This window comes from Odontesthes bonariensis, chromosome 7 (assembly GCF_027942865.1).
Source record: "Odontesthes bonariensis isolate fOdoBon6 chromosome 7, fOdoBon6.hap1, whole genome shotgun sequence".
Taxonomy (NCBI): domain Eukaryota; kingdom Metazoa; phylum Chordata; class Actinopteri; order Atheriniformes; family Atherinopsidae; genus Odontesthes; species Odontesthes bonariensis.
The window spans coordinates 38,286,308-38,418,417 of NC_134512.1; the positions used below are offsets into that span (position 1 = coordinate 38,286,308).

Consider the following 132,110-nt stretch of genomic DNA (forward strand, 5'->3'; position numbering starts at 1 on the left):
CAGAAAACATTTGCTTTAAATGCTGAATTTAAGCACGTTTCAGCTGTTCTTCAGTTTTCTGTTGTGCATTTCATGAAACTTATCATCAATTAGTGACGAGAAACAGGACAAATCCAGGACGTTAATACTGTTTTCTGCCCAGCATTTTAACACAGATGAGGACCTGGTGAACACGACTTAATAATAATAATAACTTTAATGAGGGCTGGGCGAGTTAACTCGTTATTATCGCGTTAACTCATTAATTCTTTAAAGCCGTCACATATTTTATCGCGCATTAGCGCAAGTTTTAGCATTTATTTTACTATTGTAAAAGTCTGTAGCTCACAGGCTTTTATTTTGTAAAAGTCTGTTGCTCACAGGCTTTTATTTTGTAAAAGTCTGTTTCTCACAGGCTTTTATTTTGTAAAAGTCTGTTGCTCACAGGCTTTTATTTTGTAAAAGTCTGTTGCTCACAGGCTTTTATTTTGTAAAAGTCTGTTGCTCACAGGCTTTTATTTTGTAAAAGTCTGCTGCTGTCTGCTGTGGAACAGGAAAAGAAAGTAATCTTTGGATCCACCAAACATGGAGAAGGGTACGGAACTTTTACTCGGCCATTTTCATGTTAAAGTTCTTCCAGACGGCGGAGTGGACAGAACCAAAGTCATCTGTAAACACTGCCAAGTTGAATTGTCTTCTCAGCGTAGTAGTTCCAGTCTAAAATATCACTTAAAGGCAAAACACACAACTGATAGCAGCAAGTCATTCAAGGAAACAGACAGTGGAGCGAGGCTTCTACATAAAAACTACAGAAAGATGCTGATGTTAAAAGTGTGTTTGCACAACAAATGTTATGGCACTTTCATTCATATGGCAGCACATTTAAAATAAAGCTAAATGCTAAAAGCTATACACTACTTTTGGATTCATTTTTGGATTCTGCGTACAAATGCGATTAATCGCGATTAATCAGGGAAATCATGTGATTTATTAGATTAAACATTTTAATCATTGCCCAGGCCTAATATTAGTTTATACAGCGCCTTTCAAAGGACCCAAAGGTCGCTCATAAAAGGTGTTGAGGAGGAGAAAACTGCTCATGAGTTGCTGTGATTGCTTCTTCTGAAACTGATTTCCTTTTAAAACGAGCATCTTTAAGGCTGCTTCCCTGCCTTTGAGTAGTTTTTTGTTCCATCTTTGTTAAATCACATATTCTGATTACATTTGTAAATTCCCACAAAGTTCAGGCATTCCCTTAATTAATCATTTAAATATAAAAATCTACAGTAAACATGTAATCAGTCAGCTGTATCACACGGTGGGCATCACATGTGAGATGGATTATCAAACCAAGGTCCCAAAGAGCCACGAGTTTACTTCATGTCACCAATTTCTACATGATAACGATTGATCCTAAATGTATTAAAGATACACATCACTGATCAAAAACATGCAAACCACAGTTCTTTTGCTTCTAAAATGAGTTTCCAAACCGATTTTCTCTGTTTGTTCATCAACCAGCAATCAGAAAGCTAAGAGAAGTCGTGATATTCCCATCACAGAACAGCCATTAGCGCCGGCTCCGGCTGTTATTCTGAACATCTAAACGTCTGACGGTTATTTTCTTTAAGAATCAACCAAAAGTGTATGCAAATGATGAAATGGGCTCATTGTGATTCCCACGTTTCAGTGTCTGATCATCTGAGGATGTCCCAGCTCAACCTTCAGAAACCATCGATCAACACACATCTCATTTCATACATACAGAAAATAACAGAAACTTTTAAAAGACTTTATTTTTGCTGCTTCCTCTGAGAAACAGAGAAGTTTGAAGAAGCCCAACGTCGTTACACAGAAGTGTCGAGATGAGAAAACTCAGCAGAATCCAAGTTAGTTTTAAATATGAGACAGGAAGGAAGGGTTTCTTTAGGGGGGTTAAAGGGACAGTTCGCCTCTTTTGACATGAAGCTGTGTAACATCCCATATCAGCAGCATCATTTCTGAACATCTTCTTACCCCCTGCTGCGTCCTGTGAGCAGAGTTCCAGCCTCGTTTTGGTGTTGATGAAGGTAGTCCGGCTAGTTTTAACCCGGACTAAGAGATCTGAACACATCACAGCAGCTTTAAAATCTTTACTCTGGCTTCCAGTCGGTCACAGAATAGATTTTAAAAGCCTGCTGATGGTTTACATCTGTGATATGTTCAGAGAATATAAAGCCAGCAGAGCTCTGAGATCCAAGGACTCAGGTCAGCTGGTCCAGTCCAGAGTCCAGACTAAACATGAAGAAGCAGCATTTAGCTGTTATGCTGCAAACAAGTGGAACAAACTGCCAGTGGAGACAGTGGCGAGTCTAGAGTCTGTGGGGGCCCTACCGACCAGTGTTCGTCACCAAAACATCTGACACCAACGAAAAATGTATGAAATAAAACCTCTTTTTATTCCAAACATGAAAAACGTTGTTATTTTTAAAATATACATGTAAAGAATAAATAAATAACTAAAAAAGACTACGTTGTCTACGTTGGCACTTGATATTCGCCTGTTGCTATTTATCTACCGGGTGTAGCTGGCCATCCAATAATAATTGTGTTCATTTAAAGATTCTTTGTGACAAGTAGAGCTGTTTATGATATAGATTTCATAAGTATGGTTTTTATTTTCCACTAGCCTTGAATTTCCGGCGAACGTTGCCAACAATCGCAAACACTCTGAGGGGCTAGTTCTCCGAACATAGCCTACAGTGGAACTCTACGTGAGTTTGACGAAGTCAACAATGCAATTATGGAATTATAGAATGGCATGTTAACGAGACAATCTTTGACTAAATCATTTCAATTTAACCGTTCAAAGAAAACATGTTCATCACGAACGTTCGCCACTGTTTGAGACAGTTTATAAAGTAACTAGACAATCTTTCATTGAATGCACCTCAGCTCTCGTGGCCCCCTAGTGGCTCGGGGCTCCAAGCAGTTGCCTGTTGACAAGGTGCGCCTCTGAGTGGAGATTAAACTTTCACCAAATGGAGACATTTTTAAATCCAGGTTAGAAACATTTCTGTTCTCATGTGTCTATGCATGAAATCTGCACGATATCTTTGAACTTATCTGGACTGTTGCTTGTTTTAATTATTTTAAATTATTTTATTTGTTTCTCTTTATATTCTTTTATGTATTTTTAATGCTTCTTCCACTCCCTGCTGCAATGCTTTTATTTTATGTGAAGCACTTTGAATTGTTTTGTACATGAAATGTGCTACAAATAAATTTGATTTGATTTGATTAGTTGGCTGTATCACTGCCTGCTGTGCAGACAGAGCAGCAAACAGCGTAACAGGCGCGGCTGTCGGCAGGCGGCAGTGATACGAAGGGAGAGAAAATAGGGCCAAGAGATTGTGAGCTCTGACTTTTTCCTGGAGAACCATTTTGTGATGCAAATGTATTACTCTGTTGAACGCATATTGTTCTGAGAAGCAAGACGCTTTATTTTTTAAACCCCAGCCAACTAGCCGGACTACCTTCATCAACACCAAAACGAGGCTGGAACTCTGCTCACAGGACGCAGCAGGGGGTAAGAAGATGTTCAGAAATGATGCTGCTGATATGGGATGTTACACAGCTTCATGTCAGAAGAGGCGAACTGTCCCTTTAATGCAGGGCATGCTGGGAAAAGTACAGCAATGATAACAATGTTTATGAGTAAATCATCCCTTTCCACCACGGCTGTTGCTAAAACATCCAAAGCAGCTGCAGCTGACTCATAAGGCTGATATTCACTCTTAGAAGCTTAGAGACGGTCTGACTCCTGGACCTGTTCTCAGAGGAGCCAGAGGAGGTTCTTACCCCTGGACCTGTTCTCAGAGGAACCAGAGGAGGTTCTGACTCCTGGACCTGTTCTCAGAGGAGCCAGAGGAGGTTCTGACTCCTGGACCTGTTCTCAGAGGAGCCAGAGGAGGTTCTGACTCCTGGACCTGTTCTCAGAGGAGCCAGAGGAGGTTCTGACTCCTGGACCTGTTCTCAGAGGAACCAGGGGAGGTTCTGACCCCTGGACCTGTTCTCAGAGGAACCAGGGGAGGTTCTGACTCCTGGACCTGTTCTCAGAGGAACCAGGGGAGGTTCTGACCCCTGGACCTGTTCTCAGAGGAACCAGGGGAGGTTCTGACTCCTGGACCTGTTCTCAGAGGAACCAGGGGAGGTTCTGACCCCTGGACCTGTTCTCAGAGGAACCAGAGGAGGTTCTGACCCCTGGACCTGTTCTCAGAGGAACCAGAGGAGGTTCTGACTCCTGGACCTGTTCTCAGAGGAGCCAGAGGAGGTTCTGACCCCTGGACCTGTTCTCAGAGGAGCCAGAGGAGGTTCTGACCCCTGGACCTGTTCTCAGAGGAGCCAGGGGAGGTTCTGACTCCTGGACCTGTTCTCAGAGGAGCCAGGGGAGGTTCTGACTCCTGGACCTGTTCTCAGAGGAGCCAGAGGAGGTTCTGACCCCTGGACCTGTTCTCAGAGGAGCCAGAGGAGGTTCTGACTCCTGAACCTGTTCTCAGAGGAGCCAGAGGAGGTTCTGACCCCTGGACCTGTTCTCAGAGGAGCCAGAGGAGGTTCTGACCCCTGGACCTGTTCTCAGAGGAGCCAGAGGAGGTTCTGAATCAGATTATATTCAGATTCATTCAGATTATAGATTCTGAACATCTCTTCTTAACTAATTTCAGGTGGCGCTGAACGCTGAGTCGGCCCGTCTGAATGACTTTTCTCGGTGTCATTTTGACTGTAAACAGCTCAAATAATGACCCGGAGTGGACCGGCCCTTCCTGTTTGTCCACAGACGCTGCTTCCTTCCACAGGCTGTGATATTCGCAGCGTTACACAAACACGATGATGCAGCTCCGTTTTATCCTAAAATTTCCTTTAAACAGCCTCAGCTGTGCATTTTAATGCAGTTTGATTTCTGCTCTCTGAACATTTCATTCAAAGCAGTTTGGTGCTCAAAGTCTAATTCAAACAAAACAATCGGATAAATAATCAGTCAATTCACAAATATTACTTTAAAAACGTTTATATCCAAACACTGAAAGATAACTCCAGGTAATAGATGGAGTTTCCTGTTGAGACTGCAGTGAATTCTCGTTGTTTTTCCAGTGGTTCACAACAAATAGAAACGTATAAACCGAGGTTTTCGTCTCGGCCCACAGTCTATCTGCACTTCCTGCTTCACATGTTTACAGCTGTTCTAACACGTGAGGACTTTAAATGCGAAACATATCGATGAATTATTCAGATAAATCAGCTGATTTGTGGCACCAGAGGTCCTGAGTTCAGAATGTCTGATGTAAGAGGTGAATTAAGATGAATTAAGATGTTTACAGTTTTTCTCGATTGGTTTGGCTCATTTCTTGAAACTGAGATGACATTCCTATAACTATAGGGTCACTTGGCCAAACAGACTTGCAGTTCTTCGCAACACTTGAGATAACCAGCAAAATGTCATATGTCTCCCAAAACGTTCATTCTTGCTTCAAAATGAAGTCCCTGTCCCATATAAATAGTCAGTACCATAAAAATGGCATAGATCCTTCTCAATTGCTTTGGCACATTTTCATTCATTTTGTCCTCCTGTCAAAATAAACTGGACGGTGCAGCACAACTACATGGATCCTCATCACATGCTCATATCGCTCCAAAAATAGTTTACCCATATGTCAAAACTAAATTCCTTTCTCAGACAAATCATCAGTGCTTCCAAAATGCATTGTCCCTTTGGCATTGTGTAAGCACTGCAAGTCAAAATGATTAGATGTTTTGTCTTTATGGAAAAGGTCTAGCTAAAGGAATACAATTTTCACACCACACACACTGCACTCATTCTGCTGAGGAAATTGTAACTATTTTTATTCACAAGTACATTTTTACACATTACTGTAGGTAGGAAAGAAAAAAACTACAAAGGAAAAGGTATACAATATAGGCCTATGTATACAAAATACAAAAACCTGCAAGAACCAAAACCAAAAACAAAATACATTACAGTAGCCTATGTTACAGTAAAAAAAAAAAACCCAGTCAAGCATCACAAATGAAATACAGTAATATTCTGACTACTCTGTGTCACCCTCCTCATCTTCCGGGCCATCCATCCGCTGCAGTCTGTTTGGCCATAAATTCTCGTCAACATCGCATCTGATGTCTTCTCTAGCAATGCACCGTGGGAAGAAGCGCCTTGAATGCCTTAGTCATCCTCTACACTGATCGCCTGTGATATCCTCACAGGCAGCATCCATCGCATTGAGGAGGGACCTCTGGTTCTGAGCATGATGCTCATACACTCTCCATCTCCAAGCAGAGAAAAATTCCTCAATAGGGTTAAGGAATGGAGAGTAGGGAGGAAGTGGGACATTATGCATCCTTGAATGTGTCTCGAACCATGCCCTGATGCGTTGGCCACGGTGAAAACTGACGTTGTCCCACACAACAACAAACTGGGGTAGGTGGAGCCCTTCGAGACCCCTCTCGTTCTCTGGAACTAAATCTAAATATAAACGGTCAAGGAAACGTTCCAAAATATGTGTACTGTATGGTATTCCAATTTCTTAAAGAATTTTGACAATTGAGCAGACTATTCTGCAGATGATGACTTATACAATGAAATTATGCTGACATGTTTTGGAGAGAACAACCATTACACTGAGAACCAACCAATTGGGATAGGTCAGCAAGATGCACTTTTTTGGGAAATGTTCTAAATGTAGGCTGATTGTGTTAAATGTAGGCCACTTGTACATAACCATTTGCAAAGATGTACTAAGTGCTTGAGACATGTACAAAGCATTTGAAATGTGATGAAAGCAATAAGAAATGCCATTCTGTTCTGAGACACCGTCTGTTAGTTTGGGGATTTGTCCATGTCATTTTGAGAATGTCATCTCAGTTTCAAGAAATGAGCCAAACCAATCGAGAAAAACTGTAATATCCTTAATAAGGTCAACCTGTGTAGGGATCTTGGGTATAAAACTTATACGCAGTTGTATAATTCCTGTGTCTGTCCAATTTTAGATTATGGTGCAGGAGTTTGGGGTTATTGTAAGAAAACAAAATGTGATGCAGTTCAGAACAGATCTATGTGCTGCTTCCTTGGTGCACACAAAATGGCCCCCAAACTCGCAGTATGTGGGGATATGGGATGGGAGCCATATCCCCACGTATTGGCATGTATTGTTGTAATGTTTTAAATACTTGAACGCAGTTTTTCTAGAGAATATAATTGTTTTGTATATGGGATTATTCTCCATCGACTCTTTTGGGCTTTCACATGCGCGAGCCTACAACCAGCCGGTGAGTGACATGCTGTTTATAAAGTTGTTTTGTAACGTCCCCATGCCAGTAATGTGAGAACCATGCATATGGTTTTGATGGTAAGGCTTGTGACTTTATTGTCGGATGGTTTATAAAGTGGTGTGACGTTTCTGCAGTGTGCAAGTTGTTGTTTTACGTGGAAGGGTTAGCGCTTGCCCCTAGCCACCACATATTAGCCTCGCATGACAGGCTGAGCGAACAGCGCGATCTCCACACAGGGAGCGCAGATTTGCACCTGTCTGTGTCCTACTATCAGTATTTGACAACCTCTAGCAATGGAAATGCGCTTCAAATGCCCCGGAGTTCCCCTTTAAAGGTGACATGGTGCGACTGTGGAATAGACTCATCAACATGGCTGACAACAGACTTGTCAAACAAATTTTTTTGTGGAACCTCTCAAAAAATAGTCGTTGGACAAATGAACTTTCCAGTATATTTCATGAAGTAGGTCTCCAATATATATATAGAAATACATTATCCTGTAGTGTCAAACAAATTAAGATAATATTATTTGAAAACTATAAACAAAATTGGGCAGAATAAATTCTGTACAAAGCTAAACTGAGAATGTATTGTTTGATAAAGTCTGTCTACCATCCAGAGCATTATGTCACCCTGAACCCCAGCAGAGCGCAGAGCTCTGTTTGGGCCCAGTTGAGAAGTGAAGTGGTATCTGGCGGTTGAAACTGGACGTTTCCATGCAATCCCAGAGGAGAACAGAAAGTGTCACCTGTGTGACTTAAATGAGGTGGAACATGAGATGCATTTTGTGTTTTACTGTCCTTTTTACCATGAAGTTAGACTTAAAGGCCAACTTTCGCTGGAAACCACTTTTGTGTCACTCATTTTAAAATGTGGTAGGTCACAACAAGTCATATGAGTATGCACCGCGCCAAAGTGTAATTCGATCTACTTGGGCTGCACTGGTCATTGAAGGGTCAACTCACTTAGAGACACAGACAAATGAGCGCGTGAGAGCAGGCGAAACTTTGATTCGTCACTCGGTCGTAAGCCTCGCCCATAGCCTTGTATGGCATGGCCACAGCTAATCTGATGGACAGGCGCTGTCTGTGACATGCAGATGGGACTGCAGATGGAAATTAGCTTCTAAACTACAATCTGGTGCAGGTCATCTCTTTACTTTGTAATCAATGTACTTTGCACATGGTCCCTGACTAAATAAAATAAATAAAATAAACCTGAACTCACGGCACCGATCCTCCCGAGCAGGTCATCAAACTGGGTCCTGGTGAGCCTGAAATACCGCTGGAAGCGGCCATCATCCAGACGCAACTCCTGGAGAAGGCGGTGAAATTATCCGAGCTGAGAGCACCACCGGATGATGTCACTGACCCAGACACGACAGCGGGTGCGTTTCAGACGAATCTCGGACTGCCACAGCAGGTACAAGGACGCGATGGTACTTATATCAGCCATGGTTAATGAGAGAATGAAATGGATAGCCCCTTGAGCTATTCGCTCGTTTTTTACTCGCGCGGGTAAAGCCTGATTCTTACTCGGCGCAACCTCGCTTTGACCCATTCTTACTAGCTGGTCGCAAATGGCGCAAACTAAAAAATCCTCGCGCGTCGCAAGGGCGTGCACACAACTTTTTTTCTGACTTCGCGCGCGCTCAACCGGAAACATCTGACCAAGAGAAAGGAAACATGAACACTGCAGAGACCGCGGTGACCGAGAGGGTGCGCCTCTACAAACATCTGTACGACACGTCTATGAAGTTACACTGGGACAACGTTTGACAAAGTTCGTCTTGTTGCAAAGGACGAACATTCCACCTTCTCTTCTGTTTTTGCCGCAGCCGCTTAGCTCTGAGATACATATACAGTTCTACACCCAGAGTAAATTCATTCCGCATCAGATGTGCCAGCCTCTGCTGACGTGACACCACAGGTGGCATTGTGTATGCTTTCTTCCTATGCTTTTCTTCGTCCGGTTCTTCAGCTTGTTTCCTCAACGAGCCAGAACAGTTGCGCGTTTGCGCCGAGTAAGAATCAGGCTTAAGGCGGTGCAAAGACATGAAGACATGATTTTATCCGCCAACTTTCACAAATTCACAGCAATGATTGCCAATCGTTGCAGCGCAGCCAGAAACTCCGGGCACAGTTCAAACACAGCGCGCTGCGGGCTGGCAGTGGCACAGCTCAGCTGGGGTCTAGGGGGTGTGCCCCGTGACGTTTTTTTTTTTAGAAACCAATCAGAGGTGCCTTATTGTCACGTCACGGATATTCATGAGGAAACCCGGAAAAGCCAGTCGTTTGCCACACAGGCCAATTCTAGCTCACACAAAACAGCTTGAAACAAGGAGACAAGGACGATATTTTTGACAGAAACGATGCACAATGCATTCAATCATAGTGGTGACCACAGTAATATGTATATTTGTAAATGAAATAACGATGGAAGTGGATCTTTAAGCTCTTCTTTAAATTGACCTTGGAATGTCATGATTTATTTTCTATGTCTGATGAGTGCAGACTTACATATTTGTTTAGCGAGAAGGTGTTTTATTTAGCCCAGTATGTGTTGGAAGCTTACCAACAGCGCAGGAGAGCGCTTTATGTTTGAGTGGTTGTTGTTTACTGAGGACCGTATACGCTGGATTTGCAATTATGAAGATGTTCTTTTGACTATTGCTTTTTGTTGCTTGTGGTGTGTCTTGTAGGCCTATGTGGGCTGGGCACCTTTATGGTGACACCGTTTAACAAAATAAACAAACAAACAAACATTTAATATGTGATGATTCAGATGCAGAGACATATATCCTGAACATCCGGTTGGACATCAGTGAATTGGTTTAAGAATGAGTTGATTCCAGACACGCTGGACGTAAGGCTGTGTGAGATGAACGAGGATGCTCATATTGGACTCCATGCAGGGCTGTCGCCACCAAAGCGCCGTCAGCACGAACTGCTGAAACAGCAAAAGGAAGCCGCGCAGCTTCTCCTGTCAATCTTTCCTCAGAGAGCGGGACAAATGTTTGCTCTGGGGCTGAATGTCAGACACAAATATGCTGGGATTGCTTCCATTTCATCTGGTGAACAGGTCCCTGTTTCAGTCATGAAACGCAGAGAGATCACGAGTTCGTTGTGTTTTTACCTCTGAGAAATCATGTGGAATCGTATTACATCGTGCTGTTACGTACCTCATGGCATCGCATCGTATCAGCCGGGCTGTTTTGTTTATTTGTGCGATCCAAGATCTTTTCACTTTGATGATCTTGACAAACGAGCTGTATGATGCAGTGACTTTGAGCCCAAGACAAGTTTTGGACCAATAAAGTTCATGTTTTATCCTTATTGTGCGGTTTTCTACCCTGATGCTGCTCGATTGTCTGGACTGTGTCATGAACTCCACCAACTGACAGCGTGAGCTGCAAACGAGGCCTCACTGCAGTCGCTCTTTCTAAAGATCCTAAACGAGCCTTTCTGAGCTCTGACTCGTTACAGGATGACACCTGCATGAAATCAGAGAGCCGTGCTGACAGCATCATTACAAACAGAGAGCAGACACGTCTAAATATAGGCCCGCAGCAAACACACTCATACCCCTCAGAAACACTATGCAAGGCTGACGCTGTGCAAATCAGGAATGTTTGTTTGAAATAAATAAACTTCCCCACATTTGAGGAGAGGAACTCACAATCAAAAGCATTTCCTGTGTATAGGATTCTTTTAGGCAGACGTGTAAATAAAACATGATGAAAACCTCTGGCGGAAAGAGAGAAACGAGAGGAGAGTCGGTTCAGCTCGACTCAAAGCTCGCTCTCTGTGGGATCTGGGTACACATCAGACTGACACATGAACCTCTGGGTCCTCATCCTCCACTCATCTCTCAAGTCTTCTACAAGCAAAGTCAATTAGTAAACGTTGGCTATCTGATGGTCTCTGTGAGTGTTTGAACAGTAAAAGATCCTCCTGAGAAAGCAGCTCAGACCAAAAGGAAATCCACTCGCTTTTATTTGTTATGATAGAAAACAAACCGTGCTGATGGGTCGTGGTCACGGATCTTTAACCAGACTGACCTCTGGAGCAGGACAAGCAGCGGAAACACGCACACAAACATGCATTAATCCACCCATACACATCAATACATACAAAATACAAACAAACACGCACACTCTCTGTATGTATTTATGTTCTATGAATGTCTGTATGTGTCTATGAATCGAGGCTAAAACATCCGTCCTGCTCCTCCGTGCTGTGTCGGGGGTCTCAGGAAGCAATCCTAACCCTTGATGTGTGGCATCAAAGCTTAACCCTATTGTTTCTGCTGGGCATTTGTACATTACATCACATTACGGTCATTGTGCAGACGCTTTTATCCAAAGCGACTCACAATAAGTGTGTTCCACATCAGTAGGCAAAAGAACTTCAGCTCACAAGAAATCAGAAGTGCATTTCCTTCCAAAAGCAAACAGCTAAGAGCAGAACTAGTGCTGGAGTAAGTGCGATAAGTTAGGTACCGAGACAGATGGGAAGAGAATTTAGAAAACAAATAAGTGCGTAAGGAGCTGGGAGGGAGCAGGTGAGGTCCTCAGAGGGCGGATCAGGGGAGTGTTTCTGAAGAGATGGTTTGCAGCCTGCGGCCAAAGATGGGCAGCGACTTTGTTTAATTCTAATGAGCCCCACGTGCACACTGAATCACAAATGCTCGGCATTCCCTGCGAGTGTCCGATCCATATGGCGGAGTCACGGAGTTGGGGGTTTTCTTTCCTCTGGGCCCGCAGCCTGTGGACGGGGGCGTAACACCCTCCAGGGTTCTGCAGAAGTCATTCAGAGACACATCTGGTTCTTTTTCTACTGCTTCATCAAATCTTTTTCTTTCAAGCTGAGTTTGTGTGTGTCTCATTGGGATTGTTTTGCATCTTTAAGTCGTTATTTTGTCTCTGATTTTGATTGTTTAGAGTGTCTTTAGTTGTTTTCTTTGTCTTTGAGATTATTTATGTCTTTGTGGTCATTTTGCATCGTTTTCTCTCTGTGTGTGTGTGTGTGTGTGTGTGTGTGTGTGTGTGTGTGTGTGTGTGTGTGTGAGATGGGATTATTCAAAAACTGGAAAATGATACATACCTTCCAATTTTTCTCTGTAAATCTCCAATGAAACTCTTTTAAGAATTCTGTTTGATGCTTCAGTCGACGGATAGATAGATAGATAGATAGATAGATAGATAGATAGATAGATAGATAGATAGATAGATAGATAGATAGATAGATAGATAGATAGATAGATAGATAGATAGATAGATAGATGGATGGATAGATGGATAGATAGATAGATAGATAGATAGATAGATAGATAGATAGATAGATAGATAGATAGATAGATAGATAGATACGTACATGGATAGATAGATAGATAGATAGATAGATAGATAGATAGATAGATAGATAGATAGATAGATAGATAGATAGATAGATACGTACATGGATAGATAGATAGATAGATAGATAGATAGATAGATAGATAGATAGATAGATAGATAGATAGATAGATAGATAGATACGTACATGGATAGATAGATACGTACATGGATAGATAGATAGATAGATAGATAGATAGATAGATAGATAGATAGATAGATAGATAGATAGATAGATAGATAGATAGATAGATACGTACATGGATAGATAGATAGATAGATAGATAGATAGATAGATAGATAGATAGATAGATAGATAGATAGATAGATAGATAGATAGATAGATAGATACGTACATGGATAGATAGATAGATAGATAGAAAGATAGATAGATAGATAGATAGATAGATAGATAGATAGATAGATAGATAGATAGATAGATAGATAGATAGATAGATAGATACGTACATGGATAGATAGATAGATAGATAGAAAGATAGATAGATAGATAGATAGATAGATAGATAGATAGATAGATAGATAGATAGATAGATAGATAGATAGATAGATAGATAGATAGATAGATAGATAGATAGATCAGGGCACCTTCACTTAATGGAGAGAAGTGCCTCATGTGTGGTAGGAAACAGGAAACAGGACAGTTTCAGTGAACGGTCCAGTTTCTGTGGGGGATGAACGTTGATCACTCGGAGCTTTTGGAGCTGACTAAATGTTGTCTGGATGACTCAGTTTTAGACCAAGCAGACAAATGTTGGAGAGAAATATGGCTACAGCTCTGGGAGGTTACACTATCTCTGTTTCATGTGCAATCAAGTCCCCGCTCAGCGCTAAATCACACAGTCTGCAGCTCGCTGCTTCAAAAGGACTTCTAATCCAAGTGTTTATTATATTTTTTCACTCTCTACATAAACCGCCCTCACTTGTCCAAATACACACTCAGCACCGGCAGGAGGGCGGGGCTGTGATGAAGATGGATGGGCTTGGTTCAGGCCACATTAGCTGCTAATCAAGTAAGGTTTCCTGGCACAGAGTTCCATACGTCTAATGTCCTCCAGAGCAGGACTGACGCTGTTTACAGCGAGGAAACAACAGACGTGCACACGGAGAGACGCGCGGTGCACCAACAGGAGCTCCATCAGGCCCGAGGGGAACTTAAAGTGGACCGTTCGGCCATGGGATGCATGTTAATCACAGGAGTTACACTTCTGAGTTACATTCAGTTAATAATGCTGAAACACTTCCTGGTTGGGTTCAGGCAACAACAACATTTGAATTCAGTTTTATTTATAAAGCGCCAAATCACAACAAATGCAACAGATACAGTCCAATTCAAGCCAATTCAGCACTGGAAAAAATCAAAGTCTTACCAAGTATTTTTGTCTCATTTCTAGTCCAAATATCTCATTACACTTAATATCAGACACAACTGCCTAACAAGTTCTATTTCAGCCAGATATAGGGACTTGTTTGAAGACAATACATCTGGAATATCTTGTTAAATGAAAAAGTCTTGAAAACAAATTGTTTTGAGTCACATATCATATGAAACAAGCTTTTTTTTCCATTTGAAGAGGTTTTTAAGCTAATTTCAAGATCACTTTTATCTCAATAGTCCCAAATATCACATCTTATTTCAAGAAATCTTGACAGGCCGATTTTCACTAGTTCCATTGGCAGATTTTTTTGCTTATTTCAAGCAAAAACGTCTTTTATTTGTTGTTTTTTTACTTATTTTTGGAGGGGCATGTGAGATTAGTCCAGTGGACTGTGGGAAGAAGAAAGTTAAACCTTTAACAAGGACTTTAGTGTCCAGAATAACTTATTAGTTAGTTATTACAGGATCAGTTTGGGGGCATCTGACCTTGTGCTGTTTGATAAAGTACTTTTAGGATTAAAAAAAAGTGTCAATTTTCATGTTTAATAATAATTTATCCCACAATTTATTGTGAAACACGAATGACAGATTAAATCCGTAAAAGCTGCAGGTCGCTCTCCTCTTTTTTTACGCGTTACCATGGCGACCCAGAAGTAAGTAAATGTACAGAATGTGTAGAATTCATTCGGGCTGGTGTGAGCTGTCAGACTGTGAATCCATGAACTGAACAGAAGATGGACGCAGCTGACGGCCACGAGGCCCCAGCTCGAAAACTTTTCTGACTCATCAGTTAGGTTCCGTCCTTGTGAAAATAACTCCCCCATTAAACCGGCTTCAGGCCTCACAGATTTCAGTCCATCCAGTGTTTGCGCCTCACTGCTCAGCGCCACCGTCTCACGTCCAAATGAGATCACTTCTGGAAACACGGTGACGTCTGAGTGCCCGCTGAGAGTCTGTTCATGTCTGCGTGCGCCTCTGCTTTTCTGTGCCAAACCACACCAAAGCCTCCATTAATATTCCAAAATGTTTGGAGTGCTTTTGATTCAGCGTGGACGCGACTTCAAAGCGCTCACGGTCATGTTCCGTTGTTTATTTTTGTGACATCCAACCAAGATTTCAAAGCCCGATGAATATTTTAGTAGCATCCCTCCCTCTCAGCTCGGCAGTGATCCCTGTCTGCTGTCGGACGTTCAGCCTAAACACTGAGATTATTTCAGCGTATTTATTTTGCTGTGACTCCAACACAAAGAAACTAATATTTACTGTGTGTTTAACATGAGCAAGCTGCTGGTAAAGCTCCAAAACCTGAAGACAACACTCCTCATGCTGCACACCATGGCGTCACTCTCAGATTCACCACAGAGATGTGAAAACTTTTCAACATCTGCAGCTTTTTTTTTCCACCAACTGTAAACAAACAGTCCCAGTCCCGTGAGGATGGGGTGTATATGTGTGTGTATACGTGTGTGCATGAACACTGGCAGGAGAACGTGTACACAGCAGCAGGATTACCACCCTCAGACCGGGACCACCCTGACTTTAACACTTAATCTAGGAGGAAGTGCATCTGCATCACAGGGCTCGGTCACACACACACGTGCACGCTCACGTGCACGCACACACGCCTATGCAAAGCAGGAGTCGTGTTGCAACGCAGTTTGTGTCCCCAACACACACTTCATTTGAGCGGTTAAACCCAAACAAACCCGTCAGATTTATGCTACACAGCTGGGCTTGTACAAACCCGACATGTTTGCTGAGCGTGGTATTTCCAGAGTGTCTGTGAATGCATCGTAGTTGTGTTTGTATGTATAGTGTCAAAATACATCAGTGGAGCAAAAAAAAAAAAAAAGAGCGGAGGAAAGTCACCTGATGTTGGACAGCTGCAAACCGTAAGCCTGAATCAGAGGAAAAAATCTAAATCTTACCAAGTATCTTTGTCTCATTGAGTATCTCATTACACTTAATATAAGACACAACTGCCTAACAAGCACCATTTCAGCCAGATATAGGGACTTGTTTGAAGACAATACATCTGGAATATCTTGTTAAATGAAAAAGTCTTGAAAACAAATTGTTTTGAGTCATATTTCACATGAAACAAGCTTTTTTTTTTCCATTTGAAGAGGTTTTTAAGCTAATTTCAAGATCACTTTTATCTCAAAAGTCCTAAATATCACATCTTATTTCAAGAAATCTTGACATGCCGATTTTCACTAGTTCCATTGGCAGATTTTTTTGCTTATTTCAAGCAAAAACGTCTTTTATTTATTTTTTTTTCTTACTTATTTTTGGAGGGGCATTTTTTCCAGTGTGCAGTTTATCGTCACTGCCTGTCTTCACCTTCTTCTCCTGCATTTGGGTCCTTAACCTTTAGTTTATTGCTTCCATCAACCTTTTCTAAGGTCCAGAAACGTTAGAGATGCACATAATGATGGCTCAGTGCAGTTCTTGCAGAATTGACCTATAAACTGTTGTATTTCTACACTGGAAAAAATGCCCCTCCAAAAATAAGTAAAAAAAACAACAAATAAAAGACGTTTTTGCTTGAAATAAGCAAAAAAAATCTGCCAAAGGAACTAGTGAAAATCGGCTTGTCAAGATTTTTTTAAATAAGATGTGATATTTAGGACTTTTGAGTTAAAAGTGATCTTGAAATTAGCTTAAAAACCTCTTCAAATGTAAAAAAAAAAAGCTTGTTTCATTTGACATGTGACTCAAAACAATTTGTTTTCAAGACTTTTTCATTTAACAAGATATTCCAGATGTATTGTCTTCAAACAAGTCCCTATATCTGGCTGAAATGGTGCTTGTTAGGCAGTTGTTTCTTATATTAAGTGTAATGAGATACTCAATGAGACAAATATACTTGGTAAGATTTTTAACGATAATGTCCCGGTGACACCAGAAGGCTGAACATCTTCTCCCTCTGCACCTTAACAGAGGTTCAGAAGGAGGAAAGCTGCGCTGATCTCTGGTGAAAGGCTCACATTCTGTACGCCTGCATCAATAATCTGCTTGTGTTGATCGGGACAATGTGCCGGAGTGTTCCAGTGTTCGAGGCTCGGTCCCATTTCCAGCTCTGCGTATAAATAAACAGCGGTCACGCTGGCTGCGCTCTGATTGGATGCCATGTAATGAGCTGTGAAAGGCCAGTCAGCAGTGTCACACCACCAATGCCCTGCTCCGTCTAATTAATACCAGACCCAGACACACATGACACAGCCGTGCAACAAGCAGGGCCGGAGTTTCAGCTTCTCCAGACTCATCGCACAGCCAGTAAAAGTCACAAAGAAACAGGAAAAAGTCCCGTTGAACGTCGTGGAGTAGGTCTGCAATGATGTGACGAGACCGAGGACACTGAGAAGGAAGCATCACGTCAACAGTTACAGCGATCGATCAAATATCTAAAAATATATTTAACGGAAAAAAACGACCACAAAAAACACACTTTGAGCATTTTTTTAACCCTTTACATTTATCAGTGTAATGGGTCACTCTACACGGAAAAGCAGTCGTCTTGTTGCCATAAATGTCATGCAGAAGAAGAGTGCTGTTCAGAGGGCCGTGCAGAAGAAGGCTGTGTTCCAAACCGCATACTACTCCTACTACTCCTACTAACTTTTTGAGTTAGTATGCGAGTTTGAGTAAGCAGAAGTTCCCGGATGCATACTAGATTCTCTGAAATGTTGGGTATGCATTATGAGGTTACTACTCATACTCAAACTACCCAAGATGCAACGTAACGTGACGTCACCGATCGTCATTTCCTGTCAAAACGGCAGTTTCAAGCTAGCTACAACGAGGGCAGGTTCACTTCCTGTTTTCAAAACAAAAGCACCAATTGTATGGTAATGGCTTTCCCTATGATAAAAGGCAACGGGTATTTTATTTTGTGAAAATAACCGGAAGTGCGTTGCTCACTGCGGCTAGCTTTAGTAGCGCCGAATTCGTGAGAACAAAATTGTAAACAGCCGGTATTTTGACAGATTTTCAACACGTTGGGGATCTAAACGATTACTTTCTCTCCTGAAAATGTTTCAAATGTTGCTAAAGTTTACAGAGTTTAGAGCTTAAGCGAAATCAGCTTCAGGCCGGCTGATTTCGGCTCGGGCAGGAGCGAAATGCATTGTGGGTAAACGCTCTGCATACCGTCTGATCGATGAGTATGCAGTATGGAAGTATGAAGTATGCAGTATGCAGTATGTAGTATGCAGTATGTAGTATGTAGTATGCAGTATGCAGTATGTAGTATGTAGTATGCAGTATGCAGTATGCAGTATGCAGTATGTAGTATGTAGTATGCAGTATGCAGTATGTAGTATGTAGTATGCAGTATGCAGTATGTAGTATGCAGTATGTAGTATGTAGTATGCAGTATGTAGTATGTAGTATGCAGTATGTAGTATGTAGTATGTAGTATGCAGTATGTAGTATGTAGTATGTAGTATGCAGTATGTAGTATGTAGTATGCAGTATGTAGTATGTATTATGTAGTATGTAGTATGTAGTATGCGGTTTCGAACACAGACTCTTATACACACAGGGTTAACAGGGAACAGGTGGAATCATTCATGCCACAATCAGACTGGGACACGAGAGGAAGAGCAAGTGACCTGAAACTAAAGGGAGAGTTAATCTTTCAAAATAAAACAGGAAGTGACAAAACATGACATGGAGACGAGACAAAAAACCCGCTTGACCTCACCGCGGTGTGACACTTTCTGGATGAAGTTTGCATGTTTCCATGTCTTTGTGGCCTCGCTCTGGGGACACCAGCTTCCTCCCTCCGTCCCAAACAGAAATATTACAAACCGACAGCCATGATGAACAGAAAATAATCTGCATCCTGTCAAAACATTGGTGTCTGTCCTAATTTATCAGTTTATTCCCGACACACAGCTTCGGTCTCTGCATTCTGCAGCATTTCGGTGCAACATTCACGTCCCCATGAAATCAAACTGATTACAGCTTTTTTACGTATATCTGCTGTAACCATTTAAAAGTGTTACTCACCCTGCTGGTCAGTGGTTTTAATGTTGTGGCTGATTGGTGCACATCTTGTGGTTTACATCCCCCAAACATCAGGGTGCAACACTTCCTGTCACACGGTGAGGTCAAGTTGGGTTTTTGTCCTGTCTCCATGTTTTGTCATTTCCTGTTTTGTTTTGAAGAGTATCTCTCCTCTTGTTTCAGGTCTCTTGCTCTTCCTCATATGTCCCCCGTTGGAGTATCTTCGCTGATTCCTGATCGTGTCCACCTGATTCCCGTTGCCCTCATGTGTCTGATAGTCTGCGTCTCCCTGCGTCGTTACAACGCCGTTATCGTTACTGAGAATTTAAAGTGGCGCGTTACTACAATTTGGTTGTTGGCTTTCGGCTACACATCAGCTGCATGCTGCCTGGAGAGAGCAGGGGTGGGGATGATGACACCGTTGGAAATACGATGATGATTGGCTGTGTGGGCGGATGCCCTGCTCACGCTGTCTCACTGCACGCACTGACGACAAAACACACACAAGACAGCGACAATGGCGACGAGCCAGGGAAGTTCAAAGGTAGCGTTCTCTAACTGGAAGTACCAGCACTACTTCTCACTCGTGGAGATAAAAGGCAAGAATGTGTATGTAACATGCACGCTATGCCCAGGGAAAAAAACTTTATCCACGTCTGCCTCAAGTAACTCAAATCTAATGAAGCACCTTACATCAACCCATGCGAATATGACACTTGTTGCTTCTGCAGCTGCTAACCTAACCCCAAGCCCAAATGCAGCTAGCTAACCCAACCCCAGGCCCAAAGGCAGCTGCTAACCAAACCCCAGGCCCAAAGGCAGCTGCTAACCCAACCCCAGGCCCAAATGCAGCTGCTAGCCCAACCCCAGGCCCAAATGCAGCTAGCTAACCCAACCCCAGGCCCAAATGCAGCTGCTAGCCCAACCCCAGGCCCAAATGCAGCTGCTAACCCAACCCCAGGCCCAAATGCAGCTGCTAACCCAACCCCAGGCCCAAAGCCAGCTAGCTAGCCCAACCCCAGGCCCAAATGCAGCTGCTAGCCCAACCCCAGGCCCAAATGCAGCTGCTAACCCAACCCCAGGCCCAAATGCAGCTAGCTAACCCAACCTCAGGCCCAAATGCAGCTGCTAACCCAACCCCAGGCCCAAATGCAGCTGCTAGCCCAACCCCAGGCCCAAATGCAGCTAGCTAACCCAACCCCAGGCCCAAAGGCAGTTAGCCAATCCAACCCCAAGCCCAAAGGCAGCTAGCTAACCCAACCCCAGGCCCAAATGCAGCTAGTTAACCCAACCCCAGGCCCAAAGGCAGCTAGCTAACCCAACCCCAAGCCCAAAGGCAGCTAGTTAACCCAACCTCAGGCCCAAAGGCAGCTAGCTAATCCAACCTCAGGCCCAAAGGCAGCTAGCTAATCCAACCCCAAGCCCAAAGGCAGCTAGTTAACCCAACCCCAGGCCCAAAGGCAGCTAGCTAACCCAACCCCAGGCCCAAAGGCAGCTAGCTAACCCAACCCCAAAGGCAGCTAGCTAACCCAACCCCAGGCCCAAAGGCAGCTAGCTAACCCAACCCCAGGCCCAAAGGCAGCTAGCGTGAGCCCCAGCGAAGGAGACGGAGCCACTCGAAACTCGGGTCAGAAACAGGTGACCACCATCACCATTTTATATTCAATATTTATGTTTTTATTTCTATGCATCATATGGCAGGCTGCAATCTATTGAGTTCAAATAAATACAGAATGTTCTAAATTACTGTATTTGATGTTAAAGATGTTATAGAACGTAACAGCGTTATAGAACATAAAAAATAACGCCACAGTTACTTTGCTGAGTAACTAATTACTTTTACAATGTGGTAACTGAGTTACTAACTCAATTACTTTTTGGGAGCAGTAACTAGTCACTGTAACTAATTACTTTTTAAAAGTAACTTGACCGACACTGGTGGTTGGATATATGTAATACAATCTGCCCAATTGGATACTCTGCATCTGAGTCCTCCTTTAAGCCCAGGTCTGACACTTCCAGACAAAACAGAAATGGTTGATTCCTAAACCTGAACTCTGAGTACTGACTTCTGGTCTGTGGATCAGTGGATGGAGCCTGATCAGGCCAACGGAGCTGACCAATCAGAGCAGACTGGGCTTTTCCTGGGGCGGATTGCCCCTGAGCTCGTTGTTTCACTCGTAGGACAGCAGCTGCTTCCACTCAACACTGTGAACTCTGAGGTCAGCGGCGTCAATTCAGCCAAAGCTAAGGTGTGGCAAGGTCACTATAGTCACATGACTACAGTATCAATCAATAAATTTACATGCCCAGCAAATAATCACCACAAAAGTCTGCTGTGTAGCTTATCTGTGTGCAAATGCAGTCTCACTCACATAGCCGCTAACATAACAATGGACTCGTTTCCGTCTCCCTGTTAGCATTAGCATTGGCAATAGCATTAGCATTAGTATTAGCATTAGCATTAGCATTAGTATTAGCATTAGTATTAGCATTAGTATTAGCATTAGCATTAGCATTAGTATTAGTATTAGTATTAGCATTAGCATTAGCATTAGTATTAGTATTAGCATTAGCATTAGCGGGAGAGGGGCTGAAGTGGACAGCCTTGATAACAGCCTGAATCCCGCCTTCACTTCCTGGTCCTCCTTCCTCTGCCGCTGGGGCAACATTGGACCCATCATCACCGGCCCTTTTTTTGGTGATAAATAAATCTAAAGTTTTCTGTTCCTTTTCATATTTTACATTAATTAGCAAACAAAAAATCCCGCTAATAACATCCGCTTTGACCTCCAGGCTCCGTCATCTCGTGGGAGGGAGTGAGGGAGGGGGGGGGGGGGGGGGGGCTGGGAGATACCACAAAAGGGAAGATGATACTTAGATAAATGATTGTGTTGTTCAGAATTTCAATTATAGTTCATTTATATGTATTAAATAATAGAATAATCAATACAAATTGACACAGAGTAATTCCATAAATTCATTTAAAAAAAAAAAAAAAAGAAAAACGAACATTTCCATTTTCCCCTGGAGCCAAGAAGTGGCAGCTGCCGTACCCAACTGACGCCCCGAAACTGATCACCAACTGGGGACGAACTTGGCTGGCATTTCATTTCATTTAAAGGGAGAAAGTGGCAGCAACCACAGTGAGCTCTGCCGGCTTTACCTCAAACAGATGGTTCTGACAGACCATCAGAACCAGTAAGAAGCCCAGCCTGCTGCTTTCTGGACCAGTCGGAGACCGGAGGGGGAAGTTTGTCTGAGGAGCGGGTCACAGCAACCCGGCTGAGGAGATGAATGTGGCTTTTACAGCCTCAGTGAGGCGGTTCCTGACTGCAGAGAGCGGACCGGACAACACTCATGTGTGTGGGTGGAATCTTTGTTTGTTTGGGAGGTTTCTGCACATTAATGGACCTTTTTATAATGAGGTCAGCCCAGGGGGAAAACTGGGTTTACTGAGCATGCAGCTCATAGTTTGGAGAGGACAAAGTATTCATACAAAGTTATTCTAAATCTGTGAGAATAAAGCTGGAGTCACCACGACAAGTCAAACATCCTTTCTGCTAATGACAGAATTTACTCTGTAGTGAGATCCACTGTCTCTATCCCGTGTTATAATCTAAGTAAATCGGCCATTTTCTGCTCTGATAACACCTCCTTTGACTTGATGACAACGTGCACGTCCATTCAGAATCAGAATCAGAAAAATCTTTATTTATCTCCGAAGGGCAATTAGAAGGGCGAAGAGCGGTACATTAAAAGAAGAGCAAGAAAATGGAATCACAAAGAAAAATAAAATAAAAACACAAAAGGGGTGACAAAAAATAAAATAATAAAATAATAAAATAAATAAAATATTTAGCAAATAAATAAAAAATAAAATAAAATAAAATAAAATAAAATAAAATAAAATAAAATAAAATAAAATAAAATAAAAAATAAATAAAAATAAAAATAAATTAAAAATAAAAATAAAGAAAAATAGGGCGTCGATAAAAATTAAAATGACAGTGTGATTAAAGTGACATTGTAGTTAAAGTTCGTTGATGGTGAATGCCTCTCAGAGGTTTTAATTCTGTTTGCAGGCACTAAATCAACCTTTTTGTGACGGTTCTGAACGATTAGCAGTTTTAAGCGTTAAAAGGCAGCAGAGGTTTGGTGGGAGAGCTGCACACAGCCATCATCCAGGAGTTAGTCTCCTTTAGTCCGCTTCTTTCGACACTTAATCAAAGTTTCTAACTTTTACTAGATTAGATTAGATTACATTAAACTTTATTGTCATTGAACACAGTAACAACTACTTGAACAACGAAATGCAGTTTAGCATCTAACGAAAAGTGCAAAGTATGTATAAATGGGCTGTGCAGGTGTGAACTGAATATACTATATGATGCAGTGAATGTGCTAAAATAAATATATACAGTTAGGGCTGGGCAACGATTAAAATGTTTAATCTAATTAATCACATGATTTCCCTGATTAATCACGATTAATCTCATTTGTACGCAGAATCCAAAAATGAATCCAAAAGTAGTGTATAGCTTTTAGCATTTAGCTTTATTTTAAATGTGCTGCCATATGAATGAAAGTGCCATAACATTTGTTGTGCAAACACACTTTTAACATCAGCATCTTTCTGTAGTTTTTATGTAGAAGCCTCGCTCCACTGTCTGTTTCCTTGAATGACTTGCTGCTATCAGTTGTGTGTTTTGCCTTTAAGTGATATTTTAGACTGGAACTACTATGCTGAGAAGACAATTCAACTTGGCAGTGTTTACAGATGACTTTGGTTCTGTCGACTCCGCCGTCTGGAAGAACTTTAAAATGAAAATGGCCGAGTAAAAGTTCCGTACCCTTCTCCATGTTTGGTGGATCCGCCGATTACTTTCTTTTCCTGTTCCACAGCAGACAGCAGCAGACTTTTACAGAATAAAAGCCTGTGAGCAACAGACTTTTACAAAAATAAAAGCCTGTGAGCAACAGACTTTTACAAAAATAAAAGCCTGTGAGCAACAGACTTTTACAAAAATAAAAGCATGTGAGCAACAGACTTTTACAGAATAAAAGCCTGTGAGCAACAGACTTTTACAAAATAAAAGCCTGTGAGCAACAGACTTTTACAAAATAAAAGCCTGTGAGCGACAGACTTTTACAAAATAAAAGCCTGGGAGCAACAGACTTTTACAAAAATAAAAGCATGTGAGCAACAGACTTTTACAGAATAAAAGCCTGTGAGCAACAGACTTTTACAGAATAAAAGCCTGTGAGCAACAGACTTTTACAAAAATAAAAGCCTGTGAGCAACAGACTTTTACAAAAATAAAAGCCTGTGAGCAACAGACTTTTACAAAAATAAAAGCATGTGAGCAACAGACTTTTACAACAATAAAATAGATAATAAAACACGGGTGGTTGTAGTGGGTTGAGCAGGCGCGAGATCCGCATCGGACAGCCCTGTGCTGCATGTTGTTCCCCCTCTCTCTGCTCCCTGCTTCCTGTCTCTCTGAACTTTCCATTAAAGGCACAAAAGCCCCCCCAAAACATTTTTTTAACATTTTGAAAAAAAAAAGATAATTAAATCTGTGTTAATAAAATATTTATCGGCGTTCAATAATTAACGAGTTAACGCGATAATAACGAGTTAACTCGCCCAGCCCTAATATATACACGATGTATTATGTATTATAGATCACTACAGGTATGGTTGACTATACTATAGAATATATACAGTATGTTGATTAGTGTAGGTATGAAAAATAAATATGCTATTATATACAGTGTTAAAAAATATATACAGTATGATATTTAACAGTAAAAAAACAGCAGGTGTAGGAAGATGAATATACTAATATGTATGTACAATATAGGCACATGAGCACCTCTGTGTATAGTTTAGCAGGGTGACAGCTGAGGGGTAAAAACTGTTCCTGAACCTGCTGGTTCTGGAGGGACCTGTAGCGCCTCCTGGAGGGGAGGAGGGTGAACAGTCTGTGACCTGGGTGAGAGCTGGCAGTCCCTTATCTCAGTTTGTTTACTTTACATGATGCAGGCATTAAATAAAGCCTGAATACTTTGAAGGTTATCCTGGGTGTGAGTGTCTTTCCCACATTACTGTGACACCAGTCACAGAATAGATTTTAAAAGCCTGTTGATGGTTTACATCTGTGATCTGTTCAGAGAATATAAAGCCAGCAGAGCTCTGAGATCCAAGGACTCAGGTCAGCTGGTCCAGTCCAGAGTCCAGACTAAACATGGAGAAGCAGCATTTAGCTGTTATGCTGCAAACAAGTGGAACAAACTGCCAGTGGAGATTAAACTTTCACCAAATGGAGACATTTTTAAATCCAGGTTAAAGACATTTCTGTTCTCATGTGTCTATGCATGAAATCTGCACGATATCTGTGAACTTATCTGGACTGTTGCTTGTTTTTAATCATTTTAATGATTTTATCTGTTTCTCTTTATATTCTTTTATGTATTTTTAATGCTTCTTCCACTCCCTGCTGCAATGCTTTTATTTTATGTGAAGCACTTTGAACTGTTCTGTACATGAAATGTGCTACAAATAAATTTGATTTGATCAGGCTGTCAGACTTTATGAAATCTTCCTTTATGAAGTCATTTTTCAAAATGAATGAATGTGCAGATCAGTCAGCTGATCTGAAGCTGCGGCTACACGTGGACAATCTTTTCGTTCTTAAAATCACTTCAGTGAATGTCGTTTCCTTTAAATCATTAAGACAGTTTATTTGTACACATTTTGATTTAATAGAATTCATTAAACATCGAACACTTTGGGACAATTCCACCAACAACAACAACATGATGAGACTAAATGTAGTGCAAACAGCTCGTCCTGAGCCAACGACTCCAGAACACAGTCAGAGAAATCCACAATAAGTTGAACACATCAGGAAAACGCACGGAGTCCTGGCTTGGCAGTACTGGAAATGAGACCTCGGGAGTTTAAAATGTCAGAATGAAATGGATTCAGAGCTCATGCACATGAAAACACTGCATGTGGCTGCGAGGGAATGCTTTACATGTATAGATGGGACACGTACGGGAGCCCTTCAGGGACACAATGCACCACTACATCTACAGTTTCTACATCTACGGCTACAGACCCACATCACACACGGAGATGCACAGAGTTCACACGACGACAGAAGGTCGGGAGGGAGCTTCGGCCTCAGTTGGAAGGGCTTTGATCAAAGACACGATGCTGCCCCCCGGTGGCAGCTCCAGGTAACACACGACACGGTTCAGTCACTCAGGTTGATGCAGTTTATGGAAGTTTTTCTGTGCCATCAGAGTTTGAATACGAATTTCTTATATTGAATTTTTACAGCATCAAAATCAGACTTTGAATTTGAAAAACCAACAGTGTAAAATAAAAAAAACAATTTAAAAACAAATCAGTGGAAAAAAATTCAGCATCTAAAAAACAATTCTGTGGAAATAAATTCAACTTCAAAAAATTCAGTGGAAAAAAATTCAACTTAAAAAAAAGAATGGAAAAAAAATTCAACTTAAAAAAATTCAGTGGAAAAAAATTCAACTTAAAAAAAAGAATGGAAAAAAAATTCACCTTCAAAAAATTCAGTGGTAAAAAAATTCACCTTCAAAAAATTCAGTGGAAAAAAATTCACCTTCAAAAAATTCAGTGGAAAAAAATTCAACTTAAAAAAATTCAGTGGAAAAAAATTCAACTTAAAAAAAAAGAATGGAAAAAAAATTCACCTTCAAAAAATTCAGTAGATAAAAATTAGAGTAATAGATATTAATAATATGTATTGAGCTGATCTGTCCAATGGAGCGTAACCTGATTGGCTGCCGTTGGATGAATTGAGAACAGGGATCGATTGCTTCCTTATTTACCCGGATGTTGAGTCTGGTTCTTTTTCCACTGAATTTTTGTTTTTAGAAATTGTTTTTTTTTTACACTGTTGGTTTTTCAAATTCAAAGTCTGTTTTTGATGCTGTAAGAAATTCTTTATTAGAAATTCGTATTCAAACTCTGATGGCACAGAAAACCTTCCGTGCAGTTTGCAGGTGCAGCAGGAAGCAGGCCACACCTGCGCTGTCGGTTTACAGCCCAACACGGACTGCAGGACGCGTCAGAGGAAACACAAACCAAGTCGCCTGTGATCACCTGTCAGAGCGGGGGGGCGACGGACGCCAGAGGACGGTCACTTCCATGGAAGGCACTTTCAGGGGACGACGAGACTCACATGTTCATGATAAAACAATAAAAATCAGCATCTCTGAACGGTTGATGTATGCAGGCTGTAATGGGACTGAGTCCCACAGCTCGGCGACGTCACTTCTCCTTCTATCGTTCCCTTTTTGGCCAGATTAAGCAAACATGTGGCGTCAGGTTTGGTGTAAATCTTTGTGTTCGACAGCCAGTTCCTGCTGGGAGGAATATGTTGTTTAAATGCAGTAAAGTTTGAGGTTTAATGTTCGATTACACCAGAAAACAGCACGACAAACTCCTACTGGCACGCATGCATCACTGGATGGGAATAAAAACAGAATAAACAGCACTTTATCCGGGTTTTTCACTCGTGTCCGGGTTCTGGGACGGAGGCGATGATGGCGATGCGTTATTGCTCGTATCAGAGACGGAGGTTCCTACGGCGACGACACGGTTCAGCACACAGGTACAGCAACAACATCCAATCAGAGAGGAGCGTCGGGGAGCCGGAGGGAAACCGTCGATGCGTCCGTCACCCTCAGAAATCACTCTGCCGCCATTTTCTCTATGTGGTCGCTCAGGAGCTTGAACTGTTCTGCAGAGATAAAAACACACACGTCGTTTTTTTATCGTCAAAGAGCTGCTGGGATGCTGAAATGTGGAGCCGACTAAAGCTTGTGTTGTCATAGCTTTCACTGCTTGCAAGACGCTTGATTCTTTTGAAATGGAAGCAGCACACACCTCCATCCTTTTCTCACCGGGTCAAAGACATCATGTTCTTCTTAAAGTTAGAAAAAAATCAAGTACACACTTAAAGGATAAGACCGGTTTTTTGACATTGGGCCCTTGATTTCACATTATAGCATGATGTTCTACTCACCCCTGCTTGTTGTTGAACATTTGGAGCTGTTCCGAAGATATTCGAGAGGCGTCTGGCTGCTCTCTTGAGATATTCGGCCATGAAACGGTTTCCTATGGGCAAGCTTATACAGGCACAAACTATGCTGTTTATCATTTATTAATTACTGTACACTAGCACTGATAACGTGGAGGTGCGTCGCTTACTTAAAAAAATCCGGGTTATTGTAATTTTGATTTTTTTGTCGTAAAGTGGGTGTTACTGACGTCATCGTCGTGCTACTGCCACAGACAGCCCACAGACCTGCTGCCTATTTATTCATTCGGCTAAAATTCAAAATTAGTAACCCGGATTTTTTTAAGTAAGCGACGCACCTCCACGTTATCAGTGCTAGTGTAGAGTAATTAATAAATTATAAACAGCATAGTTTGTGCCTGTATAAGCTTGCCCATAGGAAACCGTTTCATGGCCGAATATCTCAAGAGAGCAGCCAGACGCCTCGCGAATATCTTCGGAACAGCTCCAAATGTTCAACAACAAGCAGGGGTGAGTAGAACATCATGTTATAATGTGAAATCAAGGGCCCAATGTCAAAAAAACGGTCTTATCCTTTAAGGCGAGACACTACAGGTGAATAGGGTAATATTTTAAAATAATAGATATCACCATGAAACTTCTCAGTTGATTACTTATACAAGTATGAAAAAAAAATGTATTACAAGTTTTAGAAATTTGTATGTTTAATTACGCAAAAGGTCATTAAATATGAACATATTTGCATATGTTTGCAGAAGCTAGATCTGAACATATGATAAAGCCAGGTGCAAAATTCTTTTTTCATTTTGTTTACACACAAAATGAAAAGAAATTACCGAGGGATTTCAGGATATCTGCTTTCATTCCCTAGGAAATCAAAATATACTGTCCATAGCCTAAAAAACATCAATTTTCGCCATATTTTTTGATTATAATGTCACATAAATCAGGCCAGGAATGATTTATCAACAAATCCTTCTGTAAATATCTGCAGAATACTGCTAAGTGTATAACTGGAAAGTTTGGTGTTAGTAGGTGCTCCATAGGCTGAGATATTGATACTGGAAAAATACAAAAAACTGATTTTGAGAAAACTGCATTTAAAGATTTAAATAGGGAAATTCATTTTAGTAAATTTGGGCGAAACGCACTGCCGCAAGTAAACAAAATGTGATGAAATAAAAATTTTAATTTATGTTTTGAAATAACACATATTGAAGGAGTAGACTGGCCCAAAATCTAAAAATTGACCACTGCATGAAATCACTGTTTTTGCCTGCCGTGTCTCGCCTTAAAGGATCCTCCCGATCATTTCTCAAGGTGTGGAGGCCCTTTCTTGATTATTATGACTCCTTACAAGAACCCCTTGATAGTGAGTAGACTTGAACTTTTGTATTGGTGGAACTTTCCCCCTTCTATCTATTATTTCAGGTTTGTATGTATTTATTTATTTTCCTGGTTGTTTCCTTTTACTTTTCTAGTTTTCATTTGGTTGCTTAAGTAAATTGAGTGTGTTTGGGAACCTGTAGCCCTATGGGGGGGGTGGGGGTAAGAAGGATAGGGTGAACTCAACTGTCCAATGTAACTGATGAACATTGTACCCTGTTTGGAAATGACTGTAAATGGAAATAATGTGTACATGTGCTGTATTCTTGTGGATAAAAATTTCCAGAAATTCAATAAAACATATTTACAAAAAAAAAAAAAGAGCTGCTGAGATGCTGAGCCAATCAGAAACAGAAGATGGAGTTACTCTTCCTCTGCTTAATGTGTGGAAGTATGTAGTATTGTACTGATCGATCAGACAGTATGCGGAGCGTTTACCCACAATGCATTTCGCTCCTGCCCGAGCCGAAATCAGCCGGCCTGAAGCTGATTTCTCTTAAGCTCTAAACTCTGTAAACTTTAGCAACATTTGAAACATTTTCAGGTGAGAAAGTAGTCGTTTAGATCCCCAACGTGTTGAAAACCTGACAAAATACCGGCTGTTTACAATTTTGTTCCCACGAATTTGGCGCTACTAAAGCTAGCCGCAGTGAGCAGCGCACTTCCGGTTATTTTCACAAAATAAAATACCCGTTGCCTTTTATCATAGGGAAAGCCATTACCATACAATCGGTGCTTTTGTTTTGAAAACAGGAAGTGAACCTACCCTCCTTGTAGCTAGCTTGAAACTGCCGTTTTGACAGGAAATGACGATCGGCGACGTCACGTTACGTTGCATCTTGGGTAGTTTGAGTATGAGTAGTAACCTCATGATGCATACCCAACATTTCAGAGAATCTAGTACGCATCCGGGAACTTCTGCTTACTCAAACTCGCATACTAACTCAAAAAGTTAGTATGAGTAGTAGGAGAAGTATGCGGTTTCGAACACAGCCACAGTCTTTCTTCTGTATCACCAGCTTCATGGGGGGGGGGTTGACCTGGTTTTCACTTAACGGGGAGCTTTAAGTCAGCAGGTTGAATTTCATCCCTCGTAACAGGAGCATCAAGTGGTTCAGTAACATGTTCAGGTAGGAAATTCTTGCACTCTTCCAGAGTTATGTTTTAATACTCCCTTTAAAGCTTTACCTTCGTTCAGGTTCCCGATGACCGCCTGCTTCTTCAGGAAGTCGTTGCAGAGCTTCTTGCTGAGACCGAACGCCAGCATGTTATGAGTGAACGTCCTGAAAGCACACAGCAGCGTTTTAAACTCAGCTGAGGCTGAAAGCTGTTTTAACACATTTACAGGCCAAGTTTACAGAAAACTGTACAGAAAATTCTTAATAACTGAAAAATGTTTCTCCGTAAACTCAGTTTGATTTCAGTTTGTCACCAAACAAGCTCAAAACTACGGTGGCCCAGAGGAGGGAAAAACAATACTGGACAAAGCAAGAGGAAACAACGAAGCACAGTCTTCAGTTTTTTTATTAATTATAGAATATTTTTGTTTTAAAAGTAAAATATAAATGATTCATCTTTCTGTTTTTCTAGTGATTTATCAGGATTAATTTAATTGTGTTTTATTTAAATTATTACTGAATAAAATGATGTGACAGAGTTTTCTGAAATGTTCTTTTTTCGTTGTTTTCTCTGCTTTAATGAAATATAGGGTGTGTTATAGATGTAAATATATATAAATATGAATAAATATGTGGGGTGTTATAGATGTAAATATATATAAATATGAATAAATATGTGGGGTGTTATAGATGTAAATATATATAAATATGAATAAATATGTGGGGTGTTATAGATGTAAATATATATAAATATGAATAAATATGTGGGGTGTTATACATGTAAATATATATAAATATGAATAAATATGTGGGGTGTTATAGATGTAAATATATATAAATATGGATAAAGATGTGGGGTGTTATAGATGTAAATATATATAAATATGAATATAGATGTGATGCTTTATATACGTAAATATATATAAATATGAATAAAGATGTGGTGCTTTATAGATGTAAATATATATAAATATGAATAAAGATGTGGTGCGTTATGGATGTAAATATATATAAATATATATAAAGATGTTGGGCGTTATAGATGTAAATATATATAAATATGAATAAAGATGTGGTGCGTTATGGATGTAAATATATATAAATATATATAAAGATGTTGGGCGTTATAGATGTAAATATATATAAATATGAATAAAGATGTGGGGCGTTATAGATGTAAATATATATAAATATATATAAAGATGTGGGGTGTTATGGATGTAAATATATATAAATATGAATATAGATGTGGTGCGTTATGGATGTAAATATATATAAATATGAATAAAGATGTGGTGCTTTATATACGTAAATATATATAAATATGAATAAAGATGTGGTGCTTTATAGATGTAAATATATATAAATATGAATAAAGATGTGGTGCGTTATGGATGTAAATATATATAAATATGAATAAAGATGTGGTGCTTTATAGATGTAAATATATATAAATATATATAAAGATGTGGGGCGTTATAGATGTAAATATATGTAAATATGAATAAAGATGTGGTGCGTTATGGATGTAAATATATATAAATATATATAAAGATGTTGGGCGTTATAGATGTAAATATATATAAATATGAATAAAGATGTGGGGCGTTATAGATGTAAATATATATAAATATGAATAAAGATGTGGTGCGTTATAGATGTAAATATATATAAATATGAATAAAGATGTGGTGCGTTATAGATGTAAATATATATACATATATATAAAGATGTGGGGTGTTATGGATGTAAATATATATAAATATGAATAAAGATGTGGGGCGTTATAGATGTAAATATATATAAATATGAATAAAGATGTGGTGCGTTATAGATGTAAATATATATAAATATGAATAAAGATGTGGTGCGTTATAGATGTAAATATATATAAATATATATAAAGACGTGGTACGTTATAGATGTAAATATATATAAATAAAGATGTGGTGTGTTATAGATGTAAATATATATAAATATATATAAAGACGTGGTACGTTATAGATGTAAATATATATATATAAAGACGTGGTATGTTATAGATAACGTGCGGAGCCTTACCCGAGCTGGCCGAACGCGATGTTCTCATCGATTCTGGAGCTGTTGTCCCTCTCCTCCGGCGTCATATGACACCACTTCTCCCTGCAGCACAGAGACAGCTGCAGTCAGCCTCGGATGCCGTTCGCCCTTCAGCTCGCCCACAATGACAGATCAGGGGTGGGTGTCGAGACAGAAAATCAGAGTCCAGAGCCGTCTTTTTGGAGCTAAATTAAAAGCCTCAAACTGTTGGACAATCATTGCCAATTTTTGTTGCTTTTTGAGGTTAAAAAGACCCCCGTCTGTCCATGACATCCATCCCTGCATCTGCTCATTGTATACACGACGGCATATCATGAGATTCCATTACACAGAAAACACAAACATTATGTAAATAAAAAAAAACAAGCTAGGAAAACACATCAATCAGCCACGAGCAGCAAAACAGCAAATGATTCATTCACAAAGAATCATCAGAGTTCAACACGAGCAGATGGAAACTTCACTGCAAAACAAGCGGGAAAGGATTCATGTCTGAACTCACCATAAAGTTTGCATTTATTGCACTTTAATGTGGGGTGTGTGTTGGTGTATACTGTCAGTTATCAGGTGAGCGACTTTCACACTTTTATCCAAAGATTCGAGCTTCAGAACAGCCAGAAACTCTGCTGTAAGCTTCAAGAACTAAATCTATTCAATCAATCAAATCAATTCAAAGCCTTCTTTCACTGGTGAAAACCCCGTGTTTGCTGCTCGGTCTGCGCTTCGGTCTGCACAGCAGGCAGTGATACGAAGGGAGAGAAAATAGGGCCAAGAGATTGTGAGGTCTGACTTTTTCCTGGAGAACCATTTTGTGATGCAAATGTATTACTCTGTTGAACGCATATTGTTCTGAGAAGCAAAACGCTTTATTTTTTAAACCCCAGCCAACTAGCCGGACTACCTTCATCAACACCAAAACGAGGCTGGAACTCTGCTCACAGGACGCAGCAGGGGGGAAGAAGATGTTCAGAAATGATGCTGCTGATATGGGATGTTACACAGCTTCATGTCAGAAGAGGCGAACTGTCCCTTTAAGTCTCGTCTGCACATTGTGATTCAAAAGGTCATACGAGCAAATAACTGGCTCTAAGGAAGTCCTCCAAAGGGAGGAGGTCCAAGCACCAAGCCTTGGGTTACTCCTGTGCAGACGGAACGGGATGTGGACGTTTGTCCTTCCATTACATCCTGATAGAAAACAGCAGAGCAGGATTCAGTCCCACTTTAAACATCAGGAGGTCTGCTGTTGGTTAGAAGTTTACCTGAATGCCTTCGTCTGCTTGCACTCAGCCGTCTGTGGATTCCAAACACTTTACAGATACGTTACAACCTTTTCCTGCCTGATTGACCTCAAACAGACGAGATTTCTCAGCTCAGAGTTGTTGTGTCATGATACACTTTTGTTTGATCGATCCAATCTGGACCCAACAACTGGACCCAACTGGACCCACCTGGACCCATCTGGACCCAACAACTGGACCCAACTGAACCCAACTGGACCCAGCTGGACCCACCTGGACCGACCTGGACCCACCAACTGGACCCACAAACTGGACCCACAAACTGAACCCACCTGGACCCACAAACTGGACCCACAAACTGGACCCACAAACTGGACCCACAAACTGGACCCACCTGGACCCATCTGGACCCAACAACTGGACCCAACTGGACCCACCTGGACCGACCTGGACCCATCTGGACCCAACTGGACCCAACTGGACCCAACTGGACCGACCTGGACCCACCTGAACCCAACTGGACCCACCAACTGGACCCACAAACTGAACCCACCTAGACCCACCAACTGGACCCAAGTGAACCCACCTGGACCCACCAACTGGACCCAACAACTGGACTCACCTGGACCCAACTGGACCCAACTGGACCCAACTGGACCGACCTGGACCCACCAACTGGACCCACCAACTGAACCCAACTGAACCCAACTGGACCCAACTGGACCCAACTGGACCCACCAACTGGACCCACCAACTGAACCCACCTGAACCCAACTGGACCCACCAACTGGACCCACCAACTGAACCCACCTGAACCCAACTGGACCCACCAACTGGACCCACCAACTGAACCCAACTGGACCCAACTGGACCCACCTGGACCGACCTGGACCCAGCTGGACCCATCTGGACCCAACAACTGGACCCACCTGAACCCAACTGGACCCACCAACTGGACCCAACAACTGGACCCAACAACTGGACTCACCTGGACCCAACAACTGGACCCCATTGGACCCAACTGGACCCAACTGGACCCAACTGGACCGACCTGGACCCACCAACTGAACCCACCTGAACCCAACTGGACCCACCTGGACCCACCAACTGGACCCACCTGAACCCAACTGGACCCAACTGGACCCACCAACTGAACCCACCTGAACCCAACTGGACCCACCTGGACCCACCAACTGGACCCACCTGAACCCAACTGGACCCACCAACTGGACCCACCAACTGGACCCACCAACTGGACCCATCTGGACCCACCTGGACCCTTAACAGCCGATCCTGACCGCAGTTCACAACCAAAATGACCCCCGAATGGGAAGCTTGGCCGGTTAAATCAGGACACATTTTCACTTATTCACCACAGTGAGGTTATAAATCTGAAAACCACACGAAATATTTAATCATGCAAACATAACGTGGGTCCAGATTCTGTGTGACCACTGAATAAACTAAAATACCATTAAAAAAAAATCTGCGTTTAGAAGAAAAAGATTTTCAAATAAAAATATATTATCAAATAAACATGAAGTCCAATAAAAGTCATTCAGACATTATTTAAATAAGTTTATTTACTCCAGCTGATGTTATTCACTCTTAATAAATGATCAATGCCTTTCTTATTATCTATTATTATGTTCATTTGTGTTTTAAACTGATAATTTTCTTGATTTTCTCGGGTTTTTGTCTTCTTCTTTTGCCATTTTTGTGTCTCCTCAGAATTAAAACCTCACAGTTCATCTTCCTCCACCAACCAGCGGAGATGTGGAATTTAGTTTCAGAGCACTTTCAACGTAAACTTCACTCATCTAATCATCAGACGGAGCTGATCTGTAAACTCATGTCAGAGACCTGATCAGTGACTGTTTAATTGCTTTATGGAGGGCATTTCCATCTGTTCCTCACTGGAGCCGATCAGTCTGCAGCAGAAACAGACAAAGACCACAAAGAGGCAGGAAACATGCAGATGGAGGCAGAGACCGAATGTAACATGAAAGCAGATTGATGCTGTGAACATGCGGTGAGGAAGCAGAGAGCGACTTCTGGATATAAACACCACTGCAGACATGATACAAGCCGAGGACGTTAACTGTGGGTGCGACTCCAGAGAGAGACAAAAACAGCCATCAGACAGCATGCCAAGAGCACAGGAATATCAAACAGAGTACAGAAAAGAACGTACAATCCAGTTATAATCAGGTAAAACCAGGTGGAATATTTTCCTCCTGCCATTAAAGGGATAGTTCGCCTCTTTTGACATGAAGCTGTATGACATCCCATATCAGCAACATCATTTCTGAACATCTTCTTACCCCCTGCTGCGTCCTGTGAGCAGAGTTCCAGCCTCGTTTTGGTGTTGATGAAGGTAGTCCGGCTAGTTGGCTGGGGTTTAAAAAATAAAGCGTTTTGCTTCTCAGAACAATATGCGTTCAACAGAGTAATACATTTGCATCACAAAATGATTCTCCAGGAAAAAGTCAGACCTCACAATCGCTTGGCCCTATTTTCTCTCCCTTCGTATCACTGCCTGCTGTGCAGACCGAGCAGCAAACACCGTAACAGGCGCGGCTGTCGGCAGCAGGCAGTGATACGAAGGGAGAGAAAATAGTGCCAAGCGATTGTGAGGTCTGACTTTTTCCTGGAGAACCATTTTGTGATGCAAATGAAGAATGAAAACTTTTTAGAATGAAAATCAGAACGGCTCATTAAATGAGTAACAAAGGGGAACTAAATAAATACCAGGGTTGTGTTTTTGGGGAGTTTTACACCTGCTGGTGACTTCAGACGCCCTGATATCTGCTCCCAGGAACAGGAAGAAGGAGTTTTACACAATATGTCACCTTTAACATTTCTTTTTGCTACATCTGAATGGAATTATTTAATTTCTCCCTCCTTTCTTCTCTTCGGTCTACACAGCAGGCAGTGATATGAAGGGAGAGAAAATAGGGCCAAGAGATTGTGAGGTCTGACTTTTTCCTGGAGAACTATTTTGTGATGCAAATGTATTACTCTGTTGAACGCATATTGTTCTGAGAAGCAAAACGCTTTATTTTTTAAACCCCAGCCAACTAGCCGGACTACCTTCATCAACACCAAAACGAGGCTGGAACTCTGCTCACAGGACGCAGCAGGGGGTAAGAAGATGTTCAGAAATGATGTTGCTGATATGGGATGTTACACAGCTTCATGTCAGAAGAGGCGAACTGTCCCTTTAAAGGTGCATCAAGCACATCAAAACCATCCAGCCTGAGGTCTCCGTTACAGGCCGTCGTCTCACTGTTCACTCAAGTGCATCTCACATAAACTCCACTGATTTTCACTGCAGATTTCTCTATCTTTTCCACATTAACAGTGACTTCTCACGGACATATTTCTTCACTTCAGAGGTTTTCAAAGTGCGTGTCGGGCCTCCTCAGGTGAGGCACAGTGAACAGAGGTGAGGAAACCTTTGTTCTCAGAGGAATCACCTGAATGTTAGTGATGAGGACTTCACTGTTTATCTCCTAATTAAAACCTTGGAACATCCCATCTGTGTATTTAGGGGCCAGTTTGTGGTATTTTTATTTTCCAAAATAAAGTTGATGGACGGCGTTAGAGGTTCTGCTTCTTGTTTAATGTCCTCCGTTCGGGTAGGTAACTTCATCAGTACCCGAGGGTAGTTGGTCCTGTTTTCTACCCTCCTGCTACACCTGGTGCAGTTTTTTTTACTGTGACATAATGACATGATAACTAGTTCTAAATCAGAGGTGACAGCAGCACAAAATATATATATGAACATAATGCACTGAATCTTTTCCCAGAATAACATGGTTTTGTAACTTCTCATCGTAAACTGACGGAGGCAGGGCCGGTTTTTGCTATGGGAGATGTGGGCGACTGCCCAGGGTGCACGAGCACCCTCAAATTATATATTTTTTTAAAAATTAAAAAAAAACACAAACTGCTTCCAGTCCAAATAAAAACTGTATTTCATTCCTAAAATGAACATAGACCCATATACCTTCATGTAATTAACTGGGTTATGTGAAAAATGTAAAATAAAAATAAAAATCTGTGCAGCCATCTACGTGAATGTGTTTACGTCACGTGCCCCCGGTTGATTGGCGGGTGAATGGACGGCGTTAATGGGAAAAGCAAAGGTAATAATGTGGAGTCATCATGGATCATCATCATGGGGAAAGACCAAAGAAGCCATCAGGTGCCCAGTTTAGAAAGAGAAGAAGAGGAGAAACGGGCAGAAGATAAAGGGATGCAGATTTCTATCAGTGACGTAGGCTATAGGCTATCTGTTAGCCTCTTGCTAACATGTTGCTATTAGCCACGACTGTGTTTGATTTTTAGTTTTGCTGAACTAGAATTAGAATTGAGGCATCATGTCATGCAGCTAATTTCACCCAAAGGCAACCTGGTCTGGTTTGTGTTTGCAACACAACAAGAAGTCCCGACTGTGGATTATTTTTATTGTTATGAGCTATATGCTGAATTAAATAACTTTAATAACTTCTAACACACATTGACATGGCATTTTGTAAGCTGCATGTGGGATCTTTTTGTATTTAAGATTATATATAATAAAATAATATAATATGTTGTTGTGCTGGTGCCGGGGGTAAGTCTTTTTTTTTTGGGGGGGGGGGCTTGCCCAGGGCGTAAATTCAGCCAGGACCGCCTCTGGATGGAGGCAGCAGAGCCACGTCTCTGAAACGGTGTTTCATCATCTCTTTAAGCCTGATAAACATGCAGCGGCAGACATTTCCCTGCCTGGTTCAGAGTTGGCACATCGTTTGCCCTTCATCCAGCTTCTCTACTGGTTCGATAAGGTTTTTAAGACTGTTTCTTTAAGGGCAGTGGACAAAAGGAAGAACAGACCTCTCGTCTTTCTCTTCATCCTGCGCTCCACTGCCCGGCAGCAAGGCACAAGGAGACAAAGTGTTTGAAGTTAACATGCAGAAAGAGGGAGGAACACAGCAGCTTACAGAGAGGAAAACAAAGAGGAAACAGCATCACTTCAGAATCTGAAACTGTTACTCAGGCAGAAACAACTCACTTACTGATCAGAGTCTGCACAGCTCTGGGTTTCGCTCAGACTCACCTCGTAGTCGGAGATCTCTTCTTCCTCTCACAATCGACGGCATCAAAAAACGCAGCGTTCCAAAACCTCAGCGTGTGCCTGTAAGAGAGAGCGTTCACATCGATTTCTGAAGTTTCTCAACACAAACACTTTGATGCTCGGATGCGTGCGTAACGCCGCAGTCATTTCTACCATCTGTGGTTCCTAATGTGGAGACCGTGACCCAGAAAGGTGTCGCGGTGTCATGAATCTGACTCAAACTGGTCCAAAAACAGGGAGATGGCTTCTGTTTTTACCACAACTCAACTCAACTCAAACTTTATTTATAGAGCACGTTTAAAAAAAAAAAACGAGGTTGACCAAAGTGCTGTACAGGATAAAAGCTGCATTAAAGGTAAAAGTGACTCAGATAATGCTACCGTTCCAAGCAGTTAAAATCAATAGATACTAAAACACAATGCAATAAAATAAGTTAAAATAAAATACATTAAAATAAAGATATAAAACAAATCAAGGTTATCAGCCAAGAGTCTACTTAAATATGATTAAAAGCCAGGGAGAAAAAGTGTGTTTTTAAGGAGGATTTAAAAGCCTCAAAAGATCCTGCAGATCGAATGTGCCAGGGAAGCAGAAAAGGCATTCTGTCAGAAATGTGCAGGTTTTTAAAAAAATTAGCACCAATGACTAAACATAAGGAACGCAAATAAATTTCACTTCGGCTTCAGGGCTGTTCATCCAGCAAGATAGATAGATTTTTATTTTCGAACATGTATAAAAAAGAAAATGTACGTAACTATTTGTACATACAAAAGAAAGAAAAAGAGAAATAAAAAAAAAATTCAATCACATAAAGTGTTAACACATAACCAAACATTGTTCGAAAAAGGAATGGGAAGAAGTACAATAGTTTTTTAGATTCCCACCCCTTTAGATCTTTAAAATGTTCTGCTGCTGTCCTGAGAAGTAACGAGCATCCGAAGGACCAGGTCCTGAACTGCTTTAGCTCGTCCATAACAGAACTTATGGAGAACTGTCCTGTAATCTAGTGCCTCAGGGTTCTGTACTAGGACCCCTTTCATTTGTTTTCTACAGTCTCCCTCTTGGCTCTAGAAGAAGAATCGAACAAACAGCTGAACTCAGTGGATAAGCCAGGTGGTTTTGTTCTTGCACGCACTTCAGAGTTGATTGTTAAAAAATATATGTAGTTTAATTTTGACCAAAAAAAATTAACAAAACAATAACAAAAAAATTCTCACAATTTGGATGAAAAACGAAAGTTAAATTAATCTGATTTAATAAGATCTAAAAGTTGTCAAAAAATCATTTAACCACCAGCTCCCGTCTTCACAGCGGACATTTGACAAACAAAAAGAGCCCCCGGTGCGTTCTTAATCTGTCTGATTAACGGGAGGGTCTAAAAGTCACAAAATAATCTAAACAATCTCAAATACAAAAATGAACCCCAGATCTTGACTCCAAATCAACTAAAGTATATTCCAACTGCCCAAAGAAAACCAAAGCGATAGAACCCATGACTTACAAAACATAAATGGCCACAACATCCAAAATGGATAAAAGATATAACGCACTTTGTTACACTTGAGAAAATCAGATATACCCTTAAAGGCTCCTTGCAAAAATTTGAGAGGATTTGGACCCCCTTTCTAGAATATTACAAAAGCTTACAAACTCCATTAAATGAGGATTAAGACACCAAACAGAAGTGAGAACAGAACCCCCCCCACCCCTTTCCTCTTCAAACTATTATTATTATTATTTACTTTATTTTATTTATTTACTTATTCATTTATTTATTTTATTTTTTAATTAATCTTACTTTATTCTATTTTACCCTTATTGTCATTATTATTACTATTATTGTTATTATTGTTATTACACATTTACTTATTTTATTTACCCTTTTTAAATATATACTGTATATGTATATTTCTTAAGATATCTGAATATACTTATTTATTACTTATTTTATTTCATTATTGTTATTGCTGTCTGTTCGATAATTCATTGTGAAAAATCAATAAAAATTGTTGAAACTATAAATGGCCACAACAGATGGGAGCACTGGTCGCTCTGTTTTATCAAAGCTAATTATCCTTCTCTTTGCTGTTATTTGACAGAATATTCTGTACAGCACTGGTTGCTTTAAAGATGTTTGCAGAGGTGTCAAGTAACGAAGTACAAATACTTTGTTACTGTACTTGAGTACACTTTTTAGGTATCTGTCCTTTCTATTCCTTACATTTTTTTTTGTTTTTTTGATGGGACGAACATGAATACCTCACGACCTACCTCTTTAATACTACCTCACGTGTAATTGAATTCCAATAAAGTTTGAGAAAGAACATGCTCCTTGAGTGACTGTCTTTGACAGTAATGGTTTTATGATTGTTGTCTTGGGCCGCATGTAGAACTAACCAGTTTTCAAATTAAGCTTGCAATTCATATAGTGGCATCTACCTTTTTGTGTGTGTGTTTTGTTTTTTTTTAATTAAAAAAAACTACTTTTATACTTTAAGTAGGTTTTGGAGCACATACTTTTTCACTTTTACTTGAGTAAAGAGGTCAAGTTGATACTTCAACTTTTACCAGAGTGTTTTTAAACTGCAGTATCTATACTTCTGCTTAAGTAACAAATGTGTGTGTGTTGACACCACTGGTCGCTGTAACCCGAGCCTCGCATCACATAACCGGTCACCTTTTGACCTGCTTTGACTCTCTTTTATTTCCCGTTTCCACTCTTACCAGATGGGCTGCGGCTTGAGGTGAGTGTACAGGTACACCTTCTCCTCCTTCTTCTCTCCTGGAGCTTCTGACACTGAACAGGAAGACAAAACATGACAGAAACTGACTCGTTTTCCAGATCACAGAAACAGTTAAAGCATCTGAGCAGGAGGGGAAAGGGCAGCGACTCATCTCTGGTCTGTACCTGGGGATTTGGGCTTCGTCTCAACTTCCACGTCGCTAAAACAGAAATCGTAGCATAAGAAGAAAATCTGTATTTAAAGTGAGTTAATTGAAGGACGAGGTGCATTTGCTCACTCAGACTTAGGAGCCACCGAGCCCCTCAGCTTGCTTTCCAGGCCTCCGAAGAAGCCTTTGACGTCGGTTTTGGACGTGTTTTTAAGGAGGCGCTCTGCTGCGTCCTTCTTCCCCGACAGCCAGAAGTTGGCTTTGTTGAGGTACGAGTCCAGAGCGACTGGAGGCCCGCCACGATCCAGCAGCTCGGAGGGAGACGGCTGGGACTTCCCTGAAGAGGAAAGCTACGCATTAGGACCAGAGGTGGGTAGTAACGAGTTACATTTCCTTGAGTAAGTTTTTGAAAACATTATACTTCTAGGAGTAGTTTTAAATCTCTATACTTTTTACTTTTACTTGAGTAGATGTGTGCAGCAGAAACTGTCCTCTTACTCCGCTACATTAGGCTACAATGAGCTGGTTACTTTTCTTCTTACCTCTTTGGTATTCTACGCCTCATTATTTTTATCCCCCCGCGTACGCCTCATTTTAATGTTTTATTCTGACAGAGAGAGAGACTTCCGCCAAAGGCTCTACCACCTGACTGTGTTCCACCAATCAGACGCAGCCGTGCAGTCTGGTCACGTGACCGTACTCGATCTCAGCGGCGGGACGGGTTAGCTTTAGCATTAGCAGTCGTAGCAAACAAAGAAAGAAACAGATGAAAAATGTCAGAACCAACGGTGGGAAATGAAGACGCAGACGAGGCCTCATACTGAAAGCATGTTTACCTTACAAAGAGTGAGAAACAGCAGCTACATTATGTGTCTTCTGTGGCAACCAAAACAAACGCACATTTCAGCAGAAACTCAACATCTAACCTGAGGAAACATGTAGCGCTAAGTTTCCTAAACTCGTTTTTCCCCCCATGGATAGGTGAATGTTTGTTTTTTAGGTTACATATGGGTTACATATGTTTTAAACATTTCCTAAGTCTCTTTTATTTTTTATTGAAGTTCTTGAATTTACCTGGATTATTTTAATTTAAGCTATTTTGTAATTAATTAATTCATTTTAATTTATTTTATCTATTGGATGAACTCTAATTTGCCTAAAGATGATTATTTAGTATTTTTGTCTGTCTGATTGAATGCTTGTGTTAACAAATAAATCAGACGTTACTCAACAGTTACTCAGTACTTGAGTAGTTTTTTCACCGAGCACTTTTTTACTCTTACTCAACGACTACTTTTTCCTTTTACTTGAGTCATATTATTCTAAAGTAACGGTACTTTTACTTGAGTACAGTTTTTGGCTGCTCTGCCCACCTCTGGTTAGGACTTGTTTTGTATCTCTATGAAACCCTTTAAGCCAACATTGTGTCGGTATGGTTGCTCTGACTGACTGTTTAAGACGTCGCCTTCTAGGATTTAGCAGCATCTACCTGCTGTTTGGCTTCTGAAGCCAGGTTAATCTCACAGGTGGAGCAATATGGAGAAAAAAAAAACTCGTCTGGAGCGTTTGGCTTCACTTAAGCCAGCTGTGACTCTGGGAGTTTAAGCAGTAATTAGTCTGTTCCAGTGCTGGAAAGATGCAGGTGCAAAGCTGCCTGGAGATCAGCTTCTTTCTGTGGAGCAAAGCAGACAGTCGCAGATCTGCTCGAATACTGACTGCTGATGCGATGTGTCACAGAGGTGCAGGAATCGCCCGACATTTCCTGCTTACGTAAGCTCAAACTCTGATGTGTGGTGTTGCTGCTAAAGTAAAAACCACAGGCTTAAGCTGAGGCGGCAACACTCCCTGAATCAGCAGAGAGGAATGATGCAAACACAGCCGGTCGGTTTGTCCTTTAAGGCTCAGCAAAACGTTGTGTTAAAACGGTTATATTTGGTTTCACGCAGGAAAAAAAGAGCAAACCTTTATAGTTAAGCTACAGAAAAGCATGAATAAACGTGTCGTTTTAGGAAGTTTTGGGTAAGAGTTTAAGTCTGAGAGTGTTTCATCCCCCCGTGGGTTCAGGCGAATGCTGGAACCTGACTGTAAAACGCCCTGAAAGTATGTTGTCTCTGTTAATCTGTGTTGTATCAGCATTGGACAATGAGGCGGGTATTGTAAACTGTAATCTTTTTTATCTCATAAACAGTCTAATGGTGTCATTCTGGATAGCCTGCAAGCGATCGAGGGCTAACTTAAAGGGACAGTTCGCCTCTTCTGACATGAAGCTTTGTGACATCCCATATCAGCAACATCATTTCTGAACATCTTCTTACCCCCTGCTGCGTCCTGTGAGCAGAGTTCCAGCCTCGTTTTGGTGTTGATGAAGGTAGTCCGGCTAGTTGGCTGGGGTTTAAAAAATAAAGCGTTTTGTGCAGTCCGAGCAGCAAACACAGTAACAGGCGCGGCTGTCGGCAGGCGGCAGCAGGCAGTGATACGAAGGGAGAGAATATAGGGCCAAGAGATTGTGAGGTCTGACTTTTTCCTGGAGAACCATTTTGTGATGCAAATGTATTACTCTGTTGAACGCATATTGTTCTGAGAAGCAAAGCGCTTTATTTTTTAAACCCCAGCCAACTAGCCGGACTACCTTCATCAACACCAAAACGAGGCTGGAACTCTGCTCACAGGACGCAGCAGGGGGTAAGAAGATGTTCAGAAATGATGCTGCTGATATGGGATGTTACACAGCTTCATGTCAGAAGAGGCGAACTGTCCCTTTAATAAGTGACATGAAATGGTCTATAAACATCTATAGTTTCTGCAGGTCTCACAATACTCAGAATTGAAAGGTGGTAAAATGTGTTGGAGAGAAACTTCTGATGCCTAACACGACTTTTTAGTCACAACCTTCACTGGAATTCACAAAAAAAAAGAGGATTTGATCCGTACCTGCAGTAAAACAATGAAGAGGAGTTTAAATCCGTTAAAATGAGTCCAGAATAAAACAAGAAAAGTGTCCCAGGATGGTTTAACAAAAGTGAGGAAGCAGCTGCAGTCGCTGATAAAAAAAGGTGAATAAGGTGCAAAGTGTGACGAAATCAGCGCCTACCGATGTAATAGTAGGTAAAGCACATGGTCATGAGGTTTTTGGCTGGGCTGTAGTCATCCATCTGGTAACACCTGTAAAACATCAGAGGTAATTCTGTCATTTACCGAAGCTGAACGACTCAATGCATGAACAAGTGATAAGATAGACCAGCCGCTCGCTCTCTAACGAAGGGGAAAACCACTTTACTCAACCCAAAGCCTGATGCACAAATCAGCCAGGACATTAAACCACCTGCTTAACATTTCCTGACCCATCCAGGTACGGATTCAGCAATGTCCGGGTTTCGCTCCCGGACCTGTTGCCTCCGACCTCGGACAAGTGGAAGATAAAGGATTGGATGGATGGAGAACCGCTTCATCTCTCACTGTTGCATTGGTTTAGTTTGGTAACCATGGAGACAATCACCAAGTGGAGAACCAACAACTTCCCATAGGCGTCGCCACCTGGTTGCAACAAACTTCCACGTTTTGGTTCTCACTGAAAATCAAGTTTTTAGTGCTCTGAATAAACTTTTTTTTCCATTTTTTGGCCCAAAAGCACAATTCCAAATTTAAACTACAGTAGTTCTCTGCTGGCTGAAAGGCTTTAAGGTTTTCAGAAGTTTGGAGATCTTTTTTTTGGGATTAGACCCCATGAGCCAGCCTTCATATCCTACCACGATGTCAAAGTTTTCATCATTATAAGGCCGTTTTTGTTCAAACGTTACGCAGGTTTTTCATTTTAAGGTCCCACAACTGAAGACATTTCTCTATTGATAAGCAGGGTGGACACAGCAGAGCTCAAAAACATTAAAGTGTAAAGAACGAGCATCTTGAATCCCCAGTGTTCACAAAGTGAGAGCAGGTCAAAGAAAAATACTCACTCGAAAAGAACAACTGCGAAGGACTGCACCAGTCTGTAGAAGGTGGCTTCACTCACACACTTGGAGTGGCAGCGCTGCGAACACAGACGGGACGGTTAGGACAGGAAAACCATCACCAGCTGCTTCAACCCATCTGTGCCTTATTCTATCTGCTGTATTCTTGTCCTGTTGGATCTCAGAGCTGTATCTGATTCGTTTGATCACAGCGTTCTGTCACAGAGACTTGAACATGTTTATCGGGATTAAAGGAGCTGCTTTAGGCTGGTTTAAGTCATATTTATATAATAGATTCCAGTTTGTTCTTGTAAATGAAGAATCTTCCTCACAAACCAGAGTAAGAAATGGGCTGTGTTCCAAACCGCATACTTCTCCTATTTCTCCTACTAACTTTCTGAGTTAGTATGTGAGTTTGAGTAAGCAGAAGTTCCAGGATGCATACTAGATTCTCTGAAATGTTGGGTATGCATCATGAGGTTACTACTCATACTCAAACTACCCAAGATGCAACGTAACGTGACGTCGCCGATTGTCATTTCCTGTCAAAACGGCAGTTTCAAGCTAGCTACAACGAGGGTAGGTTCACTTCCTGTTTTCAAAACAAAAGCACCAATTGTATGGTAATGGCTATCCCTATGATAAAAGGCAACGGGGATTTTATTTTGTGAAAATAACCGGAAGTGCGTTAGCTCACTGCGGCTAGCTTTAGTAGCGCCGAATTCGTGGGAACAAAATTGTAAATAGCCGGTATTTTGACAGATTTTCAACACGTTGGGGATCTAAACGACTACTTTCTCTCCTGAAAATGTTTCAAATGTTGCTAAAGTTTACAGAGTTTAGAGCTTAAGGGAAATCAGCTTCAGGCCGGCTGATTTCGGCTCGGGCAGGAGCCAAATGCATTGTGGGTAAACGCTCTGCATACTGTCTGATCGATGAGTATGTAGTATGCAGTATGTGGTAGGTAGTATGTAGTATGTAGTATGCAGTATGTAGTATGTAGTATGTAGTATGTAGTATGCAGTATGCAGTATGCAGTATGTAGTATGCAGTATGTAGTATGTAGTATGCAGTATGTGGTAGGTAGTATGCAGTATGTAGTATGCAGTATGTAGTATGTAGTATGTAGTATGCAGTATGTGGTAGGTAGTATGCAGTATGTAGTGTGTAGTATGTAGTATGTAGTATGTAGTATGCAGTATGCAGTATGCAGTATGTAGTATGTGTGGGAGAAGGATGTCATGACATGTTCATGACTTCTGGCCTAGTTACATCCTGGGCCTTGTTGACTGGTTCAGAATATTGTTGATAGTTAGAAGGAGCGTGTTTATGATAAACTGCGAAAGCTAGGCGCCTCCGGAGAGGGCCACGTACACTTGTTATGATAAAACGGTATAAAAGGGTGTCACTAGATGAGCTCGTCGGACATTTTGTACATTCTGTATGCACATTTGCTGTGACGGTTTGTTCAATAAACTCCCCAATGGACGGCTGACCAACGCGGGATTCGACTCTAATTTCTCCACAACATAATGGTGACCCCGAATTCGTGAGAGTTTGCATCTGGATCCCGGCGGAGCGTGTTCGCTGTGCCCCGACAGCCGACATCGGCTGTTACAAGCCGGCAGGTGGGATTTTGTTCCTACCATTACGCAGTTGATCTCGGTTAGTGGAGCACAGCTGACGGCTTCTTCCGGCTTCCCCAAATTTAAAAGAACACAGGAGAGAGACGGATCCTGCACACGGTAAGCCTTTCCATTGTTACCTCTGCGCAGAGGGGCTGCTGAAATTGTTGAAATTGTGGGCCAAGGGGAGCCAAGTGTTTTAATTGAGATAAAAATTGGGTAAACAGCAGCTGATGTGAGACGTGTTTTGTGAAGCAGACAGCTGTGAGCAGCTGGTCGGGCTATTGTGTTGATGTATTGTTGTGATAATTAAGAAGGACTAGTCGCTCATGCTCGGGCAGGGAAATAAATCGATGAGTTTAAACTGGAATAGTATAATACGCTTTTAGAGCGGGCAGGGTGGAAAACACTCGTCCATAGTGATGCCATAAAGCCAACGGCCGACCTTTAATGCATTGGGGGTTCGGGCTACCGTGGGATTATGGTTCGCATTAGTCATTAATATATGTGAAAAGTTATTTTCACTAGTCAAGGAGTAGACGAATGCTGGTAATTGATTGACTTGCGAACATAAAAGTTTGGAGGTGGAATCAAAACGGCAGTTCAAGAAAACTCTGAAAAAGTCAATTCCAGTTCTATACGGGCACATTTTAAGTATATATGTTTATATCATTTTATATATCTGCTTAGAACTCTTTGGAGTTATCCGAGACCTCAGTATAAAGACATTTTGAGAAGAAAATTCAAATTCGGTTATGAAATTGGCCACAGGAGATTTTTATTAAGAGGTCACAGCGAAGCTGATAAATACACGTCAGCATTTGCTGCATTGGTCAGAGACCATATCACAAGGCTTGTAGGGAAAACACATTTTGTATTCCATATATTGCCGACACCAACATCTCCTGAAAAATTAAAAGTCTAAATGAAAGAAATTGATAATTTAAAAATGTGAATATTTGAACGGTGACTGACACAAAAACTTTGACCGACTGACTTGAGTGTGTGGGACCGGTCTCTGTTGTCTGTCAATGTGTGTGTGAAATCTGATGTTTGTGTGAATCAAGAAAGAGAAGGAAAGAAAAAAGGTTCTGACTCATATCATCCCTTGACTTTTGAGTATTCATAGCATTTTAAGTTAAACTCAGATTTGCTTCATTGTTATAATTTGCTTCATTGTTATAATTTGCTTCATTGTTATAATTTGCTTCATTGTTATAATTTGCTTCATTGTTATAGTTGCCACATTAATAACTTGGGGAGATAAGGAGTTGTTGCAGTAATGTGCTATGACTTTTTCGTTGCGTGCATCTTGTGATTATTGAATTATTGAATACTGCTGTGATTGGTGTTAAGTTTCTAAAGTTCTATTCTCAACAGGCGAGTGAATGTGTTGGCTTTCAGGGGGACAGAGGGTGCTGCGCGCTCCCGCGGCTGGTGTGTGGGCGCGTGCTCTGTCCTTGAGAGGTTCTCTGCTGCTTCAAATGTTCGTGTGTGATCACATTTTCTTTCCTTGTGTCTTCCAGGGGCACTTTATGGTTGAACGGTAATAATTATTAGTTTTCTTTAGGTAATGTGCTAATTGCAGAGTTGTTATCAGTCGAGTAATGAGGGTTTCGCAATTCCTAAGGAAGAGGTTCTCTCCGTAGGCCATCGATTCATCACGTCGTTCGACGTGAATGTGACATTCCTGATAAAGAAAGTTTTTCGCTTATGCATTGTTTCTGTATCTTTTGATTTGTAGTTTCCCTGTCCACAGCGTGTTAAATTGTATTTCTTTCTCTTCCCTAACAAACGCCATTTCGAGGTGAAGAATAGTGCAACTGTTATTTCTGTGTTAAATTGTATTTCTTCTCTGTCCAGCTGAAAGTTTGTATTTCCTCCTTTTTCTCAACTTGTAACAAAAAGTGTGACAAACGCCATTTTGAGTTGGGGTGTGGTTCAATTGTTATGTCTGGTTCAATTGTTATGCTAGGAGGAGCTAATAACAGTCTAGGAAGTAGAGGTAATCGTGTGTTCATATTTGATTTGTTAGAAATTCACGTGGTGCATTGGAGGCAGGCTTAGAGGTGTGTTCATATTTCATTGGTTAGTAGTTACGTGTCTCAGACGTGTTTCATTGGAGATAGATTTAGAGGTGTGTTCAGACTTCATTGACTTTCAAAAAAAAAAAAAAAAAAAAAAGTTTATTTCATTGGTCAGAATTGACGTAGCTGTGACGTACATTGGATCATCTGGATTGGTGGAGGACATTGTGTGTGGATTGGATCGGAAGCATCCGGATGTGAGCAAAAGTTGGGGCAACGCCTTTAGCCTGAGTCACTTCAAACAGAGTAAGCATTAACTGAGCTTTCGATTAGCAATAAATTAACGTTGGGTAGCATTAGCAATACAGCAAGTATTGATTAGCAATAATTAGGATTGATTAGCAATAACTAGCATTGTTTAGCATTGATTAGCAATCAATAGTATTGATTAGCAATAACTAGCATTGATTAGCAATCACTAGCGTTGAATAGCATAATTAGCATTCAATTAGCATTGGTCAACAAGGAAGCTAGTATTGATTAGCAATAAGTAGTATTGATTAGCAATAACTAGCATTGTTTAGCATTGATTAGCATTGATTAGCAATCAATAGTATTGATTAGCAATAACTAGCATTGATTAGCAATCACTAGCGTTGAATAGCATAATTAGCATTCAATTAGCATTGGTCAACAAGGAAGCTAGTATTGATTAGCAATAAGTAGTATTGATTAGCAATAAGTAGCATTGATTAGCAATAGTTAGCATTGGTTAGCATTAGTAGCATTTGTTAGCATTTCGTTAGCCATAATTAGCATTGATCAGAAATACAATTAGCATTGATTAGCAATAGTTAGCATTGGTTAGCATTAGTAGCATTTGTTAGCATTTCGTTAGCCATAATTAGCATTGATCAGAAAGACAATTAGCATTGATTAGCAAGAGCAATAAGGCAAATATTGGTTTAAATCTTAATTAGCAATAGGTTAGCATTTATTAGCAACAGCGAGGAAGCTAACATCAATTGGCATTGGTTGGCAAACATTAACATTAGCAATAATAGTAACCGAACTCCAAACCGGAAGTCAAAAAGCTAAATTAGCCTAACATTGAATTAACATTGGTTTAATTTAAAAAAACAAAAAAAAAAAAAAAAAAAACAACCTAGAGCATAAGCTTTCAAAGCTAACGTAGGCTAACCTTAACATTAGCATTGACAACATCCAATCCAATAATTAGCTGCATCTAAGCTAAATTTAGCCGAGCATTAAATTAGCATTGATTAGAGTTAAATAATTAGTGCATTTAAATTGACTTTCAAAAAAAAAAAAAAAAAAAAAAAAAAAAAAAAAAGGGGGAATACGAATAATAAATAAGGGAAATTTAGAAAATAGATAAGTAAATAAAAAGAAAAAGTCAAAAGACAATAGAAGGGAACTAACTAGGTGAAACAATGGATGTAACACCAACAATAATCATCAGCGCCAAACATCCTGAACATTCCAAAAAAATAACGTCTCACCCTGGCCAAAAGGTGGCACTTTCAATGTAACTACCTGTAAGAGTATGGTACAAAGGATTAAAGCTTACAAACCAAAGGACAAAAGCAAAAAGAGACAGGAAAAGAGAGAGCTTGAATTAAAAGTTTTACATGTCTTTGAAAATGCAGAGCTATTTCCAACACTGCCGGGAGCAGCAAACATACAAGGAGATTCCGAAATAAAAGATCATAAAATATCTCATGAACGTTCAGAACTACAAATAGCTACATCAAGCAGTCATGGAGCTCCTGAGCCAGACGCCGTCTGTAATTCAGATCAGGCAAGGGGACAGCTCCCACAATACCAAAAATCACCCAAACTGGCACCTCCAGTTTAAAAGGCATCTTCTGAAGAACATAAGAGTCCAACAGCGTCAGCACCGAGTTTGATAGAAATGACGCAGGGACAGTATGTGCCGTGGCAGACGCTCGACCTAGGGGGGCTGGTTGCTCGATTGCCGGACATTCACAGAGGTGCAAGTAGATGGATAAGAGCTTTTGAACAAGAGACTGTGCATAAACTGTTGTCTGTGGGACACATTAAGGCAGTGTGGGCACTGTGTTTTGGAACTTCTACCATGGAGGGCATTTTGAGACACAGTGAGAATGACTGGATGTTAAGCCACCGAGCTGATGGAACTGACTTTAATGCATATCGAGCTGCACTCTGGAGAGCGTTACGAGCTGAGTTTCCTGCGGGAGTGGACCTCGAAGCATTAAAGGGGGAGCCACTGTCAGGAACAGAGAGTCCGGTTGTGTACATTGCACAACAATTGAAGAAATGGAGACAAGAGTCTGAGGGAGAAATCGAGAAGAGCCCAGCTTGGGTGACATTGTTCAGAGTTTCCATCAAAGAGGCTCTGCCTGCCCCAGTTCAGGGGAGGCTGGAGGATGTGGTGGGGTTGAATTCAATGTCACATGGACAATTCCGAGACCACGTGGTGCATGCAGTAAACAAATACAGAAAAGAACTGAAACGGAAGGATCAGGAGAAGGATATGCAAAGGGAACTTGCACGGTTGCAGTTAGAAGAACTGCAAGCGAAGCAAGAGGTACGAAATGAGGCCATGACAGCGGGGGCCGCTGAACAGCCGTCACAGGGGCAAGTCCATCGTCGACCCTGTCAAAGGTCAAGAAGAGGTGCACCAGGAGGACGAAGGTCCTCGGGGGCATGTTGGGCCTGTGGCGAGAGGGGACACTTTGTTTACAGCTGTCCGAGAGCACCGAGAAACCCGAGTGTTCGGCAGGACCGTGGCCAGTCCCTGGGGGGCGGAGCAAGTGGCCCGGTAGGTCCAAGGCGTTCCTCTGGCAGAGGAATCCCAGTATTGGTTTACATTGACATATAGAGGTAAGAAGTACACTTACATCAGACGTACTCAAAAGGGTTTAAAAACCGCCCTCAGGTGTGTCAGTATTACAAAACAAAACAAAGTTTTTAAGTTAAATGTATCACGACTACTAAGTTTCTAAAACTTGAATTTAAATAGGTCACTGTTACTAGGACACAACAAAACAAAGTTTCTGAATTTAAAATTTAAATGTGCCACTATTACGAAGTTCTAAAATTTGAACGGAACAAAGTTTCTAATTTAAATTTTAGCATTGATAGTCTGAATTAGGGTATCTATTTAGCCCATAGGGAATTACTGATATCTCTCCATCCCACTTGGAGGGAGTAAGGAAAGCGCCATGTCCAAAATAAATAAATAAATAACTAATGAATAATAAGTAAAATTAAAATACAACAAGTATGATCTTCTTTTGGGAAGATTATGCAATAAAATGCGCTTCCTCTGGAAGGAATCATGAAAGATCCAAAGATCAAAGGTTGGAAGTCCAACTGGAGAGGACAACCGAGGCTAAGTTAGCCATTGGAAATTTGAAACAGAATTAGCAAGGGTCATCCAAAACGGCCAACATTAGTCTATGAGAAGCCATTTTTCTTATATGTCTCCAATAAAAACCATAAGATTTCAGAACTAATAAATCAGAGTAGGTATGTTGTGACTCGGACAGGATGTTTGCAGGTTGTGCATCTTTTGACACGTCCAGATGTGAATACAGAAGTGTACTACATCGGGATCTGCAGATGTCATTTCACGTGAGTTTGAAGGAGAACCACATGAGCGTGTGGCAGAAGCTGTGAGATACATTAAACTGAGACCTGACATAGGAGCAACTCCACTTGTGCAGGCTGATGTCACTTATGTTGTGCATGGTTCATGTTGTGAGATCATTTGGGTGATCATGCAGGTTTTGCAGTTGTGAAACAGGAAGGTGGAAACTTTGTGACGGTGAAAGCTGAGAAGTGTGAACGGCCATGTTCGGCACAGTTGGCTGAACTGAAGGCACTAACGGAAGCATGTTGACTGGTGAAAGGTAAGGTTACGAATGTGTACACAGTTTCTGCATAGACTCATGATATTTTCTCTTCGTTTGGAGCAGTTGTGAAGCAGAGAGGGTTCAGGAGGTCAGACGGAAGTCCAGCGCGACAGGAGGTCCAAATGAAGGAGCGGATTGCGGTCATGAAAATTGTAAATTGGCAGTGATACAATGTCAAATAATCATAGAGGTAACAAAATGGTTGGTAAAGGTAATATCGCGGCTGATGAAGCAGCGAAAGTAGCATCAAAGTGCCAGCTTTCTGTTTTGGCACCAATGGTGTCACTGGAGCCAGAGGTCGCGCCATCACAAGGATATTGGTCATACATATTGGATAAATAGTCGTAAATTTTTTTTTTTGGTAAGAGAATTGATTCATCTGTTTGTCATTCCATCAGAGATTAGCTCAAATAATGGTTAAGTGTTTGGTTATAAAAGTGCAAGAGGCATTCTGCAGCAGCTGCGAATCAAGCAGCGCTGTGGGGCCGTTTATCATCCACAAAGTCAAGGGATGCATGAGAGGATCAATGGAACCTGGAAAGTGAAATTGAATTGAATCTGTGCTTCAACTAAACTAACTAGATGCTTTGCCGCTTCCACTAATGAGCTTTCGTATGCAGACTCATAGAGTCACGCACTAACACCGCATTAAATGCTAACGGGTCGACCCAGGCCGCCACCTCAGTTCCCACTTGAGCAGGTGCAAACAGAGTGGACAGCTTACATGAAGCAACTAACTGCAGTCCACAGAACAATCTATCTACAGGAGGAGTTCAGAGACTTGAGTCTCAAACAGCTGGTTGAGAGGCCAGTGGTGCCGGGCGACCAGGTGCACATCGAAGTGTTCCGGAGGAAGTGGCTTGAGCCAAGACGGAAAGCACCGTACACAATGGTGCGAGCAACATCAACAGCAGTTCAAGTGGAAGGTAGCAACACATGGTACCATTTGAATCACTGCACTAAGGTTCGGACTAAAGACACAGACGGAGTTGAGTCCGAGGGAAAGGATGAACAAAAGGGAGAGGTTAAGATTTCTGACACTGTGAGCATCCAGGTGTGGGTGTTGGCCGACAGCATGGGCTCAGGAGAACGAAGCCTGGAGATGTTGGACGGGATCCCGCAGACAGGAGAGGCTGGAAGGGTCCCGTGATGAAGCCACCCCGCAGGGAAGTAGCCAGCCTGGGTCAGATGAGTATGATGCAACAATACACACCCACTCAGACCATGCCACGCCACGAACTTTGCCAGCAATACACACTAGAGCTAGTCGTGAAGAGGTATCTGCTAAGCTTGAATTTAAGGTCATGGAATAAACGATTTGAGGAAGTGTGGATCATGGGTCCGGTGGAGGAGACGACCAAATCACCGCCTCTGGACGCCACGAAAAAGGGGCAATACGAGTATGATGGCTTGGTAGAACAGACAAGTTTTAGAAGGTATATTAGAAGGGAAAATGGTGCGTGCCAGATGGTTGGGGAAAATGTTGTACATTTATAACCGGGAACACTGCAGCTGATAGAACGTTCACAACGGCCGTGAAGGAGTTCAGAGAACGGAGAGAGGAGCTGACGTGTGATGCTGGTGGAGGTGAACGGTGGTGGACTGGTCTGTTTGGGATTTTGGGAGAAGGGGGAGCGATGACAGTTAAGGCGGGAATAGCAATATTGTTGATAGTGAGAATGGTTCCCCTATTGGTGTGTTGCATTATACCCATTCTGAGAAGGTGTTTGCTGCAAGTGATGTTCAAACAAACAGCGGAAGGAATCTGGAGGCAGATGACCATGCGAGACCAGGCCTGAGGACCAACGCATGGGAAGAGCGGGTCAACGAATGAAGGTTATCAACGGACGGTTCACAAGTTTCTTTCTTCGAGGGTGGAACCAAGGTTAGTCTGACAGGGAGAAGAGATGCTGAAGATCTCTTTGATTGGGAGTGACGTACTGGCGACCTCTCCTCCCAGAGTTAGCTTAGCAGTTCCAGACCCAGCCGGACGGATGTTCGGCCAGAAGCAGACGACACCAGAGCACAGGAGATGGGACGGGACTGGAGGAGCTGCGTTACATTGCATTTTATTACTATTGTTGTGTGATAATCCATAATTTTGTGTATTGTACTTGATACAAAACGGTGATTAACTGATTTGAAGGTGGTGTATTCAGTCTATGTGTATTATCAATCAAAACTGATCACTGATATGTCCATTGCCAATTGTGTCAGTCAACTGTTCGGAGTGCGACCTTGGTAAAGTGGTCGGTCGCCAGTGGGGGGGGCCGTAGGTGAATTTTCCCAAGATAAGAACATGAGTTACGAAAGTAGCAGCCAGTGGGTTTTTCGCACCTATGCACTGCGAACAGTGGACAAGTGTGATGGCAATGTAAAACTTGTAGTGTTGTTGAAATCAATATCGTGTAATTTAATTTAATCATTTAATGTGATTCGAGTGCACACATATATATATATTCCTTTTCATTTATTCAAAATGGTCCCGTTGATTGATATTGTAGAATTATTAGAATAATTTAGTGTTTATTATGGTAATTAATTCTTAATTAACTATGTGGGATGATTTTCTTTTATTTTAGATTATTTCTTTATTAAATCACTGATAAGTGATTTCAGGGGGGACTATGTGGGAGAAGGATGTCATGACATGTTCATGACTTCTGGCCTAGTTACATCCTGGGCCTTGTTGACTGGTTCAGAATATTGTTGATAGTTAGAAGGAGCGTGTTTATGATAAACTGCGAAAGCTAGGCGCCTCCGGAGAGGGCCACGTACACTTGTTATGATAAAACGGTATAAAAGGGTGTCACTAGATGAGCTCGTCGGACATTTTGTACATTCTGTATGCACATTTGCTGTGACGGTTTGTTCAATAAACTCCCCAATGGACGGCTGACCAACGCGGGATTCGACTCTAATTTCTCCACAACATATGCAGTATGTAGTATGTAGTATGTAGTATGCAGTATGTGGTAGGTAGTATGCAGTATGTAGTATGCAGTATGTGGTAGGTAGTATGTAGTATGTAGTATGTAGTATGCAGTATGTAGTATGCAGTATGTAGTATGCAGTATGTAGTATGCAGTATGTAGTATGCAGTATGCAGTGTGTAGTATGTAGTATGCAGTATGTAGTATGCAGTATGTAGTATGCAGTATGCAGTATGTAGTATGTAGTATGCAGTATGCAGTGTGTAGTATGTAGTATGCAGTATGTAGTATGCAGTATGTAGTATGCAGTATGTAGTATGTAGTATGCAGTATGTAGTATGTAGTATGCAGTTTTGAACACAGCCATGGAGTTCCTCAGGGTTCTGTGCTTGGACCGATTCTTTTCACTTCATACCTGCTTCCATCAGGTAACATTATCAGACAGCACGGCAGCTCTTAATGAGTTCAGTTATCAGGCCCCTCTCTACCTTTAAGATCAGGCTTAAAACTTTCCTTTCTGATAAAGCTTATAGTTAGAGATGGCTCAGGTGATCCTGAAACATCCCATAGTTAAGCTGCTATAGGCCCAGCCTGCTGGAGGGGCTCCCATGATGCACCTCTCCATGTACATGTGACATCATTGTTGTCATTAACTTGTGTTTCTCTCTCTCAGCAGGTGTCCCTGGCCTGGTGTTACGGTGTTTGTTGTCCCCTCTTTCCTGTCCTCTCAGCCCCCAGCTGGGCCAGGCAGATGGTTCCTGGTTCTGGTTCTGATGGAGGTTTCCTTCCTGTTCAAAGGGAGTTTTTTCTCCCCACAGTCACCTCGTGCACGCTCAGGATGGGGGATTGGATCAGAGAGAAGTTTCAGTGCGGTCTGTTGTTTTAAATTGACTCTAATTGGTTTGATTTGGACCCTAACTTTGGAAAGGTTTGAGATGACATCTGTTATCAACTGAATTTAATTTAATTTTAATAACATATACTTCATGCAAAATAATGTTTCATGCCTGGACATTGGTTAATGTATTACATATGAATGCACTTCTTCATTAAATGGTTTTAAAACTCTTGTATTTTATGTTTAATCAAGGTAAACAGGCTTATTTGCTGCTTGGATTACTGAATGGTGGATTGAGGAAGATATTTGAACTGATTTCCAAATGACAGCCGTGCATATGATTAAAAACTTGTAATATCTCTGACACCAGCAGAGCTTAATTCTGGTTGGCGAGCAGCTCGTTCTACGTGTGAATACTTAGATTAAAACATCTGATAGGACTCCACTTCAGGTTATCTGTGGTTTCCAGGATCTGTGCACACAACAATGTGACTCATTCTTTTAAATGTCTTTCTTCATAAGTAGAGCTGGGCAACGATTAAAATGTTTAATCTAATTAATCACATGATTTCCCTGATTAATCACATTTGTACGCAGAATCCAAAAATGAATCCAAAAGTAGTGTATAGCTTTTAGCATTTAGCTTTAGTTTAAATGTGCTGCCATATGAATGAAAGTGCCATAACATTTGTTGTGCAAACACACTTTTAACATCAGCATCTTTCTGTAGTTTTTATGTAGAAGCCTCGCTCCACTGTCTGTTTCCTTGAATGACTTGCTGCTATCAGTTGTGTGTTTTGCCTTTAAGTGATATTTTAGACTGGAACTACTACGCTGAGAAGACAATTCAACTTGGCAGTGTTTACAGATGACTTTGGTTCTGTCGACTCCGCCGTCTGGAAGAACTTTAACATGAAAATGGCCGAGTAAAAGTTCCGTACCCTTCTCCATGTTTGGTGGATCCGCCGATTACTTTCTTTTCCTGTTCCACAGCAGACAGCAACAGAGTTTTACAAAATAAAAGCCTGTGAGCAACAGACTTTTACAGAATAAAAGCCAAAATAAAAATCCGGATTGAGTCCCGCATCGGACGGCCCTGTGCTGCATGTCGTTCCCCCTTTTTCTGCTTCCTGCTTCCTGTCTCTCTGATTTTTCCTATCCATTAAAGGCACAAAAACTCAAAAAAATAATAATAAAAAAATAATAAAAAACATAAACAACCTGCGTTAATGCGCGATAAAATATTTATTGCATTAAATAATTAGCGAGTTAACGCGATAATAACGAGTTAACTCGCCCAGCCCTATTTATAAGCACTAGTTTATCTAGGGCTGCACGATTATGGAAAAAATCATAATCACGATTATTTGGATCATAATTGAAATCACGATTATTAATCACGATTATGGAACAACGATAAACAACTGAATTTTATTGCACTTCTTTCCAAAAAAAAACAAAACAATTTTCAGTGCAGAATGTAATTTAAAATCACGAAATGAAATCTAGCTAAGAATGTACTATGTAAGGAATAAACTTAATAAAACTGAAATGCAATTATTATTGCACAGTCTTTGCACAACACCTGCTTTTGTTGGACATCGCTCGCCCTGAATCTGAAGTAGCTCCACACAGCTGAAATTGAGCCCCTTCGAGGGACGAGCTCGTCCTTCTCACCAGAGAGACCGGCTGTGGGCTTACCTTCTGACGCAGCTTCAGCTTGGCTCTCGGTCATTTATATCATCCTCACCACCAGTTTTGTCTTCCCTTATATCACTACTACTCTGTTCTCACCACTTGAACTTGACACCACTGCTGGCTGCACTAGTGAGGAGCTGCGCGCTTAAATTGCTTGTGGATCAGTTAGGCGGCGTAACAAATAGGTCCATGTTCGCCCCCTGGTTGTTGGCGGACTACTGGTTAAATGCTTGCATGCTAGAGTATAATGCAAATGAACCCGCATTAAGAAAATAAATGTAAAAAAAATAAAAAAAATTTAAAAAAATAATAAAAAAAATTGCGATTTTCATTTTTCATAATCGTCGCGGCCAAAATCGCGATTTTGATTAAAATTCGATTAATTGTGCAGCCCTAAGTTTATCTATAATCGTTTGATAAACTCTTCTGAAAACACATTTTGGGATTTAGTTTGCTACGACAACCTGCACGATGCCTCTTACTGTTCCTGCCATTGTTAATCCAACGATTTGGACATTTTTTCCACCTCTGAAGCTCACTCGTGACCTCGGGCCAAACTCACCTGGGCGCTCACGTATTTGGCAAACCACTCTCTGCCTTTTCCATTCTCTCCGCTGCACAGCTCTCCAAAACGAGCCTTCTCCTCCTGGTCAAAGTCCTCTCTGAAAGGAAGGAAAAAACAGCTTTAATTCACAGAGCCTGTGAAAAGCCAGCCTCTTCACACCTTTACGTTATCTGCTCTGGCTGATAAGGACCGCCACTGCGCCCCAGACTCCCGCCTGAATCCTCATAAAAAGCCTTTCAGTTTTACAAGCTGCTGTGGATCAATTCTTTAGGATTTCCAGGTAATTCTGGAAATATTGAAAACAGCTTCAGAGGAAACACGAGATAAATTCAGAAGAGAAAGCTCTTTGCTTCGGCCTCTCTGTGCATCAGGGCTGTTGGATGAGTGAAGGAAAAGGTTGGTGAACAACGAGATATTCATTACGAGGCTGTGAAATTAATGAAAGAGGACTGCTCCACCCTTAAAAAGATGGGGAGGCCAGAGGGGACAATGACTGGAAGCATTCATGTGTTGCAGAGATTTGGAAAAGGTTACTCGGTCAGCCTCTAGGAGAAGAGCTCGGTGGTCAGATACAGTGAATAATCTGGTGAGGGCATTAGAAGTCTGTAAAATTCCCTGAAATGAAAAGAATGGCCTTTCCAGCTTTTAACCGCATCAGAGCTGCTGTCCCCCAGGGGGCCCCGGATGCTGGTTCCTGGGTTTTCTGGGGGACAAAACCATCCCGAAGTTGGATCTGAACATAAGTGAACACACGGCCTTAAGCAGAGGAAACTGTCCACCGACTCAGTGGGGTCACATGGCCCTGAAAGGATCAGATTATTGGCTAAATTACAATCAGACTGAGTTATTAAGTTCATGTAAACACCTTAATCTGACTAAGAATTGGATTGGATTAAGACCCCGAGATAACTGGGTTGAAAGTCACCCAGTTATCTCCTCCATCAGCTCCATCAGCTCATCCATCCTTCCTCCATCAGCTCATCCATCCTTCCTACATCAGCTCATCCATCCTTCCTACATCAGCTCATCCATCCTTCCTACATCAGCTCATCCATCCTTCCTCCATCAGCTCATCCATCCTTCCACCATCAGCTCATCCATCCTTTCTCCATCAGCTCATCCATCCTTTCTCCATCAGCTCATCCATCCTTCCACCATCAGCTCATCCATCCTTTCTCCATCAGCTCATCCATCCTTTCTCCATCAGCTCATCCATCCTTCCTCCATCAGCTCATCCATCCTTTCTCCATCAGCTCATCCATCCTTCCTCCATCAGCTCATCCATCCTTCCTCCATCAGCTCATCCATCCTTCCTCCATTAGCTCATCCATCCTTCCACCATCAGCTCATCCATCCTTTCTCCATCAGCTCATCCATCCTTCCACCATCAGCTCATCCATCCTTTCTCCATCAGCTCATCCATCCTTCCTACATCAGCTCATCCATCCTTTCTCCATCAGCTCATCCATCCTTTCTCCATCAGCTCATCCATCCTTCCTCCATCAGCTCATCCATCCTTCCTCCATAAGCTCATCCATCCTTCCTACATCAGCTCATCCATCCTTCCACCATCAGCTCATCCATCCTTCCTACATCAGCTCATCCATCCTTCTTACATCAGCTCATCCATCCTTTCTCCATCAGCTCATCCATCCTTCCTCCATCAGCTCATCCATCCTTCCTCCATCAGCTCATCCATCCTTTCTCCATCAGCTCATCCATCCTTCCTCCATCAGCTCATCCATCCTTCCTCCATCAGCTCATCCATCCTTCCTCCATCAGCTCATCCATCCTTTCTCCATCAGCTCATCCATCCTTCCCCCATCAGCTCATCCATCCTTCCACCATCAGCTCATCCATCCTTCCTCCATCAGCTCATCCATCCTTCCTCCATCAGCTCATCCATCCTTCTTACATCAGCTCATCCATCCTTCCTCCATCAGCTCATCCATCCTTCCACCATCAGCTCATCCATCCTTTCTCCATCAGCTCATCCATCCTTCCTCCATCAGCTCATCCATCCTTCCTACATCAGCTCATCCATCTTTCCGCCATCAGCTCATCCATCCTTCCTCCATCAGCTCATCCATCCTTCCGCCATCAGCTCATCCATCCTTCCTCCATCAGCTCATCCATCCTTCCTCCATCAGCTCATTCATCCTTTCTCCATCAGCTCATCCATCCTTCCTCCATTAGCTCATCCATCCTTTCTCCATCAGCTCATCCATCCATCCTCCATCAGCTCATCCATCCTTCTTACATCAGTTCATCCATCCTTCCTCCATCAGCTCATCCATCTTTCCCCCATCAGCTCATCCATCCTTTCTCCATCAGCTCATCCATCCTTCCTCCATCAGCTCATCCATCAGCTCATCCATCCTTCCCCCATCAGCTCATCCATCCTTCCTCCATCAGCTCATCCATCCTTCCTACATCAGCTCATCCATCCTTCCTCCATCAGCTCATCCATCAGCTCATCCATCCTTCCCCCATCAGCTCATCCATCCTTCCTCCATCAGCTCATCCATCCTTTCTCCATCAGCTCATCCATCCTTCCTCCATCAGCTCATCCATCAGCTCATCCATCAGCTCATCCATCCTTCCCCCATCAGCTCATCCATCCTTCCTCCATCAGCTCATCCATCCTTCCTCCATCAGCTCATCCATCCTTTCTCCATCAGCTCATCCATCCTTCCTACATCAGCTCATCCATCCTTCCTCCATCAGCTCATCCATCCTTCCTCCATAAGCTCATCCATCCTTTCTCCATCAGCTCATCCATCCTTTCTCCATCAGCTCATCCATCCTTCCTCCATCAGCTCATCCATCCTTTCTCCATCAGCTCATCCATCCTTCCTCCATCAGCTCATCCATCCTTTCTCCATCAGCTCATCCATCCTTCCTCCATCAGCTCATCCATTGTTGTGGAGAAATTAGAGTCGCATCCCGCGTTGGTCAGCCGTCCATTGGGGAGTTTATTGAACAAACCGTCACAGCAAATGTGCATACAGAATGTACAAAATGTCCGACGAGCTCATTTTGGGACACCCTTTTATACCGTTTTATCATAACAAGTGTACGTGGCCCTCTCTGGAGGCGCCTAGCTTTCGCAGTTTATCATAAACACGCTCATTCTAACTATCAACAATATTCATATGAACCAGTCAACAAGGCCCAGGATGTAACTAGGCCAGAAGTCATGAGCATGTCATGACATCCTTCTCCCACACCATCCTTTCTCCATCAGCTCATCCATCCTTTCTCCATCAGCTCATCCATCCTTTCTCCATCAGCTCATCCATCCTTCCTCCATCAGCTCATCCATCCTTCCTCCATCAGCTCATCCATCCTTCCTCCATAAGCTCATCCATCCTTCCACCATCAGCTCATCCATCCTTCCTACATCAGCTCATCCATCTTTCCTCCATCAGCTCATCCATCCTTCCTACATCAGCTCATCCATCTTTCCTCCATCAGCTCATCCATCCTTCCTCCATCAGCTCATCCATCCTTCCTCCATCAGCTCACCCATCCATCCTCCATCAGCTCATCCATCCTTCTTACATCAGTTCATCCATCCTTTCTCCATCAGCTCATCCATCCTTCCACCATCAGCTCATCCATCCTTCCTCCATCAGCTCACCCATCCATCCTCCATCAGCTCATCCATCCTTCTTACATCAGTTCATCCATCCTTTCTCCATCAGCTCATCCATCCTTCCACCATCAGCTCATCCATCCTTCCTCCATCAGCTCATCCATCCTTCCTCCATCAGCTCATCCATCCTTCCTCCATCAGCTCACCCATCCATCCTCCATCAGCTCATCCATCCTTCTTACATCAGCTCATCCATCCTTTCTCCATCAGCTCATCCATCCTTCCTCCATCAGCTCATCCATCCTTCCTCCATCAGCTCATCCATCCTTCTTACATCAGCTCATCCATCTTTCCTCCATCAGCTCATCCATCCTTCCTCCATCAGCTCATCCATCCATCCTCCATCAGCTCATCCATCCTTCCTCCATCAGCTCATCCATCAGCTCATCCATCCTTCCTCCATCAGCTCATCCATCCTTCTTACATCAGTTCATCCATCCTTCCTCCATCAGCTCATCCATCCTTCCTCCATCAGCTCATCCATCCTTTCTCCATCAGCTCATCCATCCTTCCTACATCAGCTCATCCATCCTTCCTCCATCAGCTCATCCATCCTTCTTACATCAGCTCATCCATCCTTCCTCCATCAGCTCATCCATCCATCCTCCATCAGCTCATCCATCCTTCTTACATCAGTTCATCCATCCTTCCTCCATCAGCTCATCCATCTTTCCCCCATCAGCTCATCCATCCTTTCTCCATCAGCTCATCCATCCTTCCTCCATCAGCTCATCCATCCTTCCTCCATCAGCTCATCCATCAGCTCATCCATCCTTCCCCCATCAGCTCATCCATCCTTCCTCCATCAGCTCATCCATCCTTTCTCCATCAGCTCATCCATCAGCTCATCCATCCTTCCCCCATCAGCTCATCCATCCTTCCTCCATCAGCTCATCCATCCTTCCTCCATCAGCTCATCCATCAGCTCATCCATCCTTCCTCCATCAGCTCATCCATCCTTCCTCCATCAGCTCATCCATCCTTCCCCCATCAGCTCATCCATCCTTCCTCCATCAGCTCATCCATCCTTCCTACATCAGCTCATCCATCCTTCCTCCATCAGCTCATCCATCAGCTCATCCATCAGCTCATCCATCCTTCCCCCATCAGCTCATCCATCCTTCCTCCATCAGCTCATCCATCCTTTCTCCATCAGCTCATCCATCCTTCCTCCATCAGCTCATCCATCAGCTCATCCATCAGCTCATCCATCCTTCCCCCATCAGCTCATCCATCCTTCCTCCATCAGCTCATCCATCCTTCCTCCATCAGCTCATCCATCAGCTCATCCATCAGCTCATCCATCCTTCCCCCATCAGCTCATCCATCCTTTCTCCATCAGCTCATCCATCAGCTCATCCATCCTTCCTCCATCAGCTCATCCATCCTTCCTCCATCAGCTCATCCATCAGCTCATCCATCAGCTCATCCATCCTTCCCCCATCAGCTCATCCATCCTTTCTCCATCAGCTCATCCATCAGCTCATCCATCCTTCCCCCATCAGCTCATCCATCCTTCCTCCATCAGCTCATCCATCCTTCCTCCATCAGCTCATCCATCCTTCCTCCATCAGCTCATCCATCCTTCCTCCATCAGCTGATTAAAACACAAACACAAACTTACTTTCCATGGAACACTTTCTCCACGTACGCCTTCATGAACTGCCTCCTCTCCGCCGCCTCAGCGTCCGTGTCCTCGCCGCTCTGAGCAGACGAAGACGACGACCTCCTCAGTTCCCACTTATGGGAAGGCGGGTCCATGTCATTCTCGCTGTCTGCCGACTCTGTGGCGTCGCTGTCGTCTTCTCCCTCCTCCGGGTGGTGCTGCTGGTGCTGGTGCTGGTGGAGGCTGGGCTCTGTGGGCGCCATGGGTTCGGGCAGTAACGGCCGCTGCTGGACTCCCACAGCGGACAGCGGCTCGGGGGAGAAGGCGTCCGTGTGGCCTTGGTGCTGGCTGCCTTCCACACTCAGAGATGTGGCCTTTGAGGGTTGGTCAAAGTCTATCAGGTTGTCCACGGCTACAGCCTCCATGTTGGACGTCTCTGTGTTTGCAGCAGCTATCGGGAGCTCAGCAGGAACATGAGGGTGGTGCTCAGAGACGCCGGTCGGGTCGGGTGGAGCTCTAAAGTACGGCCACCGTCCTCACTGCGTTCTTCTGTCGACCATCTCGCCTCCGAGGTCGCTGATCCGAAGTCAAGAAAGCCGTTTCATCTGCGGGAAAAAGACAGAAGTCACACGAATGATTCAGGCAACATGGAGTGGACATGTCTGCTTTGCTTTGTGTTAGGTGGAGGAGTGGGTGGAGCTCAGGAGATGGCCTGCTGGTGCTTTAGTCTAAAGGTTGCTGGTTTGATCCTCAACTTCCCAAGTCTACAAGTTAAAGATGCTGAACCCCACACTGATGCATTCCTCACTTTTTAAGTTACTTTAGATGAAAACATATTTTAAATGTAACCCAGCTGACTGTGGAGTTAAATCTGACCTATTATATATAGGGCTGGGCAACGATTAACATGTTTAATCTAATTAATCACATGATTTCCCTGATTAATCACGATTAATCGCATTTGTACACAAAATCCAAAAATGAATCCAAAAGTAGTGTATAGCTTTTAGCATTTAGCTTTATTTTAAATGTGCTGCCATATGAATGAAAGTGCCATAACATTTGTTGTGCAAACACACTTTTAACATCAGCATCTTTCTGTAGTTTTTATGTAGAAGCCTCGCTCCACTGTCTGTTTCCTTGAATGACTTGCTGCTATCAGTTGTGTGTTTTGCCTTTAAGTGATATTTTAGACTGGAACTACTACGCTGAGAAGACAATTCAACTTGGCAGTGTTTACAGATGACTTTGGTTCTGTCGACTCCGCCGTCTGGAAGAACTTTAACATGAAAATGGCCGAGTAAAAGTTCCGTACCCTTCTCCATGTTTGGTGGATCCGCCGATTACTTTCTTTTCCAAAATAAAAGCCTGTGAGCAACAGACTTTTACAAAATAAAAGCCTGTGAGCAGCAGACTTTTACAAAATAAAAGCCTGTGAGCAGCAGACTTTTACAGAATAAAAGCCTGTGAGCAACAGACTTTTACAAAATAAAAGCCTGTGAGCAGCAGACTTTTACAAAATAAAAGCCTGTGAGCAACAGACTTTTACAAAATAAAATAAATAATAAAACCTGTGTTAATGCGCGATAAAATGTTTAAATAATTAACGAGTTAACTCGCCCAGCCCTAATTTTAAGATCAAATATCACAAAGATGTTATCTTTTAGTAGGTTGAGGCTTCAAAGCACTTATAAACACCTGCAACTGAACCATAAAGGTGGGGAACTCTCACAGTTTGGTGTGAGGACATCAGATGAGACATCACTGGAATACTAAAATGAGTTCATGACATCCTGTGGAGAACAAGGTCCAGCCTGAGTGCACGTTTCATCAGTTCTGCTCCACAAAGCAAGACTGAAACAACCACAGCTGCAGCTCCTTCCTCTCTAAATAAATGCACAAACCCTTATAGATTTTTATTTTACAATAAAGCAAAGTTGAACAACTTTGACTGAAAATCAGTGGCAGCAGGTCTGATGGAGGGATGAATCCTCCCCAGAGCCCGGAGCTCAACATTACTGAAGCAGTGTGGGATCATGTTGGCAGAGAACGCAACAAAAGGCAGCCCACATCCAAAGAAGAGCTTTGGGATGTCCTTCAAGAAGCCTGGAGAACTATTCCTGAAGACTCCTTAAAGAAAGGACAGAAAGCTCGTCTGAGAGGGTTCAGGCTGTGCTGGAGGAGAAAGCAGCTCAGAGCAGATATTCACTTTAAAGCTGCTCAGAACTGAACTAACTCTGGTTCTGCCTCAGATTCTGGGTTTATGTTCATGTTGGAACATGTTTCAGTGAATCTCTGCAGCTGTTACCATGGAAACATCTGCAGATATTCACTTTAAAGCTGCTCAGAACTGAACTAACTCTGGTTCTGACTCAGATTCTGGGTTTATCTTCATGTTGGAACATGTTTCAGTGAATCTCTGCTGCTGTTACCATGGAAACATCTGCAGATATTCACTTTAAAGCTGCTCAGAACTGAACTAACTCTGGTTCTGCCTCAGATTCTGGGTTTATGTTCATGTTGGAACATGTTTCAGTGAATCTCTGCTGCTGTTACCATGGAAACATCTGCAGATATTCACTTTAAAGCTGCTCAGAACTGAACTAACTCTGGTTCTGCCTCAGATTCTGGGTTTATGTTCATGTTGGAACATGTTTCAGTGAATCTCTGCTGCTGTTACCATGGAAACATCTGCAGATATTCACTTTAAAGCTGCTCAGAACTGAACTAACTCTGGTTCTGCCTCAGATTCTGGGTTTATGTTCATGTTGGAACATGTTTCAGTGAATCTCTGCAGCTGTTACCATGGAAACATCTGCAGATATTCACTTTAAAGCTGCTCAGAACTGAACTAACTCTGGTTCTGCCTCAGATTCTGGGTTTATGTTCATGTTGGAACATGTTTCAGTGAATCTCTGCAGCTGTTACCATGGAAACATCTGCAGATATTCACTTTAAAGCTGCTCAGAACTGAACTAACTCTGGTTCTGCCTCAGATTCTGGGTTTATGTTCATGTTGGAACATGTTTCAGTGAATCTCTGCAGCTGTTACCATGGAAACATCTGCAGATATTCACTTTAAAGCTGCTCAGAGCTGAACTAACTCTGGTTCTGCCTCAGATTCTGGGTTTATGTTCATGTTGGAACATGTTTCAGTGAATCTCTGCAGCTGTTACCATGGAAACATCTGCAGATGTTCACTTTAAAGCTGCTCAGAACTGAACTAACTCTGGTTCTGCCTCAGATTCTGGGTTTATGTTCATATTGGAACATGTTTCAGTGAATCTCTGCAGCTGTTACCATGGAAACATCTGCAGATATTCACTTTAAAGCTGCTCAGAACTGAACTAACTCTGGTTTAGCTGAGTGAGGTGTGCACATGCGTGTTGAGTTGTTTCCTGTTGCAGATTTCAGCTGAGCAGCACAGGTTTCGTTGCATGGCTGACACTGATCAGATTATGCAAAAAGATCTTAAATTACTACATCAATGTCTCACAGAAATGAAGCTGATGTTTAGCAGTTCACAAACTGAAAAAAAGCAGAAAAACTAATCAATAAGTGTGATTTAAATCTGAGATACTGATGAATTTAGATAGTGATAGCACTTTAATCCAAATGTTTTAGCTCTGACGCAGTTATTCTGCCCTACTTTCCTTTTATTCTTGAGTCAGCACTTACATGGGAAAATTAAATCACTAATTAAAGAAAAAACGCACATATTAGACAAGTAAATTTCCCACAATCAGACACTTCTGCGCGTCTGTTGTGCAACTGGCACAGCTGCAGCTGAAATAAATGGCCTGTGGAGGATGTGGTACTGCACCGCCGACCCCCACCCAGAGCCGAGCCGAGCCCCACCCAGAGCTTCCCAGGACTCACCTCCTCATCACACGCACAGCTCCCCGTCCTTCATGCACTCTAAGCTTAATCTGATTAAGCTTGATTACAACACGCTGTTGTTTGGTCCTCTGACTGAACACCTCCAGCTTTAGTTCTATCAGCCCCAACACCCACTCAGACTCCAGCACCAGCCTGGAAGCCCTCCAGCCTCCGTTTGGGCCGCAGCTCTGAAGGTGACATGGTTACATAACCCCCCGTTTACCGAGCAGGGCCCTGAGAGACACATGCACACGCACATGCACATAAACACCGAGTCATCTCAGCAGCTTATTTAAAGTGATACTCCGGAGTAGATTCAACCTGGGGTCATTTGAACCGTGACATCCAGCCAAGTATAGGCTATATTCTACATGTTTTTTTATGAATTTTTATGTTGTAGAGTTGTGAAATTATTTTAATAATGGTGAAATTGAGCAGCCTTGCTTTGTTGTCTACAGTAGTAGATCAACCCTCATCTTACTTTGAAGCTCCCAGCTCTCTGAAGTGACGTCGACGCAGCTTTAGCAGCAGAGAAGCTTTCAGGCTTGTGTTGATAATAATAAACTCCTGGACTATTTTCAAACTTCCAAATGCATCGTTTTGTGAGTACAGACCATATTTGTACTACTGTAGAAGTTTGGTGTCATGGCATGTGATTTTAGTGTGGTAATTTTGGAGATACGGACCAGGATCCATTAACCCTTGTACGAAGCTATTCGGGATAACTCAGTAACTCGGCTGATGTTCAGCCAATATCGGAAAAACTGCGGGTGGGCTACTTGGCTGGATGTCACGGTTCAAATGACCCCAGGGTGAATCTACTCGGGAGTATCACTTTAAGCTCAGCTCACACTAAACTTCCATTTTAGAATAAATAAAATCATCTGCTAAACGAGCTCCTTTCAGATGATTTTTTTACATTTATTACTTTATTTTGTTATTATTATTTTTATATTTTTTTTGTTTTTAAGGCACCAAACAGACCAGGCCAAATTCCTTGTGATGTAAAAATTACTTGGCAATAAAACCTTTTCCAGACATCCCAAGTTCCAAAAACTCATTTCAGGGAGATGACTCAGTCCCCCCCCCCCGCCCTCTGACAAGCAGTCGCCCTTGACGCTCGTTGAACAGAGCGTCGCTTTGGACAGATACGCACAGGTTTCACAGGCAACCTCTCCTCACACCACTCTCTCTCTCTCTCTCGTGCCTGCGCAGTCGAAACGCGCATGGTGCACAAGTTATTGTATTGCCTGCACGCTCTCACTCGCATTGAAAAAAATAAAAAAACTCCCTCGAATAGTCTAAAATCCGGGATATTTTATCCGAGTCGCGGGCATCCGTGATTAACTATCAATATCAGGGAGACTCCCGGACCTTCCAGGAGACTTGGGATGTCTGCTTTGCTGATTCTGATTCTGATTTTGCAGAAAAACTCTAATAATCCAACATTTGAAATATCAAAAAAGAGGCAAAGCCGCCTGAAAATGAGGACAAACGTGTTCTGCAACCCTCTGAGTGTCGGAGGATGTGTGATATTCTCCGATTTAAAAATGATTTCCTCTCAGCAGGAAGCAGGAAATGAAAAGATGCCAACGGCTCAGGCGCTGACTCAGATGTTACAGTAACTTACGCTGGAAATGTGCCAAAGAGGCCCAGATATTCATCACAAATGCCACAAGCCAGAGATGAAAAGTCACCCGGCAGGAAACGTCTGCGCCGACAGACTGAAGGAGAATTCCTGAAAGTACTGAAACATTTCAGGTATTTCATGATGGAGCCTTTTACCTTAAAATCCTGGAAAATGTTTGAGTCTCGGTTCTTCTTCAGTAAAATGTTCTCCTGCTTCTAACAGTGAGAAATCAGATCAGATCGGCCGGATCGTTGCCTAAACAGCCGACTGTAGCCGCAGATAATTCTTATTAATCTAAAGTAATTATTTACCAGCCCTGTCGGCCGTTTAAGTGGATGTTTCCTGTCCTCTCGATCATCTCAGAAGCCCTTCAGATTCATCCTGTAACCTAACTGTACGGGACGAAGTTAAAGATCTTACAGCTTGTTAAGCTGCTGCTCACAGAGAGAGATGCATCAGTCACATGGACTCATATTCTGCTTTACCCAAGGCGAATCTCAGGGCTCTACCGGGCCTTTTTATTGTTTTAATTTGACTTCTCTTCTAAATCAGACGTCCTTTTGATGAAGGAGCGCAGTGAGGTCCTGCCAGGATCCCTGAGCATCTGGTTTAGCCTCACAGAGGATCACGACCTTCCCTCGCAGCTCGACAGGCTGAGCTCAGCGAGCTGCAGAGCCCTCAGTCAGCAGTGATTCCTGCTGAGGACGGATGGCAGAGACGGGGACTCGAGTCGCTGTTTTGATGACTTGTGACTTGACTTGACAAAAAATAAAAGACTTGAGACTCGACTCGGACTTGGAAGTTAAAGACTCTGCACTAGACTTGAGACACGATGACTTCAATGACTTGAGTGTTAAGCATCTAGCATAACTTCCAACTTTGTTCCTCATTTGAAGATCCATTCTGACCAGTAAGTGCTCGTCAAATTAGCTAATATTATCCTGTTAGCCTAGTCGGTAGTTAGCTAACGTTAGCTTGATATGATACGGGGTGGACAGGTTGGGCACATTGGCCAATGATGTTTACTGACAGTTACTTATATCTTTGTGTTTTCACTTTATTAAGATCAGATTCTGCAGGTAAAATTAAATAATAAGGTGAGCTGACTTTGACTTGCCCAAGAAAAAATTACTTGAGACTTGCACATGAAGGAGAATCCTGACAAGCTCGAGCCATTTGGCAAACTGGCTCTGTGCAGGTCACTCTTAGCTGCGCAGCATCATTTATTTATTTATTTATTATTACAGATCCACATTAGTCCTCACCACAGTGAAGGCTGTTCTTCCTGGGATCCAAATATTCACACTTCAAACTACAAACATGATCCAATAAAATAAAATACAATCATTACAATTAAAACACAACCAAATCTAACAAGACGGAACTAAAATATAATGCCATTCAACCCTTAATTTGTTGCAAAAACAAAAACAAAACATTGCGTTCTACACACTGGGGAGTTTCAGAATAGGCCAACTAGCTAAAAATGGATTTCCTTGCTAATTACAGCTTCTCTTAGCTTCTTCTTGAAGCTTACTTTCTTGTTAATCATGGTTAAATGTAACGGGAGCTTACATCTTAATCATAAGAGGCGTCCTGCAATCCCTCCCCATCTGCAGTGTTTGCTGCATTTACCACGATTCAAACATGGAAGCCGTTACCCCCCCGACCCTCTCCCACCCCCAGGAAATATTACCAACCCCAGTTAGAAAAAGTAGAAATGAGGGCGAGATCTGAAGGGGGCTTTGCTGCCCTGCACACAGCTCATCCGTCTCTGTCACCGTGGCTTTATGGGGCATATGCAGCTAACGCAGGGCAATAAATCAGCCATGTCACTGCAGCATTATGGGGTATCAGTTCAGCGTGGGGGCGCCGGTCCATGACCAGTCCGAGGCATTTCTGAACCAAGCTCAGCCCCGTGGAAGCAGGAACCCACAATCCTTTAGTGTCCTCGCACAACTTAAGGCAGGGCCGGTTTTAGCTATGTGGGCAACCGCCCAGGCCACAACACAAGCTGCTTCCAGTCCAAATAAAAACTGTATTTCATTCCTAAAATGAACATAGACCCATATACCTTCATGTAATTAACTGGGTTATGTGAAAAAAATAAAATAGAAATAAAAATCTGTGTAGCCATCTCCGTGAATGTGTTTACGTCACGTGACTCCGGTTGATTGACGGGTGAACAGACGGCGTTAATGGTAAAAGCAAAGGTAATAATGTGGAGTCATCATGGATCATCATCATGGGGAAAGACCAAAGAAGCCATCAGGTGCCCAGTTTAGAAAGAGAAGAAGAGGAGAAACGGGCAGAAGATAAAGGGATGCAGATTTCTATCAGTGACGTAGGCTATAGGCTATCTGTTAGCCTCTTGCTAATATGTTGCTATTAGCCACGACTGTGTTTGATTTTTAGTTTTGCTGAACTAGAATTAGAACTGAGGCATCAGGTCATGCAGCTAATTTCACCCAAAGGCAACCTGGTCTGGTTTGTGTTTGCAACACAACATGTTAATGTTAATGCTAATGTTAATGTTAATGTTAATGCTAATGTTAATGCTAATGTTTAAGCCAGCTGTAAACAGGCTGAAAACAGCTGCTACAGTCTGAGCGCTGTTGGTATCATAACTGCAGGAATCGTTGTTTTATGCTCCGTAGAGTAGTAATTTGTTTTTTATGGACAAATGGCCACTACATACTAGCCTGACGACGCCATCCGACGTACTTCCGCCCAAAGATTTTGGCTCCGCACATAGTCTGGCCCAATCCCCCTACCTCGGTTCGCTCAGTGTTTTGCCAATCAGCAAACAGTTGCGAGTGGTGACGCAGAACTCACGCGCGGAGTCCATTGTAGTCCATGTAATTGTAGTTTAACCGCAGCGGAAATAAACATGGCGACGGAAGAACGCTAGAAGCTATCCATGAAGTTGTCTCAACTCTGGAGAGCATTACACAATAAAAACGAGAGCAAGAGGAATGCCTCGTCAATTTTGTTAGTGGCAAGGATGTCGTAGCTCTCCTTCGGCGCATAACCTACGTCATTTCTAAACATTACTGATTGGTTAAGGGAACTCCAATGAATTTAAGTTGCTGAGTAAGGTCCCGCCCTCCATGGGAGTCAACAGTCGGCTTTCGCCCAGGCTAACTACATACAGCTTCATGCCAAAAGAGGCGAACTATCCCTTTAATTTTGCCAACTCAGAGCTATAATAATACTGCACGGAGCAGAGAGCAAAGCGGGGACTATTTGATATGCAGAAGCAGTCAACAGGCAGCAGGGGCTGAGTGTTTGGGGCACTGCAGCTCCATGAATGTCCAGATAAACTCTGTTTGCTCCAGAGAAAGTCAAACAAAGTCAAATCATATCATATGAGGTGCGTGTGATTACACATGCAGAGAGCCGTATATTTTTTATCGGCTCGTTCACCAACAAACGGGAACTGCAGCTCTCTGGGAAACAATGAGCGTTTTATAGCCGCTCACAGAGGAATTAGAGCGTCTGAATATCATGTAAGAGCAGGACTGCTTCAGAGTGCTGGCTGACATGCACAGCCTCACACATCACATGCGCCTGCAGATGCATGACAAGCAAAAGTGGCTGATGGCAGACGGGTTATGGTGTAGAATGGGGGGGTCGCAGATAACATCCATTCCCCACGGGCAACACGAGTGCTTTCAGAGGATGAGCTGGGGTCAAACCACGTGCACAATGTCACACCCACAGCAGAACTGTACAAATATTAGTCTGAGAGATCCCAGAGAGGTCAGCAGAGCAATCTGTTCCCACGCTAATATCACAAACACATTTTAATAAGAGCCTTGTTTTTAAAATGGGAGTGAAGACAAAGTGTCTGCCTGTCACATGCCAGAAGAATTCTTCCAGACCTGAGGACGGCTCCCAGGATAAAGGACACAACAGGAGATAAGCTCCGGCTTCAAACGTGCACAGCAAACACCACGAGCAGTGGATGCTGGAAAGACTGGAGGAAGTGGTCCTCCATGTGAACGTCCAGATAAGCCCGGCCTCTGGCAACCTGACGAAGTGCAGCCTGTTCCCAAAGGCAGCGAGCAGCGACAGATCTGCGGGCTGATGCAACGCAGTGTTGACAGGAGGCTCCAGACTGTGGATAAAATGATGTCTGCCCTTTTAAAATGTGCAGGGTTTGCTTTCTGGCCCAACATCTGAAAAATCCTTTGCTTTTTCTCTGCTTTTATTCAACAATTTTCCAAAAAACACCACGTTTCATTCAAATTTCATCATCTAAAAAGCCAGAATATGTTGATTTCTTACATTTATGTCTGAAATAGATGTCTAGAGTAATTATTCTCCTCTTTATAAAAGTTCCAGATTCATTTTCTGTTCAGTTTATTGGACTCACTGTTGCAATTTATCACCGGCCAACATCTCCATGTGAGGCCAGTGTCTCCTCTTCAGTGTTTCTTTTTCTAATGAAAAATAAGCTGGAATTTGAGGGGGGAATAAAGGACCAATAAAAGGATGGTTAAAAGCCCCTCATGGCAGCAGTGACAGTTGGTTTGTCCCAGTGAGGGGGGAGTAAGCAGCCAATAATACTCACGTTGTATATGTAAAGATCAGTTTTAGCACGTTGTATCATTTATTTAGTCATTTGTATTTGTTTATGTTATTATTATTAGTATTATTCCTATGTATTTTTATTATTATGTATTGTTATTATTATTATAGTATTTATTTGTCTACCTCCTTTTTTATTATCTATTTATTTATTTATTTTAATTATCCTTAGTGCTGTTAATTGTTATTGTTTTTGTCTTTATTTAACTATTTACTTATCTGTGAAATCCTACAACATATAAAAACATATAAAAGACCGGGGGGGGGGGGGGGGGGTTGTACACAACTTCTTAAGTTGTTTGGGTAAAGAAAAAAGAAAATTACTTCATATTTTTGTCTTGCATTTGATAAATAAATAACTAAATTAAAAATAAATTAAAAAAAGGATGGTTAAAAGGTCAAAGGTTTTCAGTGTTTCTGGCACAACAAAAAAAGCTGCACTTCCCACCCAAAATATGCTCATATTTGACCAAGTTTGTTGAAAATGTGATAGAAATAAAAGGTCCTTGATGGATGAAACACTTGCCGAATGCAGATATGTCTCAAAGCAGTTAAGAAAAAGCAAAGTGCAGCGTTTTACAAGCCGCGGATTTCTGCCAGTGTGCCAAACAAACTTAAATCGCGGTTTTTCTGAATGGGGTTTCGTTGACGTCGCGCCCGTGCCAGTGCGCACTTGACAGCTGCGAAAGGAAGCAGCGCTGAGCAAACAGAAAAAAAGAGCTGACGTTTCCTGTACGGCTGAGCGCAGGTCTGGGCAGAACGGGACCGGGGGGGCATTTTCGGGCAGGAGGAGGATACCCCACATCAGCCACGGGGGGCTTTTCTGATGCTGGAACCAAAACACGAGCTCCAAGGAAAACGAATGAGATCCAAAAACAACAGAATTAACCCCGCGCTCTGTCTCCTGGGTCATTCAGACAGAGAGAAACCCTGAACTAACCCCTGAGATCATATTTCCGGACAGTAAATCAACATTTAATGAGGCGACAGCGTGAGGCAGAGTTGTACGTACGTGAGGCGTCCCGATACGCCGCGGCCGGAGGAACCGTCCGCTCCTCTGCGTCCCTGAGAGCAGTCTGAGGCTGTCCGTGCTGCTGTGAGTGCGCATGCGCCAACAGAGGAGAACACGACGGCAGGAGGGGGACCCCGATGACGTCAGGAAGCAGCACAGCCAATCAACAACTGGGTAAAGATTATGGATATTCCCCTCACAAGAAAAGAAGTCAAATAAAAGCAATTAAATGGAAAATATGCTAAAAAAATAATGAGTTAATGTGGGGATTAATGTGGATATGTCAACTTTGAGTTATGTTTTCTGTTTTGTTTTTTAGTGAGAGGCAGGGAGGTGACAGCTGGTTGAATTTATGTGAACAGTCTCTGATTGATCAGAGAAAATAGATCGATGGTGAATCTTAAAAGGAAAAAAATCAGTTGGGATTAACCACATTGTGAGATTACAACTGGAATTTGAGTCATTTCATTGTAGTAATCACATGTATCTGTTTATTTTTATTTGATTTATTTTAAATATTCCTTTAAAAATATATATATATATATATATAAATATAAATATGAAAATAAAAATATTAAAATATTAAATATATTTATATTTATATAGATATATTTATATGTGTGTGTGTAACAGATTAGATTTGTGCCTGTTAAATTATGGCAAAAGATGTACAACAGCGCCATACATTGGCGCAGTGGTTGGTTTGCGTATTGCACATAGAAAAGAGGACTTCACTGTGGTAAGACGGTCCGGGATTCAAGGTAAACACAAGAAACTTGTGCTAAAGAAATAAAATAAAAGGACCAGACTCAGTGAGTAATTCCCTATACTCCCTATATAGACCAATGAGCAGTGCTGACCAACATATCATTGGGGTCATCAGGTGGGAACCTCCTTTCATCTGTGTTTCGTCTAGTTGGGCCCACGACACCTCCAGGAGGCTAGAGAGTGATCACTGGCGTCCCAGAGTCACTCCCCTAATGCCAGCCAACACTGCTCCTCACATCACAACAACCATCTTTTACAGCCACAAGCTACCCCAGCCTCTCACCAACTGCACACCAGTCGCAGCGGGGTGGGATAATTAATTATTTTATTGTACGTTTCAGATGTTTATACTATACCTATACCTATGCTAACTGCTTTTGACCACTTACTGTGAGTTATTAGACCATAAAACTATGTTTAGAGACTTGTTAATGATGCTAAACTTAAATGTTTTCCCTTGTGTCAGATGTTGTTGATATAAATACATATATACATATCCATCCATTATCTATACCGCTGAATCCGTCGGTCGGGTCGCGGGCGGGGGGGGCTGGAGCCTATCCCAGCGGTCAATGGGCGAGAGGCGGGGTACACCCTGGACAGGCCGCCAGTCCATCACAGGGCCACACAGAGACAAACAACCACACACACTCCTAAGGACAATTTTAGAGACACCAATTAACCCAACATGCATGTTTTTGGACATTATATAAATATATATATTTATATAATTTCATTGTCATTCTGAGCCCTTTCATGGTTTTTCTGCATCTTTCGAGGTAATTTTGAATCTTTATTTGGTTGTTTCGTATCAAATCTTTTACCATTTTAGGCTTAAAATGATATGAATGGCGCCGCCCTGGAGGCAGCAGCCTGCTGTGGCAGCTCTGGACAGACTGAGACTTTCTTCCTTTGCATCCTCTTAAGCTTTTTCTGTGCAAACACAGATTTCTGAAACATTTCTCTGTGCTGGTTTAGATGCTGAGCTGCTGGAGGGACTTTTGTTGGTGACTATGGCAATTATTTTTATTTATTTATTTTTTTTAATTTGTTATGATGCGTAACCACGGCAACATGAATGTTGTTAACCTATTGGAGCAGCTTACTGAGCTTTCCCAAGCAGAAGAGGAGACGTCTAGGATGCAGAGCAGGAACAACACGCCAACCCAGTGGTGGAGACCTCTGAAGGTTTCTACCACAGCTTCCTCTGTGCTGCACCTCAGCTGGTTTATGTTTGATTTAGGGCTGAGCAACGATTAAAACCTTTAATCTAATTAATCACATGATTTCCCTGATTAATCACGATTAATCGCATTTGTACGCAGAATCCAAAAATGAATCCAAAAGTAGCGTATAGCTTTTAGCATTTAGCTTTATTTTAAATGTGCTGCCATATGAATGAAAGTGCCATAACATTTGTTGTGCAAACACACTTTTAACATCAGCATCTTTCTGTAGTTTTTATGTAGAAGCCTCGCTCCACTGTCTGTTTCCTTGAATGACTTGCTGCTATCAGTTGTGTGTTTTGCCTTTAAGTGATATTTTAGACTGGAACTACTACGCTGAGAAGACAATTCAACTTGGCAGAGTTTACAGATGACTTTGGTTCTGTCGACTCCGCCGTCTGGAAGAACTTTAACATGAAAATGGCCGAGTAAAAGTTCCGTACCCTTCTCCATGTTTGGTGGATCCGCCGATTACTTTCTTTTCCTGTTCCACAGCAGACAGCAGCAGACTTTTACAAAATAAAAGCCTGCGAGCAACAGACTTTTACAGAATAAAAGCCTGTGAGCAACAGACTTTTACAAAATAAAAGCCTGTGAGCAGCAGACTTTTACAAAAATAAAAGCCTGTGAACAGCAGACTTTTACAAAATAAAAGCCTGTGAGCAACAGACTTTTACAAAATAAAAGCCTGTGAGCAACAGACTTTTACAAAATAAAAGCCTGTGAGCAACATACTTTTACAAAATAAAAGCCTGTGAGCGACAGACTTTTACAGAATAAAAGCCTGTGAGCAACAGACTTTTACAAAATAAAAGCCTGTGAGCAGCAGACTTTTACAGAATAAAAGCCTGTGAGCAACAGACTTTTACAACAATAAAAGCCTGTGAGCAACAGACTTTTACAAAATAAAAGCCTGTGAGCAACAGACCTTTACAATAATAAAATAAATAATAACACAGGGGTGGTCCGTGGCGTAGTGGGCTGAGCAGGCGCCCCATGTACAGAGGCTATAGTCCTCGCTGCAGCTGGCCCCGGTTCAAGTCCCGCATCGGACGGCCCTGTGCTGCATGTTGTTCCCCCTCTCTCTGCCCCCTGCTTCCTGTCTCTCTGAACTTTCCATTAAAGGCACAAAAGCCCTCAAAATTGTATTTAAAAAAAAAAGAAGCGTTAACGCAATAATAACGAGTTAACTCGCCCTGCACTCATTTTATTCTGTTATCTGTAACAGCAGCTGATCTTTAATAATAATGAATATTGAAGCAATATAATTTCCCTTCGGGTGTTAATAAAGTACAATGTGATTAATTTTCTCTTTGTTGTTGTTTTGCACCTCATTGTGGTCCTCTCATGTCCTCTTCTGGTTGTAAAGCATCTCTTAGTATTTTAGCTGCGTGACTCACTGTTTGTTTAGTGAGTATCATTTATATAATAAAAAACATATTTTTTTATTTATTTAGTCATTTATTATTATTATTATTATTGTTAGTTAGGAGTAGTATTTTTATTAGCATTGGTATTATTGTTCTTGTTAACATACAATCATTGTAAATATTAAGCTACTTGACTAATTTGAATTCCCCCCATTGGGGGGTGAATAAAGTATTTTTCTATTCTATTCTATAAAATTCTTTAATCCAAATTGTTGTTTAGTGAAAATGGGGTCAATTCCCTAATCTTGACTTTGAGACTGGGAATGAGACCTTTCTGCAGAAAATCCATCACTCAGCTCTGTTGGAGAGAAAGTCTTTATTTCATTTAAATGACTCTGAGGATTCATTTAGTTACAGCTATGTTACAAAAGTCTTGAGAAATCTACTCTGAAACAGGGAGACATGGTCGTGGTGGAGAGCCATGCAGAGAATAAAAGGCTCGCAGCGATCAGTTTCCAGCTTTGGCCGCTGCGGCCGCCAACTCTTCCAGCCTCTGAGGGAGGGTGATGGTGGCAAAATGGACCCTGTCCTTCTTCAGTTTCTGTTTCACAACCTGCGCCGGGCCCAGCTCCATGTAGTCCTGCTGCTGCCGGTCATACCGAGGCCAGCTGACCAGCCCAGGGCCGTTGGGAGAGCTGGGGGAGACATTCAAGCATGTCAGGCACAAACAAGGTGGTCTACGTGGAAAACTTAAATATAAAGAAGGATATCAGCAGGCAGCTGTGTAATAATTTAACTGAAATGGATGTCAGATAAAATCCTGCTTTTTGGATACAAGCAAACTCTTTTTGTTCCAAATCCAGAGAAAATTGGCATACTTCTCCTACTCCTACTAACTTTTTGAGTTAGTGTAACAAGGGTTAATTTGACTTGTGTATAATTCCACAAAATTGTTTTAATTGTTTTTATGACATTTATAAGATTAGTCAGGTGGAACTTTCGTTTTTGTTTACTGTTTCTGTACGTTCTTTTATGGGGGAGCAACTTTTGTGACAAAAGATACGGTCCCGCCAAAACTCTTCCTCTCTTTTGTGATGTTCGTGAGGAAAGGTTGGAGAATAAAAAAAGACCTTCAAAAGAGCAGCAGTGTGGTCTCCATCTATTAACCATTAAAAACACAACGCAGAGGTTTCATACCGGTTACATTAGTAAGCGAGTTTGAGTAAGCAGAAGTTCCCGGATGCATACTAGATTCTCCGAAATGTTGGGTATGCATCATGAGGTTACTACTCATACTCAAACTACCCAAGATGCAACGTAACGTGACGTTGCCGATAGCCATTTCGTGTCAAAACGGCAGTTTCAAGCTAGCTACAACGAGGGTAGGTTCACTTCCTGTTTTCAAAACAAAAGCACCAATTGTATGGTAATGGCTTTCCCTATGATAAAAGGCAACGGGGATTTTATTTTGTGAAAATAACAGGAAGTGCGTTAGCTCACTGCGGCTAGCTTTAGTAGCGCCAAATTCGTGGGAACAAAATTGTAAACAGCCGGTATTTTGTCAGGTTTTCAACACGTTGGGGATCTAAACGACTACTTTCTCACCTGAAAATGTTTCAAATGTTGCTAAAGTTTACAGAGTTTAGAGCTTAAGGGAAATCAGCTTCAGGCCGGCTGATTTCGGCTCGGGCAGGAGCGAAATGCATTGTGGGTTAACGCTCTGCATACTGTCTGATCAATGAGTATGTAGTATGTAGTATGTAGTATGTAGTATGCAGTATGCAGTATGTAGTATGTAGTATGTAGTATGCAGTATGTAGTATGTAGTATGTAGTATGTAGTATGTAGTATGCAGTATGTAGTATGTAGTATGTAGTATGCAGTATGTAGTATGTAGTGTGTAGTATGTAGTGTGTAGTATGTAGTATGTAGTATGTAGTATGCAGTATGTAGTATGTAGTGTGTAGTATGTAGTATGTAGTATGTAGTATGTAGTATGCAGTATGTAGTATGTAGTGTGTAGTATGCAGTATGTAGTATGTAGTATGCAGTATGTAGTATGTAGTGTGTAGTATGCAGTATGTAGTATGTAGTATGCAGTATGTAGTATGTAGTGTGTAGTATGTAGTATGTAGTATGCAGTATGTAGTATGTAGTATGCAGTATGTAGTATGTAGTGTGTAGTATGTAGTATGTAGTATGTAGTATGCAGTATGTAGTATGTAGTGTGTAGTATGCAGTATGTAGTGTGTAGTTTGTAGTATGTAGTATGTAGTATACAGTATGTAGTATGTAGTGTGTAGTATGTAGTATGCAGTATGTAGTATATAGTGTGTAGTATGTAGTATGTAGTGTGTAGTATGTAGTATGTAGTATGTAGTATGCAGTATGTAGTATGTAGTGTGTAGTATGTAGTATGTAGTATGCAGTATGTAGTATGTAGTGTGTAGTATGTAGTATGCAGTATGTAGTATGTAGTGTGTAGTATGCAGTATGTAGTATGTAGTGTGTAGTATGTAGTATGCAGTATGTAGTATGTAGTGTGTAGTATGTAGTATGTAGTATGTAGTATGCAGTATGTAGTATGTAGTGTGTAGTATGTAGTATGCAGTATGTAGTATGTAGTGTGTAGTATGTAGTATGTAGTATGTAGTATGCAGTATGTAGTATGTAGTGTGTAGTATGTAGTATGTAGTATGTAGTGTGTAGTATGTAGTATGTAGTGTGTAGTATGTAGTATGTAGTATGTAGTATGCAGTATGTAGTATGTAGTGTGTAGTATGTAGTATGCAGTATGTAGTATGTAGTATGTAGTATGCAGTATGTAGTATGTAGTGTGTAGTATGTAGTATGCAGTATGTAGTATGTAGTGTGTAGTATGTAGTATGTAGTATGTAGTATGCAGTATGTAGTATGTAGTGTGTAGTATGTAGTATGCAGTATGTAGTATGTAGTGTGTAGTATGTAGTATGTAGTATGCGGTTTCGAACACAGCCTTTTTCTTCAGCTGCTTGGAGCCTTCAGCTGTATGTTCACCAGCTGAATGAGTTGTTTTGTTCTGGGCTGATTAGAGAACAGTTTCCTTAATAAATCAAATCCCCCAAACGCAGCAGCCTGCTGGCTGAAATAAAGTTACGTTTGGCAACTAAAACAGAAGATGTAAGAGATTCCTTTTGGTCTGTCGTCCAGTCAAAATCACAGGTTTGCGTGGCACTAATCATGTTCTTGTGTTCAGTTCTCACCCAGTCCGGGCAAAATTAGCCCAGTATGACATCATGGTCCGAGAAAATCTTTCATCTTCTTTGGTGATGTTGCCTAAAGTCCAGACGAGAGAAGTTTAATCTCAAAACTTACAACATTAGTGTCTGTAATGTAAATGTACTTTATTTCTACAGCCCTTTACAGACGATCCTTACGGTGTACCAAAGTGCTTTACAGCAGGTAATAAATAAAGAGCAGAAGAAGTAAAAACAATAAAAGAACAGTGAAAGTAATAAAAAATAAGATAAACGTGCCATCATACTACTGGGTATTAAAGCCATCCTAAATAAGCAGGTTTTTAGCCCAGATGTGAAGAGGCCCAGGTCAGAAATAAGACGCAGCTGGACGGGGGGCTTATTCCAGAGCCTGGGGGCAGCTTTGGGAAAAGGCTCGCTCACCCCAGGGTTTGTATTCTGACCTGGGCACTTCCAGCAGAAACTGATCTGCTGACCTCAGAGCTCTACCAGGACTGTTAAAAGCTCAGATAAATACGACGGGGCGAGGCCGTTAAGAGCTTTAAAAACCAACATTAAGAGTTTAAAATCAGTTCTCTAAAGGACAGGAAGCCGATGGAGGGAGTTAAGAACAGGAGTGATGTGCACACGTCTGTTGGTGTTGGTTAAAGACGGGCAGCAGCGTTCTGCACCAGCTGAAGGCGGCTGAGAGAAGACTGGGAGACGCCCACATAAAGAGCATTAAAACAGTCTGACCTTGAACTTATCAGGGCATGGATGGCTTTCTCAAGGTCATGAAGACTTAAAAACATTTTAACTTTAACCAAAACTAGTCCTGACGACATTGTTAATTTGTTTGTCCGACCTCAGATCAAAGGTCAAAGGTCACTCCCAGATTTCTGACGGTTGAACTAAGCTTTGAAGACGAGGTGCCAAAGCCGGCCGCCACAGTGCCCCCAAACACAATGCATTCATCATTTAAATGAAGAAACGTTTGGGCCAACCACTGCTTAATATCAGCAATACGATTAAACGAAGAACATTGTGTTGTTGTTACTGTTTGTCTTCAATGGTAGATAAATTTGTAGATCGTCTGCATAGCAGTGGAAAGAAAGGTTGTGCCTGGCTATAATTGACCCAAGTGTTAGCATGTACAATGAGAAGAGGATAGGGCCAAGAATAGATCCTTGAGGGACTCCACAGGAGAGAGAGGAGCGCTGGAAGAGGAAAGGTTGTGCCGGGCTATAATTTGACCGTTTATGTTTATGACGTGTCGAATACCCACCGACGATTTTCACGTGTCCATTCCAGAAACATCCACCGAACATGAAGCCCACATCGTCAGCGTGATCCGCCTTCACAAAGCTGGGCCTGTTGGGTTTGTGGATGTCTGCGCTGTACACAAACTCGTACATGTAAACGGGAGCGTCCACATCTGAAAACAGAGAGAAGAGACGGGAAGCGAAGAACTGTGGCAGCTAGTCCATCAGTCCGGTTCAGCGTGATGCTCACAGTCTTTGCTGTGAGATTAAACCAGAGATACTCATTGTGCGGCTCCTCAAGCTCTAACTGGCGGCTCGCACTCGCATAGTGGCTTATAACAATATGGTAACAATAACAATACATTTTTTCAAATAACACACGGCGAATACTGCCCAGTATTAAGTATTTTCATTAAGTATTAATTAAGGCTTAATGGCGTTTCCTAAAGGGGGAACTGTTAAACCTGGCAACGCAGCCCGCTTAAACCACCGTCACACTTGACCTCAGAGCACGCTAGCTCCTTTAGCCAGCGCGAGATGCAGGCACAATGGATCGGTTTTTAATTCAAAAAGGGTAAAATCCAGCACAAAAACCAGCACAAAAACCATGCTCATCCTGAATGTCTCACTATGATTACAACAACAAACTACAAATACAACATGAAGAAAGTCGAGCAAATGCACGCCAGCTTCCGCTCATCCCAGTATTAAAGCCATATTGTGTAATATTTCACGTTGTCTATTAACAAATTTGAGTCTTATCATTCACAAGTATTACCTCAATCGTTATTAATTACCTCCATCACAAAAGTGCAGTGTTCTTATATTCTTTATATTCAGCATACGAATGTACATAAGAGTGTTACACTCCAATGGATGTCTCCATGTTGCTCCGCCATTTTAAAACTACGGGATTGGTAGAAGGACATGTCATCAGCTTCGCATTTTCCGTTTCCAATGTGGAAACGGAAAATGCGAAGCTGATGACATGTCCTTCTACCAATCCCGTAGTTTTAAAATGGCGGAGCGACATGAAGACATTCATTGTCCGTGAACTATTACACATTATAGCTTTAAGGTAAATGTGGTCTGAATTGAAAATGTATTGGCTGTGCTGTTTCTGTTTTTGTGGGATGTTTTATATGTAGAAATGCATATTTGCTAAAGGGGACTTTAGCATGTTGTGGTAAAAGTGGCTCTTCCCTTGATTTTGCTGCCAATGTGGCTCTGGTGAAAACAATAGTGAGTATCACTGGATTAGACTAAAGCAGTCGGTCATCTCTAACAGTTCGATCAGTTCTCTCCCTCTGCAACACTAGTCCCGGTTAGGTTCACTTGCTCTCCGACCTGCATGGTATCCGGCCACCTTGACAACAGGCAGCGTCATCAGCAAGTCTCCCATGACCTCCGTGAAGGCGTCTCTGATCTCCTCTGGAGTTTTAGCATCCTTCAGGTACTCGTCTGCGATGAGGCTGTTGGCTGCGGAGACCTGAAACGAGGATGGAAGGTGAAGCATCAAACTACTGGCGACAGTCACAGTCATAGTTTATTCATAGAGCACATTTAAAACAACCTCAGTCGACCAAAGTGCTGCACAGAAGCAAAAGCATAATAAAACTAATCATAAACACTACAACAACAAACACAACAACTAGAAAGCTGCAAGCAGCTGTATGCGGGACCGAGATGTTGGGATGTGCGCTGGACGCCGTAGTTGCGCAGGTCTGCCCACACACACGATACCCTCTGCATACGTACGAGCACATAATGACCCCAATGCAGAGGGGTTTTTGAACATTTCTGCGATTAATCCTGATTAATCAGGGAAATCATGTGATTAATTAGATTAAACATTTTAATCGTTGCCCAGCCCTATTAAAAATGTAATGTTTAAAAGCAGTTTTCACACTTTTCTTTCAAGGGAAAAGAGCTTAAACGGGAAATATAATGTGATTTACATTAATTTCTGAATAAATTCATGAAGAACAGACTCCTGCTTCGGTGCAGGAGGAGAAATTACAACTTTGCAAATAAATGCATGAAATAGAAGTTTGATTTAAAAAAATAGGAGCTAAATCTAAATTAGACGTAGATGTACACGACGTGAGAATCCATTCTTTGGCTTTATTTAGGTCTGAAGTACGTATGAGTAATAAGACATTATATAGATCTAGATTATTTTATCGTAAACTTTAGAGCTAAATTAAGGGTGATCAGTCAGATAAAGTTAAAATATCTCAGACAGAACAAACATACTGTTGTCTTTTTGTTTATAATGTCTCGTTTTGTCTCTGCTTTCTGTTTGTTCCTTATGTAAAGTGTCTTTAAGCATTTGGAAAAGCGCTATATAAAACTAATATATTATTATTATTATTATATAGATTTAGATGTTTTATTGTAAACTTTAGAGCTAAATTAAGGGTGATTAGTCAGATAAAGTTAAAACATCTCAGACAGAACAAACAAAGACATTACATTGATTTAGATGTTTTATCGTAAACTTTAGAGCTAAATTAAGGGTGATTAGTCAGATAAAGTTAAAACATCTCAGTGCTCACCCCTGCAGGATTGAACACGTTCATCACAGCCAGCACCGACTCCCTGTTCATGCCTTTCTCCCAGCCGGGGGGAACGAAGCTCTGCAGGCCGCAGGAGGAGACGGTCAAACACAATCTGCCACAGGTAACATGCGGGGGTGGGTGGGGGAGTAAGTCACCTGAGGCAGGATCCAGCCAAACTCGTGGTTGGTTATCCCCATCATCACTGGAACCTTCAGCACCTCTTTTCTCCTCAGAAGCACCTCGGCCGTGCCGTGCAGCAGGTCCCCGTCAACAACTGCTGCCAGGTACACCTTCATCTAAACACAAGCCAAAGTCACTCTTTCTGAAGGACCTTTCACATGTTTGTGCTCCGTAAAATGACTTCAGCAGCAGCTCAGGGAGGCTGAAGGCTGCCATCTGGTGGCCAAAGGCTTTCATCTGGAGGCCGAAGGCTGCCATCTGGTGGCCAAAGGCTTCCATCTGGTGGCCGAAGGCTTCCATCTGGTGGCCAAAGGCTGCCATCTGGTGGCCGAAGGCTTCCATCTGGTGGCCGAAGGCTGCCATCTGGTGGCCAAAGGCTTCCATCTGGTGGCCGAAGGCTTCCATCTGGTGGCCAAAGGCTGCCATCTGGTGGCCAAAGGCTGCCATCTGGTGGCCAAAGGCTTTCATCTGGAGGCCGAAGGCTGCCATCTGGTGGCCAAAGGCTTTCATCTGGAGGCCGAAGGCTGCCATCTGGTGGCCAAAGGCTTCCATCTGGTGGCCGAAGGCTTCCATCTGGTGGCCGAAGGCTGCCATCTGGTGGCCAAAGGCTTCCATCTGGTGGCCAAAGGCTGCCATCTGGTGGCCGAAGGCTGCCATCTGGTGGCCAAAGGCTTCCATCTGGTGGCCAAAGGCTTCCATCTGGTGGCCGAAGGCTTCCATCTGGTGGCCAAAGGCTGCCATCCGGTGGCCAAAGGCTTCCATCTGGTGGCCGAAGGCTGCCTTCTGGTGGCCAAAGGCTGCCATCTGGTGGCCAAAGGCTTCCATCTGGTGGCCAAAGGCTGCCATCTGGTGGCCGAAGGCTTCCATCTGGTGGCCGAAGGCTTCCATCTGGTGACCAAAGGCTTCCATCTGGTGGCCGAAGGCTTCCATCTGGTGACCAAAGGCTTTCATCTGGTGGCCAAAGGCTTTCATCTGGAGGTCGAAGGCTGCCATCTGGTGGCCAAAGGCTTTCATCTGGAGGCCGAAGGCTGCCATCTGGTGGCCAAAGGCTGCCATCTGGTGGCCGAAGGCTTCCATCTGGTGGCCAAAGGCTTCCATCTGGTGGCCAAAGGCTGCCTTCTGGTGGCCAAAGGCTTCCATCTGGTGGCCAAAGGCTTCCATCTGGTGGCCAAAGGCTTCCATCTGGTGGCCAAAGGCTGCCATCTGGTGGCCGAAGGCTTCCATCTGGTGGCCAAAGGCTTCCATCTGGTGGCCGAAGGCTGCCTTCTGGTGGCCGAAGGCTTCCATCTGGTGGCCAAAGGCTTCCATCTGGTGGCCGAAGGCTGCCTTCTGGTGGCCGAAGGCTTCCATCTGGTGGCCAAAGGCTTCCATCTGGTGGCCGAAGGCTTCCATCTGGAGGCCGAAGGCTTCCATCTGGTGGCCAAAGGCTTTCATCTGGAGGCCGAAGGCTGCCATCTGGCGGCCGAAGGCTTCCATCTGGTGGCCAAAGGCTTCCATCTGGTGGCCAAAGGCTTCCATCTGGTGGCCAAAGGCTTTCATCTGGTGGCCGAAGGCTGCCTTCTGGTGGCCAAAGGCTTTCATCTGGAGGCAGAAGGCTGCCATCCGGTGGCCAAAGGCTTCCATCTGGTGGCCAAAGGCTGCCTTCTGGTGGCCAAAGGCTGCCATCTGGTGGCCAAAGGCTTCCATCTGGTGGCCAAAGGCTTCCATCTGGTGGCCAAAGGCTTTCATCTGGTGGCCGAAGGCTGCCTTCTGGTGGCCAAAGGCTTTCATCTGGAGGCAGAAGGCTGCCATCCGGTGGCCAAAGGCTTCCATCTGGAGGCCAAAGGCTTCCATCTGGAGGCCGAAGGCTGCCATCCGGCGGCCGAAGGCTGCCATCTGGCGGCCGAAGGCTTTCATCTGGAGGCCGAAGGCTGCCATCTGGTGGCCAAAGGCTTCCATCTGGAGGCCGAAGGCTTCCATCTGGTGGCCAAAGGCTGCCATCTGGTGGCCGAAGGCTTCCATCTGGTGGCCAAAGGCTTTCATCTGGAGGCCGAAGGCTTCCATCTGGTGGCCAAAGGCTTCCATCTGGAGGCCGAAGGCTTCCATCTGGTGGCCAAAGGCTTCCATCTGGAGGCCGAAGGCTTCCATCTGGTGGCCAAAGGCTTCCATCTGGAGGCCGAAGGCTGCCATCTGGTGGCCAAAGGCTTCCATCTGGAGGCCGAAGGCTTCCATCTGGTGGCCAAAGGCTGCCATCTGGTGGCCGAAGGCTTCCATCTGGTGGCCAAAGGCTTTCATCTGGAGGCCGAAGGCTTCCATCTGGAGGCCGAAGGCTTCCATCTGGTGGCCAAAGGCTTTCATCTGGAGGCCGAAGGCTTCCATCTGGAGGCCGAAGGCTTCCATCTGGTGGCCAAAGGCTTTCATCTGGAGGCCGAAGGCTTTCATCTGGAGGCCGAAGGCTGCCATCTGGTGGCCGAAGGCTGCCATCTGGTGGCCAAAGGCTTCCATCTGGAGGCCAAAGGCTGCCATCTGGTGGCCGAAGGCTTCCATCTGGTGGCCAAAGGCTTCCATCTGGAGGCCGAAGGCTTCCATCTGGTGGCCAAAGGCTGCCATCTGGTGGCCGAAGGCTTCCATCTGGTGGCCGAAGGCTTCCATCTGGCGGCCGAAGGCTTCCATCCGGCGGCCGAAGGCTGCCATCCGGTGGCCGAAGGCAGCTATCCCGTGGCCGAAGGCTGCCATCTGGCGGCCAAAGGCTTTCATCTGGAGGCCAAAGGCTGCCATCTGGTGGCCGAAGGCAGCCATCCAGTGGCCGAAGGCTGCCATCTGGCGGCCAAAGGCTTTCATCTGGAGGCCGAAGGCTTCCATCTGGTGGCCGAAGGCCGCCATCTGGTGGCCGAAGGCTTCCATCTGGCGGCCAAAGGCTGCCATCTGGTGGCCAAAGGCTGCCATCTGGAGGCCGAAGGCTTCCATCTGGCGGCCAAAGGCCGCCATCTGGTGGCCGAAGGCTTCCATCTGGCGGCCGAAGGCAGCCATCCGGTGGCCGAAGGCTGCCATCCGGCGGCCGAAGGCAGCCATCCGGTGGCCGAAGGCTGCCATCTGGCGGCCGAAGGCTGCCATCTGGTGGCCAAAGGCTTTCATCTGGAGGCCGAAGGCTTCCATCTGGTGGCCAAAGGCTTTCATCTGGTGGCCAAAGGCTTCCATCTGGAGGCCGAAGGCTTCCATCTGGCGGCCGAAGGCAGCCATCCGGTGGCCGAAGGCTGCCATCTGGCGGCCGAAGGCAGCCATCCGGTGGCCGAAGGCTTTCATCCGGTGGCCGAAGGCTGCCATCTGGCGGCCGAAGGCTTCCATCTGGTGGCCAAAGGCTTTCATCTGGAGGCCGAAGGCAGCCATCCGGTGGCCGAAGGCTTCCATCTGGTGGCCAAAGGCTTTCATCTGGAGGCCGAAGGCTGCCATCTGGTGGCCAAAGGCTTTCATCTGGAGGCCGAAGGCTGCCATCCGGTGGCCGAAGCCAGCCATCCAGTGGCCGAAGGCTGCCATATTTTTGGGAGTCGCTCATTGACTCTGTAGCGCCCCCTACGATACTTAAAAATGGTCCCCGCATTGGGGTTAGTTTCGCGTGGGACGACGAAATTCGGTACACTCATTCATCATGGCCAGACGCACAAAAAAGTCTCTTGCTGCCATGGTCCCACGTCCATAGGAAGGCGGCCATTTTGGATGGAAAGTGCGTTTTCGTGCCATTTTTGACCGATTCCACACCTTGCATAAGATCGAACTCGACCTACAGATTTAATGTTACAGACTTCAAACTTGGCCAGGTTACTCTTAAGACATGGAGGGGGAAATTCATGGGGGAACTTTTTCATCGTTTTTGTTTCTCTTTATATTCTTTTATGTATTTATAATGCTAATTATATACGGAAGCCCAGAGCGGCCGTGGTGCGTATAAACTTTTTTCTGATGGTTTTCTCGAGATAACGAGTTAATTTACCGATGGTTTTCGAGGCCAATTTTTCTCCCCAGTCAGTCCCTGTTTATATGTATTTCTGGCAAAGGTTTTTACCCATTTTTACCCCCTTTTCATTGAAAACTGAATAAAGTCGCCTATGAATCAAACATGGAATGTGGACATCAGCAGGATCACTGAGGTGTAAACGCCTGCTGAGCTGCAGGCGAGCCGGCCGTCTCCTTAAAGGAGGCTGATATGAAAGTTATCTCTACAAGACAAACATGTGTCTTGTATTTTATATATGTGTTTATAAAACACATATAAACAGGGGCGGACTGGGGAGAAAAAATGGCATCGAAAATCATCGGTAAATTAACTCGTTATCTCGAGAAAACCATCAAAAAAAAGTTTATACGTACCACGGCCACTGCGGGCTTCCGTACTTCCACTCCCTGCTGCAATGCTTTTATTTTATGGGAAGCTCTTTGAATTGTTTTGTACATGAAATGTGCTACAAATAAACTTGATTTGATTTGGATTTGAAACCAAAAACCTTGTATTTTTATATTTCATGTCCTGGTTGGTTCAGGGTTTCTCAGTCTGGAATCTGCCGCCTGTCCCCACAGGGCTCGTTTACCTTTTTGGTTGCAGCAACCAGCTCGTCGACCCTTTTCCCCCTGATGCAGCGCACCAGTTCCTCTGTGCTGCACTCGCAGCATCCAGTGATGTTGGCAACAATCTGGGCGGCGGGGACAAATAAGATGGATAAACATGACAAATACAAGAGATCATGTACACAACACTGCCGATAGTAACACAAAGTAGAAATACAGCACTGAGAACAACTCTGTGAGAGTTCTCCCAGTCTGTTACGTCAGAGTTGGGGCTGTCCAGTGAGCTGATCTCCAGCTACATAACGCTGCCCGTTAGTCCCATGGCCGGCTCGTGCTGCTTTAGGACCACCCTCCCTAAAAGCCTCCACAAGCAAAGTGTAAATCTATAAACTAACAACACTCAATTCTTATCCTCTATTTTTAAAGGGACAGTTCGCCTCTTCTGACTTGAAGCTGTATGACATCCCATATCAGCAACATCATTTCTGAACATCTTCTTACCCCCTGCTGCGTCCTGTGAGCAGAGTTCCATTCTCGTTTTGGTGTTGATGAAGGTAGTCCGGCTAGTTGGCTGGGGTTTAAAAAATAAAGCGTTTTGCTTCTCAAAACAATATGCGTTCAACAGAGTAATACATTTGCATCACAAAATGATTCTCCAGGAAAAAGTCAGACCTCACAATCTCTTGGCCCTATTTTCTCTTCCTTCGTATCACTGCCTGCTGTGAAGACCGAGCAGCAAACACCGTAACAGGTGCAGCTATCGCTAGGTATCTGTACGCATTGATATAAAGGGAGGCAAAAATAGCGCCAAGAGATTGTGAGGTCTGACTTTTTCCTGGAGAACCATTTTGTGATGCATATGTATTACTCTGTTGAACGCATATTGTTCTGAGAAGCAAAACGCTTTATTTTTTAAACCCCAGCCAACTAGCCGGACTACCTTCATCAACACCAAAACGAGGCTGGAACTCTGCTCACAGGACGCAGCAGGGGGTAAGAAGATGTTCAGAAATGATGTTGCTGATATGGGATGTTACACAGCTTCATGTCAGAAGAGGCGAACTGTCCCTTTAATTATTTAACGCCGATAAATATTTTATCGCGCATTAACGCAGGTTTTATTATTGTAAAAGTCTGTTGAATGCATCACATTCACACAGTTACAGCAAACACCACAAAGCATGGAGGAATAAAATAAAGATAAATTAGCAGGTAACATCACCGCTACAGGTGTGAAGCTAACGGAGCTAACCGGCGCTACTTCCTGTTTTACTTGTTTCAACATAAAAGCACGTATTTCAAAATAAATTTAAAAAAAAACTCCTGCTGTTACAGCCAAGTTGAATTGTCTTCTCAACGTAGTAGTTCCAGTCTAAAATATCACTTAAAGGCAAAACACACAACTGATAGCAGCAAGTCATTCAAGGAAACAGACAGTGGAGCGAGGCCTCTACATAAAAACTACAGAAAGATGCTGATGTTAAAAGTGTGTTTGCACAACAAATGTTATGGCACTTTCATTCATATGGCAGCACATTTAAAATAAAGCTAAATGCTAAAAGCTATACACTACTTTTGGATTCATTTTTGGATTCTGCGTACAAATGCGATTAATCGTGATTAATCAGGGAAATCATGTGATTAATTAGATGAAACATTTTAATCGCTGCCCAGCCCTAGTTTGGTAATCCTGCTGAGGTCAGCAAAGTGCTGCCTTCAGCCCATGAAGAAGAACAATAAAGAGTTACAAACATTTACATCTCTTTACACTGGAAAAAATGCCCCTCCAAAAATAAGTAAAGAAACAACAAATAAAAGACGTTTTTTGCTTGAAATAAGCAAAAAAATCTGCCAATGGAACTAGTGAAAATCGGCTTGTTAAGATTTCTTGAAATAAGATGTGATATTTGGGACTTTTGAGATAAAAGTGATCTTGAAATTAGCTTCAAAACCTCTTCAAATGTCAAAAAAAGCTTGTTTCATATGAAATCCGACTCAAAACAATTTGTTTTTAAGACTTTTTCATTTAACAAGATATTCCAGATGTATTATCTTCAAACAAGTCCCTATATCTGGCTGAAATAGAACTTGTTAGGCAGTTGTGTCTTATATTAAGTGTAATGAGATATTTTGACTAGAAATGAGACAAATATACTTGGTAAGAGTTTGATTTTTTTGCAGTGTACTTCATCATTTGGCCACATTTAACACACATCTCGACCAACGTAGCCACCACTTATTCTGGAGTGGGACTGTGTGGAAATAAGGCTGACCGACGGGTTTCCGTACCTTGGCGTAAGTCAGAGGATGGTCGGAAGTGTAGGTCCCAAGTGTTGCTACTCCACTCTGAAAAATGGCCCTGTGGAACAGTCCCTTTGCCTTTGGAGACAGAGTCTATGCAAAAGGAAACACACAGAAGATGAGAAACAATGCACCGAGTGTTACTACACTGGAAAAAATGTCCCTCCAAAAATAAGTAAGAAAACAACAAATAAAAGATGTTTTTGCTTGAAATAAGCAAAAAAATCTGCCAATGGAACTAGTGAAAATCGGCTTGTCCAGATTTCTTGAAATAAGATGTGATATTTAGGACTTTTGAGATAAAAGTGATCTTGAAATTAGCTTAAAAACCTCTTCAAATGTAAAAAAAAGCTTGTTTCATATGAAATCCAACTCAAAACAATTTGTTTTCAAGACTTTTTCACTTAACAAGATATTCCAGATGTATTGTCTTCAAACAAGTCCCTATATCTGGCTGAAATAGAACTTGTTGTGTCTTATATTAAGTGTAATGAGATATTTGGACTAGAAATGAGACAAAAATACTTGGTAAGACTTTGATTTTTTCCAGTGTAATTCTGGGATTAAACATGCTTAAAGCAGTTCATTCAGAATTGTTGGTGCATGCTGGTCGGGCCAACAGGATTCTGAGTTTCCTTTACCAGGATGGATGCACTGATGCCGCCAGCAGACTCTCCAGCCAGTGTAACAGTTTGGGGGTCACCGCCGAAGGCCTCGATGTTCTCCTGCACCCACCTCAGAGCTTCCAGCTGGTCCAACAGACCGCAGTTTCCCCGAGCGTGTTCGTCCCCGGTGCTTTGGGAGGGGAAGGGTCAGCACATATAAAATATCTTTAGATCTGGGCTCTCAGAGAGGGATTTATATGACGGCTGAAGAGGAGCACGCTTCCTTACCTGAGGAATCCCAGAATGCCGAGGCGGTACTGAATGATAACCATCACGATGTTTTCATAGGCAGCCAATGGGGCGCCGTCGTACTGCGAAGCCGCGCCCATCGTGAGACCTCCTCCGTGGATCCACACCATCACCTGAAACCCAGGAGCCTGCTGTTCACACCTCTGCACACAGGAGGTCCAGCTGCCCCCAAACTGGGGTCAACATCTGCATTTACACATGTTCACCGTTAGGGATGGGAATCGAGAACCGGTTCTTGTTGAGAACCGGTTCCCAGTGTTTCAATTCCTTGGAATCGTTTGGCGATTTTGCAAACGATTCCCTTATCGATCCCAGTGGGCGCGAATGACGTCACCACGCAGCGTTGCGTGGCGAGTCCGGCGCAGCCAGCAGCCAACAGTAAACATGGCGCCCAAGCGGTACAAACGCTCGAAGGTTTGGTTACACATCCCTAAAAAAGACGACAACAGGGCAACTTGCAAAGTGAATATTTCACCAAAGGGAGGAAATACTACCAACATGCAATAACTATGAATGAATGATTAACGTTGGTGAATCTGAACCCAGCAACGTTAGCAACGTTAGCATGTCCTCGGCTAACACTGCAGGTAACTAACTAACAAACACTGCCTATCATGTTAGCAGCATTTGCCTGATTGTAAAAGCTGCTGTTAGTAACGGTTAAGGTTAAATGAATGCCTTCTCAGGCATTACATTTAGATGAAATCATGAGAGACAGAGCCTGACTGGCTCAGAGCCAGAGGCTGGTGGTACTACCCCCAGTTCACCTCTACCTCCAGCTTCTCCTTTCACCAGAGCAGGGAGAGTTAAATTACCCAGGCCAGGATAGACCAATGTGGACCTCACCGTTGTTGGGTTTGTGAGGTCATGACTCGTGTTGCTTCTAAACTAAACAAAGTTGATGCTAATCGACCGGTTTGTTGTCCTTTTTCTCCAAATGGGAATCGATAAGGGAACCGACAAAGAACCGAATCGTTAAAAAAAATTTAAATGGAATCGTAAAAATCTTATCAATTCCCATCCCTATTCACCATGAAGGTGCGTCTGCAATAAATGTGAAAATAAACTTTGTGTATCCTTGTTTTTTTACTGGAGTACGATGGAAGTGCTGGAAGTTGTAAAGTGGAGCATCTGTCAGTCGCTCTGTGGATATTTTCGGTCATTTTGGACCAGTGGCGGCTGCTGACTTTTAAAACAGGGGAAGCCCATATTACGCGTTCAGGGTTGTAGTGGCTCGTGCCATCCCAAAGCAGAAGATAGCAAAGCTCAAAAGAATTAGTTATAACATAGCTGTGTCTAGTATGACAAGTATGCCCAGCAAATACACAGAAAGAAGGTAGAGACTTTGAAAATTCCCACAGCAAGGCCAAAATCAAGTATGATGGAATCTAAGGCCTGTAAGTGGCTGGATCACAATCTGTGGAGCATTTTTCCCTGTCATGATGAATACTTAGAGTTTGATGGTGGTGGTAAGTATTCTTAAAAAAGGTAACATTTGTGAATGGGCAGCATGAATTCTGGAAAGAAACAACTAAAAGTATTACAGCACTTTCACAGACAACCAGTCTCTCTGGTATCCGCTTTGGGACTGAAGTTCCAGCGTGCTTCTCCCCGCTTAAAAGTTCGGCTGCCACAGAATCTCTCATGATGGACAAACACTAACTCCAATCATCAGGACACAGCCCCTCATATTGACACGCCCACGTCTGATCTACCCCCAGAGACGCCGGGCAGCCTCGGAAGTGATGAGTTTTTGTCGATTTAGCCAATGAGGACCTAGAATTGAAGAAAAAACTTGACTCTCCCGCCCCCTCCTGAAGCCGGGCAGCCCTCGGCTCGGAAGCCCGGCTGTTAGTGGCGGCTTCATAACATGATTTCCTCAGTGAACGATTTCAGAACAAATCACTTCATTAAGCTACAGGACAACATGTTGCAGTTATGAAAGTAAATGCAGTATTGGGCATATCTTGTGTTTTGTGAATAACTGTTTTATCGTCAATTTAACATTGAAGATGTAGCAATTTCGCCAGAGAATGGGAGAGGCTGCCTGGCTGCCCGTGTTGTCTCTGAATAGCCGCGGCTGTTTTGTACCTTTGTGGGGCCTAATTTCATCCCTTTATGACCGTTTTGCGCTCCACTTCGTCATATTTTGCATTGCTTTGCTGCTGTTTGACAGATCTTTGTTATCATTCGTCATATTTTTTTGTCTATCTGCTGTCATTTTGCATAACGAGTCGGCCATTTTGTGTGTCCTGAAACCTTTAACCTCCCGCTCCATCGTTGGGTACAGCGTATTTTTTGGTGGATATGCCATATTGAAAAGCTGTGAAAGTAAACCTACCCAGCCCAGCTCTACCACTCGGCTCAGCTACGTAATCTGGACCACGTGCCCACGGTCCGTTTAACTCACCGGCAGCTTGTCTCCTGCTGCTGCTTCGGCTGGACTGTACACATTCAGATACAGACAGTCCTCTGAGAGCTCTGATGGAGTGAACTCAGTGGACATGACCCGAGAAACATTCACCACCATTTCTGGATCCTGGACACACCTGAGAACAGACACAGAAGCTGAGGCTGATGAGATGAGCGTCGCCCTGATGGGAATAAAAGCTCAGCGGCAGTCTTACATGGGCGGCTGGTGCGTGCAGTCTCTCTCGCCCTCCCAGGGCTCCACCCTCTGGGGCGCAGCCAGGCGGAGGAGCCCCACCGGGGGCCGGGCGAAGGGGATTCCCAGGTACTGCTTCACCCGCCTCTCCGTGCCTTTCACAGACGCGTACTGTCCTCTGATCCGGCCACTTTTCAGAGAGACCACGAGGTCACTGCTCCCTGCAGAGAACACACGTGTGTGCTTTGGGGTCAAGGGCTGAAACTGTTCTGCTGGTTTTCAGACTGTTTTCAGACTGTTTTCAGTGCGTAGGCACGGTGTTGTGTTTGCAGACTTCACGTAAGACACGTTGTGTTTGCTTTGCAAACCAAACAGTGAGATAGATTTTTCTTTCACCGCTTACTCCAATCGTTTACACGAATCAATTAGATTTGTGTAAACGATTGATGGGAACGAAGTGGACCGTGGGTTTTATTCCACTTGCACAGAGAAGATGATTGGTGGGGGTGAAGCACTTTGACAGTTTGTGAATCCCGCGATTCATTTTTCATAGAGAAAACTTATCAGGATGCACAGGAGCTCTGTTTGAAAACATGTTTTCTGATACTCTCCGTCTTATATATGCTTCCATCAGGTAATATTATATATATATAATATGTAATAAGGCAACACAGCATAAATCTCCATTGCTATGCAGCTGAACTCACCCATACTTATCTAAGATAAATTAAACCGATTATTTAGATAAGTTAGGCTAAGTGAGGCTTGGGCCAACAGCAGATGGATCAGCTGAAGGTCCAGATGCATCTCTCAGCTCCTGTGTCAGGTCTTTGCTGGATGTTTTCCTCTTTCTAAAGGACATCACTTTCAGATCCTGTTCATCTGCTGGAGATAGTTCTTTAGGCCTGACACTTCTTCTTCTGTCCTCCACTTGTCCAGTTTCCTCAAATGTTTTAAGGACACACTGCACACCATGCTGAGATATGCCAAGTTTTCAGCTAACAGCTCTTTGGGAATCACCTTGTTGCTGCAGAAATCCTGTTTTCTGTCTGTCACACTGTGTTATCTTTGCTGTTTTTCACACATGCAGCTAAAGAAATGGGAACAAATCTTAATTCCAGTTTAAAACCCACAAAGAGCTTCTAGATTATTCATTTCTGGTGGCATAAAACAGTTTAATCATTTCATTTATATTAATTGTTCCATAATTAGTCATTAGATTATATCTTATATTCCTTTTTTAAGCTGTAAATTGAATCTTATTTACTTTTTCTTGATGTTGTTTAACATATAATTCTTATTATTGTCTGTTTTTTTCCTACTTTTCTACTTTTAGACGTGATAACATTCATTTTTTGGGGGATTTGGATTTTTTTTAAACTGAATTTCTTATATTAATTTGACTCTTTTGGTAACTGAAAGCAGTTTTAAACGTAAATGTACAAAAAAGTTGAAACTATGAAGCTGTTTTTCACAGATGCAGCTAAAGAAATGGGAACAAATGATGTGTCTCTGTGACAGGCTGCTGGGAACAAAGTGCCTAAAGATCCAGTTTAAAACGGCTTCTTTGCTAAGTTGGACACAACACTGGTTCATCCCTTGAGTTAGGAGCCTTTTTCCTGCCTGAATGGTTCACAGCTCAGAGTTAAGTGGCTGAACAAAGAAAAAACACATTCCTCTGAAGATGCTCAGGTACAAGGACTGAAGATGAGGGAAGAAGCAGAAAATGTCCAAAGAGAAACTCTGGAGTGGGTGAATTACATCTGCTGCAGCCGGCCGGAGGCATCGAGAACAGAGTTCTTTTACACTTTTGTCAACTCTGACACAGAAAAAGAAGTTTTAATCTGCTCCACATGGCCAGACGTGCTAATCCTGCTGTTCAGCCGGTGCCAAGGAGAGCGCTTAGAGCGGTTTGCCACCCAAATGTGTTCAGAGTCCACTTTATTCCATCAAAATCATCTCACGTCACCTGAAACAGTTTGTTCAGTTTGTGTTTGTTGCTTTTATAGCAGCTGATAGCACATGACTCTGTGTGATCTATCGCTGTTTGCATTAAAACACACACCAAACTAATTAAATTAACTATCTGAGGGGTTTAACAAACAGCTACCATTGTTTTTCCTCTTTTTTAAAGTGCTTCATGGTGTATTTCATCCTGTTTTACCTGCTACTCCATCCAGTCAGAGCATTTCTTTCTTTTTATTGATTGAAAGCTGATTAAATTGGATTAAATGTCGACCTTTAACAGTGAAACCCTTTGTATTTACAACCAATTCAATGATTAAGCCATAAAATGAGCTGAATTAGAAGTGAAAGAGGCTGTTCTGGACTGGAACTCATCTTAATGTAAATGTAATTTATTTCTACAGCCCTTTACAGACGATCCTTACGGTGTACCAAAGTGCTTTACAGCAGGTAATAAATAAAGAGAAGAAGAAGTAAAAACAAATAAAAACAATAAAAGAACAGTGAAAGCAATAAAATACAACAAGATAAAAGTGTCATCATACTGCTGGGTATTAAAAGCAATCCTAAATAAGTAGGTTTTTAGCCTGGATCTGAAGAGGTAGAGTTGTTAAAAGCTTATTTATTTATTATATTTCTGCAGCTGATCAGTGGCCTTAATGGGGCATTAAAAACAACTTCATACACACAGTGCAGAAAGTATTCCTTTGCTGTGACACTCACGTGTTTAAATTCAGGTGCCGTCCATTTCTTTTGATCACCTTTGAGATGGTTCTACACCAGCGGTCTCAAACTGATCCGTTGAAGGGCCGGTGCTGCTGCAGGTTTTTGTTCCAACCCTGCAGCAGCACAGCTGACTGGTTTCATTCAATCAACTAAACTGGTCAAGACCTGGGCTGTGTTCCAAACCGCATACTACATACTACATACTGCATACTACATACTGCATACTACATACTGCATACTACATACTGCATACTGCATACTGCATACTACATACTGCATACTACATACTGCATACTACATACTACATACTACATACTGCATACTGCATACTGCATACTACATACTGCATACTACATACTGCATACTACATACTACATACTGCATACTGCATACTGCATACTACATACTGCATACTGCATACTACATACTGCATACTGCATACTACATACTGCATACTACATACTGCATACTGATCGATCAGACAGTATGCAGAGCGTTTACCCACAATGCATTTCGCTCCTGCCCGAGCCGAAATCAGCCGGCCTGAAGCTGATTTCCCTTAAGCTCTAAACTCTGTAAACTTTAGCAACATTTGAAACATTTTCAGGTGAGAAAGTAGTCGTTTAGATCCCCAACGTGTTGAAAATCTGTCAAAATACCGGCTGTTTACAATTTTGTTCCCACGAATTCGGCGCTACTAAAGCTAGCCGCAGTGAGCAACGCACTTCCGGTTATTTTCACAAAATAAAATACCCGTTGCCTTTTATCATAGGGAAAGCCATTACCATACAATTGGTGCTTTTGTTTTGAAAACAGGAAGTGAACCTACCCTCGTTGTAGCTAGCTTGAAACTGCCGTTTTGACAGGAAATGACGATCGGCGACGTCACGTTACGTTGCATCTTGGGTAGTTTGAGTATGAGTAGTAACCTCATGATGCATACCCAACATTTAGGAGAATCTAGGATGCATCCGGGAACTTAAAAAAAAGTTAAAGTTAGTAGGAGTAGTATGCGGTTTGGAACACAGCCCTTCAGTGCAGACAGTTCAGTTGATTGAATGAAACGAGTCAGCTGTGCTGCTGCAGGGTTGGAACAAAAGCCGCTTTTGGACAGACAGTTCTAAGAAAGTAGTTATCAGAACTACCCTCCTCGAATTTCGTTCTGATAACTATCCTTCTGTTTCAGTCTGCATTCGCACATGAGTCGGGACCTGATAGGGACTGATGCGCCGCGCGCAGCCGTCTGCTTCAGTGACGTGTTAGCCGTTAGCCGTTTAGCGCTACATTCAAACACAAAACAAAACGGTAAAAGTAAGGAGAGTAGAAAAAACACCACCAAGAAGCTAATATGGAGAGCGGGGAGGCCACTGTGTTTATGGTCTGCATGATGGTGATATTAATCATGGACAATCACATCAGGCGTCTAATATCGAGGCTGGAAGAGCTCACAGAGAGAGTCAGGAGACGATACTTTTTTATTTCATGAAGGAAGAAAGGAGAGCAGAGCGCTGCAGACAAATGAGACCAGTGTAAGTTTAACTTATTAAACACCCGCCGGTTGTGTCTGTGTCATATGAGGAGACATTTCAGCCGTGGCAGCATGACATGGGGCGTAGCTACCGACCACCAAACACCTCCCTCAGATCGTTCTATAGAACCATGAAAAGACCCGACCTCGGAGAAGGAGCTAAATAGTTATAGGAACTAAGGGAGAAAGCCCCGAGTTCCTGTATGTCCGAACACGGGAGAAAACGGCCCCGCGGATTAAAAGGTTATTAGAACTGCCAAAGGTTCCTACAGTCCGAAAGCGGCTATTGACCTGCAGCCACAGCGGCCCTTCAACGGATCAGTTTGAGACCGCTGTTCTACACCTTCATTAGAGTCCACCTGTGCTGACTTAAATTGATTGGACCTGATTTGGAAAGGCACACACGTCTATATGAGGCCTTACAGCTCACAGTGCATATCAGAGTAAAATGAGAGCCATGAGGTCAAAGGAACTGCCAGAAGAGCTCCGAGACTAAATTGTGGGAGGGCACAGATCTGGCCAAGACTACGAAAGAATTTCGGCTGCACTCAATGTTCCTAAGAGCACTGTAGCCTCAATAATTCTCAAATGGAAGAAGTTTCAGACAACCAGGACTCTTCCTAGAGCTGGCCGTCCGGCCTTGGTGCGAGAGGTAACCAAGAACCCAAAGACGCCTCTGAGATCCAGAGATCCTGTGTGGATATGGGAGAAAGTTTCAGAGTGGCCAGACGGAAGCCTCTCCTCTGTGCAAGACGCATGAAAGCCCGGATAGAGTTTGCAAAAACACACCAAAAGGACTCCCAGACTGTGAGAAAGAAGATTCTCTGGTCTGATGAGACCAAGATTGAACCGTTTGGTCTTAATTCTAAGCGGTATGTGTGGAGGAAACCAGGCAGTGCTCATCACCGGCCCAATACCATCCCAGCAGTGAAGCATGGTGGTGGCAGCATCATGCTGTGGGGGTGTTTTTCAGCTGCAGGGACGGGGGCGACTGGTTGTGATTCAAGGAAAGATGAACGCTGCAAAGTACCGAGATATCCTGGATGAAAACCTCAAGAACTCAGTCTGGGCTGAAGGTTCACCTTCCAACATGACGATGACCCGAAGCACACAGCCAAACTAACGCAGGAGTGGCTTAGGAACGAGTCGGTGAACGTCCTTAAATGGCCCAGCCAGAGCCCTGACTTAGACCCAACTGAACATCTCTGGAGGGACCTTAAAAATGGCCGTCCACCAACGTTCCCCATCCAACCTGACAGAGCTGGAGGATCTGCAAGGAAGAGTGGCAGAAAACCCCCACATCCAGGTGTGAAAAACTTCAACATCATTCCAGAGAAGACTCATGGCTGTACGGGCTCAAAAAGGTGCCTCAGTACTAAGTACTGAGCAAAGGGTCTGAATACGGAAGTTCTTGTGATATTTCAGTTTTTCTTTCTTAACCCTTTGTGCGGTCCTAACATTGTGTTTACTCCCCTTTGTCCTACCAAAGCCCCAAAATAAAGCAACTTAATTGAATTTTAAATCCAAAATCTATTTTGTATGATGAAACCATCTGTTATTTATCTATTCAACTCAATTCAATAAATTTTTTATCATGTATTTTTTGTTACACAATACAAAAAGACAATCACCAGTTTTCAGGATTACACTTTTTTTTTTAACCACAAACCAACTGTCAGTCGGACCAACAGTTTTCTTGTTTTCTCAGTTTTCTTTTACATAATAAAGGTTTATTATTGCTATTATATAAATGTGAAGTAATTACTTTTGAATTAATTATATTGAAAGGGAAAAAAACAGTGAACATTTTTCTGGTGTTTAAATGTTTTTATAATTCACGGGTCAAAAATGAGCCATAAGACAATCTTTGTACCCTAGTGGTGTACAGCCCACATGGAAACATAAACAAAAATAAAGTGTGACTTTTTCTAATGATGGGGTCCCTTTAGGAAAAGTCAGAACATTTCAAGTTGGAAAAAGATAGTTTAAGGTGTTTTTTCTACAGCTAAACATGGTAGTGGCTCACTTTGACCCGCAAGACAACAGGAGGGTTAATAAATTTGCAAAAATTTCTATAATTCTGTGTTTGTGCTGTCATTATAGGGTGCAAAAAAAAAAAAAAAAAAAAAGAATTTAAATGATTTTAACATAAGGCTGCAACACAACAAATAGTGAACAATTGAAGGGGGCCTGAATACTTTCCGAATGCTTTCTGCACCGTATCTGAATACACGCTTTGCTTCCCTCTCTGTCACCAGCGATCACTTGTTAGCTGTTGAGTTTTTGCTTCACTATGTGACGTTTGGTGCCAACTCTGTCTGCAGTTTGCTGAAGCCTCGACGTCTGACCCTAACCCAGCAGAAATAAGAGTTAAAACGAAGTCCTACCTGCAGAAATAAGAGTTAAAACGAGTCCTACCTACAGAAATAAGAGTTAAAACTAAGTCCTACCTACAGAAATAAGAGTTAAAACGAGTCCTACCTGCAGAAATAAGAGTTAAAACGAAGTCCTACCTGCAGAAATAAGAGTTAAAATGAGTCCTACCTGCAGAAATAAGAGTTAAAATGAGTCCTACCTGCAGAAATAAGAGTTAAAACGGAGTCCTACCTGCAGAAATAAGAGTTAAAATGAGTCCTACCTGCAGAAATAAGAGTTAAAATGAGTCCTACCTGCAGAAATAAGAGTTAAAACGAGTCCTACCTGCAGAAATAAGAGTTAAAACGAAGTCCTACCTGCAGAAATAAGAGTTAAAATGAGTCCTACCTGCAGAAATAAGAGTTAAAATGAGTCCTACCTGCAGAAATAAGAGTTAAAACGGAGTCCTACCTGCAGAAATAAGAGTTAAAATGAGTCCTACCTGCAGAAATAAGAGTTAAAATGAGTCCTACCTGCAGAAATAAGAGTTAAAACCGAGTCCTACCTGCAGAAATAAGAGTTAAAACGAGTCCTACCTGCAGAAATAAGAGTTAAAACGAGTCCTACCTGCAGAAATAAGAGTTAAAATGAGTCCTACCTTCAGAAATAAGAGTTAAAATGAGTCCTACCTGCAGAAATAAGAGTTAAAACGAGTCCTACCTGCAGAAATAAGAGTTAAAATGAGTCCTACCTTCAGAAATAAGAGTTAAAATGAGTCCTACCTGCAGAAATAAGAGTTAAAACGAGTCCTACCTTCAGAAATAAGAGTTAAAACGGAGTCCTACCTGCAGAAATAAGAGTTAAAATGAGTCCTACCTGCTGGATGCGCGTTCCCCCCCAGCACGGGGAGCAGATAAACCACGAGCAGTGCTGTTCTCATCCTGTCGGAGCTCCAACTAAAGACAGAAAGAATTACAGCCAGCTCAGAGGAAAAAGCCCTCTGATACCTCCCCTCCACACACGGCACAAAGTGAGCACATGCACACACTGGAAAAAATGCCCCTCCAAAAATAAGTAAGAAAAACAGCAAATATGAGATTTTTTGCTTGAAATAAGCAAAAAAAATCTGCCAATGGAACTAGTGAAAATCGGCTTGTCAAGATTTCTTGAAATAAGATGTGATATTTAGGACTTTTGAGATAAAAATGATCTTGAAATTAGCTTAAAAACCTCTTCAAATGTAAAAAAAAAAGCTTGTTTCATGTGAAATATGACTCAAAACAATTTGTTTTCAAGACTGTTTCATTTAACAAGATATTCCAGATGTATTAAAACAAGTCCCTATATCTGGCTGAAATGGTGCTTGTTAGGCAGTTGTGTCTTATATTAAGTGTAATGAGATATTTGGACTAGAAATGAGACAAATATACTTGGTAAGACTTTGATTTTTTCCAGTGTACACAACATGCGCTTTCAGTCCACTCATTGATTTACCCTCCGTACAGGACTGTGACCTCTGGGGGCTGTGTTTGTGTTTCGGACCCCCCGCTGGGGGAGGAGTGTTTTAACATCTTTTCCTTTTGGCCTGAGAGCTGACCGGCTCGATCCCAGATGGCCTTTAGTTTGTTTCCTCGGGTCTGGAGTGGCCAGAGAACCAAACTGAGCTCCGTTCCTCGGCTTTGTGAGAAACCTCACGAGGTTAAAGGCTGGAAGGAAAAGTCCCGACGGCTTTAACGGATAAGCACGCCGCCACAGGCTGAATCTGTAGACATTTGGCTTACAGGTTTAATGTCTCTAAATAACCTGAAATATGCTGTGAGTGATGAGCCAACTGGTGACCAATATTTATATTGGGGGGGGGGCACATGACATATTAAACGTCCTGTGGTTTGTTAACCCTCCTGTTGTCTTGCAGGTCAAAAGTGAGCCACTACCATGTTTAGCTGTAGAAAAAATACCTTAAACTGTCTTTTTCCAACTTGAAATGTTATGACTTTTCCTAAAGGGACCCCATCATTAGAAAAAGTCAGACTTTATTTTTGTTTATGTTCCATGTGTGCTGTACACCACTAGGGTACAAAGATTGTCTTATGGCTCATTTTTGACCCGTGAATTATAAAAACATTTAAACAGCAGAAAAAAGTTCACTGTTTTTTCCCTTTCAATAGAATTAATTCAGAAGTAATTACGTCACATTTATATAATAGCAATAATAAACCTTTATTATGTAAAAGAAAACTGAGAAAACAAGAAAACTGTTGGTCCAACTGACAGTTGGTTTGTGGTAAAAAAAAAAAGTGTAATCCTGAAAACTGGTGAGTGTCTTTTTGTATTTTGTAACAAAAATACATGATAAAAAATGTATTGAATTGAGTTGAATAGATAAATAACAGGTGGTTTCATCATACAAAATAGATTTTGGATTTAAAATTCAATTAAGTTGCTTTATTTTGGGGCTTTGGTAGGACAAAGGGGAGTAAACACAATGTTAGGACCACACAAAGGGTTAAATGCAGCTCTGAGCGATCAGTCGCTTCCCTCTGCACCAACGTGACGCTTCTTCTTGATAAATGCTGTAGTTTTAAATCTAATATGTTTTCTCCAGCATCATAAATATTCTTCCCTTGGAGGCTCAAAAGTATTTCAGTCAGTCTTCTTATATAAAAGGTTTATAATTTGGCCTTTTCCAGACAGTTTTATACTTTTGTTCATCCACTGATCAACAAGAAAATAACTTTTAACTACAATTTAATCTTTAAATTAAATATTTTCCCTTGTTTTGCTAGCTTTTCCCAACTTTTGGTATTGCCAAAACCCACTTTTTCAGATTTTTACAAATTAGGGATTTTACACTGGAAAAAGTGTCCCTCCAAAAATAAGTAAGAAAAACAACAAATAAAAGACGTTTTTGTTTGAAATAAGCAAAAAAAATCTGCCAATGGAACTAGTGAAAATCGGCTTGTCAAGATTTCTTGAAATAAGATGTGAAATTTGGGACTTTTGAGTTAAAAGTGATCTTGAAATTAGCTTAAAAACCTCTTCAAATGAAAAAAAAAAGCTTGTTTCATATGAAATATGACTCAAAACAATTTGTTTTCAAGACTTTTTCACTTAACAAGATATTCCAGATGTATTGTCTTCAAACAAGTCCCTATATCTGGCTGAAATAGTGCTTGTTAGGCAGTTGTGTCTGATATTAAGTGTAATGAGATACTCAAAGGTAAGATTTAGATTTTTTCCAGTGTATGCAGCGCTTAACAGCCCAATTTCCGCCCTGTGGATACGTTTCTCTCTATTAACCCACATCTGGAGGTGTCATTAAATTATACCTTCACAGAGGACACACGGGACTCGGTACTGGATCGGATACACTCCTCTTCTATGTTCTCGACGTCCACTTTTGCATTTTAAAGCAGTGCATCGCATCCACATGTCTAAAACTAAATTAGCAGGAATGTACCCTGATGTCGACCCTACATGTGATAAACGCGCAGCGGCCTCACTCTATCACATGTTGGACTTTTGGACATCGGTCTTCCACACGTTATCAGAGACCCTCCATCACCAGATTGAGCCCAATCCCTTGACCTTTTTGGCATTGCTCCAGATTTGAACTATCCACAACTTTCTGGCCTTTGCCTCTTTATGAGCTCGACCAGCTATTTCACTTAAGTGGAAGGATCCAGCTCCTCCTTCCTGTTCACATTGGCTCAGAGACATGATGTCCTGCACGGTTATTCAGAAGATCAGAGACACCATATGGGGATCTGAGAATAAATTACAAAATATGGTGCCCCTTTTTGGTATTTTATGAGAAATGTATATCTCCCCTTTTATTTTATTTTTCTACCGTCTTGTTTTTTGTTATTGTCCACCTATACGGCACATATTTACATTTTCCAAACGTGGTTGGTGATCATTTTTACCTGTATGGAGCTCACACACTTTTAGAGACGCAGCAGTAGACTTGGAGTTACTCACCTCATTCTAATTAATTTCCACAGTGCAGCTTTGCCACCGACCAAAGACCTGCTGCTGACAGAGCGCTCCAACACAAAGCCCAGAGTCCACAGCTGGAGCTGCTTTTATATGATGCTCAGTGCAGAGAGCAGCGGCTGGGACTGAGTGCTCAGAGCTACCAGCTGCTGCTGGAAGAGGCAGGGCTGCAGGTCACTGTGGACAGGATAATAATGATAATAATGATAATAATGATGATAATAATGATGAGAACTGACACGTACCTCATCGCCTCAAACAAAGCTTTTGTTGTTCAGCCCATAATATCTTTTTAAAAAGTGGTTTCAACTAGGGCTGGGCAACGATTAACATGTTTAATCTAATTAATCTCATGATTTCCCTGATTAATCACAATTAATCGCATTTGTACGCAGAATCCAAAAATGAATCCAAAAGTAGCGTATAGCTTTCAGCATTTAGCTTTATTTTAAATGTGCTGCCATATGAATGAAAGTGCCATAACATTTGTTGTGCAAACACACTTTTAACATCAGCATCTTTCTGTAGTTTTTATGTAGAAGCCTCGCTCCACTGTCTGTTTCCTTGAATGACTTGCTGCTATCAGTTGTGTGTTTTGCCTTTAAGTGATATTTTAGACTGGAACTACTACGCTGAGAAGACAATTCAACTTGCCTGTAAATGCAGGAGTTTTTAAAAAATTTATTTTGAAATACGTGCTTTTATGTTGAAAAAAGTAAAACAGGAAGTAGCGCCGGTTAGCTCCGTTAGCTTCACACCTGTAGCGGTGATGTTAGCTCCTGGTTTAGACTGGGAGACACCACAGCCCTTTTACAGACAGCCGTTCCACTTCCTATTCGCCCCATTATAAAAAATTTGGCTGCAGTTCAGTTGATTTTCTCTGGGGGCGCTGGCGAGCGAGTGCAGAATGACCATTTTCCATAGGGCTGGCGCTAATAACTCAAAAAATGTCCCCGCTAGCGGCTGAAACCTGAAAATATTACTCTGATTTCTGACAGCGGGATGTGGATTTATATCAAAAGTACAATAACCTGGGAGTTATAGCTTTCTGTTTTCTTACAGGTCTGGCATTTGCGAGTCAGTCTCCGCTAGCATTTTGCTAACGGAATCTGAAGAACGCACGGCTGATTATGACCGGCTGCTTTACGGCACTCGTCCACTGTGCCAGAGTGCTAACCTGGTGCCGCTAACAACAACCAAAGCTAAACCAGAGGCTAGTCAGAGAGTATGTAAAAGGGCTGTGCTGAAATCTGTAACTATTTGAGCTAACACCTCTCTGCTAGCTCAGCGCTAGGACTGACCATGCCGTAAAGTGATGCTACATGCGTGACGTCACTCGGGATGCAATACTGACAATAAATGTGTATTTTAAACCAATCTAGTGAGTCTAAAAAATCAAACCAAGTGCCGTTTGAAAGGATAATTTATCCTGCCTTTAGGAAAATTAAAATGAAAAAATATAAAAAATTCTATCCAAAGCAATGGCTGCATCTAAGGTGGATTTCATAGTACCACCATGGAGTTCGGCGTGCTCTGCACTGCTTCGTTGGCGCCCCCTAGAGTGCAGTACCACCCGGAAAAAGCCGCCAGCTTTCCCTCTCCTCATAGAGACTCTCTGGAGACACCGACATAAAGTGCAGAGAAGCCAGAGAGTCTCTATTATGAGGAGAGGGAAAACTGGCGGCTATTTCCGGGTGGTACTGCACTCTAGGGGGCGCCAACGAAGCAGTGCAGAGCACGCCGAACTCTATGGTGGTACTATGAAATCCACCTTAGATGCAGCCATTGCTTTGGATAGAATTTTTTATATTTTTTCATTTTCCTAAAGGCAGGATAAATTATCCTTTCAAACGGCACTTGGTTTAATTTTTTAGACTCGCTAGATCTTTTTAAAATACACATTTATTGTCAGTATTGCATCCCGAGTGACGTCACGCATGTGGCATCACTTTACGGCATGGTCAGTCCTAGCGCTGAGCTAGCAGAGAGGGGTTAGCTCAAATAGTTACAGATTTCAGCACAGCCCTTTTACATACTCTCTGACTAGCTTCTGGTTTAGCTTTGGTTGTTGTTAGCAGCACCAGGTTAGCACTCTGGCACAGTGGACGAGTGCCGTAAAGCAGCCGGTCGTAATCAGCCGTGCGTTCTTCAGATTCCGTTAGCTAGATGCTAGCGGATACTAACTCGCAAATGCCAGACCTGTAAGAAAAGAGAAAGCTATAACTCCCAGGTTATTGTACTTTCGATATAAATCCACATCCCTCTGTCAGAAATCACCGTATTATTTTCAGGTTTCAGCCGCTAGCGGGGACATTTTTTGAGTTATTAGCGCCAGCCCTATGGCCAATGGTCATTCTGCACTCGCTCGCCAGCGCCCCCAGAGAAAATCAACTGAACTGCAGCCAATTTTTTTATAATGGGGCGAATAGGAAGTGGAACGGCTGTCTGTAAAAGGGCTGTGGAGAAGCCCAGGCGTCCCCGCCCACTTCCTCCAGCTCTTCCGGGGACCTCGAGGCGTTCCCCGTAATAATACCATAACTGTGCTGATTAAAGGTGCTCCAGGTGGGGTTTGGAACAACAAAGCGGGCCAAATGAATTATGAATAGATTTAATAAAGTTCCAATAATTCACAATAAAACATTTCTTTTTATCAAATCAAATTTATTTGTAGCACATTTCATGTACAAACAATTCAAATTCTGAATTCTCAAAACAATTCTTTACATAAAATAAAAGCATTCCTTTGAATATAAAGAGAAACAAATAAAATCATTTAAATGAATTTAAAAACCAGCAACAGTCCAGATAAGTTCAGAGATATCGTGCAGATTTCATGCATAGACGCATGAGAACAGAAATGTTTTTAACCTGGATTTAAAAATGTCTCCATTTTACATTTTACTTTTTCATTATGAATTATTGAGTGCAGATTAATGTAGAACATGTCGGTTGAGTTGTTTAATGCAGTAGAAATCACACGTTTCTGTGTGATTCCACTCAGAGGAAGGTGTTGTCTGCTCATATTCACCAGAAAAGTTTCCAAAACTCACGGACGGCTGAATACAAACTGAGTTTCTGCAAATCTCCACATCTAAAATGATCCCATCATGATCTCAGCAGGACGCCGCCTCACCTCTGGAGCACTTTGCTTGTTGCACTGGACCTCTGTGACCTGAGTTCTGTGGATAAAGTGTTACTGATTCCTCTGCTGATCCTTTGATAAGGAACCACTAGATGGCGCCAGTGAGCTAAACTGGGAGGAAGCAGAAGCAGCTTCGCTCCATTTTTCATGCTGAGGCGGCAGCATAAAGGCCTCATGTGGGAGTCAGAGGTTGCTGGTTCAAATGCCTCCTTTGAGGCAAACTTTGTGGACTTATTTTTACCTGTTTTTATTTTTTTTATTATTATTATTACCTGAATAATGCTTCACTAAATCTCTTTTTCTTAAACAGGTGTTACACATGATTTCAACACCTAATTAATCGCATCCATGCAAACAGTTAAAGAAAGATTAATTAATATCAGGTCATACTTTCAGATCATGTAACAATCGATACTTTTCCTCTGCTCTTATGTCTTCCTTATGCTTTTAGAATAGAATAGAATAGAATAGAATAGAACTACTTTATTCATCCCAGCTGGGAAATTGTTTTGCAGTAGCAGCGTACAGACAGTAAAAATAAGAATAAGAATAGAAATAAAATAAAATAAATAAAATAAAAATATATGTACATCAAAGTGCAACAATGCACTTGTCGGTGACTGAAAAAAAAAGCTTATTTAATTGAATTTAAACACCAGAACTCCCCCCCCATCCCATCAGTGTCCTGTTGGATCATGATGGAGCATGTGTTTCAGTAACTCCTCACAATAAGTGAGGACACATTGATTCACAACGTATCTAAATGTCGATGCTTTTACTGTTAAGTAAACGGAACATTTATTAAAAAAGAATCTTTTCTTTGTATTATTGCTCCAACTAAAATGTAAAGAGACGTTTCCCTGTTGCTTTTTCCCTCAGTGTGGACGTTAAAGGGTTAAACAATCAATACGCCCCGTTGCATGCTCTTGTGCTTGTGTTGGACTCTGCGTTACCTTTTAAATGCAATAACTTCCATCTGAGTCGTCCAGGAAACCGAAGCAGCCGGTCTTCAGTCCAGAAGGAAATCCTCTCTAATCTCATGTCTGCATCACATTTAAACAAGAATCAAAGCGCAGTGAAGGTAATAACACACAGTGGGCTGCACACTTAATAAAGTACTGAATCTGAATAATATCTGCTATCTGTGTGTGATATCAGTCACACGTTTCTCTGCGAGGAAATGATTGTTTGGATAAACCTCGAATCGAAAAAGACATCTTCCTTTTTTTCACGTTTATTTATCTGAAAACTTTACAAGTGAATGGAAAGCATTATGCAGATGCACAGGGAGTCATTAGAAATAGGATATATGTAGATTTAAAAGACAACTGCTCTGCAGGATCATCTGTGGAAGACAGATTTGTGAATGATTTTATCTTATTCGATTAATAGCTTTCACTGTTCTTTTATTGTTTTTATTTGTTTTTTTTTACTTCTTCTTCTCTTTATTTATTCGCTGCTGTAAAGCACTTTGGTGCCCTGTAAGGATTATCTGTAAAGGGCTGTATAAATAAAGTACATTTACATTTACATTATTAGAAACACAAAGTTTTTAATCAAATTAAATTTATTTGTAGCACATTTCATGTACAAACAGTTCAAAGTGCTTCACATAAAATAAAAGGATTGCAGCAGGGAGTGGAAGAAGCATTAAAAATGCTAGAGAAACAAATAAAATAATTTAAATGAATTGAAAAATAAGCAACAGTCCAGATAGGTTCAAAGATATCGTGCAGATTTCATGCATAGACACATGAGAACAGAAATGTTTTTAACCTGGATTTAAAAATGTCTCCATTTGGTGAAAGTTTAATCTCCACTGGCAGTTTGTTCCACTTGTTTGCAGCAGAACAGCTAAATGTTTTAAAATGTTGTGTAATTAATTAAGCATGATAAAACATTAAAAAGCAATGATTTATATTCAAATTGATGGACCTTTAATTCAATTTGGGTCAGCCACCAAACGAGACAGGGCCAAACTGCAACGGACAATTAGGGCTGCAGAGAGGATTATTGGAACTGACCTCCCTTCCATCCAGCACCTGTACCGGGCCCAGGGCCATGGAAAGGGCAGTAAAAAGCTCTGCAGACCCCTCACATCCTGGTCACAAACTGTTCAACCTCCTCCCCTCTGGCAGACGATACAGGGCACTGCTTACCAAAACCAGACGACACAAAGACAGCTTCTTCCCCCAAGCAGTCACTCTGTTGAACACCCAGGAGGTGCATTCCCACCCATAGTTTCTTTTTTTCTTTTTTATTAATCTTTTTGGCAGACGGATGAACGTACAAATCAGTGAAATCAAGAAGATTATAGATGTACACCAGTTTTCTGTTCCTGTTGAATATATCAAATGAACATTGAGCAAACAAACAACAACGACAAAAAAAAACAAAGACAAACAAAGTGCCTACATTATGCCATATATCAATATATATCAAACCTTGATCTCTGAGCAAATCAAATCGGTACAGGAGTATCACATATATCACATTTATCTAGTCATGTCTTCTATATAATTCAAAAATACCCCCAAACCTGATTGAACAGATCTTCTCTCTGAAGGTTACCCTCTCATATAAGGCCATTTTTGTCATCAGCTCTGTCCATTCCCTAAAACAGCAGATGTTAGCTGACTTCCAATGCCTCAGTATTATCCTACATCCAGTTAAGGTTGCTAATCGTATCCAAAGCCTCTGTCTTCCAGATAGACTAATGTTCTCTGGTAACACACCCACAATACATAAGGCAGGAGATTTAGACAAGTTAAGTTGAAATATATCATTCAAGATATTGATAATTCCACCCCGAAGCTGATCATTTTTGTCACAGCCATAGAGCATGTGAACTTGAACTAAGGTGCCCACTTCTTTCTGGCATTTCCAACAGGAGTCCCTATCCGTTAATTTCAGTTTGACTAATTTACTGGGGGTCCCACTCATAGTTTCTATTTATTTCTATTTATAATCAATTCAACTCTTACTGTTCTGCATTTCTAATTTTTATTATTTCATGTTATTGTTGAGTGTTGTACTTTGTGAGTGAAGTTACCGGAGTCAAATTCCTTGTTTGTTTAGTCAAACCTGGCCAATTAAAGCTGATTCTGATTCTGATTTAAGTTGACAGGTTAAAAACAATGCTTGTTTTAAACAGGGGATAGTGTGGACCAATAGGAGCCGATTGCGGCAGCCTACGTCAGACGCAGGGGGCGTACCCGACGTGCCCGACGTGCGTACACTCCGCCCCCTCCCCGGTTGTGTTTGGAAGTGGCTCCCCGGCTCAGAGGCAGTGCAGGCGGACCAGGGGGCGGACCGGCGAGAGGAAACTTGGCAGAAAACAATAGCGTTCAGTCCGCTGACCTCCTCAGAACTGATAGGTTTATCAGCGCGAAGCCTCCAGAAGACAAACAACTCGCCGAGTGTGTCGCTAACAGACGTGCTAGAAGCTTTTTCGACGGAGGCGTGCCCGACAAACGGACTAACGTTAGCGAGGAAAAACCCGGAGGAAAAAAAAAAAAGCTCCGAGGAACGGGAGGCAGCGACAAGTGAGCAGCCGCAGGTGGGACTCAGGTACAGGCAGCCCCCGCCCCGGGGTTAGCGGAACGTAGCTACCGGAGTGCCCGGCGGGTCATGCGGATTTCTTCGGTCGCTGATAGCAGCGGCGCGTCGTCACAGTAACCGGCGGAGAAAGACGAAGAAGAAAGCGGCGAAGAAGAAGCGGCGTCCCGGCGGAGGAGAGCCAGCATGTCCAGGAGGAAGCAGAGCAAACCCCGGCAGATAAAACGTAAGTGGACACGCGTTCATTCCTTCATGCTGGTGGTTTTTTTTCCTTTGGAATAAATAAATATGAAATGTGGCGGTAAAACCCAACTCCTGAAGTTGGACTGAGTTCACAGTTTTCATTCAGCCGGTGTCAGCAACAGAAACTTTTTAATTTATTTTCCTCTCAACCAGGGGCGAGGCTAGGGTATTTTTAGTGGTGCCAAGGCACCACCGTGAGATAGCTCAGCACATTTTTATAAATGTTATATTATGCAAAAACACACTTTTTTTTTGCTCAAGGATGCATTATTTTAGTGAGTATTTTATTTATTTTCCAGCATTTGTTTTTGTTTTAACTCTTTACTCCCAAAATAAATGTTGAGTTATCTTAGATGTTGGTCTCAGGCTCTCTGTTATCCCTGTCGAGCCACAAGTCTTTTGAAATGAAGAGGTCAAAATTGAATGTTGTAGGGGAAAACACTACTCAAAGCAAAACTAATACGGCTCCAAAATTTATAAATGTACTAGTTCGCCTCAATTAGTGAGAAATAATGTGCCTCTGTGAGCACTGGGGGGGCTGGGCCCCCCTAAAGACCAGGTCCTAAAATCGCCCCTGCCTCTCAACTGTGTTTTTTTTTTATTTTTTGTCCATTTGGCAGCTCAATGTGTCGCCGTGGCTTCCTGTTTAATTCTGTTGTGGAAACGTCAGTGTTCTCTGAAAAAGCCGATGTGAGCAGAGATAGAGCAGCGATCCGATGTGAGCTGAGATAAAGATTAAAATTGGATCTTTTTTTATTTGTTTTCTGTCTGCGGCAGCGCCAAGGCCGTCGCTGTACCCCCCCCCCCCGGCTTTTCACTTCTCTTTCCCACAGATGGGGCGTCAGATAGGCCGCATGGCTGATCTCTGCTGCAGATAGCTGCTCACAATTGGATCTTTTTTTTCATCTATCCTTTTAACTCAATAATGCATCTTGGGGCTGCTTGAAAGGCCTTTTTCTTGCTCTGGCTCCGTGCTCGACGAGCTTTTCCTGTTTCTAAAAACGTGTGTGGGGCTTTTATCAGGTGTGAACTGATGTTCAAAGTTGATATAAAAGCATATTAATGATGTTGTTGCTGGTGAAGAGTCTCAGTCTGAGGGGTTTGTGCCTGGAAAGGATTTAAGGACGGGAAAAGTTGGGAGTCTGCAGCTGGAAAGCGTGTTATCGGTTTTGTTTGGTTGTTTCATCGCTGATTGTGTCAGCCTGTCCTCAGAAACCTGCTGTCTGAAAGAAACATTTGGAAGTTTAGTCTGCCTGCTATCGCTTCACAAAAATGCACTTGTGTGTGTGATCAGGGAGTTCTGCTGATCCGAATCAGACCCAGACTGCAGCAGGTGTATTTTCTGAATTAAAAGACTTTTTGCATCATTTTTTTCTCACGGCCTGGTGCAGACTGGAGGTCAGTGGGAGAGGGGAGCATTACATCATTTATGTCAGTAACCTTTAAAGACTTTAAATACGTGCCTCGGCTTTGGTCCTGCAGCGTGGCGTCATCGTGAACTCTTTGTTTTTACCACAGCATGCTGACTAACGTCTGTCACAGTTTCCAACTGACCGCCGTGATCTCACTTTATGTCGTAAAGATGTTCAGTTTCCCGTTGTGTGCGTGAGTGGAAAATCATCATATTTTCATAGCTGAGGAGGTGGAGAAAGCAGATTTTTGACCTTTTTCTTGTTAAAAACTGTTTGGTTATCGGGGTAAGATGGTTGCACACGTGCTTTAAGATGTTTTATCACCTGATACAGCAGCGGAAACACTATAATTATACGGGAGCAATGCCAGGACCATGTTGACATTCATTTCTATTTGAATGGCTGATAAATAATAACATTTTGCAGCAATATTTAGTGTCTCTGAGAGTGAATTGAAGATGTCATCTTCGCCTTAACGAGTGCAGCTCGTTTTTTTTTAACCCACATTGTCTTGTTGTTAAAAAGCTTTGGGATGCAGAGCCGTGCACACGATCACTCCAACATTGTTTATATTCTGTCATTTAGCACACTTTGGACAACCTCATCTGTGTTTGAGGCCTAAAAGTTAGTTTTCACGAGAAAACAATTACAATTACCCGCCGAAAACACGAGGACGGAACAGTATTTCATAGAAAGCAGATATTTGACCTTTTACTTAGTTAAAAATGAGTCAAACAGCTGTTTGGTTATCGGGGTAAGATGGTTGCACACATGCTTTAAGATGTTTTATCACCTGATACAGCAGCGGAAACACTATAATTATACAGGATTAATGCCAGGACCATGTTGACATTCATTTCTATTTGAATGGCTGATAAATAATAACATTTTGCAGCAACTGAACTGAATATTTAGTGTCTCTGAGAGTGATTTGACTCCAACAGTGTTTATATTCTGTCATTTAGCACACTTTGGATGAGCTCATCCGTGTTTGAGGCCTAAAAGTTAGTTTTCACGAGGGATTGAGGTGTTTTTCTTAATTATTTTTTTGGACCCACTACGCCATGGACCACATTGTGTTTTATTATTATTTTATTTTGTAAAAGTCTGTCGCTCACAGGCTTTTATTTTGTAAAAGTCTGTTGCTGTCTGCTGCGGAACCGGAAAAGAAAGTAATCTGCGATTACAAACCCGAGATTGAGGTGTTTTTAAATGAGTCTGTAGTCAAGATGCAGTGGACAAAATGGTCGTATCACCTACAGTAAATGAAGCTGCGTGCACTCATGCTTGAGTTGCACAAACTCCCTTTGGATGCTACATGCTAACGTGCTACATTAAGAAAACGATTAAGAGTTTATATGAGACATCTTACCTCCACTCTTGGCTCTTTGTGGGGTCTGCCGGCATCTTGGCCTCTTGTAGCCCCCCTTGTCTGCAGCTGCAGGCCTTTAAAAAAAGGCTGCGATGTTTGGTGCTGTGGTCAAACCGCTCTCCTTGGCCACGCTACCCACCTGAGTTTTAGGTCGGACAACTCAACAGACTTGGGCTGTGTTCGTAAACCGCCTACTACATACTACATACTGCATACTGCATACTGCATACTACATACTACATACTGCATACTACATACTGCATACTGCATACTGCATACTGCATACTACATACTACATACTGCATACTGCATACTGCATACTGCATACTACATACTGCATACTGCATACTGCATACTGCATACTACATACTACATACTACATACTGCATACTGCATACTGCATACTACATACTGCATACTACATACTGCATACTGCATACTACATACTGCATACTGCATACTGCATACTGCATACTACATACTGCATACTGCATACTACATACTGCATACTACATACTGCATACTACATACTACATACTACATACTGCATACTACATACTGCATACTACATACTACATACTGCATACTACATACTGCATACTGCATACTGCATACTGCATACTGCATACTGCATACTACATACTGCATACTGCATACTACATACTGCATACTGCATACTACATACTGCATACTGCATACTACATACTGCATACTACATACTGCATACTACATACTACATACTACATACTGCATACTACATACTGCATACTACATACTGCATACTACATACTGCATACTACATACTACATACTGCATACTACATACTGCATACTGCATACTACATACTACATACCGCATACTGCATACTACATACTGCATACTACATACTACATACTGCATACTACATACTACATACTGCATACTACATACTACATACTGCATACTCATCGATCAGACAGTATGCAGAGCGTTTACCCACAATGCATTTCGTTCCTGCCCGAGCCAAAATCAGCTGGCCTGAAGCTGATTTCTCTTAAGCTCTAAACTCTGTAAACTTTAGCAACATTTGAAACATTTTCAGGAGAGAAAGTAGTCGTTTAGATCCCCAACGTGTTGAAAACCTGACAAAATACCGGCTGTTTACAATTTTGTTCCCACGAATTCGGCGCTACTAAAGCTAGCTGCAGTGAGCTAACGCACTTCCGGTTATTTTCACAAAATAAAATACATGTTGCCTTTTATCATAGGGAAAGCCATTACCATACAATTGGTGCTTTTGTTTTGAAAACAGGAAGTGAACCTACCCTCGTTGTAGCTAGCTTGAAACTGCCGTTTTGACAGGAAATGACGATCGGCGACGTCACGTTACGTTGCATCTTGGGTAGTTTGAGTATGAGTAGTAACCTCATGATGCATACCCCAACATTTCAGAGAATCTAGTATGCATCCGGGAACTTAAAAAAGTTAAAGGTAGTGGGAGTAGTGGGCGTTTTCGAACACAGCCTTGGACTTGGGTCTGTGCTAACTACACGTTTTCCATAAATGTTTCAGCTCTTCTTCTCATTGATCCAGAGTTTTACAGACTGGCTGAAACTCTGGCCATTTGCAGACGATAGCAGAGTGTTCGTTGAACATCGTAGCTGCTGTTTGCTGGTTGCTCGATAGCCCTAATGATCCAGCTGGGTGTCCATCGAAGGCTCCTCTTGATGTTGGCGTTCCTCTGGAAATACTTCCTGCTCTCATATCTGAACTCCCAGCAGGTACCTCCAGTGAAGCCGGGGCCCGCAGATGTATTCCAGACCCTGAGGCTGATAAACCCGGGCTGGACTCGGCGTGTATGTGTGTGTCTCGGGGGTCTCGTGGCCGTCTTTATCAGCGCTTCTGGTCCGCCATGCTTCCCCGAGCATCGGGCCCGGGCGGGGGTCGAGGCCAGCCAGCCTCTCAGCCCCGTGACTCTCCTGTGATTTGGCAGACATTTTGATAGGAAAGAGTGAGGAGTGATAAGGACTTTGTTTGGTTGGGGGGGCGGGGGGCTGCTGGTGCTACCTCCACCAGCAGAGTTCTCTCTGTGTTTCTAACATGCAGCTCTGTGATTCCAGCCAGGTCAGAGCGTTTTTAGGCCGCCTATCATCGTGACACATCTGGCTTCCACTCTGGAGACGACTGATGCCTCATATCGATCATCGCTCTCCGTTCATGCGTCTTAAACCCTGGAAGGAAAATAGGATTTCATTTGAATTTGTCACGTTCAGTCTTGAGTTGGAGCCCTAAAAATAATGAACTCCGGGCTAATCTTTTATTCTGAAGAGTATAAAAGAGCCTCTTTTAAAAATGACTATTTAATGTTGTGATTATCCGACATTATTCACCGTCTTGTACGTGTGTGGCTGGTATCAGCCCGTGGATCTGATCTGATAGAATTAAACCAGCCATTTACTTTTCTCTTCATTTATGCAAAATGGAAGATATCGGCTCGCGGTGCTGAGTGGATGGTTGTTTCCTGGAGCAAAGCTGTCACTACGTGCACATATGCACATAAATATCTTAAAATTGGTGCAAAAAAAAAAGGTAACCGTGCAGCCACGGTGCTCGTCTGTCAATCACACCCGATCGTGCACGACCTTAAGCTTTATTACAACGCAAAATGGGCGAGTTATTTTAGAATTTACCCCAAAAACGTCTTTAAAAGGAGGCTGTAAACGTTGTTGTTTTTGGCTTCTCGGTGGGGTGTAATTTGAGAGAGAAAGAAGCCTCAAACAAGCGGCTCTGATCCACCAAAGAAGGCCAGAAGCTTACAGACCGCTCTGAGAGAGGGATGGATCGCTTAATGAATTTATGATTGTTATTTTATGGCCAACAACAGCGAGGAAGGAAGGAAGGAAGTCGGATTGACACACCCACATAGTACTATTTAGAGGTCAAGTTACACCTGAATGAATGTACTCAAACTGGACTCCATTCTGGGGTTTGACCCGTAAGAAACGGGAGAAACCAGTAAAAACAAAGAAGGACAAAGCTTGTTTGATTGTTCTGAGGAGCTGAGAGAGGCGTGCTGTCTCCATCCAAGTGGAGTTTATCACACTTCGGTCAATAAATGGATTCCCCCGCTGCGACTCTGCACCGGTTACATGGACACTCGTCCAGTTTAATGCTCTAAAGGGAGGGGAAAGCATCATAACTGTGCTGCTGAACACACTGACAGATTGAATGAAAAGATCCCCCCGGAGGTCACACACAGAGCTCACAGTGGTGTGGGAATTAGATTTGATCCTTTAAGTAAAAGTAGCGTGAGAGCACTCTGTTTCAGCCGGGAAAACTCCCGCCGTCCAGAAGAAGTAAAGCACCGAGCCCACGGATCCGTTTCAGACCGTTTCATTCACACGTTCATTTGAAAATCAAATTTATTGGTAGCACATATCATTAATCATTAAAGCCGCTGTGGGTGAAACTGTCAAGAAGATCATGAGTTGTTTGAGGGATTTGTTCTCTGAATTTTGGAGTCTTACACAAGAGCTATAAGAGCACAATCAAATCAAACCAAATTTATTTTATAAAATAAAAGCATTGCAGCAGGGAGTGTAAGAAGCATTAAAAATACATAAAAGAATATAAAGAGAAACAGATAAAATCATTTGAATGAATTTAAAAACCAGCAACAGTCCAGATAAGTTCAAAGATATCGTGCAGATTTCATGCATAGACACATGAGAACAGAAATGTTTTTAACCTGGATTTAAAAATGTCTCCATTTGGTGAAAGTTTAATCTCCACTGGCAGTTTGTTCCACTTGTTTGCAGCATAACAGCTAAATGCTGCTTCTCCATGTTTAGTCTGGACTCTGGACTGGACCAGCTGACCTGAGTCCTTGGATCTAAGAGCTCTGCTGGCTTTATATTCTCTGAACAGATCACAGATGTAAACCATCAGCAGGCTTTTAAAATCTATTCTGTGACTGACTGGAAGCCAGAGTAAAGATTTTAAAGCTGCTGTGATGTGTTCAGATCTCTTAGTCCGGGTTAAAACTCCAGCAGCAGCGTTCTGGATGAGCTGTGTGTCAGAAAAGGCCGACAGGTTGCTGAACGTCTGTATCAGATGTCGGTCCTGAGGAACAGAAAGTTCCAGATCCGTCACCGTTTTTCATGTCAGGTGGAAGCTGAGCTTTTTCAGCTGAACGAGCGGGTGCAAGCGCCACCAGAAACGCAACAATTACCCGCCGAAAACACGAGGACGGATCAGTATTTCATGGAAAGCAGATATTTGACCTTTTACTTAGTTAAAAATGAGTCAAACAGCTGTTTGGTTATCGGGGTAAGATGGTTGCACACATGCTTTAAGATGTTTTTATCACCTGATACAGCAGCGGAAACACTATAATTATACGGGATTAATGCCAGGACCATGTTGACATTCATTTCTATTTAAATGGCTGATAAATAATAACATTTTGCAGCAACTGAACTGAATATTTAGTGTCTCTGAGAGTGATTTAAAGATGTCATCTTCACCTGTTGTTAAAAAGCTTTGGGATGCATATAAACATTGTTTATATTCTGTCATTGAGCACACTTTGGATGAGCTCATCTGTGTATGAGGCCTAAAAAGTTATTTTTCACAAGAAAACAATTACAATTACCCGCCGAAAACATGAGGACGGAACAGTATTTCTCTCTTTTTGAATGACTTTCTTTTTCCAACAACAATGGATTAGGTCCAGGGCTTTCTGGAGGCCCTGGTAGGGAGGAGAACGGGGCGTTTGTGTAGCAGATAGATATTTGTCTATGTCTCTTTGTGCGTCATCCTCCCCAACGGTTGCTGATCTTTCAGCCTGATAACGCTCCTCTCCTTGATGGCGAGATAGCAGGCAGGCAGGCTCCCTGGGCTTTTACTTTGACGGTTGAGATGGGAGACGTGATAAAAGTTGGCAGTGATCTGCTCTGCTGATAAGCACAGAAAGCAGAAGAGGGGGAGACGGAAGGAGAGGCGGAGGACGCAGCGAAATCACGTCTGGCTGCTGCACGCCGTTTCCCCGCTGCGGTCTGTGGTTCCGTTCGGCCCTGGATGGATGTTTACGTGACTAAAAGAAGAGGAGAAAAGCCAGAGGAAGAGCGGCTGAAAGAGTGAGCGAGGAGCGGAGGTGAAGAACGGCGTGGGGTGCGCGGCTGTTGGATGGATGTGTTGTGGTGTGTTTTTAATGGCAGCCCAGCCGGCTCTGCTGCTCCCCGCCCCTCTGAGGAAGATGTGGGGGGCCGATAAGGAGGCCTGCTGATGGGAGATGGATAACAGCCTGCAGATCCTCACTGCTGATTGGGCCTCTGTGTGTCTGAGCTCAGTTCCTATGACATCAGCTCCAGAGCTCAGAGGTCAGCATGAATAATCTGCAGCCTCCCACGGCTGAAAGCAAAGCGTGAAACCACCACGCTGACCTCCCCCTCCTTCCCCTTTCTTCTTCTTCTTCTTCTTCTCTTTTTTTGAGTTTGAGTATATTTATTTAAAGCAGGGACAATACATATTAACACAATATAATGTAAATTACCTATATACCATATATTTTACCCATATACCCTATATTTTACCCATATACCCTATATTTTACCCATATACCCTATATTTTACCCATATACCCTATATTTTACCTATATACCCTATATTTTACCCATATACCCTATATTTTACCCAAATACCCTATATTTTACCTATATACCCTATATTTTACCCATATACCCTATATTTTACCCAAATACCCTATATTTTACCCATATACCCTATATTTTACCTATATACCCTATATTTTACCTATATACCCTATATTTTACCCATATACCCTATATTTTACCCATATACCCTATATTTTACCTATTTACCCTATATTTTACCTATATACCCTATATTTTACCCATATACCCTATATTTTACCCATATACCCTATATTTTACCTATATACCCTATATTTTACCTATATACCCTATATTTTACCCATATACCCTATATTTTACCCATATACCCTATATTTTACCCAAATACCCTATATTTTACCTATATACCCTATATTTTACCCATATACCCTATATTTTACCCATATACCCTATATTTTACCTATATACCCTATATTTTACCTATATACCCTTTATTTTATCCATATACCCTATATTTTACCCATTTACCCTATATTTTACCCATATACCCTATATTTCACCCATGTACCCTATATTTAATCCATATACCCTATATTTTACACATTTACCCTATATTTTACCCATATACCCTATATTTCACCCATGTACCCTATATTTAATCCATATACCCTATATTTTACCCATTTACCCTATATTTTACCTATATACCCTATATTTTACCCAAATACCCTATATTTTACCCAAATACCCTATATTTTACCTATGTACCCTATATTTTACCCATATACCCTATATTTTACCTATATACCCTATATTTTACCCAAATACCCTATATTTTACCTATGTACCCTATATTTTACCTATATACCCTATATTTTACCTATATACCCTATATTTTACCCAAATACCCTATATTTTACCCATATACCCTATATTTTACCCATATACCCTATATTTAATCCATATACCCTATATTTTATCCATATACCTTATATTTTACCTATATACCCTATATTTTACCTATATACCCTATATTTTACCTATATACCCTATATTTTACCCAAATACCCTATATTTTACCCATATACCCTATATTTTACCCAAATACCCTATATTTTACCCATATACCCTATATTTAATCCATATACCCTATATTTTATCCATATACCTTATATTTTACCCATGTACCCTATATTTTATCCATATACCGTATATTTTACCCATGTACCCTATATTTAATCCATATACCCTATATTTCACCCATATACCCTATATTTTATCCATATACCCTATATTTTACCCATGTACCCTATATTTTACTCATATACCCTATATTTTACTCATATACCCTATATTTCACCCATGTACCCTATATTTAATTCATATACCCTATATTTCACCCATATACCCTTTGTTTTATCCATATACCCTATATTTTACTCATATACCCTATATTTTACTCATATACCCTATATTTTACCTATATACCCTATATTTTATCCATATACCCTATATTTTATCCATGTACCCTATATTTAATCCATATACCTTATATTTCTTATTGGTTCAGTCTGCTCAGTTCAATTTATTTATTTTGACCTTTTATTGTTAAATGTACAAATCTGTTTTTATTTATTTAGTTTACTGATGTTTATTATTATTATTATTATTTACCCTACTCTTCATACTGTAGATTTGTTTATAGCTGATGTCTACTCTCTATTTTTATTATATTCTATTTGCTTGTTTTTCTGTACGCTGCTGCAAAACAATCATTTCCCAAATTGGGATGAGTAAAGTATTTATCTATATCTATCTATTAATGAACATATACATGTAAATATGCAAGATTATATAGCCAATGGCTAATTTCCATCTTTAGTCCCTTGGGCAGATTGATGTCAACAACACAGGATAGTAAAATCAATAAAACAACAGTAATTAGAATAGTTAGAGAGAAAACACAATGCCAGAACAATGAAGAGTTCAGTGGATCATAAAACACATATCCATGTTTTTGTGCTTCTTTTAAAACTTTCATTGTGTTGGCCACGTCCGTGTGAGAGGAATGTGTTTTCTGGGCGCAGGTTTGACAGATTAATTCACTCTTTGTGAACTAAAACACGAGCGCGTCTAAATTCCAGGCACAGCCAGAGGTCTCACGCAGCGCCTCGCTGGCTTTTCTGTTTTTTTTTCTACTCCTCCTTTGTTCTGCTTTTAGCTTGATGTGAACTTTAGATAAGCCGCGGGGCCCGATCTCCGGAGCAGATAGAGATGGCCAAGTGTGATTAGAGTTGTTATCAGGCCGGAGCAGGCGGGAGCAGAGGCTCCAGCAGAGGCTGCGGCGCGACAACAACAGGCCCAGCCAGGAGCAGCCGGTCCAGGCCCCGGCAATCAGTTCCAGCCTAATGGGATTAATGTTGTTGTATAATTAGATGATAGGTGTGAATGCATTTCTTTCCCCCCCCACTCATCCACACTCCCCCTCCCCTCCTTCCTTCTCCTCCCTAACAAGCGTCGTCATTGATTAATTTAATTAGAACTAATACCACGTATTACTCATTCCAGATTCCGTGTAAGATACTGCAAACATGTTGGGGAAATTTTGCTGTTGGTTGATTATTATCTGGAGAGTTTTTTTTTTACTGTTCTTTACTGTGAGAGGCGTGAAGACGGCGAGCGGGAGGGGAAGAAGAAGAAGAGAAAAACAGCAGATTCAGCAGAATGACTTGCACTTGGTTGATTGTGTCGGCTGATATTAACGCAGCTCGATGGGGACCGATTGGTTATCAGCAGGGCTGACGGTCGGGTAGTCATGTGAGTTCACTTCTACCCGGGGGGGGGGGGGCACAGAAGGGATCCAGTTTACTTTTAAGGTGGAAAAACTGTAAAAGTTCACCTTCTTATTTCATCTTATTCTTTGCATTTTATCTGGTGGCATCAGATCGGGCATCGCCCTCTTCGTCGGTTTGTAAGTGTGTGGTTTTTGCTACTGTGTGCACGCCGCCGCCTGTGTGCACGCCGCCGCCTGTGTGCACGGTGGGGGAAGCTGGCAGAGTTTCAGAGGAAACACGGCTGTGTTTGGATGAGTTATTACGCTTTCCTGCTGTTTACACGGAGGATGAGGGGGCGGGGGGCCTTGTGCTGAGTTACGGCCGCCCGACCTGCCACAGCTGGAAACGTTTCTGCCTTCGACCTCGCCGCTGAGGGAGGAGAGGGAGCAGCGGTAGCACGATCTGCGTCCAAACTGTTGGCTTCAGCGGTGATTACCGCTCTGCCAGCTCGCCGCTGAGAGCTCAGCGAGGACAAAACTCAGAGCCGCCGGTGTGTGTTTAACCCGAGGGGCCCACCTGCTGACCCACAGGGACCAGCAGGTGGGTCTCTGTGGGTCCCTGTGGGTCCCTGTGGGTCCCTGTGGGTCCCTGTGGGTCTCTGTGGGTCCCTGTGGGTCTCTGTGGGTCACTGTGGTTTCCCTGTGGGTCTCTGTGGGCCCCTGTGGGTCCCTGTGGGTCTCTGTGGGTCTCTGTGGGTCACTGTGGTTTCCCTGTGGGTCTCTGTGGGTCCCTGTGGGTCACTGTGGTTTCCCTGTGGGTCTCTGTGGGCCCCTGTGGGTCCCTGTGGGTCCCTGTGGGTCCCTGTGGGTCCCTGTGGTTTCCCTGTGGGTCACTGTGGTTTCCCTGTGGGTCACTGTGGTTTCCCTGTGGGTCACTGTGGTTTCCCTGGGGGTCCCTGTGGGCCCCTGTGGGTCCCTGTGGGTCTCTGTGGGTCCCTGTGGGTCTCTCTGGGGTCCCTGTGGGGTCCCTGTGGGTCTCTGTGGGGTCCCTGTGGGGTCCCTGTGGGTCTCTGTGGGGTCTCTGTGGGTCTCTGTGGGGTCTCTGTGGGGTCCCTGTGGGTCTCTGTGGGGTCCCTGTGGGTCTCTGTGGGGTCCCTGTGAGTCCCTGTGGGTCTCTGTGGGTCTCTGTGGGGTCCTTGTGGGTCTCTGTGGGTCCCTGTGGGTCTCTGTGGGGTCCCTGTGGGTCCCTGTGGGGTCCCTGTGGGTCTCTGTGGGTCTCTGTGGGGTCCCTGTGGGTCTCTGTGGGTCCCTGTGGGTCTCTGTGGGGTCCCTGTGGGTCCCTGTGGGGTCCCTGTGGGTCTCTGTGGGTCTCTGTGGGGTCTCTGTGGGTCCCTGTGGGTCCCTGTGGGTCCCTGTGGGTCTCTGTGGGGTCCCTGTGGGTCTCTGTGGGGTCTCTGTGGGGTCTCTGTGGGTCCCTGTGGGTCCCTGTGGGGTCCCTGTGGGTCCCTGTGGGTCTCTGTGGGGTCCCTGTGGGTCTCTGTGGGGTCCCTGTGGGTCCCTGTGGGTCTCTGTGGAGTCTCTGTGGGGTCCCTGTGGGTCTCTGTGGGTCCCTGTGGGGTCCCTGTGGGGTCCCTGTGGGTCTCTGTGGGGTCTCTGTGGGTCTCTGTGGGTCCCTGTGGGGTCCCTGTGGGTCTCTGTGGGTCCCTGTGGGTCTCTGTGGGTCCCTGTGGGTCCCTGTGGGTCCCTGTGGGGTCCCTGTGGGTCTCTGTGGGTCTCTGTGGGGTCTCTGTGGGTCCCTGTGGGTCTCTGTGGGTCCCTGTGGGGTCCCTGTGGGTCCCTGTGGGTCTCTGTGGGTCCCTGTGACTCCGGACCCTCGAAGGTTGCCGTGCTGGTGCGTATGCGTCCCTGTGTGTGCTTACCGGTGTTATGACGAGCCCCCCCCCCAGCGGCAGCGATAAGACGGACCTTTTGCGCCTACTGTGCTGAGCGCTCTGTTCCGGGGTGTTAAGGCAACCTGGGCAAACATCGCCGCCTGACCTGCTTTTACTGCCCCGCACACACTTTGCTCCTGACAATAAATAACAGCTCGGAGCAGCCCAGATCCCAGAATTTAAACCCAACGCGCTCAAAGATCACCGCAGCCCGCCGACACGGAAGCATCCCTCGCCGCCGCAGACACAACACGAATGAGTTCATTCACCGGCAGCGACCTTTGACCCCGCAGGTGCAACAGCAGCTATCAGGTGGGAGGAAAGCCTCCTGCTTTCTGCTACTGTACGCTGCAAAAAGTCCTGATCTGCCCTCAGTTCTGAGTCTCTATCCAGGAAAACAGCTGCAGAGATTCACTGAAACGTGCTCAAACATGAACAGAAACACAGAATCTGAGTTTGTTCAGCTCTGAGCAGCTTTAATTAATGGAGTGATAGTAATAATAAATGAGTTCATATCGTAGATGCACATGAAGACGATATTTTTTTAAAATTTTTTATTATTTATTTGTTTATTTAGTCATTTATTATTATTATTATTAGTTAGTAGTAGTATTTTTTACTGGAATTGGTATTATTATTGTTGTTGTTGTTGGTACAATCATTTTAAATATTTAGAAAAATGTTGAGCTACTTGACTAATTTGAATTCCCCCCATTGGGGGATGAATAAAGTATTTTTCTATTCTTTCTAAAAAAAGATTGTGTCTGATCATTTAAGTTAATTTGTCATCAGAAGAGCACAGTCAGCGGCCATATTGTTACAGGGTTCCCACGGGTCATGGAATTTCATAAAAGTTTTTCCAGTCATGGAATTTGACCATTTTGCATGCACAGTCATGGAATAAATATATGTTTATATATGTGTATATGCTACTGGACACATTAATTTCCTTCGGGATTAATAAATGGTACTCTACTCTCTCTCTACTCTAAATATCATGGAATTTTCTTAACAGTTGTGTAGAAGCAAAACTTGAGTGTATTTTGTTGCTTACTTTTTTGTTTGGTGTATAACATTGTTTCTCACTGGTTATAACTACAACGCTTCACCAGAGATGGTTTGGTTTCGCGCTGTAATGTGCAACATTCTAGAACGCAATATCTTGGAGCCCACTGAAGTCTGGCAGCGGTGGTTCGGCGTCAGTTGGCAAACATGCCGGGCAAAGGCAGGTTCCAAGAAAGTTGGCTCGAAAATGACGATTTCAGAGGCTGGCTATCGCGAATTGATGACCACAGAGCTAAATGTAGCGTCTGTAAAACAGTCATATTTCTGTCGAATATGGGAGAACACGCGTTGCGACTAGCAGAAAACAAGCTTCACGGTTGCGGGCGGTGAGATCATCGACCTTGTCACGTCATGATTTTTTTTTTGTCAAATAAACGATCGTAAATATTTAAATTGTTTTATTTACCGTGTGTTTACAGGGCTTTCAGCCGAGAAGGGTGGTCATTTCTGACATTTACACATAAGTTCTGCATATCTGTGGTTGAGTAAACCTTCATATAGACAAAGAACAGCTCTAGGGGTGAAGATAATCTTGTTTTCACACTTTTAAAATCTTTTGAACGTCATTTCTTTTTACGGAAGTGGTCCTGGAAATTTAGTTTTTTGGGTCTGGAAAGTCATGGAAATTCATGAAATTTTATATCTGATGAGAGTGGGAACCCTGTTGTTAAAGATGCCCCTCAGAGTCGGGGTCCTGTTGGATCCAGTTCTGAGGTGAAAACCTCCGGGTCCAGTTCCCTCGTGAAGCTGCAGCTGAACCGGCTCATGAGAGAAAAGTTTCAGCTTCATATAATGTGCTGATGTGAGATATGGGGGGGTCAGTGTGTCACCGACACCCGTTACGTCTCTGCTCCGATGAGTCAAAATGTCTCAAAAAGTCCAGAAGGATCCCAGTAAAGCTGTCGGTGTGTTTTACACCGGGGGTGTAAAGAACGCCGTTCTGATAACTGCCCTTCTCCAGCGGAACTGTTTCATTTTGCATTCCCACATGAGTCGGACCTGATGGGGACTGATGCGGCACAGCCGTCTGCGACAGCGACGTGTTACTTTAGCGCCACATTCAACAACAAAACAGAACAAGGGGCGGAGCACCAAGGCACTTGGCACCAAGGGGCGGAGCTGCCGACCACCAAGGGGCGGAGCTGCCAACCACCAAACACCTCCGTCAGATGTGTTCCTATGGAAACCAGAGTCCCTAGTTCCCGAGGGCGGCAGCGGTCCCTAGTTCCCGAGGGCGGCAGCGGTCCCTAGTTCCCGAGGGCGGCAGCGGTCCCTAGTTCCCGAGGGCAGCGGTCCCTAGTTCCCGAGGGCGGCAGCGGTCCCTAGTTCCCGAGGGCGGCAGCGGTCCCTAGTTCCCGAGGGCGGCAGCGGTCCCTAGTTCCCGAGGGCGGCAGCGGTCCCTAGTTCCCGAGGGCGGCAGCGGTCCCTAGTTCCCGAGGGCGGCAGCGGTCCCTAGTTCCCGAGGGCGGCAGCGGTCCCTAGTTCCCGAGGGCGGCGGTCCCTAGTTCCCGAGGGCGGCAGCGGTCCCGAGGGCGGCGGTCCTTAGTTCCCGAGGGCGGCAGCGGTCCCTAGTTCCCGAGGGCGGCGGTCCCGAGTTCCCGAGGGCGGCGGTCCCGAGTTCCCGAGGGCGGCGGTCCCGAGTTCCCGAGGGCAGCGGTCCCGAGGGCAGCGGTCCCGAGTTCCCGAGGGCGGCGGTCCCGAGTTCCCGAGGGCGGCAGCGGTCCCGAGTTCCCTAGGGCGGCAGCGGTCCCTAGTTCCCGAGGGCGGCAGCGGTCCCTAGTTCCCGAGGGCGGCAGCGGTCCCTAGATCCCGAGGGCAGCGGTCCCTAGATCCCGAGGGCGGCGGCGGTCCCTAGTTCCCGAGGGCGGCGGCGGTCCCTAGTTCCCGAGGGCGGCGGCGGTCCCTAGTTCCCGAGGGCGGCGGCGGTCCCTAGTTCCCGAGGGCGGCGGCGGTCCCTAGTTCCCGAGGGCGGCGGCGGTCCCTAGTTCCCGAGGGCAGCGGTCCCTAGTTCCCGAGGGCAGCGGTCCCTAGTTCCCGAGGGCAGCGGTCCCTAGTTCCCGAGGGCGGCAGCGGTCCCTAGATCCCGAGGGCAGCGGTCCCTAGTTCCCGAGGGCAGCGGTCCCTAGTTCCCGAGGGCGGCAGCGGTCCCTAGTTCCCGAGGGCGGCAGCGGTCCCTAGTTCCCGAGGGCGGCGGTCCCTAGCTCCAACCCCTAGTGGTTGCTCTGCATAAACCTGTCGGTCGCAGATTTAAGGCTTAAAAGTCCCTTTGAAGGAACTTTAGAACACCTTTTATTTGCATTAAATATTTAAAGTGTGATCATTGGCTCAGGCTGCAGCTGTGCAGGGTCCCACCAGATGAATGAATTTAACAACATTTACAGGATTTAGGCCTTAAAGATTGAAAACAAAGTCGGGGGAATGAATAAAAGCCCAGCAGATCTGTGGTAATAAAGAGGATGAAGACGTCGAGGGAATGAGGGAGAGGCGGGATGAATGGGGGGTGATTAGGGCGACTCACAATGCCTCAGAAAGAGGAGCCGCTGGACCGGCCCCGGGGAGCCTCCTGAACAACGAGGTCTAGACCAGCGTCTCCTCTCACTGTCTGCCCACAGACACAGATGTGCTCTGACAGATGTGCTCACACAGATGTGCTGTTTCAGGGCATCTGTTTACCCCAGGTGCCCCCCCCCCCCCCCCCCCCCCCCCCTCTGTCTCCTCTGAGCAGAGCTGCAGTTCCTCCGCCTGCCAACAGAGGCTGTTAGCTCCTAAACAACACGTTTTCCACGTTCAAACGTGTCAAACTGGTTCTGCTGCTGGAATAACCGGGCTGTGGTTCTGCTGCTGGAATAACTGGGCTCTGGTTCTGCTGCTGGTATAACTGGGCTCTGGTTCTGCTGCTGGAATAACTGGGCTGTGGTTCTGCTGCTGGAATAACTGGGCTGTGGTTCTGCTGCTGGAATAACTGGGCTGTGGTTCTGCTGCTGGTATAACTGGGCTTTGGTTCTGCTGCTGGAATAACTGGGCTCTGGTTCTGCTGCTGGAATAACTGGGCTGTGGTTCTGCTGCTGGTATAACTGGGCTGTGGTTCTGCTGCTGGAATAACTGGGCTGTGGTTCTGCTGCTGGAATAACTGGGCTGTGGTTCTGCTGCTGGAATAACTGGGCTGTGGTTCTGCTGCTGGAATAACTGGGCTGTGGTTCTGCTGCTGGAATAACTGGGCTGTGGTTCTGCTGCTGGAATAACTGGGCTGTGGTTCTGCTGCTGGAATAACTGGGCTGTGGTTCTGCTGCTGGAATAACTGGGCTGTGGTTCTGCTGCTGGAATAACTGGGCTGTGGTTCTGCTGCTGGTATAACTGGGCTGTGGTTCTGCTGCTGGAATAACTGGGCTGTGGTTCTGCTGCTGGGATAACTGGGCTGTGGTTCTGCTGCTGGTATAACTGGGCTGTGGTTCTGCTGCTGGAATAACTGGGCTGTGGTTCTGCTGCTGGAATAACTGGGC

General features: G+C 42.9%; 3 protein-coding genes across 5 annotated transcripts in view; 1 reads left to right on the top strand and 2 right to left on the bottom strand.

Annotated features, from left to right (window-relative positions):
• Window positions 1–26,752: 26,752 nt before the first annotated feature.
• kiaa0513 (KIAA0513 ortholog) lies at window positions 26,753–76,063 on the bottom strand. Of its 2 annotated transcripts, XM_075470754.1 has the most exons (13): window positions 75,971–76,063; window positions 64,875–65,461; window positions 59,590–59,689; window positions 45,990–46,063; window positions 45,128–45,198; window positions 42,166–42,373; window positions 42,053–42,087; window positions 41,869–41,941; window positions 39,127–39,204; window positions 38,904–38,933; window positions 32,767–32,847; window positions 30,776–30,870; window positions 26,753–27,901 (listed from the first exon to the last, which is right to left on the bottom strand). In XM_075470754.1, the coding sequence occupies exons 2-13, from the start codon at window positions 65,279–65,281 to the stop codon at window positions 27,852–27,854; spliced, it is 1,302 nt and encodes a 433-aa protein (XP_075326869.1). In that variant the 5' UTR covers window positions 65,282–65,461; window positions 75,971–76,063; the 3' UTR covers window positions 26,753–27,851. The 2 variants fall into 2 exon arrangements, with proteins under 2 accessions (XP_075326869.1, XP_075326870.1); XM_075470755.1 differs by lacking the exon at window positions 38,904–38,933.
• Window positions 76,064–79,713: 3,650 nt separating this feature from the next.
• Window positions 79,714–104,432, bottom strand: ces3 (carboxylesterase 3). Of its 2 annotated transcripts, XM_075471142.1 has the most exons (13): window positions 104,362–104,432; window positions 96,934–97,132; window positions 96,717–96,855; window positions 94,286–94,419; window positions 94,034–94,187; window positions 93,381–93,485; window positions 91,115–91,216; window positions 86,528–86,668; window positions 86,370–86,450; window positions 85,159–85,300; window positions 83,835–83,984; window positions 82,577–82,649; window positions 79,714–80,029 (listed from the first exon to the last, which is right to left on the bottom strand). In XM_075471142.1, exons 1-13 carry the CDS (start codon window positions 104,423–104,425, stop codon window positions 79,843–79,845), a joined length of 1,671 nt encoding a protein of 556 aa, XP_075327257.1. In that variant the 5' UTR covers window positions 104,426–104,432; the 3' UTR covers window positions 79,714–79,842. The 2 variants fall into 2 exon arrangements, with proteins under 2 accessions (XP_075327257.1, XP_075327258.1); XM_075471143.1 differs by lacking the exons at window positions 86,370–86,450; window positions 86,528–86,668.
• A 9,479-nt stretch (window positions 104,433–113,911) lies between these two features.
• The window catches only part of zfpm1 (zinc finger protein, FOG family member 1), a 152,219-nt gene continuing 134,020 nt past the window's right edge, over window positions 113,912–132,110 (top strand). Inside the window, exon 1 of the mRNA XM_075470756.1 lies at window positions 113,912–114,407. Coding sequence (XP_075326871.1) covers window positions 114,368–114,407 — 40 coding nt within the window. The 5' untranslated portion in view covers window positions 113,912–114,367. The remainder of the gene's footprint in view (window positions 114,408–132,110) is intronic.

Excerpts from the sequence above, each read along its gene's own strand:
- kiaa0513 (XM_075470754.1), bottom strand. The coding sequence starts at position 65,281 with ATGGAGGCTGTAGCCGTGGACAACCTGATAGACTTTGACCAACCCTCA. Across the intron at positions 42,374-45,127 it reads CTTTACCTACTATTACATCG|GGAAGTCCCAGCCGTCTCCC; the intron begins GTAGGCGCTGAT and ends TTTCCTCTTCAG. Across the intron at positions 42,088-42,165 it reads TCGGTGGCTCCTAAGTCTGA|CGACGTGGAAGTTGAGACGA; the intron begins GTGAGCAAATGC and ends TTTCTGTTTTAG.
- ces3 (XM_075471142.1), bottom strand. The coding sequence starts at position 104,425 with ATGAGAACAGCACTGCTCGTGGTTTATCTGCTCCCCGTGCTGGGGGGG. Across the intron at positions 94,420-96,716 it reads CAGCAGGAGACAAGCTGCCG|GTGATGGTGTGGATCCACGG; the intron begins GTGAGTTAAACG and ends CCTGGGTTTCAG. Across the intron at positions 93,486-94,033 it reads GCATCAGTGCATCCATCCTG|ACTCTGTCTCCAAAGGCAAA; the intron begins GTAAAGGAAACT and ends CCTTTTGCATAG.